Raw genomic sequence first — 144,179 nt, forward strand, 5'->3', positions numbered from 1 at the left:
AATATTTCACCCCAAGATGAGCTCCCAACCACATATCCACAGCATCACCAAGACCGCCTATTTCCACCTCAGTAACATCGCCCGACTCCAGCCCAGTCTCAGCTCATCTGCTGCTGAAAAACTCATCCATTCCTTTGTTATCTCTAGACTTAATTATCCTAACACACTCCCGGCCGACCTCCCACATTCAATCTCCCTGTAATCTTGAGGTCATCCAAAACTCTGCTACCCATGCGCTTACTCACACCAAGTCTTGTTCACCCATCACCCCTGTGCTCACTGACCTACAAAGGCTCCAGGATAAGAAGCAAAATTTAAAATTTCTCATCCGTATTTTCAATCCCTCCAGGGTCTCACCCTCCCTATCTCTGTAATCCAGCCTCACAACCCTCTGAGGTATCTCAGCTCCTCTAATTCCGGCCTCCTGAGAATTCCTGATTTTAATCGCTCCACCATTGGTGACCATTCTTTCATTTGCCTTGGCCACAAGCTCTGAAATTTCCTCCCTAAACCTCTCCACCTCTCTTTCTCCCTTTTAAGATGCTCCTTAAAACCGACCCATTTGACTGAGCTTTTGGTCACCTGCCCTAATATCTCCTCATGTGACTCAGTGTTAAACCTTGCTTTGCAACATTTCTGTGAAATGCCTTGGAATATTGTCTTACATTGAAAGTGCGATGTAAATACAATAATTTGTCATATATCACTGTTCCTTCATCATCACTGGGTGAATAACCTGTAACTCCTTACCTAACAGCATTTGGAGAGCACCTTCACCACACGGACTGCAGCGATTCAAGAAGGTCAAACATCATCTTCCCCACAGGCGACTGGGGATTGGCAATATATGGTGGTTTCTGTGGAGAAAGAAACAGAGCTAATATTTCAGGCCATGCAGAATGAATTACAGAGAATAAAAATTACACAGAATTTGATGGTCAACATAAGCTCAGAAGTGGAAGAGAAATGGACTATAGTGCAGGAAAAACAATTCCTGACTATGAAAGATGGAAATGTAAAAATGGGAAGCCATCAGCACATGGTCAGGGTTGGGGAGCGATGGAAACTTCATTTAGACACTGTCCGCAGAAGTAACAGTAAAATCCTAAATGGAGCTAAAATACACCCATTATTAGAGACAGAGGAAGTTAGACAATGGCAGAGAGGTGTTTAGGGAGGGCAGAGGTGAAACAGAGGAATGGATGAACATGGATTTAGATCCGCAGTAAAGAAGTCACACCAGTCCCTGAGGCATGAAACCTCTTACAGATGACAGAGCACAGCACTAAAGGTCTCGATTGTGGATGAATGGGCAAAAACATGCAGCTCTGAAATAAGTTCAGAGTTTGCAATGTTAAACTCTCCTGCTGGATCCTGCAGCTAGAATGATACCAGAAGCACTGGAGTCAGAGAAAAATCTCCCAGTTGAGGAAATACCCGGGGAGCGGGGTGATGTTACCGTGTAATTGTTAATGTGTGATTATGTCACAGTGTAATTGTCGATGTGTGATGATGTCACAGACACAGAGCATCTGGGTTTGTACAAACCAGTGATCACCACACATTATGAAGGATGTGAAGGTCCTGAAGTTTAGATGAGGTAGTTAAAGAAAAACTATTTCCATTAACTGATCGTAAAATGGTTATGGGAGACAGTTTAAAGAGTTTGAGAAGATCTACTAGAGGGATATAAGGAAGAAACTTTGCACGTGAGCGGTAATGACCTGAAACTCAAAGCTTACACTCAGAGACCAATAATATCCAGGTCCTGATGAATTGAGTGATTCTTGCTGACTCTAGTGTGATGTTTGTTTTGAATTTCCTACCTGCAAAATCTCATCTTCTAGTATCCTGTAAATGGAGATTATAAAATCCATCATTGTCAGTGCAGGATAGAAATTGAGAAGAGTCAAACGTTTCTGTTGGTTTGAGTTTGCTGTGTGTAAATCCTCCCCTTCTAACCCCCTGTGAAAGGAGTTTCCAAAATCCATCCCTGTCAGTCCAGGATAGAAATCCACAACATTCTCTCCTCCTGCTGACAGGACCAGGATAACCGCGCATGCGCCCTGCTGCACATTGCCCCCTATAAAGATGGCGGCCGTTACCCCGGGCCTGGCGAAGGGAGAAATCCCGACATTTGCGGCGCGTTCTCTGCAAATACAAGACCGGTACCTTGTTCTTTGGGATCTGTGGCCTGCACTGTGTCTTTATGAAGCCTCCCTGCCCACTCCGCTGGCTCCATTCCTCCTCACACACCCACTAACTCTGTTAGTTTGCTCCACTCGACATTCTCTCACCAGCTCTGAGCAGCTCCAGTCACAGACCAGCACTGCGCATGCTCGTGAAGGAGAGTAGTGCGCATGCTCCAAGCACACACCGTAATGCGCATGTGCGGCGAACTGCTGTAATGAGGATAGAGCACATTCTGTACCGCAGTGAATGCTGGGTGACCGCTCCGCCATTGAACACTAACATCGTAGAATGATACTGAAGCCCAGTAATTAGAATACAATGGGTGCCATCGAGACAAGGTATAAAGTCTTCGAATCAATTGATATAGCAACTAAAATGCTCTGGACTCCACCATAATTCTCTCCTGGATGTTATGAATAGCTGAACAAATACCCTACAGTTAGATCCACTCGATGCAGTCTCAGCAGATGGTTTATTTTTCACCATACATGGAACATTTAAACCCTGCCAATTGGAATGCTCTGACGGTGGATTTAATCCATTGAATTTTAAAGTTGGCGTGTTTACTGCTTTGCAAACTGAATGCATCCCTTCGCACATGTGAAGTATCTGGATGGTCTCGTACTGGTGTGACTGTGTTGATGAGTCAGTAATTGGGACAATGGAGTGAACGCATTTGCATTTTCAGCTTGTGCACGTGAGTTTACTTACACATTTTCAGCTGAAATATCGATCTCAAGCATTATGACTTCCACATTCTGGTCTGGTAGCGTCTCTGGAGAGAAACACATAGCTTTTATTTCAGGTCTGTAACCTTTCATCAGAACTGTACGACATCAGTGCACAGATCTGACAGATCAGGAATAAAAACCTAAAATGGGCTTTAGGACAATATCAGACAAGACACCAAAAGGCTCGAAGTGAGAATTTGTTGTATGACAGCTGGTTCCTGGTGACATGGATGTGTCTGCAGTGGGCGGGATCGGACTGTTTCCATGTTTCCATAATCAATGTCCCACCTGTTCTTTTCGAAGAGTGAAACTGATAGAGAACAATTATCATTCCGGTGTTGACAATCTGAAGCTTTAACTCACTGAGTCAGTTTAAGATATCTTGCAGGTTTTGATTGTGTGAGTCTCTATTGTATGATTGGTAGGAATTTGGAAGGTAGCCGAAAGGCTGGTGGTTTAAGACCATCAGGGATGAAGCCTTTGCTGTTTTCTCCCCATCATCATTCATAGTCACAGAGTTCCAGGATGGCATTTGGCACTTTGGCTGGAAGAAACTATTAGCCAAACATTTCCACCTCTACTTTTATACAATGGATTCACAAAATGACAGGGTTTTTTTTCATGAATATTCATTTCAAATATAATGAGAAAACAATTTAACCTACCATATACCCACGTGAAACCCATTTGAAATCCATGAAATTATTAGATTTAAACAAACCCATCAATAATTCTCTCGTCCTCAGCTCCACAATGAGTGAGACAGGGAAAGCGGAAAAGCAGCAATATTCCTGCCCCGCACTCTCCTATCACCCACTGCTAGCAGAAGGCAGCAATTGCAGCTTCAATTAGCGGGCGACTTCACATCCCTGGGGCGCAAGATGCTCCAACCCAGGCCAAAACTCCCAAATTACCGAGCATAGGCTCAGGGAAATGCAGGTAGATTATATCCCGGTCACTAAACCTCCGAGCAGCATTTACAGAATACCCGAATGAGTGAGTCAAAAATAAAAGTCATACCAATTTTGTAAATGTTTTCCCTAAAACTTCTTTCATTTTATTGAAAAGCGAACCGTTGTGAATCTGAAAATGAGCACCATGGGATTTGTTTTCCATTGTTTATCCATCAGGTTTGCAATTCAATTTGTGTTGGATATTGAAGCGAATCCCATTTCAAAATGAGGGCACAAAGCAGGTAAATATTAAATCCAGGAACAAATCCGGAGGAAAATGGATCACAATGTTTGAGAGGAGGTGCAGCTGAGAAGCGGAAGCTGTGAATTATGTTATTGATGATTGATTGGAAAGTATTGGACCCTTCGTCAATTATCGTAGCTGTGTGGTTAAATGGATGGGTTCAAAACCCGTTGGGGTTTCCCCGGGTAGATTCAAATCGTACCAACTGAGGTTCTCACTATTGCTGATTTCAACCAGGTGTCGACAGATCTATCCGGTCAATGGAAGGGAAAGCATCCAAAAATCCTCTTTAGCTCTGAAGAAGGGTCATACGGACTCGAAACTTTGAATCCGTTTCTCTCTCCAACAGATGCTGCCAGACCGCTGAGTTTTTCCAGCATTTTCTGTTTTTATTTCATATTTCCAGCATCCACAGCACTTTGCTTTTGTCCAAAAAAATCACGTGATTTTTGGAATCTAAGGGAATGAAGGGCTATCGGGATCGGGTGGGAAATTGGTGTTGGGACTGGGGACCCGCCATGATCTTATTAAGTGATGGCGGAGGCTTGTGGGGCCTTATGACGTTTTGCTGCTGCTTTGCTTCTGTTCTATTTCAGTAGCAACACCAGCCAAGGAAATGGGAAGTAACAGCCTGAGCTTGATAGTGTAGCCGAGCAGACTAAGGTGCTCGATCGTACTTCTAGTTTCTGTGGAGGCGTCGGTTTGAAGCTTACAGTTACCAAAATTACACTTTCAGAACTCCCATTGGTCGAAGAAATGCCAGCCTAAAGTTAGAGCAGGTGTGTGCGGTGTTTCACTTAAAGAGGAAGAGCGAGGAGAGACAATGCAAATATAAATTGCTGTGGAGAAAAGTCGGGTTATCAAATTCGCTGAATTCCTCTTCCATTGGACACCATAGGCCGAATGTCCTCCTCCTCTGCTGTCGCCATCTATGATTTTATACCATAGGGCCTATCGTCATGGCCGAGTGGTTAAAGCCATTGAGTCCAAATCCATTGGTATTTCCAGATTCTTATTATGTCTGGTTTTAACTGTGTGTCTACAGAGTTAACTATTGGTTAAATATAATAAAATCCATCCAAACACTCCGGGCGTTTTCCTCTTTCTGTTCATTCACGAAACTTGCAGCTGGGACAGGAAAAAATGTCATTGTCATGCTTGCTTTCTGGGTGTTTGTCTCTCCTCAGAAACAATCCCTTTCCCTCTGTCACGTTCGGTGTATATGTCTGTGTGTGTTCCTCTGTGTATGTCAATGTGGTTCAGTTCCCGAGGGGATGAGCACATTTTTACCATCACTAACTTTATTCACAATAGTTGTGCAGCTTCATATTAAAATGTTACAGGGAAAAATATCAGGGTGAATGATGCAAGAGGAGTTTGCAATGTTTGGAACGAGGTGCAGCTAAGAAGTGGAAGATGTTATTGATGATTGAGAGGAATGCATTGTTACCTTGGGGCTTGTGTAGTTCGATTACATTCCACACTTTGAAATTCAGGACAAGCTGAGGCTGCAGGTGGAAAGCAACAGTTGTCTCCATGAATGTTTGGATATGGAGTTTTTTTTGTTTTTCGCATCCCTGGCGAGCTCAGTCGGTAAAGCATGAAACTCTTAATCTCAGGGTCGTGGGTTCGAGCCCCACGTTAGTCGCTGTGATTTTTAAAAAAATCTTGCTGCTTCTAAAGGAAAGCACCAACCGAATCCCTGTGGCTGCTGTGAAACTTACAAGGCAGACATTTACCACTGAAACCAGCCGAAACACATAAAATTCAAATCACTGTCATGTCGCATCTCTTTCTGCTTCTATCCCTGCCTCTCCTCCAGCTTCCTCTGCCCGTCCAGCTCTCAGGTCCATTAGCTGCTTTATGCAGAAACAGTCAGTTCATGGGAATGTGAGACACAAGGCAATAGGTTTGCAGACCACAGGATAAAGAGATATCAGGACCTCATCTTCCTGATTCTCCCAGATACTGATTACAAGAATGTGCACAGTGCCGATTATCTACAGTCACACTCTCCTCCCAGTCTTGTGCACGTTGTTCAGCTTTGAAATTGTTCATATTTTCACGCTGAATTTCAATGGGAAGAAAGCAGAACTGTGATAAGCTTATATTCTTCAGCAGGTGTATTGCAAGAAAGTACATAACAGGCTGATGGTAACAGTGCTCTTTGGATGCGGTGAGCTCCAGTGAAGGATTGGCACCATTAATGTGTCGCTCAATTAGTCTCGTGACAAATCTCGCGCTGGAAATGACAAGAAAACTCGCTGAATTTGCTCCGTGTTTTGGTTTCAAAAGAGCCGAATACAAGTTAAGAAAGTACATTTCGCTAGAATGGGTTATAACATGTCAGACTGATTGTGAGAGAACAAGCCATGGTGTTGGAAAACATAAAATTATAGAAAGTTACAACATAGAAAGAGGTCATTCAGTCCTGTGTGCTGCTTTCAAAAAGCAATTCTGATTGATTGATCGATCAGGAGTAACATTTGTGTCAGTGCAAACAGGAGGCAGCAAAATTTATCCTTCTCCCACCCATATTATGTCTCGCACCAACGCCCCTGTGGTCAGCGCTCTGCAACCAGCCCTTCACTTCTCCTTCTTTCATTTCTTCACTCCGCATCTGTGTTTGTTCACTATGTGACATTTTGAGCGCTGGGGCAAAAATTCAACTCTCAATCCACTGACTCCAGTGAAGCTGTTAAATATTTTCAATCAATACTTTCGCAAGACTCGTTTTTTAACCTTTTCACAAAGACAATAAATCTTCATTCCCCAACCGAGAATCAAACCCCACCTGAGGCGCTAAATCCTAACCACTAGACCACCAGGAAAACTGTCAAGTCTTCTTTCGGTGTGGCTTATCTACGCTGCTTCGGCCTTTTTTTTAAAATTTCAGACTCTTTTACCACAAAACTGTATGTTTAGACTCAACACAAACCTATGCTTCAGCCAACGAGAACAACATTCGCTGTGAGCTGGAACATGACATCGACAGTGAGGTGAAATCGCCGCACAAGCTGCTCATGTGCAACTTTCAATTTCCAAAACCCTCAAACCAGATCACTGTGTGTCCTATGAAAGCGGTGAATACTAGTCACTGGACATCAGGGAAACTACCAATAAGGCTTGAAATTTGACTTATCGAGGCTAATTTTGACATATTTTTCATTCCTGATCTCTTTCTCCAGAGACAACCTTCTCCTGCCAAATGGGCTGTTCAGGTTGAACACAAGTGACTTCTTCACCAATGAGAAGAACCATTGCTGTTACTGGAACATGAAACCGATACTTTCCTCCTTTAGGACAGTTCTTAAAGCTATCCCATTGACCAAGCTTTTAGTCACCTGACCGAATATGTGACTTGGTGTCACACTTTGTTCTTTAATGCTCCTGGGGAACGCCTTGTGACGTTTCATTAGGTTAAAGCTGCTATATAAATGTAAGTTGTTATTGTAGTCCAAGCATAGAGTCAGACAAAATCCTCTTGCATCTTTCATCCTGATATTTTTCTCTGCAACGTTTGAATATGAAGTTGCACAACTAATGTGAACGAAGTTTGTGATGGTAAAAATGTGTTCAACCCCTCGGGGAACTGAACCACATTGGGGTTGTGTGGTAAAAGGCATTGAAGTGTTCGGTCAGCCATGATCGTGTTGAATGGCAGAGCAGGCTCGATGGGGCTGAATGGCCTTCTCCTGTTCCTATGTTCCCATTCCGCCCATAGTGATTACTCAATAATCCTGCGTGTGTATGATTAAGCACTGACTATCATTTGTGAGTGTGCTGCCTGGCCACGCATCATGCAAGCCATTACTTGCAGCTCACCAAGTTCTGACCTCTGAAAATGTGTTCAGAGAGATCATTGCATTTCCTGCTGCTGTTGCCCTGATGTGAGATGTGGCTGGATGGCACAGGAACTCAAGAGGAGTTAAATCTGGCCATGTGAGAGGTAAGGAACACTGTAGGTGCAGTTTCAGAACTGAGAGAGTGAAGCACTACACTGTCTTCTTAACATTAGAAAACCAGAGGCTGCCCAACTTCTTGAGGAAGCTGTGGTGGGGCACGGCCAATCACTAATGGCTGCCATTGGTGATTTGTCATTTTGAACATACAAGTGAAGGCTGCAAGTAAGGAGGCAATGGGTAAGTTTGCCTTGACTGCAAGAAGGATGGAGTGTAGGATTTTAGAGGTGTATGTTCAGTTAACTGAAGTCTTTTTCACAACTCACATGGAGATTTGTTTGGCCTGTTTGTCTCCAGTAGACCTCGCATAAAGGGATTGCAACCAAAGTGCATTGGACATCATTGAAAAACCAGGGCTTTTGTGTATGAGATGAGAGAGAGTAGAATAGGCTTGTGTGCTGGACTGTGCTGAGGACTGTGAGGCTATCCATGTGAAGCATCAGCTGCTCAAACAGGCCTCTGCTGGGCTGCAGGGTCTACGCAGGAAAGATGTTTACCCTGGCTGGAGTGTCCACAATGTCAGATCACGGTCTCACACTAATGCTAAGGCCATCTAGCACTGAGATTTGTAGGGGTCTTTCCAATTGGAGGGTCTGGAATGGTTGCTACTCAACAACCCGTAGTACAGGTGAGGCATTCTCAGTGAACCACATTGGCACACACAAAGGAACACACACAGACATATACACCGAGAGTGACAGAGGCCTGAGGAGAAACAAGCACCCAGAAAACAAGGATGTCACCAACATGTCTAATTATTGTTCTATTTCAGACGGAGATTATGGTGAATGCTTGCAGATAAACGGAAGTGAAGAAACGAGGAAGGGAAGCATGAGAACCACCCGAGAGTGATTGGAAGGTCTTCATCCCATTTAATCAATAATTAATTTTAATATGGTGGCACCTAAAGGAAGGAACAGTGAGATCGGTAGGAATCAAGCCTAGATGGGGAGAGCACAATGGATTTCAAGTCCATAACCTTAACCATTCAGCCACGATTAGAGACCTTACATCAATTTTAATCTTGTTCATATAAAATCATAGACAGGTTATAACAGGGAAAGAGGCCATTCGGCCCCATATATTACCAGGCACTCTGCAATTCCTACTATCTCTCCTGGTTCATCCTGCCAGGAGGGACATCTAAATATGTCAACAACCACAAGCCTGGGCTCAGATGAAGTGACTGAAAAAACAGAACAGCTGAAATGGGGATTCGAACCCATGAAAACAACAAAACCCAAACCAATCTCGTTGGCACGTCGAGCTACACCACCACCATCAATGATACACTGACCGTTGCCTTGGATGGTGTTGGCTCTGAATTAGAACATAACAAATAGGAGCAGAAATAGACCATTTTTCCCCTCAAGCACCTCATAGTGTCAGAGAATCAGAGCCAAAGCTACACCACAGATGGAGGCCATTCGGCCCGACTCATAGGAACAAAGGATTCAGGGGCAGGAGTTGGCCATTCAGCCCTTTGAGCCTGCTTCACCATTCAATTAGGTAATGGCTGATCAGGCTGTGGTCTCAACTCCTCTTTCCTGTCTGTCCCCACCTCCGCACCATAACTCTTGACCCACTTGTGTATCAAAAGTCTGTCTAATTCTGCCTTGAATAAATTCAATGACCCAGCCTCCACTGCTTTCTGGGGAAAATAATTCCACAGACTAACGACCTCTGAGAGAATATGAAAATCTCCTCATCTCCATCTGAAAAGGGAGACCTCTTACTCTTCTGGAAACTAACTCACCTGGTCCCACTCCCCCGCCTTTTCCCCGGAGACCTGCATTTTCTGTCCAATTCTCTTTTGAATCCGCGATTGAATCTGCCTCCCCCACACTCTCAGGTGGTGCGTTCCAGACCCTAACCACTCGCTGTGTAACAGAGAAACCCCTTTACAATTACCAGCTTTGGGACAATCAGAATACTCAGCAACAGACAAAACACCAAAAGGCTGGAAGGGAGACGGCACCGGTTGTAGGAGAGCTGGTTCCCGTTGACATGGATGTGTCTGCAGTGGATGGGATCAGACTGTTTCCATGTATCCACAATGAATGTCCCACCCTTTATTTGGGAAGATTAAAACTGAGAGGATAATTATCATTCAGGTAGCGGAAATCTGAAGCTTTTACTCGCTGAGCCATTGGTTTAGGATATCTTACAGAGTGCAGGCGTTTTTCTGAAGTCTCTGTGGCGCAATTGGGTCAGCGCGTTCGGCTGTTAACCGAAAGGTTGGTGGTTCGAAACAACCCAGGGACGAAGCTGTACCCGTTTTCTCCCCATCGTTACCCATTAATGCTCTGGTTTGTTTTGGGGCCCTGAAACCACAAGAAAATCCCTCACCCCCACGTTTCAAACTCGGCTCCCACACCAAGCTTTGTTTATGGATATTCATTTCAGATATAACAAAGAATATGGACGATCATGTACCCCAATCGAAATCAATACAGATCAACGAGGCTATTGTATTTATACAAACCCATCAATTAATCACTCTTCCTCAGCTCCACAGTGAGTTAAACAGGAAAAGGTAACAATATTCCAGCCCGCACTCTCCAATCACCCACTGCCAGTGGAAACATCTTATTTTGCTGAATGTTATCTTCAGAAATGGTGAAGAGTGAATCTAATGTGGCTGCAAGATCCTGCATTCAGTTCACATTGAACAACAAATAGGAATGGGAGCGATGTAACTTTTCCACACAGCTGGGTGATAATGTTGCCTCAGCATTGAATGAAGTAACTTGCACATGTGAAATAAGCAGGGTAACCCCAACGCTACAGGAACATTTCCCTGCCTGAATCCCAATGGAGCTGTCTGGGATGTTAAACTGTGACGTCATGCAGCAGCACTTTGGGTCTTTGTTTTGAAGAAATGGAATTCGGCTGTTCTCATTAGGAATGCTGGAGACAGACTGATCAACAATGTCATCATCAAATGGCACAGCGCTGTAAGAGGACCTTCCACCCATTATATTTATATTAGTTTTGTTTTTACAAAGATCTTGCCAATTAATCCCAATTTCCTTCTCTCTTTCCATGTATCAGAATGTTCCCCATTTCAACCATTGCCAAATTCCCTTTTGAGGAAGGAGTTTCTGGAGAATCCATGCAGTTTGCCTCAATGAATATTTCCCTTACCCAATGAAATTAAGAGTTGGACTACGGTTCTTTCTGAAGTTTTTGACATAAACATAAGTTATTTATGCAATTCATTTCACGGTGAACTTACAAAAGATGTTTATTCTGATCTGACATGTCTTCAGTATTTTCTCAGTCATGATGACCATGAAACTATCATTGATTGCCGTACAAACCCATATGATTCCCCAGTCCTTTAGGGAATTCAATCGGTCGTCCTTGCCTGGTCTGAGCTGCATGTGACTCCAGACCCACAGTGATGTGGTTGATTCTCAACTACCCTCTGAAATGATTTAACAAGTTACACAGCTGAGGGGCAATTCGGGATGGACAACAAATGCTAGCCAGCGATGCTTATGAAAGAATTCAGATCTGTGATGTAGAGCGATACAAAGTGACTTTGCAACATCTCTCCCATTCCCTCGTGTTCAATCAAAGTATCACTTGTTTCTGTCTTTACGATGACGCTAGTCTTTGGATAATACTGGTAGTCATCTTTCAGTCAGTAAGTAACTGTGAATTTGCATTTATAAACTCATTAATTTCTGTTGTTGACTAAAGGAACTGCTAGTTTTTGTGCCTAGTCAGTTTCATCCTTCCTGATTTTGAGAATGCTTTTTGAGGCTTGGTGAAGGGTAAATTTAATGTGGCGGCGAGATACTATATTCAATTAATATTGAACAACAAATGTGAATTATAGACATTTCTCTCGCACTTAGATGTGCAAATATCGATAATGTTTCGACCCATTTCCAGACAGAGGACCTTTTGCGTGTACGAGATAACCACTATACTGCAGAAGAAATGTGCAGAACCACATGGACTGATTAGAATATCAAACCGTGCAGTCTCACTGCACTTCCGGACCCTGTATTGTGGAAGTACAATTCGACTGAAAAACATAGCCATGCGGCAGAGAAATTGGCCTGACACTGGAATCATAAAATGACAGAGCACATCAGCAGGTCATTCAACACTTCACACATGTGTGAACTACCTTACTGCAATTCGTCTCATTTATTGTCTCTTTCTCATAACCGTGCCTTTTGGTGAAAATCATTCAAAGTCTGGGGAAGTGACAATGTCACATGGCTGTGAGATAATATATTCAGCTGTCATTTAGCAACAAACAGGAATTGTGCAACTTCTCACAATTTGATGATTCAGTTTTGATAATGTTTCTGTCAGCTTTGAAACCAGTGACCTTGCACATGTGAAGTGAATGTGATCATCACTATTTGTTTCTTTATTTAATGATGGGATGTGGGCATCGCTGGCTACGCCGCTACACCACAAAAACAATTTGCAAGATAAAGCCAAAGGTGATTGTATAGAATTTTAAACTGTGTAGACATGCTGCACTGCAAGATCCTGTTTTACAGGAATAGAATTGGGATGGAACATTTTGGAATGCTGCAGAGAAATTGATCTAATTGTAAATTGACACAGCTCATTAGGAGGCCATTCGACCCAACGGCCGTGTGCTTTCTTCAAAGAGCTAACCACTTTTAGTTCCGATATCATTCTCTTTTTTCAAAACCCTGCAGTTTGTTTTTCCATTTCGATAGTTGTCAATTCCTTTTTGAAAACTCTGAGTTAAAAAAACAATATTGAAAAAGGTGCAGGAGCTTCTGCAGTGTCCATGCTCAGTGTATGAAAATTAACAAGTGTCCCTGACCCAATGACACGGAGAGTTGAACTGGGGATTCATATGTTGTCTTCGGAATAAAAAGAAATATTTATTTATACAGTTGATTTCCTCTTGAATATTTGAAAGAAGTTCATTCTGATCTAGCATCTCCTCATTTTTCTCAATCTACAATCTAACTCCCCTTGCTGTACAACCTGTTCCAGAGGCAGTTATAGAAAAGAAAGAAAGTTTTGCTACAGCTACACAAAGCCCTGGTTAGATCACACCTTAGATCATACACTCTGTGTATGGTTCTGGTGACCGCACCTTATGAAGGATCAATATTGGTCTTGGAAACAGGGCAGTGCTGATCCAGCAGAATGTCAGTTCTGGAATGTAAGTAGATATTCTCCCCTCCGCAAATTGAGGTCATCCAAAACTGTTGCACTCACAGCAAGTCCCATTCCCCTATCACCCCTCTGTTCGCTGACCCACATTGGCTCCCGGTCAAAAAATGTATCTATGTCAAAATGTCTTATCCTTGTGTTCAATTCCCTCCTTGTTCTGGCCCCTCCCTATCTTTGTGATCTGCTCTAACCCCACATGCCTCTGGGGTATCTGTGCTCCTTTAATTCTGGCCTCTTGTACATTCCCAGTCAGAATGGCTCCACCATTGGTGACCGTGGTTTCAGTTACTGAGTCCCCAAGCTCTGGAATTCCCTCCCTAAACCTCTCCACCTCTATCTCACTTTCCTCCTTCCAGACTCTTCTTAAAACCTACCTCTCCGACCAAGCTTTTGGTCATCTGGCCTAACATCTCCTTATGCGTGTCAGTGTCAGACTCTTTTATATAATGACTCTGAGAAACACCTTTGGAGGTTTCATTAAAGGCACTATCTAAATGAAACCTGTTGTTGTAATGGGGCACACAGAGAAGGAGACAAAATCCTCTTGTACCTTTCACCCTGCTATTTTTTGATCTGAATTTGCACAACTAATGTGAATAAAGTTTGTTGTGTTAAAAATGTGTCCAATCCCTTGGGGAACTGAACCACATTGACACTCACACAGACGAACGTAAAGAAGAAACCACGGGACTGTTTGAGTGGTTTTGATTCAGTTTATCCATTAATTAATTCCATGGGCACCTTATTAAAATCAGGAATGATGACAACTGTAGCCAGTCGGATTTGTACCTCTGTGAGGAGACCCCACAGGATTCCAACCCCATCCCCTTATCCACTCCGCCTTGAACACAGGACTGACACTGACGTCACTGCTGTTTGTATAAAATCATCGACTGTTACTCACACACCGACTCTCTGGAACTCAACAACTAAAATTCAACATCCTGCTTTCACTCAAATTTTTATCGGCTCCTCGTTCTTCCTGTCAGAATACAACACTGCGCACTCAATTTGCGGTGGTATCTCTCCAAATGGGGCTGCTAAATCTTTGGCAGCGGTGGGATTCGAACCCACGCCTCAATAGAGACTGGAGCCTTAATCCAGCGCCTTAGACCGCTCGGCCACGCTACCATAGCGATAGGTGCTATTAATCATCTCCTTCACAGGTATGGCCACTGAAATAGAACAAAAGCAATGGAGTAGGAATTGAACATTCGGAACCTGGATCCAGCTCCGTCAGTTAATCAGATGATCCTGCACTTTGTGACAAACAGAAATCATTTCCACTCAAATACACAATGAGCTGCAGTGAAGGGTCGGCACCATTTAAACTGTCATTCAACTGGTCTAGTTCCAAATCTCCTGCTAGAAATGACAAGAAAACTTCTCACTGAATTCACTCCGGGTCTTGACTTCAGAAGGACAGGACACAAGGTTACAAAGTACATTTCGATAAAATGGGTTCTAAAATGGCGGCATGACTGGGAAAGAGAATCCGTGGTATTGGGAAACATAAAGCTATAGAAAGTTACAGGAAAGAAAGAGGCCATTCGGCCCTGGTGTGCTGCTATCAAACAGCAGTTGTGATTGGTTGATCAGGAGTGGTCAATTACTCTTTCATTTCCCACTGCGAATTTAGTGAATGTTTGCAGATGAACAGAAATAAGAAACACGGGGTATTTGGATGGTTTTTATTCCAATTAACCGATAATTAATTCTGCGGACTGTCAGCTAAAATCACTTGGCCACAACTACTTAGTGAAGTCGAACTGTTGTTTGTACAAAATAATAGAATGGGTACAGGGAGTAAGAGAGAAAAAATACTTTCAGTCCCTGCCATTAACCCAACTTCGACTGCCTCTCCCCATTCTCCCAACCAAAATGCAACACTGCTCAGGTCAGCCGTCCCCTGGCCACACGGAGGGTTTTTTGGAAGCGTCTCAAAAACAAACCACCGGAAAGTTTAACAACCGTGAGAGTGGAGCCCAAATCACAGGAGCCTCGACCAGCACCTCAGTCCATTCGGACACTCACTATCACTGTCAAAGCAGAAACAACCATCACCTTGACCGGCATTGGCACTGAATTAGAATATACAAATCCATGATCAGGAATAGGCCATTCGGCCCCTCGAGCATTCTCAGCTACTTCATAAAATCATGTGAAAACTTCAATCATCCTCCGCTTTGTAACATCCGGGCATTTAGTAGTTGAACAACCTCCACTCAAAAAGAAACAGAAATAAATGTCCTCTTGCATCTTTTAAAACAGCGCTTTTGTTTTCTCTGGAACATCTTAATATGAAGCCGCAGGACTAAGGTGAACAATGTTTGGGTGGTAAAAATGAGGAACTGAACCACATTGACACACACACAGAGGAACACACACAGACATAGACACCGAGAGTGACAGAGGGAAAGGGTTTGTCTCTAAGGAGAGACAAACACCCAGAAAGCAAACATGACACCAACCTGGCTCGGTTTTTGTTCCATTTCCGACTGCAAATTTCGTGAACGTTTTTATGAATGAACGGAAGTAGGAAAACTCCCGAGTGTTTGGATGGATTTGATTCAATTTAACCGATAATGAATTCTGTAGACACAGAGTTAAAACCAGGAATAATGAGAAGCGGGAAACCCCAATGTCTTTGGACTCCATCACTTAAACCACTCGACCACGACGACTGACCCTCTGCACAAGTTAATATGGTCGGTATAAAATCATAGATGGTTATAGCAGAGGAGTACATTCAGCCCATCGTGTCCATACCATCTCTCTGGAAGAGTCATTTAACTAATTCCAAAATATCGCCTGTTACCCCCAGCAATTTATATTGATGCTGTCTCTACTCACCCTTCCTGTTAAAATGAAACACCGCACACAAAAATTCAATCTGAGCTGGCAATTGTTCGACCTGCTGTTCAAGCTGCTCATGTACAACTTTCAATTTCCAAAACCCACCAACCTCATCCCTGTGAAACTGGCAAGGGAACACATGACGGAAATTCATCACTGAAAGTAACTGACACACATCAAATTCTAAACACTTTCATGTCGCATCTCTTTTTGCTTCTGTCCCTGCCTCACCTCCAGCTCCCTCTGCCCGTACAGCTCCCAGGTCAATTAGCTGCTTGAGCCCGACACAGAAAGTTCATGAACCCAATATTTCCCTGGGAGTCAGTGGCAGGGAATGTAAGGCACGAGGCTTTGAGAAGGGATGGGTTTACAGGATCTCATTTTCCTGATTGTGCGAGATACTGATGACAGGAATGTGCACAGTGTCAATTATCCACAGCCGCACTCTCCTTCAAGTTTTGTGCACGTTGTTAAGCTTTGAAATTGTTCATATTTTCACACTGGATTTCACTCTGAATAAAGCGGAGCTGGGGTGAGCTTATGTTGTTCAGTGGATGTACTGCAAGAAGCTACACAACAGGCCCTTGATAACATTTTTGAAGGGGTGAGCTAAAGTGAATGGTTGAGACGATTTAATTGCTGTTGAACTAGTCTGGATTCAGATTCAGTGCTAGAAATGTCAAGAAAACCCGCTGAATTTGCTCAGTGCCTTCAATTCAAAGCGTTAGATAGAAGGGCAGGAAGTACATCTCGCTAGATTGAGATATAAAACGGCAGATTAATTTAGAGAGATACAACAAGGGTATTAGGAAACACAAAAAATGCATATAGGAAAATGCAGGTAGATTGTATCCCGGTCACTAAAACTCCGAGCAGCATTTACAGGATATCCGAGTGAGTGAGTTACAAATAAAAGTCACACCAACTTTCTAATTCTATTCACTGTAAAACTCCTTCATTTAATTGAAAAGCTGACTGTTGTGAATCTGAAAATGTGCACCATGGGATTTGTGTTACCGAGTGACTTGTTTTCCATTGTTTGTCCGTCAGGTTTGTAAATCAATTTGTGTTGGCTTTTGAAACGAATCTGATTTCAAAATGATGACACAAAGCAGGTAAATATTTTAATCCAGGAACAAATCCTGAGGAAAATGGATCACAGTATTTGGAAGGAGGTGCAGCTAAGAAGTGGAAGATGTGAATGATGTGATTGATGATTGAGGGGAATGCATTGCAACCTTGGGGCATTTGTCGGCCGATTACATTCCACACTTTAAAATTCCGACCAAGCTGAGGTATCAGGTGGAAAGCAACAGGTTTCTCCATGTATGTTAGGATATGAGACAGTTTTTTCACATGCCCGGCTAGCTCAGTCAGTTGAGCATGAGACACCTAATGTCAGGGTCGCTGTAATAGTTTAAAAAATCTGAATGAGAGCCGCCGTACGGACTGGAAGTATTGACCCTGTTTTTCCCTCCAGCTGCTGAGTTCTTCCAGCATTTTCTGTGTTTGTTTCAGATTTCCATCATTCGCAGTAATTTGCTTTTATCTTTTTACTTTTAAATCTTGCTTCTGAAAAAAACACTAACTAATCACTGAGGCTCCTGTGAAACTTACAAGGCAGAAATTCATCACTGAAAGCAACTGACACACCATAGATCCATAGAACCATAGAAAAGTTACAGCACAGAAGAAGGCCATTAGGCCCATCTTGTCATGCCTGCCCGAGGACACCCAGGTGCCCTTTCTAATCCCACCTTCCTGCACCCGACCCATCGCCCTGCAGCTTACAGCACTTTAGGTGCAGATCCACGTGCTTGTTAAAAGAGTTTAAAGTTTCTGCCTCTACCACCAACTTGGGCAGCGAATTCCAGACACCCACTACCCTCTGCGTAAAAAGTTCTTCCTCATGTCCCCCCTACACCTTCTGCCACTTATCTTGAATCTATGTCCCCTGGTTCTAGAATTCTCCATCAAGGGAAACAATTTTATCCTGTCCACTCTACCTATTCCCCTCATAAAATTGTACACCTCAATCAAGTCACCTCTCAGCCTTCTTTGTTCCAATGTAAATAACCCCAACCTATCCAATCTCTCCTCGTAGCTACACTTTTCTAACCCTGGCAACATTCTTGCAAACCTCCTCTGCACTCTCTCCAGAGCTATTACGTCCTTCCTGTAATGTGATGAACAGAACTGCACACAATACTCCAGTCGTGGCCTCACCAGTTATTTATACAATTCCAACATTATTTCCTTACTTTTATATTCTATACCTCTGCAAATGAAGGAGAGCATTCCATATGCATTCTTTACAACCTTGTCTACTTGAACTTCTGCCTTCAGGGACCTGTGCACTTGTACACGAAGCTCTCTCACTTCATCCACCCCTCCTAGTATATTCCCATTTATTTTGTAATCCCTGTAACTGTTTTACCTCCCTAAATGTATGACGTCACACTTCTCTATATTAAAATCCATCTGCTACTTTACCACCCACTCCACCAACCCATCTATATCGTTTTGGAGATTATGGCTATCCTCTACACTATCCACTACTTGGCCAATCTTTGTGTCAGCTGCAAATTTCCCAATCATCCCCCCAAATTCACGTCCAAATCGTCAATATATAACACAAACAGCAAAGGTCCCAACACCGAGCCCTGTGGAACACCACTTGAGACAACTTTCCATTCGCAAGGGCATCCATCGACCATTACCTTTTGTTTCCTGTTACAAAGCCAACCATTTATCCAGTTTGCCACATTACCCTGAAACCCATGGGCTTTTACTTTCCTGACCAATATGCCATGTGGGACCTTGTCAAATGGCTTGCTAAAATCCATGTACACAACATCCACTGCACTACCTTCATCAACCCTTCTTGTCACTTCCTCAAAGAATTCAATCAAATGTGAGGCAAGACCTTCCTTTAACAAATCCATGCTGACCATCGCTGACTAGTGCATGCCTTTCCACATGACAGTTAATCCTATCTCTCAGGATTGATTCTACTAATTTGCTCACCACCGATGTAAGACTAACTGGCCTATAATTTTTTGGCATTTCCTTTAATCCCTTTTTAAATAATGGAACTACGTTTACATTTCTCCAGTCCTCTGATACCTCCCTTGTATCTAGTGAAAATTGGAAAATCATCCTCAGAGCGTCTGCTATCTCCTCCCTGCCTTCCTTCAATAGCTTCGGAAACAATCCATCTGGCCCTGGCAACTTATCAACTTTCAAGGATTTCAACCCTTCGAGTAATTCCTCTCTCTTTATGACTCTCCCGTTCAATATCTCACAGTGTTCCTCTTGGACTACTATATCTACATACTCCCTTTCCTTTGTAAACACGGAGACAAAATATTCATTCGAAACCCTTTCCACAGCCTCTGCATCTTCACACAAGTTTCCATCTTCATCTCTGATAGGACCCACTTTTTCCTTAACTAACCTTTTAGCATTAATATATTGGTAAAACATCTTTGGGTTATCTTTAACTTTACTTGCTAATCTTTTTTCATGCCCTCTCTTTAATGTCCTTATTTCCTTTTTTAATTCGTCCCTCCACTTCCTATCTTCGTCTAGGCTATCAGCAGTGCTTAGTTCTTTGTGCCAATCGTACGCTTTCTTATTCTGTTTGATCTTCCCCTGTATTCCTCTCCACAACCAGGGAGGTCTAGATTTGGCAGTACCACTCTTATTTTTGTAGGGGACATGTCTACTTTGTAAAATTAGGATCTCGCTTTTTAGTGCTTCCCACTGGTTTTCCACTGTTTTATCCTCCAGCAGTGCTGTCCAGTCCACCTTAGCCAAGTCCCTTCTCATTTCTGCAAAATTTGCCTTCCCCCAGTTCAAGACTTTTACTCTGGCCTTATCCCTGTCCTTTTCCATGGTAATGCTAAATCTGACTGAATTGTGATCACCGTCCCCGATTTGGCCGCCAACTGTCACTTCACCCACTTGCCCTTTTTCGTTCCCCAAGACTAGGTCTAGAATTGCATCTCCTCTCGTTGGGTTTTTCACTAATTGGTTGAAAAAATTTTCCTGGACGCACTACGTGAATTTTTCTCCCTCAGTCCAACTTATATTGTTTGAATCCCAGTTGATATTAGGATAGTTGAAGTCTCCTACTATTATTGCCCTCTTGTTCTTACAAGCAGAAAGTTGCCTATGTATTTGTTCTTCTATCTCCCTTTCACTTTTTGGGGGTCTGTAGTATGCTCCCAGTAGTGTGACTGCCCCTTTTTTATATCTAAGCTCAATCAATAAAGCCTCGTTTGTTGACCCATTTTGTATATCATCCCTTCTCACAACTGGAATTGATTCTTTAACCATTAGTGCTACTCCCCTCCTTTTTTATCTCCTACCCTATCGTGTCTGAAGATTTTATAACCAGGGATATTTAGCTGCCAGTTTTGTCCCTCCTTTAGCCAGGTCTCCGTTATAGCAATGACATCCTGCTGCCATGTTCCTATCTGTGCCTTTAACTCATCTACCTTGTTTGTAATACTCCTTGCATTGAGGTATAAACCATTTAACCCCGTCAATTTCCCTTGCTGGACACTTTGTAAACTTTGCTTCTCCTGTAACTCCATGTCTATCACAACGTCGCTAGCTAATGTCCATTTTTCTGATCTGAATCTGACCTATCTGATCCTACTCCTGGGATCCCATCCCCCTGCCACACTAGTTTAAATACTCCCCAACAGAACTAGTAAAAGCCCCCACAAGGACACACATCAAATTCAAAGTACTTTCATGTCGCATCTCTTTCTGCTTCTGTCCGTGCCTCGCCTCCAGCTCCCTCTGACCGTCTAGCTCCCAGATCAATTACCTGCTCGATGCAGACGCAGTCAGTTCATGGGAATGGGTAAAACTCGTGGGTAAAGAGACACCTGGATGTCACCTTCCTTTTTCTCCCAGATACTGATTACAGGAATGTGCCCAGTGCTGATTATCCACAGACACACTCTCCTCCCAGTTGTTTAGCTTTGAAATTGATTTTCACACTGGATTTCAATGTGAAGAAAGCAGAGCTGTGATAGGCTTATATTGTTCAGCAGATGCACTGCAAGAAAATACATGACAGGCTGATGGTAACATTGCTCTTTGGACGCGGTGAGCTCCAGTGAAGGATTGGCACCATTAATGTGTCGCTCAATTAGTCTCGTGACAAATCTCGTGCTGGAAATGACAAGAAAACTCGCTGTATTTGGTCCGTGTTTTGGTTTCAAAAGAGCCGAAAACAAGGTAAGAAAGTACATCTCGCTCAAGTGGGTTATAAAATGGCAGAATGACCCGTGCTGTTGGGAAACATAAAATTATAGAAAGTCACAGCACAGAAAGAGGCCATCCGGCCGGGCGTGCTGCTTTCAAAGAGCAGTAGTGATTGGTTGATCCATCAGGAGTGATATTTGTGCCAGTGCAAACAGTAGGCAGCAAAATTCGTTCTTCTCCCACCCTTATTTTGCCACACACCAACATTTCTACAGTCAGTGCTTTGCAACCAGCCCTTCTCTTCTCCTCTTCCTTCATTCCCTCACTCCACTTGAACCAAGTGTGATGTTTGCCAGCTCTTGAGGTGCCCTTAAACCCTCACTCCTCTGATTCTGGTGGAGTTTTTAAACGTTTCCAACCAATGAATAATCAACACTCGTTCCAAAAAACTCAATAACTCGACATTCCCTGACCGGGAATCGAACCCGGGCCGCGGCGGTGAAAGCGCCGAATCCTGACCACTAGACCACCAGGGAAGTTGGGCTAATATTTTTCGATTCGCCTTATCTACGCTGCTTTAGCCTATTGTTTTTCAGTTCAGATCTCTTTCACCACAAAACTGCCTGTTTCGGTTCAAGATAAACGATTTCTTCAGCCAATAAAAACAACGGTTGCTGTGAGCTGGAACATGAAATTGACAAGGGGTGAAATAGCCCCACAAGTTGCACATGCGCAACTTTCAATTTCCAAAACTTGCTGTTGGTCCAATGGAAGCGCCGATTCCCAGTCACTGGACATCAGGGAAACGACCAATAAGGCTTGACCTTTGGATTACGGAGGCAGCTTTTGACATTTTTTTTTTCATTCCCGATCTCCTTCACCAGAGACAACTTTCTCCGACCAAATGGTCTGTTTCGGTTGAACACAAGCGACTTCTTCACCAATGAGAAGAACCATTGCTGTTAGCTGGAACATGAAATCGATACTTTCCTCCTTTAAGACAATTCTTAAAGCCTCCCCCTTTGACCGAGCTTTTAGTCACCTGACCGAATATGAGGCTCGGTGTCACACTTTGTTATTTAATGATCCTGGGGAACTCCTGGTGACGTTTCATTAGGTTAAAAGCGCTTTATAAATTTAAGTTGTTGTTGTTGTTGTAGGATAAATATAGAAAGGGCCAATCTCCTGTTTTATCTTTCACACTGATACTTTTCTCTGTGACATTTTAACATGAATTCACACAACTAATGAACCACATTGAGAATCACAGAGGAACAGACACAGAGAGAAAAACATCGAGATTAACAGAGGCGTAAAGAGAGACACACACCCAGAAAGCAAGGATGTCACGAATTTGGCTAAGTGTTTGTTCCATTTCCGAAAGCAAATTTCCTGAATGCTGACAAATGAATGGAAATCAGAAAATACGGACGTATTTGGATGGGTTTCCTTGTAATTAACTGATAATTAATTTGGTTAAAATCAAAAATGGTGAAAACTTTAGTCAGCAGGATTGCAACCGTCGTGTTCTTATTTACAACAAACGGAAATTATCGAACTTTCACTCACTTAAATAAACAAGCTTGGATAATGCTCTTGCCAGGTTTCAAACCGCAGCTCCATCATATGGGAAGCGAATATGACCCCACTCGCCTCTATAAACCCTGCGCTGTAAAGATCCTAATGGAGCTGTCTGGAATGTTAAACGGTGACGTCATGCAGCAGCACTTTGGGTCTTTGTTTTGAAGAAATGGAATTCGGCTGTTCTCATTAGGAATGCTGGAGACAGACTGATCAACAATGTTATCATCAAATGGCACAGCTCAGTAAGAGGACCTTCCATCCATGGTGTCTATGTCACACTTGTACAAAGAGCTTTATAATTATTGCCAATTTCCTTCTCTTTCTCCTTAACGCTGTTTTTTTTTCGCTTTCAAGCCATTGCACAATTCCCATTTGGAAACTCGATATTAAGAAAACCAATGTTGAAAGCTTCAGCTGGTTCCTCACCTGAGCAAATACATCAGACTTGCTCCAGGCAGTGACGTTTGCAGGGCTTTACTTTGGTCAGAAGAACAAGGCACTATAATTTGCAGGCTAACCTGGATCTTTTTAAAAATACATTCAGGAGATGTGGGCTTCGCTGTCTGGGCCAGCATTTATTGCCCATTCCTAGTTGCCCTTGGTGGTGGTGAGCAGCCTTCTTGAACCGCTGCAGTCCATGTGGTGTAGGTACACCCACAGTGCTGTTAGGAAGGGAATTCCAGGATTTTGACCCAGCGACAATGGAGGAACGGCGATATATTTCCAAATCAGGATAGTGAGTGACTTGAAGATGAACTTCCAGGTGGTGGTGTTCCCATCTATCTGCTGCCCTTGTCCTTCTAGCTGGGAATGGTCGTGGATTTGGACGCTGCTGTCTAAAGAGACTTGGTGAATTCCTGCAGTGCATCTTGTAGATGGTACACATGTGGATGTGGTGCCAGTCAAGTGGACTGCTTTACCCCGGACGGTGTACAGCTTCTTCAGTGTTGCGGGGGCTGCACTCACCCAGGCAAGTGGGGAGTATTCTATTACACTCCTAACTTGTGCCTTGTAGATGGTGGACAGGCTTTGGGTAGTCAGTAGGTGAGTTACTCGTTGCACGATTCCTAGCCTCTGACCTGCTCTTGTAGCCACAGTGTTTACATGGCTACTCCAGTTCAGTTCCTGCTCAATGGTACCCCCAGGATGTTGATAGTGGGAGATTCAGTGATGGTAATGCCATTGAACATCAAGAGGCGATGGTTGGATTGTCTTGTGTTGGAGATGGTCATTGCCCGACACTTGTATGGTACGAATGTTACTTGCCACTTGTCAGCCCAAGCCTGGATATTGTCTAGTTCTTGCTGCATTTGGACATGGACTGCTTCAGTATCTGAAGTGTCATGAAAGGTGCTGAACATCGTGCAATCATCAGTGAACATCCCCACTTCTGACCTTATAATGGAAGGAAGGTCATTGGTGAAGCAGCTGAAGATGGCTGGGCCGATGATACTACCCTGAGGAACTCCTGCAGTGATGTCCTGGAGCTAAGATGACTGACCTCCAACAACCACAACCATCTCCCTTTGTGCTAGGTACGACTCCAACAAGCGGGGAGTTTCCCTCTGATTCCCATTGACTCCAGTTTTGCTAGGGCTTCTTGATGCCACAGTCGATCAAATGCTGCTTTGATGTCCAGGGCAGTCACTCTCACCTCAGGAGTTCAGCTCTTTTGCCTATGTTTGAAACAAGGCTGTAATGAGGTCAGGAGCTGAGTGGTCCTTACGGAACCCAAACTGGGCATCAGTGAGCAGGTTGTTGCTCAGTCAGTGCCGCTGGAAATCACTGTTGATGACCCCTTCCATTACTTTACTGATGATGGAGAGTAGACTGATGGGACGGTAATTGGCTGGGTTGGATCATTCTCACTCTTTCATTCCCAGTTTGGTGGGATGAACGAGGAGAGACAGTATAAATTGCAGGGTTCTGGGGAAAAGGCCAGATCATGGCAATGACAAGATGGTCAGGAAGACCGCTTTCTCTGCTCTAACTGTTTTATCATTTCATACAAATAATAGTAACTTATGAGTAGCATATGTAGTCGTGGTCGAGTGGTTAAGGCGATGGATTAGAAATCCATTGGGGTTAGCCCGTGCAGTTTTGAATCCTGCTGGCTACGTTTTCCATTATATCTGGCTTTAACCGCGCACAGACAGAGCTAATTATCATTTGAATAGAGGGAAAAGCGCTCCAAACACATCCATGTTCTCTTATTTCCGTTCATTTGTCAGCCTTCTGCAAACCTCCAATCGGAAATGGAAAATAAACTGAGCCAATTTCATGTCATGCTTTCATTTCTGGCATTTGCCTCTCCTTAGGCCTCTGTCACTCTCGGAGTGTGTTCCTCTGTGTGGGTTAATGTGGTTCAGTTCCTTGAGGAGGTGAACACATTTTTACGAGCACAAACTGTATTCACATTAGTTGTGCAACTTCACATTACAATGTTACAGTGAAAAATATCAGGATGAAAGAGGCAACAAGAGTTTGTCTCTTTCTATGTATGGACAACAACAACTTATAATTATAAAGCTCCTTTTACCCCATGAACCTCACAGCGTGTTCCCCAGGAGCATTATATAACAAAGTATGACGCTGAGCCTCATATTCGGTCAAATGACTAAAAGCTCGGTCAAAGGGGGCGGCTTTAAGAACTGTCCTAAAGGAGGAAAGTATTTCATGTTCCAGCGAACAGCAATGGTTCTTCTCATTGGCTGAAGACGACACTTGTGTTCAAACAACACAGACCATTTGGCCAAAGAAACTTGTCCTTGGTGAAAGAGAGTTGTAATGAAAAAATGCCAAAAGCAGCTTCCATGTGCCAAACTGCTGGGTAATTTTATCAGTACAGCCTGCGTTCCATTCCTGGTTAGGGAGTTGAAACGTATTACTCCTAGGCGAGCTTTTCAAATCAATGTGATTGATTTGCTGGTTGAAAATAACACGGTTTAGCTCTGCTCGAATTGGTGGAGTGAGAGTGGAAGTTTTATATCAGAGCTGGAAATGTCACAAGGGCAAAACTCGGGAATAAATCCTGAGTCGGAGTGAGGGGGTGAAAATAAAAGAGAAGGGCTGTGATAGGTTACAAAGCACTGACTATAGAGCTGGTGGTGCAAGGCAGAATATTATTCCTGTATTACCCATGTCACAAGCAGATCTAATTTCCTGATTTATCCCATGCCCAACATTCCCTCTACAGTTTGGTGGTCTATAAACAACTCCCACCAATGTTTGCTGCCTATCGCTGTTTCTTAGCTCCACCCAATCTGATTTGACATCTCGATCTTTCAATCTAAGATCCTCTGTCACCGATGTACTGAGCTCATTCCTTATTAACAGCACAACGCCATCTCCTTTCCCTTTTTGTCCGTTCTTCTAAAATGACAAACATCTTTGAGCATTTAGATCAACCAATCACACTGCTCTTTGAAAGCAGCACACAGGGCTGAATGTCCTCTTTCTTTGCTGTAACTTTCTGTCATTTGATTTTTCCAAACACCCCGGTTAAGATGAACTTTCTTATCTCCCATGGGATGCTTTGAATTCAAGACACTGATCAAATTCAGCGAGTTTACTTTCATTTCTAGTACATTTCTAGAACCGGACTCGTTGAACGGCATTTAAATGGTTTCATCGTCAGATGCAGCTCACCGAGTCCAAACAGGCACTGTTACCATCAGCCTGTTATAGACATTCTTGCAGTACATATTCTGAGCAACAAGCTGATCACAGCTCCACTTTCTGCACATTGAAAGGCAGCGTGAAAATATGAACAATTTCAAATCTTAGCAACGTGCATAATTGTGATTTTCTGTGTGTGTCAATGTGGTTCAGTTTCCCATTTTTACCACCCAAACATGATCTATGTTAGTTCTCTGGCTTCATATCAGCAAAAAAAACAGTTTTAAAAGATGCAGGAGGACATTTCTCCCTTTCCTTTGAGTGGAGACTGTTCGGCAACTAAATATCCAGATGTTATAAACTGAATGATGATTGAAGTTTTCAAATGATCTAACTAAGTAGCTGAGAATGCTCGAGGGGCCGAATGGCCAATTCCTGATGATATTTTTTTATATTCTAATTCAGTGTCAATGTTGGTGAAGACAATGTTTGTGTCTAATCTGAATGTGGTAGTAAGGCCGAGTGGGCTCAGCCGCTGGTTCAGGTTCCAATCTCTCTGGTGATTTTGGGTTTTACTCCCACCACTGCCAAACTTTCTGGTGGTTTGTTATTTGAGGCGCTTTCCAAAGATTCTCCGTGCGGTGAAGGAGCAGCTGATCTGTGCAGTGTTGTGTTTCAGTTGGAAGAATGAGGAGAGACAGTGTAAATCCCAGGGTGACTGGGAAAAGGTGGGGCAATGGCACGGATTGGAAGACCTTCTTTCACTGGAACTCCCTGTATTCATTCCATTATTTTAAACAAACAACAGGCAGCCTTTACCCAGTTGTCATGGCCGAGTGGCTCAGGCGTTTTTCCACGTCGTTCGAATCCTGCCAACTCCCCTTCTTCTCATTCCTGACTGACACAAACTGTCTGCAGAATAAATTATCAGTCAAATGAAAAAGAAAACCACCCAAACACCCCCGTGTTTCTTACTTCTGTTCATCTGCAAATATTCACTACATTTTAAGCCTGAAATGGAACAATAATTGGCCAAGTTTTTGACATCTTTGCTTTCTGGGTGTTTGTCTCTTCTTTGGCCTCTAGGACTCTCGGTGTATGTGTCTGCATGTGTTCCTCTGTGTGTGTCAATGTGGTTCAGCTCTCCGAGGGGATGGGTACATAATTACTATCACAAACTTAACTCACATTAATTGTGCAGCTTCATATTAAAATGTCAAAGAGAAAAATATCAGGATGAAAGATGCAAGTGGAGTTTGCAATGTTTGGAAGGAGGTGCAGCAAAGAAGTGGAAGATGTGAATGATGTTATTGATGATTGAGAGGAATGTATGGCAACCTTGTGGATTTTATCGGTCGATTATCTCTCACACCTTGAAATTCACAACAAGCTGAGGCTCCAGGGCGGAAGAGACATTGATCTCCCTGAATTTTTGCATAGGAAGTAATGACTGTGTCTGCCTGGCTAGCTTACCTGTTAAGCGTGAGACTCTTAATCTCTGTCGTGGGTTCGAGCCCCATGCTAGGCGCTGCCGTTTTTTAAAGATTTGCTGCTTTCACATGTGCAGTGTCACTGCTCAAACTGAATCTTTCTCAATTCCGCTTTGTTAATATCACAGCCACTGGCTTCTGAGTGAAAACAGCCTCGACTTCAAAGGAAGTCGGAGAGCTTCGTGCTTCGGATGTAATACTTTCACCGCCGCAGCCCAGGTTCAACTCCTGATCAGGAGCTAACTTTTTCTTACCGCTGTGTGAACTGTGACAATGCACAGGAATTCCTCGTGTAAACTGTTAAAGCGAACCTGAAATTTAATGTAGGGAAGTGTGAAGTGATTCATGTTGGTCGGAAGAATGAAGAGAGGCAACATCACATAAAGTGTACCATTCTGAAGGGGCTTCTGTGTTACAGAGCGAGTGGTTAGGATCTGGAATGCATGACCTGAGAGTATGAGGGAGACAGATTCAATCGCGGATTTCAAAAGAGAATTGGACAGAAAATTCAGGTCTCCGGGGAAAAGACGGGGGACCATAACATTCTAACATGAAGTTGCACGAATAATGTGAATGAAGTTTGTGATGGTAAAAAAGTGTTCATCCCCACAGGGAACTGAGCCACATTGACACACACAGGGGAACACACACAGACACATGCACCGAGAGTGACAGAGGCCTCAGGATCCACAAACACCCAGAAAGTTAGGATGTCACCAGCTTCTCCAATTATTGTTCCATTTCAGACTGCAGATTTGGTGAATGCTTGCAGATGAACGGAAATGAAGAAATGCGGAAGAGAAGCAGGAGAAACACACGGGACTGTTTGGAAAGTCTTTATTCCATTTCACCAACAATTAATTTAATTCTGGATTCACCTAAAGTAAGGAGCAGCAGACAACGAGGATTCAAACCTACACGGTGAGAGCCCAGTAGATTTCAAACCCATTGTCTTAACCACTCATCCGCAATTACAGATCTCACATCAATTTCAATCTTGTTCATATGAAATCGCAGAAAGGTTATAACAGAGAAAGAGGGAATTCGGCCCCACATATCCCCAGTCACCCTGCAATTCATACTGCGTCTCCTTGTTCTTCCTGCCAAGATGGAGATCTTAATACATGAAAGAACAAATCAACTGAAACTTTGATTCGAACCCACAAAGAGAACAGAGGCCAAACAAAACACCTTAACCCAGCCGACCACGCTGCCACTATCAAAGGTAAACTAACCATTGCCTTGGGTGGTAACGGCTTCAAAATAGAACATAACAAATAGAAGCAGGAATTGACCATTTGCCTCTCCAGCGACTCATAGTGTCAGAGAATCAGAGCTAAGGCTACACAAAGATGGCGGCCGTTCAGCCCGGGTTGTAGGAACAAAAGACTCAGGGGCAGGAGAAGGCCATTCAGCCCTTTGACCCTGCTTCTCCATTCATTAAGGTCACGGCAAATCTGGTTGTGGTCTCAACTCCGCCTTCCTGCCCGCCCCCCATAACCTTTGACCCCCTTGTCTATCAAAAATTTGTCTAATTCTGCCTTGTGTAAATTCAATGACCAAACCTCTGATGAAAATAAGTCCCCAGGCGAATGACCCTATGAGAGGAAATAAATCTCCTTAACTCCGTCTGAAAAGGGAGATCTCTTACTCTTCTGGAAACTAACTGACCTGGTCCCACTCCTCCGCGTTTGTCCCTGGAGACCTGCATTTTCTGTCCAATTCTCTTTTGAAATCCGCGATTGAATCCGCCTCCCCCACACTCTCAAGTGGTGCATTCCAGATCCTAACCACTCGCTGTGTAACAGAGAAACCCCTTTAGAATTATTGGCTTCGGGACAAGCAGAATACTTGGTAACAGACAAAACACAGAAAGGCTCGAAGGGAGATGGCACCGGTTGTAGGAGAGCTGGTTCCCGGTGACATGGATGTGTCTGCAGTGGGTGGGATCAGACTTTTTCCATGTGTCCACAATGAATGTCCCATCCTTTATTTGGGAAGAGTAAAACTGATAGGGAATAATTGTCATTGCAGTCACGGCAATCTGAAGCTTTCTTTCGCTGAGCCATTGGTTTAGGATATCTTACAGAGTGCTAGCTCCTCTATCAAGTCTCTGTGGCGCAATTGGTCAGCGCGTTCGGCTGTTAACCGAAAGGTTGGTGGTTCGAGACCACCCAGGGACGAAGCTGGCACTTTTTTCTCCCCATCATTACTCATTAACGCTCTGATTTGTTTCGGGGCCCTGAATCTACAAGAAAATCCATCCCACCCCCCACGTTGAAAACTCGGCTCTCACCCACTGAGTTCCCACACCAAGCTCTGTTTATGGATATTCATTTCAGATATAACAAAGAATATGAACGATCGTGAACCCCCATCTAAATCAATAGAGATCTATGAGGCTATTGGATTGAAACAAGCCCATCAATTAATCGTTCTTGCTCAGCTCCACAGTGAGTGAGACAGGAACAAATCACAATATTCCAGTCCCGCACTCTCCAATCACCCGCTGCCAGCGGAAACATCTTCTTAGTTTGCTGAATGTTATCTTCAGAAATGGTGAAGAGCGAATCTAATGTGGCTGCAAGATCCAGCATTCAGTTCATATTCAACAACAAACAGGAATGGGAGCGATACAACTTTTCCACACAGCTGGGTGATAATGTTTCCCCGAGCATCGAATGGAGTAACTTGCACATGTGAAATGAGCTGGGTAACCACAACACTACAGGAACATTTCCCTGCCTGGATCCCAATGGAGCTGTCTGGAATGTTAAACGGTGATGTCATGCAGCAGCACTTTGGGTCTTTGTTTTGAAGAAATGGATTTCGGCTGTTCTCATTAGGAATGCTGGAGACAGACTGATCAACAATGTCAGCATCAAATGGCACAGCGCAGTAAGAGGACCTTCCACCCATTCTATTTGTAGCCAGCCTTCTACAAAGATCTTGCCTATAAGTCCCAGTTTCCTTCTCCTTTTCCATGAATCATAAATTTCTCCCTTTCAACCATTTCCAAATTCCCTTTTGAAGAAGGAGTTTCTGCAGAATCCATGCAGTTTGCCTTAATGAATATTTCCCTTACCCAATGAAATGAAGAGTTGGACTATGGTTCCTTCTGAAGTTTTTGATATAAACATTAGTTATTTGTGCAATTAATTTCATACTGAATTTACAAAAGACGTTTATTCTGATCGGACATGTCCTCAGTATTTTCTCAGTCATGATGACCATGAAACTATCATTGATTGCCATACAAACCCATGTGATTCACCAGTCCTTTAGGGAATACAATCGGTCGTCTTTACCTGGTCTGACCTGCCTGTGACTCCAGACCAACAGTGATGAGGTTGATTCTTAACGGCCCTCCGAAATTGTTTAACAAGTTACACAGCTCAAGGACAATGCTGGCCAGTGATGCCCATGAAAGAATGAAGATCCATGATGACGAGCGACGAAAAGTGATTTTGTACCATCTCTCCCACTCCCTCATGTTCAATCACAGTATCAGTTGCGCCTGCCTTTAGGGTAATGCTAGTCTTTGTATCACACTAGTAGTCATCTTTCAGTCAGTAAGTAACTGTGAATTTGCATTTGTAAACTCATTAATTTCTGTTGTTGACTAAAGAAACTGGCATTTTTTTGTGCCTAGTCAGCTTCATCCCTCCTGATTTTGAGAATGCTTTTTGAAGTTGGCGAAGGGCAAATTTAATGTGGCAGCAAGGTACTATATTCAGTTAATATTCAGCAACAAATGTGAATTATGGAACTTTCCCTCACACTTAGATGTGTAAATCTCGATAATGTTTCTACCCATTTCCAGACAGGGGACTTTTTGCATGTACTTGATAACCACTACACTACAGAAACAATAGACAGAACCACAGAGACTGACTTAGTATATCAAACCCTGCAGTCTTACTGCACTCCTGAACTCTGGTTTGTGGAAGTGCAGTTCGACTGAAAAACACAGCCATGGGGCAGAGAAATTGATCTGAAATTAGAATCATAAAATGCCACAGCACATCACCAGGTCATTCAACACTTCACACATGTGCGAACTATCTTACTGTAATTCGTCTCATTTTTGTCTCTTTCTCATAACTGTGCCTTTTGGAGAAAATCATTCAAAGCCTGGAGAAGTGCCAATGACACATGGCTGTGAGATAATTTATTCAGTTATTGTTTAGCAACAAACGGGAATTGTGCAACTTCTCGCAATTAGATGATTCAGTTTTGATAATGTCTTTGCCAGCTTTTGAACCAGTGACCTTGCGCATCTGAAGCAAATGTGATAACTACTATTTGTATTTTTATTCATTTATGGGACGTGGACATCGCTGGCGATGCACCACAGAAACAATTTGCGAGAAAATGCCAAAGGGAATTGTATAGAATTTCAAACTGTGTAGACCTGCTGCACTGCAAGATCCTGTTTCACAGGCATAAAATTGGGGCAGGGCATTTTGGAATGCTGCAGAGAAATTGATCTAATTGTAAACTGACACGGCGCATTCGGAGGCCATTCGACCCATCGGGTTTGTGCTTTCTTCAAAGGGCTAACCACTTAGTTCCAATATCATTTTCTTCCTTCATAACCCTGCAGGTTTTTTTCCCATTTCAAATAATTATGAATTCCTTTTTGCAAACTCTGAATTAAGGAAAACAATTCTGAAAGAGGTGCAGGAGTGTGTGAAAATTAACAAAGTTTCTCTGACCCGATGACATGGAGAGTTGAACTGGGGATTCATATGTTGTCTTCGAAATGAAGAGGAATATTTATTTATGCAATTGATTTCCTATTGAATATTTAAATGAAGTTTATTCTGACCAAGCATCTCAGTCGATATATACAATGTAATTCCCCTTATTGTACAGCCTGTTATAGAAAAGAGGGAAAGGTTTGCTACAGCTAAACAAAGCCCTGGTTAGATCACACCTGGAGGACTGTGTATAGTTCTGGGAATGGCACCTTATAAAGGATCAATATTGGTCTTGGAAACAGCGCAGTGCTGATCCAGCAGAATGTCAGTTCTGGAATGTAAGTGGACATTCTCCCCTCCGTAAATTGAGGTCATCCAAAACTACTGTCCGCGTCTTCACTCACAGCAAGTCCCATTCCCCTATCACCCTCTGCTCGTTGACGTACATTGGTTCCCGGTCAAAGAATGCATTTACTTCAAACTTTCTTATCCTTGTGTTCAAATCTCCCGTTGTTCTCGCCCCTCCCTATCTCTGAGATCTCCTCGAACCCCACACGTCTCTGAGATATCTGTTACCCTCTAATCCTGGCCTATTGTATGTTCCAATCAGAAATGCTCCACCACTGGTGACCGAGGTTTCAGTTACCGAGGCCCCAAGCTCTGGAATTCCCTCCCTCCACCTCGACCTCTCTTTCCTTCTTTAAGACTCTCCATAAAACCTATCTCTTTGACCAAGCTTTTGTTCACCTGGCCCAACATCTCAATATGTGTGTCAGTGTCAGACTCTGTTACATAATGATCCTGTCAACCATCAATTGGAGGTTTAACTACGTTAAAGACGCTATCTAAATGTAAGCTCTTGTTGTAATGGGGCATATAGAGAAGGAGACAAGCTCCTCTTCCAACTTTCACCCTGATATTTTTTTGATCTGAAGTTGCACAACTAATGTGAATAAAGTTTGTTCTGTTAAAAATGTGTCCATTCCCTTGGGGAACTGAACCACATTGACACACACAGACCAACGGAAAGAAGAAACCACGGGAGTGTTTGCGTGGTTTTGATTCCCTTTATCGAATAATTAATTCCATGGGCACCTTATTAAAATCAGGAATGATGAGAACTGGAGACGGTAGGATCTGTGCCTCTGTGAGGAGACCCCACAGGATTCCAACTCCAACCCCTTATCTACTACGACTTGAACACAGGGCCGATAATGACGTCACTGCTCTTTGTATAAACTCACAGACGGCTACATCAGACGGTCATTCAGCATGTCGTCTCTATGGAAGAGCAACTCAACTACTGTAATACCACACCCCACCTTTCCCCCACAGCAACTCTCCTCGTTCTCCCTGTCAATATGAGGTGGCATCTGCTTGTCCTAATGGGGCTGCTAAATGTTGAGCAGCGGTGGGAGGCGAACTCACGATTTCGTACACACTTTAAGCCAGCGCCTTCGCTCGCTCAGCCTTGCTGGGCGAAATTTATGAACCATTTCCTTCACAAGTTTTGGCACTGAAATAGAACAAAAACTATAGATTAGGAATACGCAAACTACTGCGGATGCTGGAAATCTTAAACAAAAGCAAAAAATGCTGAAAAAACTCTGCAGGTCTGACAGCATCTGTGGTGAGAAAGGCAGAATTAACGTTTCGAGTCCGTATGACTCTTCTTCAGAGCTAAAGGGAAGTAGAAATATGAAGTCGTACTTCCCTTTAGTTCTGAAAAAGAGTCATGAGGACTCGAAACGTTATCTCTGTCTTTCTCTCCACAGATGCTGTCAGACCTGCTGAGTTTTTCCAGCATGTTTTGGTTTTGTTTCAGAGTAGGAATAGATCATTCGGAATCTCAAACCTGCTCCGTTAGTTAATCAGATCATCCTGCATTTTGTAACAAACAGAAATCATCTCCACTCAAAAACACAACGAGCTGCAGTAAAGGGTTGGCACCATTTAAACTCAATGAACTGGTCTGGTTCCAAATCTCCTGCTGGAAATGGCAAGAAAACTTCTCACTGAATTCACTCCGGGTCTTGACTTCAAAAGGACAGGACACAAAGTAACAAAGTACATTTCGATAGAATGGGTGAAAAAATGGCAGAATGACTGGGAAAGAGCATCCGTGCTGTTGGGAAACATAAAATTATGAAAAGTTCCAGCTAAGAAAGAGGCCATTCGGCCTGGTCTGCTGCTGTCAAAGAGCAGTTGTGATTGGTTGATCAGGAGTGGTCAATTACTCTTCCATTTCCGACTGTGAATTTAGGGAATATTTGCAGATCAACAGAAATAAGAATCACGGGGTATTTGGATGTTTTATATTCAATTTAACCGATAATTAATTCGACAGGCCGTCAGTTAATATCAGGAATGATAAGAAGCATAAACGACAGGGCTCAAACCTGCGTGAGAAAACTCCAGCCGATTTCCAGTCCATCGGTTTAACCAATTCGCCACAATACCTAGTGAAAGTTCACTATTGTTTGTATAATATAATAGAATCGAGACAGGGAGTAACAGAGAAAAAAGATTTTCAGTCTGTGCCATTGCCCCAACCACCTCTCCCCATTCTCCCAAGCAAAATGCAACACTGCACAGGTCAGCCGCCCCCTGGCCGCACGGAAGATTTTTTGGAAGCGTCTCAAACAACAAACCACTGGAAAGTTTAGCAGCCGCGGGACTGGAGCCCAAAGCAGGAAAGCCTCGGCCAGCATCTTAGCCCACTCGGTGACTCAGTACCACATTTAGAGCAGAAACAACTATTGCCTTGATCGGCATCGGCTCTGAATTAGAGTGTGGGAAACATATGATCAGAAATAGGCCATTCGGCCCCTCAGGCATTCTCAGCCACTTCATTAGATCATGCGAAAACCTCAATCATCATCCGCTTTGTAACATCCGGACATTTAGTAGCTGAACAATCTCCACCCAAAAAGAAACAGAAATACATGTCCTCTTGCATCTTTTAAAACAGCGCTTTTGTTTTCTCTGGACCATCTTAATATGAAGCCACAAAACTATCGTAAATAATGTTTGAGTGGTAAAAATTATGAACTGAACCACATTGACACACACAGAGGAACAGACACAGACACATACATCGAGAGTGACAGAGGACAAGGGTTTGTTTATAAGGAGAGACAAACACCCAGAAAGCAAGCCTGACACCAACCTGGCTCCGTTTTTGTTCCATTTCCGACTGGAAGTTTCGTGAATATTTTCGTGAATGAACAGAAATAGGAAAACGCCCGAGTGTTTGGATGGATTTCATTCAATCTAACCGATAATTAACTCTGTAAACACAGAGTTAAAACCAGGAATAATGAGAAGCGGGGAACCCCAATGGATTTGGACTCCATCACCTTCACCACTCAGGCACCACGACTGACTCAATGCACAGGGTGATGTTGTTAGTATGAAATCATGGGTAGCTACTGCAGAGAAGGAGAACATTCTTGTCCGTGCCGGGGCTCTGGAAGAGCAGTTTAACTCATTCCATAACCCTCGTCTTTTTCCTCAAAGCAATTTATTTTAAATTTGTCTCTCCTTGTCCTTCCTGTTAAAATGAAACACCGGACACAAACCGTACAATTCAATCTGAGCTGGCACTTGTTCGACTCGCTTTTCAAGCTGCTCATGTAGAACTTTCAATTTCCAAAACCCACTAACCTCATCACTGCGGCTCCTGTGAAACTGACAAGGGAACACACGGCAGAAATTCATCACTGAAAGTAATTGACACACATCAAATTCTAAACGTGTTTACCTTGGTAGGAGGCTGTGGCACAGTGGTACTTTCACTGGTTTGGGATTCTGGGGATCAAATATCACCATGGCAAATGGTGAAATTTGTTTTCAATAAAAATCTTGTGATCATCACTAATGGCAGTAGGGACGAAAATCTGCTGTCCCAGCAATAACTCTTATATACTCTCTGGAAGAGGGCTGACCTAGCCAGGGACTACCCACCCATCCAGGTTATGAACCCAATCTTTCCCTGGAAAGCAGGGAATGGGAATGTAAGACGCGAGAAGGGTTCACAGGACCTGATTGTCCCAGACACTGATTATAGGAATGTGCACAGTATCAATTATCCACATTCTTGTGTATGGTGTTAAACTTTGAAATTATTTTGAACTGATTTTCAATGTGAAGAATCGGAATGAGTTTATTTGTTCAGTAGGAATACAAGAAGGTACATGCTCATGTGCGAACACTGCGTGTTTGAAACTCAAGTGAATGGTTCAGATTATTTCTGCAGTTGTACTAGTCTGGTTTCAAATTCAGTTCCTAATCTGTTTAGTGTCTGGGATTCAAAGTGTTGGATAGAAGGGCAAGATGTACATCTCGCTAGATTGATTTATGAAATGCCAGAATAATTTAGAGAGATGCAACCGGGTTGTGAGGAAACACAAAATGACAGAAAGTTACAGCAAATAAAGAGGCCATTCGGCCCTGTGTGCTGCTTTCAAAGAGCAGTGTGATTGATCTGAATATTCAAGGGTATTCGTCATTTAGGAAGGATGGGCAAAAAGGGAAAGGAGGCGGGGTCGCGCAGTTGATAACGACAAGATCAGTACATTAGTGAGAGAGAGCGTCTTAGGTTGAAAGATCAAGATGTCCAATCAATTTTGGTGGAGTTAAGAAACGGGAAAGAGGCAACAAACATTGGTGCGAGTTGTTTATTGGTCACCAAACTGCAGTGGTAATGCTGGGCACTGTAATAAATCAGGAAATTAAAGCTGCAAGTAACATGGATAATACAGGAATAATATTCTGCTGTGCACCACCAGCTCTATAGTCTGTGCTTTGTAACCCATCACAGCCCTTTCTCTTTCATTTTCACGCCCTCTGGATCTGTTGTTGACTTGTTGCACATGCGACATTTCCAGCTCTGATGTGAAACTTTAACTCTCACTCCCCTGACTCTGACAGAGATGTTCTGTGTTGCTTTCAGCCAGGAAGACAATAACATTGGTTTTAACAGTTCGCCCAAGGGCAGTAAATCTCAATTTCCTGACAGGGAATCAAACCTGAGGTGTAGCAGTGAAAGTGCTGAAACTTAACCAGTCGGCCATCAGGGAAGCTGCTAACAGGGCTGGAAATGTGGCTCATGAAGGCTGATTTTGGCATTTTTTCATTCCCGATCCCTTTCACCAGAGATAAATTTCTCAGACCAAATGGTCTGTTCAGGTTGAACACAGTGAGCCAACGAGAAGAACCATTGCTGTTATCTGGAACATGAAATCGATAGTTTCCTCCATTAATACAGTTCTTGGCCTTTGACAGAGCTGTTAGTCATCTGACCGAATATGTGACTCGGTGTCACACTTTGTTATATAATGATCCTGGGGAACACCTTGTGACGTTTCATTAGGTTAAAGTCGCTTTATAAATATAAATTGTTGTTGCAGTTTAACATACAGTGAAATAGACAAACTCCTCTTGCATCTTTTACCCTGACAGTTTTTCCTTGTAACATTTTAAAATGAAGTTGCACAACTAAATTAAATAAAGTTTGTGCTGGTAAAATGTGTTCAACCCCTCGGGGAACTGAAGCACATTGGCACACACAGAGGAACACACACAGACGGATACACCGAGTGTGACAGAGGCCTAAGGAGAAACAAACGGCCAGAAAACAAGATGTCACCAATTTGGCTCAGTTTTTATTTCATATCCGACTGACTGCAAAAGACTGACACATAAATGGATTTGTTTGGATGGTTTTTCTTCTATTTGAATAAGAATTAATTCTACAGGCAAGCAGAAATAACGAGAAGAACAGTCAGCAAGATTCAAACCTACGTCGGCAGGCCCCAATGGATTTTAAGCCCATTCACCTTAAACACTGGGCCACAACTACAGAACTTGCTAACATGCTAATATTATTTGTTTAAAATCATAGAATGGTTACAGCAGAGAAAGTGGGCCTTCTGCCCGTCCTATCATTGCCATTACCTGACCTTTTCTCCAGAACCCTGCAATTTACACTGTCTCTCGTCGTTCTTCCTACAAAATAATAGCATGTTTAGTTAAAACACAGAAGACTCGTTCAGCCAATAACAGCATCGCGTGTGTTAGACATGAACATGAAGTGAACAGTGAGGTGAACTAGTGGCACAAGCTGCGGATGTACAACTTCCAATTTCCAAAACCCACCAACCTCATCATTGTGGCTCCTCTGAAACTTTCAAGGTTAATATTGATCCTTAAAAGGGGCCGCCCCCAGATCTATGCACAGTGCTCCAGGTGTGATCTAACCAGGGCTTTGTATAGCTGTAGCAAACCTTTCCCTCTTTTCTATAACAACCTCTGTAACAGGTTGTACAGCAAGAGATGTTAGATTGTATATTTCGACTGAGAAAAATGAGGAGGTGCTTGATCTCACAGCCATGTGTCCTGGTCAATGTTCACGAATATTAATCTGCAATAAAATGGAAAAAACATTTAGGCCGACATCGAGCCCACTCGAAATCTATAGAATTATTGGATTCAAACAAACCCATCAATTATTCTCTCTTCCTTAGCTCCACGGTGAGTGAGACAAGGAAAAGCAGAGAAGCAGCAATATTCTGGCCCTGCACTCTCCATCACCCGCTGCCAGCAGAAAGCGGCGACTGCAGCTTCAATGATCGGGTTACTGCCCATCCCTGGGACACAAGACACTCCAACCCGGGCCAAACCTCCCAATTCACCGAACACAGGCTCAAGGAAACGCAGGTAGATTATATCCCGGTCCCTAACCTCCGAGCAGCATTTACTGAATGCCCAAGGGAATGTGTCACAATCAAAAGTAACAGCAACTTTCTAAATCTTTTTATTGGATGTGTTCATTTCATTTTAAGTTCTGCAGATGGGAAAATGGCCGAAATAGAGGTTTGTGAATAACAGCTTGGAACCATGTTCCTCTCTCCCACTGCATACTGATCCTTCCAATTTACAGGTATTTGGGGGCAATTATCAGTTTGATACTCAGATTAGCTACGTCTCCATATTATAAGATGAATCTAGAAGCACTGGAGAAGGTAGAACCATAGAACCATAGAACACTACAGCGCAGAAAACAGGCCATTCGGCCCTTCTAGTCTGTGCCAAAATATTATTCCGCTAGTCCCATTGACCTGCACCTAGTCCATAACCCTCCAAACCTATCCCATCCATGTATCTATCTAATTTATTCTTAAAACTTAAGAGTGAGCCCGCATTTACCATGTCAGATGGTAGCTCGTTCCACACTCTAACCACTCTCTGAGTGAAGAAGTTCCCCCTAAACCTTTCCCCTTTCACCCTAAAGCCATGTCCTCTCGTATTTATTTCTCCTAATCTAAGTGGAAAGAGCCTACTCGCATCTACTCTGTCTATACCCCTCACAATTTTGTAAACTTCTATCAAATCTCCCCTCATTCTTCTACGCTCCAAGGAATAAAGTCCTAATCTGTTTAATCTTTCCCTGTAACTCAACTCCTTAAGACCCGGCAACAATAAAGATTTACTGGGTTGATGTTAGAACTGAAAAGTTTTAACATTCAACAACGATTGAATTGATTAAACAGGTTTTCTCTAGAAAACAGGGTGAGGGATGACCTGATCGAAGCCTTTAATATTCCGAAAGGGTTTGGAAGATGCTTCCACTTACGGATAGACAAGAATAAATAAAAGTTGGTCACCAGGAAATCCAATGTCCAATTCAGAAGCAACGTCTTTAATCAAAGATAAAAGCAGAAAATGATGGAAATACTCAGAAAATCTGGGAATTTCTGTGGATTGAGAACCAGAATTATACTTTCAGATCTGTGCACTGATTCTGTACAGTTCCACTGACAAGTCACAGACCTGAAATGAAAACTATGTCTCTCCACAGACGCTACCAGACCTGTTTAGAATTCGAAGTTCTGTTTTTATTTCAGATTTACAGCATCGCCTTTCCTTTTTTTCTTCAAAAGAGAATGTAGAGCCCATTGCCAGAGGATTAGAAATCCAAGTCTGTGCTGGACACGCCTGGGTAAAGTCACATTGTGAAAACATCATTTAGCAGCTAATTATGGAAAAAGGTTTTACTCGATCATCTGATTAGTTGACACAGCAGCTGTCACATCTGATGGTGAAAATTCAGAGATTTCATGCGTGTGAAGGCATTTACTCAGTTTGGCCACCAGTGAACAATCCAGCTATAAAAGTTCAAAGGATTTGCTCCGCAATAGGCGCATTCTTACTGACAAGACGGAGTTTAAATGTTTGGTGTATGGAAGGAGAAATCACTTCTTCACCTCACCTGCGAAGAATCCATATCTAACTGCAGGTGTTTGTTCTGTTGTTAATTACACCGAGGAAAGAAGCATGGTAGAGGCCGATGCAATTTATTGTATCAATTGATTGTATAATTTAAACCTTGACCATAAAGCTGCAATTACCATCGGATCTTAAAAATTTATTGGATATGCAATTACGTCCTCCCACCCAGCATTCAATGCGGGACAGAATGTGCCCTATCCAGAGCGCCAGGGTACTACGCATGCGCATTGCGGAGTCTGATTCGCAAGGGCGCATTGCGGGCGCTTAGCTGAGCATGCGCAGTGCTGTCCTGTGACTGGAGCCGCAGAGAGAGGGAGAGAAAATGGCGACTGGAGCAGAATAACAGAGTTAGTGGGTGGGCGGGAGGAATGGAGCCAGCGGAGTGGGCAAGGAGGTTTCGTAAACACTTGGTGCAGGCCGCAGAGCCTTAATAAGAAACTACAGGCCCCGCGTTTGCAGCGAACAGACCGGAAATGACTGGGTCTCTCCCTCTGCTCGGCCCGGGGGAGCGGCTATGTAGCAGGGCGCATGCGCGGTCATCCTAGTCCAGTAGCAGGAGGAGAGAATGTTGTGCATTTCTATCCTGGACTGACAGGGTTGGATTTTGGAAACTCCTTTTACAGGGGGTTAGAAGGGGAGGATTTACACACAGAAAACTCAAACCAAGAGAAATGTTTCTCTCTTCTCAATTTCTGTCCTGGACTGATAGTGATTGATTGTTTTGTAATTTTTTCATAGGATATTAAATGGGAAGGATTTGCAGACGGGAAACTCAAACCAAACATCAGATCAAGATCTGATAGACTCACTTGATTCATCAGGACCTGGATATTATCGGCCTTTGAGAGTAAGTAATGAGTTTCAGGTCATTATCCCTCATTGTGTAAAATTTCTTCCTCACACCCCTCTGTAAATCTTGCCTCATATCTTAAATCTGTGTCCCATAACCCTTTTATGATCAGATAATGTGAACAGCTTTTCTTTAACTACCTCATGTAAACCAATCATAAACTTGTACACTTCTATCAAATTTCCCCTCAATCTACTTTGCTCCAAGGAGAACAACACCAGTTTTTCCAAACTAATCTAAAATCCTTCACCCATTGAACCACTCTGGTAAGTCTCCTCCTCAAGGACCCTCACATCCTTCATAATGTGTGGTGATCACTGGTTTGCACAGACCCAGAAGTTCTGTGTCCGTGTGTGTGACATCGTCACACATCGACAATTACACTGTGACATCATCACACATTGACAATTACACGGTGACATCACCCTGCTCACTGGGTATTTTATCAACTGGGAGATTTTTCTCTGACTCCAGCACTTCTGATACCTTTCCAGCTGCAGTCTCCAGCAGGAGTTTCCAAAACTGAAAAGAGTTAAATTGTTTCAGAGGTGAGTAGTTTTGACCATTCATCTACAATTTGGAGCTTTTAGTCCTCTGCTCTGTTATCTGTGTGACGTCCTACAACTCTGCAGCTGGTGTGACTCCTTTACTGTGGATCTGATTCTGTGTCCATCCATTGCGCTGTTCTACCTCTGCCCTCCCTGATCACCTCTCTGCTGTTGTCTAACTTCCTCTGTCTCTCATCGTGGGTGTATTTTAGCTCTGTTTAGCATTTTACTGCTACTTCTGCCAACTGCTGCCCTGACCATGTGCTGCTGGCTTACCAGCTATAGCTTCCCACCATGTCTTTCATAGTCAGGAGTTGTTTTTCCTGTGCAATAGTCCATCTCTCTTCCATCTCTGAGCTTATATTGATCATCAGATTCTGCATCATTTTTATTCCCCGTAGTTCATTGTGCACCCCCTGAAATGTTAACTGTTTCTCTCTCTGCAGATATTGCCTGACCTGCTGAGTGTTTCCAGCATTTTCTCTTTTTATTTCAGATTTTCAGCAGCTGCAGTATTTCGCTATTATTTTATTGCAGGCGTTGCTCACAGAACCAAGTCTAGAAACAATAAAGAGCCGGTTTGTATCAGGGTGGCTGTTGGTTACAGAAGCTGGTCCCTGGCCTCCAATATAGGTCCTTTCTCATCAAGTTATAGAATCATTGAATGATTACACTGCAGATGGAGACCATTAATCCTGTCATGTCCGTGCCGGATCTCTACAAGACCAAAGCAGTTAGTCCCTCCCTTGCCCTTTCACTAACAAAACCAGCAAATGTTGCCAATCCCCAGTTTCCTGTCAAGGTGATGTTTGACCTTCATGAACCACGCAGTCCGTGTGGTATGATGAAGGTGCTCCCACAATGCTGTTTGGTAAGGAGTTACAGGTTATTCCCCTAGAGATGATGAAGGATCAGTGAAATATGTCCAAATCAACAACAACAATTTGCATTTGTATGGAATGTTTTCGTGTACTAGACCTTTCTAATGAGTTTCACAAGTGTGTTGTAAACCAGGAGCCTTTGTAGGTCAGTGAGCACAGGGGTGATGGGTGAACAAGACTTGGTGTGAGTAATCACACGGGCAGCAGAGTTTTGGATGAGCTCAAGATTACAGGGAGGTTGAATATGGGAGGCCGGCCGGGAGTGTGTTAGGATAGTTAAGTCTAGAGGTAACAAAGGAATGGATGAGAGTTTCAGCAGCAGATGAGCTGAGACTGAGCTGGAGTGGGGCGATGTTACTGAGGTGGAAATAGGTGGTCCTGGTGATGATGTGGATGTGTGTTTGGAAGCTCATCTTGGGGTGAAATATTTCACCATGTTTGTGAACAGTCTGGTTCAGTCTCAGACAATTGCCATTGAGAGGGGTAGTGTCAATTATTATAAATCTGTTGATTACTAAAATCTGAAATAAAAACAGTAAAAACTGGAAACTCTCAGCAGATCTGGAAGAATCCATGGAGAGAGAAACAGAATTAACGTTTCAGGTCTGTGAACAATTGAAAGAGGGGAGCTTGGAAGAAGAACAGAAGGAAAGGCCTGTGAAAGGCTGCAGGTCAGGAGAGGTTAACTGACAAAAGGGTTTTTTTTTATTCGTTCATGGGATGTGAGTGTCGCTGGCTAGGCCAGCTTTTATTGCCCATCCCTAATTCCCCTTGTCCTCTGGGCATTTAAGAGTCAACCACATTAATGTGGATCTGATCATGTAGGCCAGTCCAGGTAAGGACAGCAGATTTGCTTCCCTAAAGGATGTTAGTGAACCAGATGGGTTTTTACAACAATCATCAATGGTTTTGTGGTCATCATAAGACTTTTAATTCCAGATTTTCATTGAACTCAAATTTCACTATCCGAACGCGGTTCCACAGATCATTACAGTGGGTCTCTGGAATTGTCTAGTGAGAATAGCACTGTGCCACCAGCTCCCCAAGGTGAAAGGGAGTGGGAAACAGACAAGCAAAAACACAGAAAATATGTCTAGATGAGGTGTGAATGGTATAAAAGCAACATTCTGAATGCAAAGTGAAGGAAATGAGAGAGAAATGACGGAGGAAAGGAAAGACAAAAAGAAACACAAAGCAAAACAGGGGCAGAGATTATGATACTAAATACATGAGCTCAATTGCTGAAGGCTGTAAGAGTGCCCCATTTTTCACTTCGTAATAAATTATTACATATCTATCTATTCTCAGTTCAGGTGAAAGGTCACAGAGCTGTCACAACTCTGTTCCTCTCTCCACAGATGCAGGCTTGACCTGCTGAGGGCATTAATTTCACTGTTTTCTCTTTGGGTCTGGGGGATAATGTTCACTGTTTTATATTCAGATCTGAGGGATAATGTTCACTGTTTTATATTCGGGTCTGGGGGATAATGTTCACTGTTTTATATTCGGGTCTGGGAGAATAATGTTCACTGTTTTATATTCGGGTCTGGGGGATAATGTTCACTGTTTTATATTCGGGTCTGGGGGATAATGTTCACTGTTTTATATTCGGGTCTGGGGGATAGTATTCACTGTTTTATATTCGGGTCTGGGGATAATGTTCACTGTTTTATATTCGATCATAGGGGATAATGTTCACTGTTTTATATTCGGGTCTGGGGGATAATGTTCACTGTTTTATATTTGGGTCTGGGGATAATGTTCACTGTTTTATATTCGGGTCTGGGGGATAATGTTCACTGTTTTATATTCGGGTCTGGGGGATAATGTTCTCTGTTTTATATTTGGGTCTGGGGGATAATGTTCACTGTTTTATATTCGGGTCTGGGGGATAATGTTCACTGTTTTATATTCGGGTCTGGGGGATAATGTTCACTGTTTTATGTTCGGGTCTGGGGGATAATTTTCACTTTTATATTCAGGTCTGGGGGATAATGTTCACTGTTTTATATTTGGGTCTGGGGGATAATGTTCACTGTTTTATATTCGGGTCTTGTGTGCATCAGAAGGAGAAGCTGGAGGACAGTAACTGCACATTGGGTTCTGGTTTTTAACAAAATAATCTATCCTTGTGTGTGGGACAAACAGTTTCAGATTTGCTGCAGTCAGTGAAGGCGAGTTTGAAGCTAAATCCTGCAATTCTGTAAATTTAAACTAAAACCAGACAAGCAGGAAGCTGCTGATGGTTAAAGGGGCCGGGGTGGTTGTTGGGGGAGGTGTCTGGAGGAAATCTGGCACATACTGCACAGGGTGAGCAGGGGAAAAGGGGAGGAATTACTGGGTTAAACAGGGAGCCAGGGACAATAGCAGAAGACGGGAATCACTGGGAATGGAGCAGCGGAATAGACACATCAGAGAATCATAGAATGGTTACAGCACAGAGGAGACCGCTCGGTGGGTCATGTCTGTGTTGGCCCACTGAAGGAACAATTTACCTGTTGCCACCTCCCGCCCTCCCAGAGCCTGTAATTAACCAAGATTGAACAAGATTTGTATGTAACAAGATGTTTACGCAAAGGGGTAGCAGAAAAAAAATAAAGCAACTTGTTCACAGAGTGATTCATGAGTGGAGTACAGGATAATGTACCTGTACAGGTCAGTGAGGATCTCCAAGGTCCATCAACCGTTTGCATACAGTGTGTAGTGGGCCTTGGGGGAGAGGAGAATGGAACCATTTGGGACACAGCACAGGGCGGGAGGTCACCCCTCCCCCACTCCCCTGGTTACACAAACGGCTCACCTTGGACTGTCCCACACCTGGGCTGGGCGGGGTCAAGGTGCAGGAAGCTGCAAGCTGGTAGGTTGAGCTGTGAACTGGGCGGAGTTGGGGCTTTGAGTGCCAGGTCTGGGGCTATATCGGAGCAGGCGCAGTCACTGCTCCCCCTTTTCCTCGTGGAAGTTTCACTGGAGTCGTGTTGGTGAGTGTTTCTAAACTCTGTCTCACTATCCCGGGAATGGAGGTGGATTGGAGGTTGCTGTGAGTGTTGGATTATATTGTTTCTCCTCATTTCTCCTGCTTCTCCCACTCCCAGTTCCAGGCTGCAGGTTGCGGTGATTCTGGATGCGGGACGGTTGTTAGTCTCGGCCCTGGTGTGGGTGCACAAGCGCTGAAGGAAGGCTTATTGTTCTGCAGTAATGGTGGGTGATGCTACCCAGAATTCTCTGAGAGGTAGAATATGGTCTTTCTCAAATACAGGAGCCCAGTCCGCCCTCATTCTACTATTTTGAATTTAATTTTCCATTTATCCGTGCAATCAACCAGTCTGTTTATGTCTTCCTGTATTTTGCTGCAGTTCTTCACCCTCTTAGCTGGAATTACAGGATTGTTATCATCTGCAGATTCCGACAACCGACATTCAATTCGCAAATGATGAACAACTTTTAGATAGAGCGGTCCCTTGGATGCATAGAATAGTGGGAACTATGGCCACCATTAGTCAGCGACTGTCGCTGAGATTTTTCTGACAGTCTCACGGCCAAGCTCTGTTTCTCACTCGATTGATGCGGCCTGACCTGTTCAATATTTTCAGTGTTTTATCTTTTAAATTTCAGATCCAGCCGTGCAGAGCAAGGACATGGGAAGCAGAGTTTTTAATGACCTCATCTTTATGTGGGCGGCTAGGAATAGTCCAGTTTAGAGGGAACAAAGGAATGGGTGAGATTCAGCAGCATATGAAGTTACGCAAAATGACTGAGGTGGAAATGGACGGTCTTAGTGATATATAGTCAGAAGCTCAGATTGGGGTGAAATATGACACCAAGATTGTGAACAGTGGTTCAGCCTCAGAGTTGTCAACGAGATGGACGGCATTGATGCTCAGGGAGTGGAGTTTATAGAGGGGACTGAAGTCAATGGCTTCAATCTTCCCAATATTTAAATGGAGGAAATTTCTGTTCATAAAGTGCTGGATGTTAGACAAGTCAGGACCGTGTGTGACTTGGAGGGGAACTTGGAGGTGATGGTGTTCACATACAACTGCTACCCTGGTCCTTTTAGGGGATGGAGGATGAGGGCTTGGGAGATGTTGGTAGAATTGTAGATGCATAAAATCCCTTTCCTTCACCCCCTGCCTCTCCCATCTCCCTCTCTATTCCCCCCAGTAGATGTTGGTGTTTTGTATAGTCCCTGACCAGTTGGCAGGTTCCCTTCCCTGAAGGACATTAGTGAACCAGTTGGGTTTATATGACAATCCAGCTGTTTTCATGTCACTTTTTCCTGGTACTGGCCCCACAAATTCCCAGGTTCATTCACTTCAATTTCACAACCTGTTTTTGTGTTATTGTGGGTTCTCTCTCATTCACTTTTGTCTGTTTAAACTATTTCCCCAGGATTTTCAATCGGGAAACCCAGCATTTCATCAGAATCTGACGGTGTCGCACAATTAGTCAAAACCTGAATTTCATCACATTTTAAGCATGAAAGATAAAAGTGCTTTTCACCGTGGGGAGAAACCGTACACGTGTTCTGTGTGTGAACGAGGTTTCAGCCGATTATCTGACCTGTCGAAACACAAGCACAGTCACACTGGAGAGAAACGATGGAAATGTGGGGACTGTGGGAAAGGATTCAATTATCCATCCAGGCTGGATACTCACCAGCGCACTCACACTGGGGAGAGGCCTTTCACTTGTTCTGTATGTGAGAAAGGATTTGTTGATTCATCCGCCCTCCTGAGACACCAGCTCATTCACACTGAAGAGAGGCCGTTCAGCTGCTCCGAGTGTGGAAAGGGATTCACTCGGGCATCTAACCTGCTGAGGCACCAGCGAATTCACTCTGGGGGGAGACCATTCACCTGCTCCGACTGTGGGAAGGGATTCATTCAGTTATCCTACCTGCTGACACACCAGAGAGTTCACACTGGGGAGAGGCCATTTACCTGCTCCGAGTGTGGGAAGGCATTCACTCAGTTATCCAACCTGCTGACACACCAGCGAGTTCACTCTGGGGAGAGGCCATTTACCTGCTCCGAGTGTGAGAAGCAATTCACTCAGTTATCCAACCTGCTGACACACCAGCGAGCTCACACTGGGGAGAGACCATTTACCTGCTCTGAGTGTGGGAAGGGATTCAGTCAGTCATCCCACCTGCTGACACACCAGAGAGTTCACTCTGGGGAGAGACCATTCACCTGCTCCGAGTGTGGGAAGCAATTCACTCAGTTATCCAACCTGCTGACACACCTGCGAATTCACACTGGGGAGAGACCATTTACCTGCTCCGAGTGTGGGAAGGGATTCGTTCATTTATCAGATCTGTTCAGACACCAGTGAATTCACACTGGGGAGAGACAGTTCACCTGCTCCCACTGTGGGAAGGGCTTCACACAGTCATCCCACTTGCTGAGACATCAGCGAATTCATACTGGAGAGAGGCCGTTCATCTGCCCTGTATGTGGGAAGGGATTCACTGTGTCCTCTGACCTCCTGAAGCACCAGCGAATTCACACTGAAGAGAGGCCGTTCAGCTGCTCCGAGTATGGGAAGGGATTAACCTGGTCATCCCAATTGATGAGACACCAGCAAGTTCACAAATAACAAACAGGACGTTGCTGTTAATCACATCCAGGACAGAACCTTGTTCATTGTAGTCTGTTTCTGCTGATGTTAATAAACTCTAGTTCAGTTATTTGGGGTAATATTCTGGTTAAGGACAAAGAAAATATATTTGTGTTAAATATAGCATATTGAGTCTTGTTAGTATCTCTAACACAAGTTAGTTTCTCTGGAAGGGTTCTCCCTCTCCCTTCTCTCCTCCATCCTCACCTCTAACAACAAGTGTAAGGAGCTCATGGAGCTTCTTTGTCACTAAGATTGAAACAATCCGATCAGCTGCCTCTGCTGCTTCCCTCCCTTCCACTAGCCCACCGGGACAAACTGTCTCTTTAATGTTCCACCTTGTCCAAGCCGTGAACCCACATCTTTCATTAGCTTCTCTCCCATCCCCCTTCCTGCCCTCTCAGTGTTCACCTTGTCCATGAGACCCACCTCTTGCTCCATCGACCCTATTCCCACTAAACTGCTGATTACCCAACTTCCCCATGTTCACTGATATTGTTCATGGTTCTCTCTCTTCTGGTACTATCCCTCTCTCCTTCAAATCACCACACTTTCCTCAAAAAACAATTACTTAACTCTCCTGTCCTTGCAAAGTATTGACCCATCTTCAACCCCCAGTTCCTCTCTCAACTCCTGAAAAGTGTTCACACCTCCCAAATCCGTCTCCATCTTTCCCAGAATTCCCTGCTTGAATCCATCCAATCAGGTTTCTTCCCCTGCCACTGTACTGAAACAGCTCAGATCAAAGCCACCAATGACATCCTATGTGACAGTGACAAAGGGAAACTATCACTTCTCGATCTGTCTGCAGCCCTTGACAAGGTTGACCACACCATTCTGCTCCAACACCTCTCCACTGTCATCCAGCTGGGTGGGGCTGCTCTCTCCTGGTTCCATTCTTCTCTATCTAATCATAGTCAGAGAATCACTTGGAATGTCTTCCCTTCCCACTCCCACAGTTACCTCTGGTGTCCCCAGAGGATCCAACTTTGGCCTCCTTTTATTTCTCAGGAAGACTTTTAGGATGAAGGATAAGCATGGCAAGTTTCAGGAACCTTGGATAACGAAGGATATTGTGAGATTATTCAAAAAGAAAAGGGAAGCATTCATAAGGGCTAGAAGGCTGGGAACAGATGAAGTCCGTGGAGAATACAAAGAATGTAGGAAGAAACTTAAGCAAGGAGTCAGGAGGGCTAAAAGGGGTCATGAAAAGTCACTGGCAACCAGGATTAAGGAAAATCCCAAGGCCTTTTATACATATGTAAAGGGCAAGAGGGTAGCCAGGGAAAGGATGGGCCCACTCAGGGACTGAGGTGGGAGTCTGTGTGTGGAGCCAGAAGAAATGGGAGAGATACTGAATGAATACTTCTCATCAGTATTCACCAAAGAGAATGACTTAGCGGTCGATTTGTCTAGGGAAGAGTTTGTAGATAGCCTGGATCATGTTGAGATCAAAAAAGAGGAGGTGTTAGGCGTCTTGAAGAATATTAAGGTGGATAAGTGCCCAGGGCCAGATGGGATCTTCCCTAGAGTACTGAGAGAGGCAAGCGAGGAGATTGCTGGGGCCTTGACAGAAATCTTTGTATCCTCACTGACTACGGGTGAGGTCCCAGAGGACTGGAGAATGGTCAGTGTTGTTCCATTGTTTAAGAAGGGTAGCAAGGATAATCCAGGAAATTACAGGCTGGTGAGCCTTATGTCAGTGGTAGGGAAATTATTGGAGAAGGTTCTTCGTGACAGGATTTACTACCATTTGGAAGCAAATGGGCGTGTTAGTGAGGGGCAGCATGGTCGACGATGGAAGGGCAGTGGATGTTATATACATGGTTTTCAGTAAGGCCTTTGACAAGGTCCTTCATGGCAGACTGGTACAGAAGGCAAAGTTGCACGGGATTTGAGGTGAGCTGGCAGGATGGATACAGAATTGCCTTGGTCATAGAAGACAGAGGGTAGCAGTGGAAAGGTGCTTTTCTGAATGGAGAGCTGTGACTAGTGGAGTTCCGCAGGGATCAGTGCTGGGATCTTTGCTGTTTGTGGTATAAATGATTTGGAGGAAAATGTAACTGGGCTAATTAGAAAGTTTGCAGACGACACCAAGTTTGGAGGAGTTCCAGATAGTGAAGAAGATTGTCAAAAGATACAACGGGATATAGATCGGTTGGAGACTTGGGCGGAGAAATGGCAGATGGTGTTTAATCCGGACAAGTGTGAGGTAATGCATTTTGGAAGGTCTAATACAGGCAGGAATTACACAGTAAATGGCAGAACCCTTAAGTGTATTGACGGGCAGAGGGATCTGGGTGTACAGGTCCACAGGTCGCTGAAAGTGGCAATGCAGGTGGATAAGGTAGTCAGGAAGGCATATGGCATGCTTGCCATCATTGGCAGTGGTATTGAGTACAAAAGCTGGGAAGTCATGCTGCAGCTGTATAGAACCTTGGTTAGGCCACACTTGGAATATTGCATGCAATTCAGGTCACCACATTACCAGTAGGATACGGAGGCATTGGAGATGGCGCAGAGGAGGTTTACCAGGATGCTGCCTGGTCTGGAGGTTATTAGCTATGAGGAGAGGTTGGAGAAACTCGGATTGGTCTCACTAGAGAGACGGAGATTGAGAGGCCACTTGATAGAAGTTTACAAAATTCTGAGTGGCATGGACAGAGTAGATAGTCAGAAGCTTTTTCTCAGGGTGGAAGAGTCAATTACTAGAAGGAAATAGATTTAAGGTGAGAGGAGAAAACTATAGAGGAGATGTGCAGGGCAAGTTTTTTACGCAGAGGGTAGTGAGTGTCTGGAATTCGCTGCCAGAGGAGGTGGTGGAAGCAGGTACGATAGTGGTGTTTAAGAGGCAGCTTGACAAATACATGAATAGGATGGGAATAGAGGGATACGGACCCTGGAAGTGCAACATGTTTTAGTTGATGGGCAATATGATTGGCGCAGGCTTGGAGGGCCGAAGGGCCTGTTCCTGTGCCGTACTTTCCTTTATTCTTTGTTCTTTGTTAACATTCTCCCCACAGCAACATCATCTGAAAACACAGAGTCAGTTATCACATGGACACTGACAGTGCCCAGCTCTACCTCACCAACACCTTTCTCGACTTCTCCACTTTTGTTAAATTATCAGACTGTTTGTGGATGTGCAGAAATTGTCTCCAATTAAATTTTGGGAAGATTGAAGCCATTGTTTTCATTCCTGAGCTACCAACTCCATTCTTTATCCTATTTCTATCAGGTCATCTCTCAGCCTTCTCTTTTCTAGAGAAAATAGCTTCAGGCTGTTTAGCCTTTCCTGGTGATTATAATGTATCTGTTTTTGGAACATTTGTGAATGAACTTTTATGTCCCTGGCCTTTGCGACGCCTGACAGCAGTTTCAAGTCTGTCTGACCCTTCAGAGGGTGTCTCTGTTGGACAGAGCGGTTTCTGGGCCACAGATTATTGTGGGATTTTGAAAATGGGAGAAGAAAGCACCATTCACAGTGTTCTGCGTGTGGATGAGGTTTCAGCCGATCATCTGACCTGGTCAAAACATAAATGCAGTCACAACTGAAAGCAGTTGTGCAAATGTTGACAATGGGAAGGGATTCTTTTACCCATCGAAATTGGAAACTCATTGGACCGTTCACACTGTGGAGAGGCCATTGACTTGCTTAAAGTGTCAAAAGGGATTCACTCCGTTATCCCACCTGCAGACACACCAGCGAGTTCACACTGGGGAGAGGCCATTCATCTGCGCTGTGTGGAAAGAGATTCATTAATGTATACAATCTGATTGCACATCAAAGAGAGCTTTTAAATTTCAAGACTGTGGGAAGTGCTTTACAAGTTCTCAGGAACTGATCCGCCAGCAATGTATTCATTCTGATGAGAGACCGTTCAGATTCCTTCTTTATGGGACTGGATTCAGGCAATCATCCCACCTCTCTCTACACAAGCGCTCTCATACTGGGGAGATGCTGTACACCTGCACCGAGTGTGGGAAGAAATGCATTCAGTCATCCCACCTGCCGAGACATCAACGACTTCACAACGAACTACAGTGATTGGATTTTGCTGTTAATAATGTACAAGAATGAACTATACCCATTGGGGTCTGTTTCAGCTGATGTTAATAAACTCCAGCCCAGTTATAAGGTTAATATTCTGGATAAAGCTCAAATAAATCAACATTCTGTCAAACACAGAGGATGTTGAATTTTTAAAAACATCTCTAACACAAGTTAGTCTTTGTTTCGGACTCTCCCTCTCCCTTGTCTCCTGCATCCACACCTCCAACAAGTGTGAGGAGCTCATGGAGCTTATTTGTCACTAAGACTGTGACAATTGAGATCAGCTGCCTTTTCTGCTTCTCTCCCTCCCATGAGCACATCCTTGTCCCCGACATCCTTGCAATTCGCATCCAATCTCTGACCACTCTTCCGTCTCCAAAATCATGCTTACCTCCCAAATCCACACACAATGGTCCTGGAACTTAGGGGTAAAATGACATTGTGAAAGGATTGTTCACCGGCTGAATTGTCACGTTTTTACTGACAAGACAGAGTTTAAATGTTCTGTGTATGGGAAGAAAAAATAATTGTTCACACCGCCGACTGAGACTCCAGTGAGTTCACATCTAAATGTCGGTAGTTTAACTGCAGTTATTTACACCCGGGACAGTATTATGGCAGAGGACCCATGCACTTTGTTTGTCATACCAATTGACTGAATAATTTTATATATTGGTATTGGGCTTCGTTCGTCATCGGATCACAAAACATAATTTTCTATTCAAAAAAACACCTCTCAATGGCAGCCTGGTTACCCAACCTTCAACAGGGGCCAGAATGTGCCCTATCCTCACAACAGGAGCTCCCTACACATGCGTATTAGGGTGTGTGCTTGGAGCATGCGCAGTGCGGCCCGTTTCATGAGCATGCGTAGTACTGGTCTGTGACTGAAGCTGCTCAGAGCGGGTGAAAGAATGAAAACAGAATTACCTGGAAAAACTCAGCAGGTCTGGCAGCGTCAATGGAGAAGAAAAGAGTCGATGTTTCGAGTCCACATGACCCTTCAACAGAACTGAAGTATAGTTAGGAGAGAGGTGAAATATAAGCTGGTTTAAGGTGGGAGGTGGGGGGTGGGGGTGGGGTGGAAAGACTGACACTTCTCTTCCCTTCCTTGACCTCTCTGGCTCAATTTCTGATGATAGACTGTCCACCAATATTCATTACAAGCCTACCAACTCCCACAGCTACCTTGACTACAGCTCCTCACACCCCACTTCCTGTAAGGACTCCATCCCATTTTCTCAGTTCCTTCGCCTCCGTCGCATCTGTTCTGATGACGCTACCTTCAAAAACAGTTCCTCTGACATGTCCTCCTTCTTCCTTAACCGAGGTTTTCCACCCACGGTCGTTGACAGGGCCCTCAACTGTGTCCGGCTCATCTCCCGCGCATCCGCTCTCATGCCTTCTCCTCCCTCCCAGAAACATGATAGGGTCCCCCTTGTCCTCACTTATCACCCCACCAGCCTCCGCATTCAAAGGATCATCCTCCGCCATTTCCGCCAACTCCAGCATGATGCCACCACCAAACACATCTTCCCTTCACCCCCCCTGGTGGCATTCCGTAGGGATCGTTCCCTCCGGGACACCCTGGTCCACTCCTCCATCAGCCCCTACTCCTCAACCCCCACCTATGGCACCTCCCCATGCCCACGCAGAAGATGCAACACCTGCCCCTTCACTTCCTCTCTCCTCACCGTCCAAGGGCCCAAACACTACTTTCAAGTGAAGCAGCATTTCACTTGCATTTCCCCTAACTTAGTCTACTGCATTCGTTGCTCCCAATGCGGTCTCTTCTACATTGGAGAGACCAAACGCAAACTGGGCGACCACTTTGCAGAACACCTGCGGTCTGTCCGCAAGAAAGACCCAAACCTCCCTGTCGCTTGCCATTTTAACACTCCACCCTGCTCTCTTGCCCACATGTCTGTCCTTGGCTTGCTGCAATGTTCCAGTGAAGCCCAACGCAAACTGGAGGAACAGCACCTCATCTTCCGACTAGGCACTTTATAGCCTTCCGGGCTGAATATTGAATTCAACAACTTTAGATCTTAAACTCCCTCCCCCCATCCCCACCCCGTTCCTTCCCCCTCCCTTTTGTTTTTTTTTCAATAATTTATATAGATTTTTCTTTTCCCACCTATTTCCATTATTTTTAAATCTACAACTAATACCTTGTTAGTCTTTCCACCCCACCCCCACTAGAGCTGTACCTTGAGTGTCCTGCCTTCCATTCTTAATTAGCACTTTTCTTAGATAATATCACCACCTTCAACACCTCTTTGATCCTTTTGTCTGTGACACCTTTTGATTATCTGCTCCTATCACTGCTTGCTTGTCCCTACAACCACCCCACCCTCAACTTCTCTCTCCCCCCGCCCCCCCCCCCACCTTAAACCAGCTTATATTTCACCCCTCTTATAACTATACTCAGTTCTGTTGAAGGGTCATGAGGACTCGAAACGTCAACTGATTTCATCTCCACCGATGCTGCCAGACCTGCTGAGTTTTTCCAGGTAATTCTGTTTTTGTTTTGGATTTCCAGCATCCGCAGTAGCTTTTAGCTTTTTGTTTTTAAACAAAACCAGAATTACCTGGAAAAACTCAGCAGCATCGGCGGAGGAGATGGCGGCCGCTAACCTGTTTATGAAGCTTCCTCACCCACTCTGCCCACTCCATTACCCTCCTACAATCTGCCGTTTATACCTGTTTGCGGAGCTGCGATCACCACTTCCCTGTCGCTGCAGTACCCACACTGCGCATGCTCCAGTCGGAAACCTCCACTGCGCATGCTCAGTTCACCACCGATCACTGCGCCTGCGCAGCGCACTCCTGCAGTGAGGATAGGGCACATTCTGTCTCGCTGCGAATGCTGGGTCAGAGCCCCGCCATTGAAACCTGATACTGTTGAATTTACAATTATATTTTGCGATCTAATTACGATTGGAAGCATAGTGCCAAGATATAAAATTATTGTTAAAGTAACGAACACAACAACCCAAGTGCAGAAGCACCATATTTCTTTCCAGCAGAACAAGCCCTGATAGTTAGATATGAACTCACTGGAATCTCAGCGGCTGTGATGAACAGGCGATTGTTTTTATGGAACTTTAAAACTGTGACCTGCCAGTAAGAAAGTGCCGATTGTGGATCAAATGCTTTCAACTTTTAAAGCTGGGGTGTTAACAAGTGGTGAAACTGAATAAACCCGATCGCACAAATGAACTATTTGAATGGTCTCTCTCTGATGTTACTGTGCTGCTGTGTCAATAGGTAATCAATGCTGGCCTAGCCAACGACGCCCACATCCCTTCAATGAATAAAGAAAAAGGCTTGAAATATTATTTACGTTTATCAATCTACAGATGCTGCCAGATATGCTGAGTACTTGGTGCATTTTCAGTTATTATCTCTGATTGCTCCTGATTTCACATTAGATTTATCAATGACTGACTTATATTTAATCCCACCCATCCACACATGAACACTTCTCTATCTTGTCTACCCTGTTAAACCGTTTCATAGTCTTTAAGGCCTCGATCAAGTCATCCCTCACTCTCTTTTTCAGAGAAACCATGTTCAGCCTGTTCAGTCTTTCTGGATGGGAATTAACATTCCAGTTCTGGCGTAATTCCAGTCAACTTCTGTGCAAACACAGCATTTGCAGCACCCGCCCTTTCACCTCCTCCCTTTCCAAGTTCCAGGGCTCACTTCCTGAATGACACAGGACATACTTATACTTCTTGAAATTTGTTATTGTGTACTAGTTGCTCCCGATGTGATCTCTACACTGAGAAAACCAAATCCAGATTGTTTGCCTGCTTTGTGGGAGGTGGTCCTATCACAAGACTATTTGTTCTTGCCTCCTCTCCCGCTCTCCTTTCCCTGACTCTGTACTTGTTTGTAAATTATTAAATCTCTAAATTATTCCAGCTTGGATAAAAGATCACCGACCTGAAACATTCACTCTGTTCCCCTCTCTATCGGAGCTGTTTGACCTACTGAGTGTTTCCAACATTTTCTGTTTTGAGTTTGGATTCCAATGCCTGCAGAATCTTGTTTTTGTGTCACAGTCAGAGATGTAACAGGTGAAAAACAATTCCAGAGGCGTAAGGAGGGGAGTAAAAGGACAAAAGGGAAGGAATGATAAGTTACAAGGCATGAGAGAGAAACTGACTAAATCAATGATGGCTCAAAGCAAAATGTGGGTGGGAATGGGACAAATTTTTCTTCCTACTGTTGAAACTGACACAAATATGACTCCTGATCAACCAATCGCAACTGTTCTTTCAAAGCAGCATGCTGGGCCGAATAGCCTCTTTCTGTGCTGTTGCTTTGTATCGTTTCATTTCCATCCCCACTGCTGCTATCCTTACAATCATTCCATCATCTTACAACCCATCACCAGATACAAGTTTCTCCTACAAAAACTGCACGTTTAGATAGAACACAACCGATTTCGTCAGCCAATGAAAACAACGGTTGCTGTGAGCTGAAATAGTCTTACAAGCTGCTCATGTGTAACTTTCAATTTGCAAAACCCGGCAACCCAATCAAACCCGGCAAAGCGGTCACCAAGGAAACTGCATTGGGAGCAGCGAATGCAGTAGACTAAATTGAGGGAACTGCAAGTGAAATGCTGCTTCACTTGAAAGGAGTGTTCAGGCCCTTGGATGGTGAGGAGAGGGGAAGTAAAGGGGCAGGTGTTGCACCTTCTGCGGTTGCATGGGAAGGTGCTGTGGGAGGGGGTTGAGGTGTAGGGGGTGATGGAAGAGTGGACCAGGGTGTCCCGGAGGGAACAATCCCTGTGGAATGCCACCGTGGGGGGGGGGGGGGGGGGGGGGGGGGCGGTGAAGGTAAGATGTGTTTGGTGGTGGCATCGTGCTGGAGTTGGAGGAAATGGCGGAGGATGATCCTTTGAGTACGAAGGCTGGTGGGGTGATAAGTGAGGACAAGGGGGACCCTATCGTGGTTCTGGGAGGGAGAGTGGATGCACGGGAGATGGGCCAGACACAGTTGAGGGCCCTGTCAACCACCGTGGGTGGAAAACCTCGGTTAAGGAAGAAGGAAGACATGTCAGAGGAACCCGTGTGCTGTTTTCATTTTCACATTCGTAAAATAATAGACTTGCATTGGAAACGGTGCAGGGAAGGTTCATTAAATTGGTTTCTGGAAGAGCTGGTTATCCTATGATGAGAGGCTGAATAAATTGGGCTTTTATTCTCTGGAGTTTAGAAGAATGAAAGGCAATCTCATTGAAACCTACATAATCTGAGGGAGATTGTTAGGTTGGACACAGAGATTGTTTCCACTGGTCAAGGAGTCTAAAACACTGGGGCACAGTCTCAGGGTAAAGGGCCGATAATTTAGGGCTGAGATGAGGAGAAATTACTTCACCCAAAGGGTTGTGAATCTTTGAATTCTCTCCCCAGAAAGTTGTGGATGCTCCATCATTGAATACATTTAAGGCCGGGATGGACAGATGTTTGGTCTTTTGGGGAACTAAGGGATATGGGGAACGGGCAGGATAATGGAGTTGAAGCCAAAGATCAGCCATGGTTGAACTGAATGAAGGACCAGGTTCGATGGGCCATGTGGTCTATTCCTGCTCCTAGTTTTTGTGTTCATGTGCATGATAAAGACAGTAATTCATGCTATAACTAAAACAGAAACTGTTGGAAGTTCTCAGCAGGTCTGACAGCAAATGTGAAGGGAGAAACAGAGTGAAGGTTTCAAGTTTAATATGACTTATTTTCAAACCATGAGTTGAGTGCTAGTTACGACATCTTGCACAACATCGAGACAGGGAATGGAACCCAAGCGGTGAAAGCACAGAATCTGAACCATTAGGGTGTTTCTATAACATACATTTTGAACGAAATTAGCTTCCAAATGAAGGTTTAATGGTTTAAGGCCGCCAAGGGTAAAGTAGACTCCCTGTCTTCCTGATTCTACTTATGTTACCGACATCGTTCTGCTTTGTGTGCTTTGGCTACCAAGGAAATCTTGCCCAAACTTTGCCAGTTCTGCTGTTATTCAGTAAGTTTCCACACAAATAGATTTATGAATATTCATTTCAAAAAAGCGAGAAAATTGAGGAAACGTGTGCATAACATCCAACCTATTAGACAGATTGGGTTCAAAGCAACGAATAGAAATTGATTCTCTAATTGCATATACCGAACTGGAGCACACCATAACACCGAGTGAATCCACTGTCTGTTTAAATGTTGCTCAGTGGTGGGATTGACATATGAGGGGAGATTGAGTCGGTTAGGATTATATTCGCTGGAGTTCAGAAGAATGAGGGGGGGATCTCATAGAAACCTATAAAATTCTAACAGGACTGGACAGGATCGATGCAGGAAGGATGTTCCCAATGGTGGGGGAGTCCAGAACCAGGGGTTACAGTGTGGATACAGAGTAGAACATTTAGGACTGAGATGAGGAAAATTTTCTTTACCCAGAGATTGGTGAGCCTGTGGAATTCGCTACCACAGAAAATAGTTGAGGCAAAAACATTATATGCTTTCAAGAAGGAATTAGATATAGCTTTTGGGGCGAAAGGGATCAAAGGATAAGGGGAGAAAGTGGGAGCAGGCTATTGAGTTGGATGATCAGCCATGATCATAACGAATGGCTGAATGGCCTACTCCTGCTCCTTTTTTCTATGTTTCTATGTAAACTTCGATCTTCCTCCACTGTGTAACGTGTGAGAAATGAATCAATAAGCAGTCTCCAATTAAATAAACACAGAAAGGTTCAATCCCCTCTTGCAACTTATCGACCTGTTGTTATTCTCTGTACCATTTACCATGAACGTTATAATGAAAGTAAATACATTTTGCAATGGTAACAATGTGCTCACCCCTCAGTGAACTGAACCACATTGACACACACAGATGAACGCACACAGACATATACACCGAGAGTGATAGCGGGCAAGTTTTTCTCTAAGGAGAGGCAAACTCTCAGAAAACAAGGATGCCACTAATTGGCACAGCTTTGTTCCATTTCTGACTGCAAATTCTGTGATTGCTTATGGATGAACAGAAACGAAGGAACATAGAAGTGAAAGAGGAAAAACAGACAGGAGTGTCTGGAAGGTTTTAACTCCATTTAGCCAATAATTAATTCTGGAGGCACCAAAAGGAAGGAACACTGAGCAGAACAGTTGGCAGGATGCAAACCTGTGTGGGCAGATCCCAGCGGAGTTAGAATTCATCGCTTTAATCATCCAACCATGACTGGAGACCGTACACTGGTGTAAATGTTGTTCATGTAAAATCATGGAATCGTTACAGCAGAGAATGAGAGCATTCAGCCCCACCTATTCCCAGTCATCCTGCAATCCCTACAGTCTCCCTTGTTCTTATTACCAAGACAACCATGTCAAATGTCAAATGCCCCAAGGCTATCCTAAGGGATTTGATGAAACGTCTGAAATGACAAAGCAACTGAAATTTTGGCAGTGATGAGATTCAAATCCACGATTCAATAGAGACTGCAGCCTAAATCCAACGCCTTCGACCACTGAAACATGCTGCTGCTGGCAATATGATAGTAACCATTGCCTTGTGTAGATCAAAACAAATAGGAATAGGTATAGAACATTTTGTCGCTCAATCCCCCTCACAGTACCATAAAATCAGAACCAAGGCAACACCACATATAGACGTCATTCAGCCCAGGTCAGGGGAATATCGGCCATTCAGCTCCTTGATCCTGCTCTGCCATTCAATAAGATCATGGCTGATCTGGTTGTGGTCTCAACTCCTCTTTCCTGTCTGTCCGTTCCCATGTCCACCGCCCCCCACCCCCCCCCCCTCCACACTGCCCCCCATAACCCTTGACTCACTTGTCTATCAAAAATCTGTTTAATTCTGCCTTGAATAAATTCAGTAATCCAGCCTCCACTGCCTTCCAGAGAACATTCTTCAGACTAACGACCCTCTCAGAAAAAAGAAATCTCTTCATCTCCGTCTGAAAAGGGAGACCTATTACTCTTCTGGAAACTAACTCACCTGGTCCCACTCCCCGCCTTTTCCCTGGACATGCTGCAGGTTTTGGTTCAATTCCCTTTTGAAAACCATGACTGAATCTGCCTCTGCCACACTCTATCTAACCCAGCCACCGGCTCCATCCCTCCCCGCTCACCGGGCAGTTTCTCACCCAATAAACAGCCATCGCACCACTTGGTGCGACCCCGGGAGTTTCTTATTGAGAGTTTGCGGATTCCACTGGTTATTTGTGAAGCCTCACCATCCACTCAGCCGCCGCAATTCCTCCCCACCTACTCTGCCCCTCCATTCCTCCCCTAGCACTCGGCCCCTCCAGTCATCCTCACTCACTCGGCCCCTTCAATCCTCCCCACCCACTGGCTCCATTCACTCGTCTCGACAACCTGTTGCTCAGCTCAAGTTAGAGCCCACAAAGCCTATGCTCCTGGCAGAGTCCGGTACTGCGCCTGCACGGGGAATTCCTGCAGTGAGGATAGGGCACATGCTAACCCGCAGTGAAGGCTGGGTAGGATCACCGCCATTGAAAGGCCAGGCGGTTGAATAGAAAATTATTTATTGTGATCAGAACACAATTAAGCCATTAGACCAAGATACACAATGATTTTTGAAAGACACTTGTTCATTTCAGCTGCTGAGACTCCAATGGGTTCACATCCAAATGTTGGGGTTTATTCTGCTGTTGATTACTCCTGGAACAGAAGTGGAGGTTTCATGCACTTTGGTTGCTGGAACAAATTATTCAGTAATTCTACATATTATCTCCATGGCTCCAATTGTAGTCGGAGTGGAAAACATAATTCTCTATTTAACACATTGCACTTTTCATGGCTGGGGTATTACCCAGCATTCGCTGCGGGATAGAATGTGCCCCATCTTCACCACAGGGGCTCCTCGCGCAGGCGCAGTGGTGGGGTTGGGAATGGAGCATGCGCAGAAGGTCCAGGCTAGCGCACGCGCAGTCTGGATGCTGCAGTTGTGGGGAGGCGATTATCTCCACTCGGCAACTCGAGAGAAATGGCCGATTGTAGGAGGAATGGAGGCGGCCGAGTGGGTGGGGAAGATTCACAAACACCCAGTGGAGCCGCCAAACCTCAAAGGAAACTCCCGGTCCCGCGGTTACACCGAGCGGGGCGGCGGTTATTTATCGGGTGAGAAGCTGCCGGGTGAGCGGGGAGGGATGGAGCCGGCGGCTGTTTATCGGGTGAGCGGGGAGGGATGGAGCCGGCGGCTGGGTTAGACAGGAGGGATCACAAACACCCGGTGTAGACCCCAAACCCCTAGTAAGAAGATCCCGGGTCCGGGTTTGAACCGGCGGCAGCTGCTCAGGTTTTTCCCACTGACAGGCCCGGGGTTCAACGGCCGCCATCTTTATAGGGGTCAGTGTGCGGCGGAGCGCATGCGCGGCCACCGAGGGCTCAGCCCCGCCCCTCATTCACTCCGATTGGTTGGAGGACCAGCCGCTGCCGCTCGGTCCTCCGGCCCCGCCCCCTTCCTATTGGTCAGAGTCACAGAGAGAAACAGCAGAGAAACAGGCCCTTCGGCCCATCGTGTCTGTGCCGGCCCGCAAGCCCCCATCTATTCTAATCCCATTTTCCAGCACTTGGCCCCTAACCCTGTAAACTGTGGCGTTTCAGGTGTTCATCTAAATCTTCTTAAATGTTGTTGCCTCTACCACCCCCTCAGGCAGTGAGTTCCAGTCTCCAACCACCTCCTCCAGGTGAAAAGATTTCCTCAAATGCCCTCTAAACTTCCTGCCCCTTACCTTAAATCGATGACCCCTGGTTATTGACACCTCTGCTACGGGGAAATGCTTCTTCATTTCTACCCTATCTCTGCCCCTCATAATTTTGTAAGTAAAACAACCCTAGCGTATCCAGTCTCTCTTCATTGCTGAAACTCTCCACCCCAGGCAACATCCTGGTGAATCTCCTTTGCACCTCTCCAGTGCAGCCAGAGAGGCCGGAGCTGGAGCCAGAGATGCCGCCAATCACTCCCCAGTCATTTTGAGCTGGAGCAAGAGCATTGCGGAAGCCCTAGGATGTGGGTGGGGAGGATTCAGAAACACCCGCTGGAGGCAGGAAACTGCCAATAAGAAGTGGCAGCTCTGGGGCTTTTCACCGTGAACAGGCCCAGGTTAATGGCTGCCATTTTGTTTGAGCAGCGAGCTTTGCGCATGCCCAGCTATCCTGGTGAAATAAGAGTAGGCGGGGCTTCAGGGTCCCAGTGACCAGGAGAAAAGTGATTCATTCATTGATTTTATTCTCACTCTGCACACAGGGGTTTGAGAACTGAACTGAACCAGAGCAGATGGAGGGAGAAAACTGGGAGTGGAGGAAATGTATGGGGGAGATGGTATGATCGGTTTGGAATTTAGCACAGGAAATGGGAGAGTGTTTGGGCCGAGGATTAGCAGCTTCGGGAAACGAGAAAATAAAAACTAGAATTGTCTGCTCTGAATTCCTATGCTGTACTTAGTGATTACTTTTGTAAACTCTCTTTACAGGTCTTAGAAGGGAAGGATTTGGAGATGCACACTGAAACTAAGCATCTTGGTTGAGTCAATTGGTTATCCAGAACCTGAATACCATCGACCTTTGAAGGTGGAAGGGAAAATGTTCGTCTGTTTTGTCTCCAAGAAAATAATTGAATCATAAATGTGACTGGACAAGCATAGAGACACATATACAAGAGTGAGAGTGTTTCAGCACACTAATAGTGGAAGGAGCTTTAACAAGTTACACAGCCTGGACAAACAACACACCATTCACAGCAGAGAGAAACTGTCAGCTGTTCTGTGTGTGGACAAAGTTCCAATTGATCGGCTTAACTGTAGAAACACAAGACATTGGCACCATGGAAAAACCTTGGAAATGTGAGGACTGTGGTAAAGGATTCATTTATCCATCCCGGCTGGAATACCATCGACGCAGTCACACTGGGGAGAGGCCGTTCACCTGCTCCAAGTGTGGGAAGAGATTCACTCAGAAAACCTCCCTGATGTTACACCAGAGAATTCACACTAAGGACAGGCCCTTCAGCTGCACTTACTGTGGGAAGAGTTTCAGGTATTCATCCACCCTCACTACACACCAGCGAGTTCACACTGGGGAGCGACCGTTCACCTGCTCCATGTGTGGGAAGGGATTCACTCAGTCAGCCAGCCTGCTGAATCACCAGCGAGTTCACACTGGGGAAAAGCCGTTCACCTGCTCTGTGTGTGGGCAGGGTTTCACTCGGTCATCCAGTCTTTGGTCACACCAGCAAATTCATACTGAGGAGAAGCCTTTCAGCTGCACCTCCTGTGGAAAGAGTTTCGGGCATTCATCCACACTCGCTGTACACCAACGTACTCACACTGGGGAGAGACCGTTCACCTGCTCTGTGTGTGGGAAGGGATTCACTCAGTCATTTGACCTGGTTAGACACCAGCGGCTTCACACTGGGGAGAGACCATTCACCTGCTCCGTTTGTGGGAAGGGATTTGCTCGATTATTCAGCCTCCAGTTACACCAACGAATTCACACTGAGGAGAGTCCATTCAGCTGCACTACTTGTGGAAAGAGTTTCAGACAGTCATCTGTGCTCATTGAACACCAGCGAATTCACACTGAGGAGAAGCCGTTCAGCTGCACTTCCTGTGGAAAGAGGTTCAGACATTCTTCTGCCCTCACTGTACACCAGCGCACTCACACTGGGGAGAGGCCGTTCACCTGCTCTGTGTGTGGGAAAAAATTTGCTCAGTCATTTGATCTGGTGAGACACCAGCGAATTCACACTGGGGAGAGACCATTCACCTGCTCCGCGTGTGGGAAGGGATTTGCTTGGTTATCCAGCCTTCAGTCACACCAGCGAATTCACACTGAGAAGAGCCCATTCAGCTGAAATATCTGTGGAAAGAGTTTCAGACAGTCATCTAAGCTGACTGTACACCAGCGAGTTCACACTGGGGAGAGACCATTCACCTGCTCCGTGTGTGGAAAGGGATTCACAAGGTCCTCCAACCTGCGGACTCACCAGCAAATTCATAAATGACTGCGGAGTTGGATTCTGCAGTTACTGCTTCTGTTAATCACGTCCAGGATTGATAGTCTGACAATAATTTGGTTTGTTTCTGCTGATGTTAACAATCATTATAACTGGCTGGAGTTTAATATTCTGGATCTGTCACTGATTTTCTGGTCTGCAGTGTATCTTTTAAAAGCACCATCTGTGATCTTTCCCTTAATTCAAGAACCCATGACAGGAACACATTTATAATAAAATTATTAACTTTTACTTTATCCTAAATTTATCTTTGGTACGAACTCTACGATTCAGTGTCTGAGAGGTTCCACTGATTAACATCTCCAATTAGAAAGTGCTGATTAATCCTTGCTGACAATTCTTAGTGATTTGCATATTCTTCACAGTGACACCTCCATTATGTAACTAAATTATCAAGGAAGATAAAACAAAATAGTGAAATATGTTACAGGCAGATCAATGAAAGCTTCATCAGTCAACACTGATATTGATGAATCTTGGAAGGCGCTGAGTTCAATCATTTCTGATACAGCAGCAGAAAGGTGGAACCCACAACAAAGGCTGGTTTGAGACCTACTCAGCAGAGATGAATCTGTCATTGAAGCAAAAAGCAAAGCCAACCCGATTACAACATAAATCCAACAGCTAGAACACTGTGTAACTTGCAAGTAGCTGAGACAGTTCTATAAAAGACAGGGAGATACTTTGTAAATAAACACTGGATCAGCCCAGATCATGAAATCCAAACTGCCTGTGACAATGGAAATCTACGTGCTGTGAATGATGGGATCATGAGGGCGCTTGGTCCGACCATCACCAAAGTTACCCCCTGAAATCAGCAGATGGTGAAGCGCCCACTGACAGATGTAAACAGATGTCCCGCTGGGTTGAACTTTACTGTGAGCTGTATTCCCGTGAGACAGACATCTCCCAGTCTCCGTTTGACTCTCTCCTGCAGCTTCCTGTCATGGTTGAGTTGGATGAGGAGCCCTCACCACTTGAGCTCGAAAAGGCCATTGATTGTTTAGCAAGCAGAAAGACACCCGGCAAGGATGGAATTCCAGCTGAACTGCTCAAGCCCAGAAAGTCCCATCTACTGTCACAGCTTCATGAGCTCCTCCTCTGTTGGAAGGTAGGATCCTTTCCACAGGACATGAATGATTGAAGAATGATAACGATATAGTAAAAGAAAGGTGACAGAGGAGATTGCAACAACTACAGGGACATCTCACTCCTCAGCATCTCAGGGACGTCCTTCACTAGGGTCAGGCTTAAAAGACTCCATCTACTTGCAGAGCGAGTGTATCCAGAAGCACAGTGCGGTTTCTGTGCTGGCAGATCTACTGGGGACATGATCTTCTCCATACACCAGCTACAAGAAAAGTGTACAATTAGGATTGAATATAAAATGCTGCCTGCTTCTAGGGAAAGTCAGGAAAGTGGGGACGAGGCGAGTTTTTCCAACATTTTCTGTTTTTGTTTCAGATTTCCAGCGTCCACAGTATTTTGCTATTAACTGAATCTGATAAGTCTGGCCACTACCTGAAGGCATTGGAACTATGTAGGGAAGGTGAGCAAAGATCTTGAGATAGACACCACCTTGATCTTTTGATAAGATCACTTGAAAGTTGAAGAGCAGACTGTATTAGATGGTATGTGGGGATGCTATTGGGACGCTGGTGTGAGCGTGCAGATGTGATATGTTACGTGTGCTGTATTGAACATGTGGAAACCCATGGTGACCCTGCACTGAAGAACAGGCCCCAGACATGCTCAGCTACTCGAAAACATCAATGACCTTCCTTCCATCATAAAGTCAGAAGTGGGGATGTTCTCTGATGATTACACAATGTTCAGCACCATTCGCGACTCCTCAGATACTGAAGCAGTCCATGTCCAAATGCAGCAAAACCTGGACAATATCCAGGCTTGGGCTTACAACTGGCAAGTAACATTCGCCTCACACAAGTGCCAGACAATGACCATCTCCAGCAAGAAAATCCAACTATCACCTCTTGATGTTCAATGGCATTACCATCACTGAATCCCCCACGATCAACATCCCTGGGGGGGTCCAGAAACTGAACTGGCCTAGCCATATAAATACTGTGGCTACAAGATCAGGTCGGAGGCTAGGAATCCTGCAATGTGTAACTCAGCTCCTGACTCCACAAAGTCTGTCCACCATCTACAAGGCACAAGTCAGGAGTGTGATGGAATACTCCCCAATTGCCTGGATGACTGCAGCTCCCACAACACTCAAAAGGCTTGACACCATCCAGGACAAAGCAGCCCACTTGATTGGCACCCCATCCACAAACATTCACTCCCTCCATCGCCAACACACAGCAGCAGCAGTGTGTACCATCTACAAGATGCATTGCAGGAATTCACCAAGGTTCCTTCGGCAGCACCTTCCAAACCCACCACTACCATCTAGAAGGGCAGCAGATAGATGGGAACATCTCCATCTGGAAGTTCCCCTCCAAGTCACTCACCATTCTGACTTGGAAATATATCACTGTTCCTTCACTGTTGCTGGGTCAAAATCCTGGAACTCCCTTCCTAACAGCACTGTGGGTGTACCTACACCACATGGACTGCAGTGGTTCAAAAAGGCAGTTCACCATCACCTTCTCAAGGGCAACTAGGGATGGGCAATAAATGCTGGCCCAGCCAGCGAAGGCCACATCCCATGAATAAATTTTAAAGAAAGTAGAACATGAGTGATTATTGTGGCCGGTAGAATGAGACAACGTTTTAAATGATCAAGACATTGACACATACTCCATGGAGAAACTGTCTTTCAAACATTTAGGATAGAATTAAACACACTGAACATTTCAAAGTGAACAAAATTAATTTGAAGAGGGGAAATAGAATCTGGATTTAGAAAATATCCACGAGGTGGATGCAGGTGAACAGAGAGCTGGAGAATCTTTAAAGTCCGTGCATGAACTTTTGTTTGAACCTGATGTATTTACACCATGTCAATAATTTAGAATTGTGTGGGATGATCGGCAGGTGGTGAGAATGAATCTAAGTCGATAGTTATCACATTTTAGTGGAAAGGTTTTGACATTTACTCTTAGTGGCAGCTCAAGGGCTTGTGTTGCTGATTCTGATCATTCTAGTAACTTTAATACGTTATCTACGGTTTGTCATCAAGAAATTAGGAAAACAAGCTCGGAGCTTAGAAATAGTGAGGTTAGTCAGAAATCTGTTGTGAGAAGTCAATAAGGGGGGGAGATCTGTAGGAAATCACTGTCTGATAACCTAACAAAGTCTTCAGAAATGTATTGAGTATTATAGGAATGGCTCTCTCCCTCTCTCTCTTGCATTGGAAAAAAGATTCCTGGCTTGACAAACACAGGACAATGTATCTGTTACCTCATAGGGATGGACTGGGTAGTTACGGGGCAGAATTTCTAGTGGGGACTGAAAATGATGGCTTTGATCTTCCTGATTTTTAACTGGGGGAAATTTCAGCTCATCCAGTACTGGGTGTGGGATAAGCAGTTTGATAATTTAGGGACAGTGGAGGAATGGAGAGGGATGGTGGTGAGGTAGAGCTGGGCGTTGTCAGTGTACGTGTGAAAACTAACACCGTGCTTTTGGATGATGTCACCGAGTGGCAGCATGGAGATGAGAAATAGGATGGGCCAAGGATAGATCTTTTTTAGGATGGGTGAGGACTGGATAAACAGTGAAAGGGACAGTACTGGAAGGGAGAGAGAACCATTAACATTATAAGCTAACATGGAGAAGTTGGATGGACAGCAGTTCAGTGGGAATTGGGTCACTGGAGCAGAAGGCGAGTCTCATGGACAAGATGAGCACTGAGAGGACATGAGGGGAGATGGGAGAGAATCTGGAGAAAGATGTGGGTTCAGGGCTCAGACAAGGGGGGATTTTAGAGACAGTTTGTTCCGCTGGGTTAGTGGAAGGGAGGGAAGCAGCAGAGGCAGCTGATCGGATTGTCTCAATCTTAGTGACAAAGAAGCTCCATGAGCTCCTCACGCTTGTTGCTGGTGGTGAGGATGGAGGAGACAGGGGTGAGGGAGAGCCCTTCGAAAGGAACTAACCTGTGTTAGAGATATTAAAAAGACTTGACACACAGTGTTTAACATAAAGCTGATTTATTTGACTTTTATCCAAAATATAAACACCTGCAGCTGGGCTGGAGTTTATTAACATCAGCAGAAACAGACCCCAGTGAACATGGTTCAGTCCTGGATGTGATTAACAGAAAAATCCAATCACTGTAGTTTCTTGTGAATTCGCTGATGTGCAAGTAGGTTGGATGAGGAAGTGAATCCCTTCCCACATACGGAGCAAGTGAACAGCCTCTCCCCAGTGTGAGTGCGCTGGTGTTCAGTGAGTTGAGATGATCGCCTGAACCCAGTCCCACAGTGAGAGCACCTGAATGGTCTCTCATCAGTGTGAACATGTTGATGGAGCATCAGTCCCCTGGTAAGTTTATAGCACTTCCCGCAGTCTGGGCACTTAAATGGCCTCTCTCCAGTGTGAACTTGCTGGTGTGTCAGCAGATTGGATGAATCAGCAAATCCTTTCCCACATTCAGAACAGATAAAGGGCCTTTCTCCAGTGTGAAGCAGCTGGTGTGTCCGCAATGCCGATGACTGAGTGAATCCTTTGCCACACTCTGAGCAGGAGAATGGTCTCTCCCCAGTGTGAACTCGCTGGTGTACAGTGAGTTCAGATGGTCGCTTGAACCCAGTCCCACAGTGAGAACACCTGAACGGTTTCTCGTCAGTGTGAACACGTTGATGGGAAATCAGTTCCTGGGAACTTATATAGCCTTTCCCGCAGTCTGGGCATTTAAAATGTCTCTCATCAGTGTGAACACGTTGATGGTGTGTCAGCAGGTGGGATAACTGAATGAATCTCTTCCCACACTCTGAGCAGGTGAATGGCCTTTCTCCAGTGTGAACTCGCTGGTGTGTCAGCAGGTCAGATGATTGAGTGAATCCCTTCCCACACTCGGAGCAAGTGAACGGTCTCTCCCCAGTGTGAATTCGCTGGTGTACAGTGAGTTGAGATGATCGTCTGAATCCAGTCCCACAGTGAGAGCACCTGAACGGTTTCTCATCAGTGTGAACATGTTGATGGTACATCAGATTTCTGGAACTTTTAAAATGCTTCCCGCAGTCTGGACATTTAAAAGGTTTCTCGTCAGTGTGAACTCGCTGGTGTTTCTGCAGGGTGGATGAATCAGTGAATCCCTTCCCACACTTGGAGCAGGTGAATGGTCTCTCCCCAGTGTGAGTGCGTTGATGAATTTCCAGTGCAGATGGGTAACTGAATCCCTTCCCACAATCCGGACATTTCCATGGTTTCTCCATAACGTCAACGGTGCTTTTTCCTTCCATGTTCAAAATGCGATGATATTCAGCTTGCTTAATTTGGGGGACTTGGTCAGATCCTGATGTGATGTTTGGTTTGAGTTTCCCAACTGCAAATCCTCCCCTTCTAACACCCTGTGGAATTGATTTAAAACAGAAAAAAGGGAGTGAGAGAGAACCCACAAAAACACAAAGGCAGGTTGTGAAATTGAGCTGAATGAATCTGGGAATTTGTGGGGCCGGCACGAGGAAAAAGTGACCATGAAAACTGCTGGATTGTCGTAAAAACCCAACTGGTTCACTAATGTCCTTCAGGGAAGGGAACCTGCCACTCAGTCTGATTGTACACAAGACTCTGGCATCTATAGGAGGAGGGAGGGAGAGGGAGAGAGAGTTGGGAGCGGCAAGGGGTGCAGGAGAGAGATTTCACATTTTTACAATTCACAATCTCCAAAATTACAAATCTCCACGGCCTAGAAGGACCAGGGTAGCAGGTGCATCTGAACATCATCACCTCCAAGTTCCCCTCCAAGTCACACACCGTCCTGGCTTGTCTGACATCCACTGTCTTCAGTCCCCACTACAAACTCCACTCCCTAGCCACCGACTCCATCACTCTCCCTGACAACTGCTTGCCGCTGAAGCAGGCTGTTCACAAACATGGTGAAATATTTCACCCCAAGATGAGTTTCCAACCACATATCCACATAATCACCAAGACCGCCTATTTCCACCTCAGTAACATCGCCCGACTCCACCCCAGTCTCAGCTCATCTGCTGCTGAAACTCTCATCCATTCCTTTGGTACCCCGAGACTTAACTATCCTAACGCAAGCCTGGCCGGCCTCTAACATTCAACCCCATGCAATCTCCAGGTCATCATAAACTCTGCTGCCCGTGTGCTTGCCCGCACCAAGCCTTGTCCACCCATCACCTCTGTGGTCACTGACCTACAAAGGTCAAAGATTCAAAGTTCAAGATGCAACAAATTTTTAAATTTCTCGTTCTTTCAAATCCCTCCATGGTCTCGCTCCTCCCTTTCTCTGTCATCTCCTTCAGTTTCACAATCCTCCCAGAGATTTTCACTTTCTCTAATTCCGGATTGCTGACAATTCTCAATTTTAATTGCTCCACCTTTGATCACAACTGCTGTAATTGCCCCCTATAAAGATGGCGACCGCACATGCACACTGCTGCAATTGCCCCAATGAAGATGGCGACCGCACATGCGCACTGCTTTATATTGGTCCAATAAAGATGGCAATCGCACATGCGCACTCCTGCACCTTGCGTCCTAAAAAGATGGCGGCCGTTAATCTGGGCCCTGATATAGGGAGAAACGACGCTGCCGCCAAGTTAGTGCAAACGCCTGGCCGGAAACTTGTAATTTGCGATTTGAGGCATGCAGTAGATATTTATGAAGCCGGCCCACCGATTGGCTGGCTCCTATTCCCCATCACTGACCCGCTGGCTCCGCTCTTTGGCTCTCCTCCCTGAGCCGACGCAATCGCCACGCTCCTCCCAGCACCGCAACTGCGCATGCGCTTGGTAGTGCTCGGAGGGCGCATGCTCGAGTCACAGCCTGACACTGCGCCTGCGCGATAATCTCCTACAGTGAGGATAGAGCATATTCTGCCTCTCGCTGAATGCTGGGTAATCACAACGCCATTGAATTATGTTATTATTGAATGCAAAATTATATTGTGTGATCCGATTATGATTGGAGCTAAAGATATTAAATTATGACAAAAACAGAATTACCTGGAAAAACTCAGCAGGTCTGGCAGCATCGGTGGAGAAGAAATCAGTTAACGTTTCGAGTCTTCATGACCCTACGGCAGAACTGAAATTATTAAATTATGAAGTCAATTGATGCTGCAACTAAGTGCACAGGAGGAGAACCTACCACCTGGTCTGTGTGCCTACGTGACAAGAGAGGGAGGGAGATGGGACAGGGTGAAGATGAAGGATTTTTTCATCTGCATCACAACCAGAATTTTGACAGGAACTCCCAAACCTAAAGTTTCCACCACATAGAAGTAGGAAGGTAGCAGATTCATAGAAACTCATTCCTCATCTCCAAGTTTCCATCTTAGCCACACACCATCCTGTTTTGGGCATATTCTTACTGTTCCTTCGTCGCTGAGTGAAAATGGTGAAAATCAGGATTTTACCTCATGGCCTTGTGGAAGCACCTTCACTGGACAGTGGTTCAAGACGAAGGTGGCCCACCATTACTTTCGCAAAGGTAACTGGGGATGTGCAATACACTCAGTAGACTTGCTGCAAACACCCACACACCAATAATTAAAAGCCTGTACAGAAATATTTGCTTCTAAAACAATACTCTTTTCATAAGAACATAATATAAGCGAGCAGGAGTAGGCCATTCAGCCCTTCAAGCCCAGTCCACAATTCAATGAGCTCATGGCTGATCATCTACTTTAATACCATTTTCCTGCACTCTGTATTCCTCGAAGTTTTTAATATGTAGAAATCCATCAATCTCAGTCTTGAACATAATAAGAGACTGAGCCTCCACAGCCCTCCGGGGCAAAGAGTTGCAAAGATTCACATCATTCTCAGTGAAAAAATTCCTCCTCATCTCAGTCCTAAAAGGCATCTCTCTTAGTCTAAGACGGTGTCCCCCAGTTCTAGATTCCCCCACCACCCCAGCCAGAAAAATCATGCACGGAAAGATGAGTGGCAGATCAGATGATTGGACAGAATATAAAAACAGCAAAAATGACCTAAGATGAATAAGGAGGGACAATTAGAGTACTAGAGAAAGCTAACTAGAAATATAAAGACATATGGTAAGAGTTTCTATTGATATTTATAAAAGAAAACGTGAGCATGTAAATGAGCATGAGAAAATGTAATAAAGTGAGCATTTGTCGTACAGAAAGTGAGCCTGGGGAACTGATAATGGAAAATAAGGAGATAGCAGATGAATTGAACAGAGATTTTGCATTGGTCTTCACTACTGTGGATACTATAACATCCCAGAAATATCTGTAAATCAGGAATTGGAAGGTAGGAAGGAGCTCAGGAAAATCACCAGGGTAGTGGGACTAAGCAAATTGTTGGAGCTGCGGCTGACATGTCCCAGGGTCTTGATGAAATTCAGGTTCGGGTCTTTAAAGACGTGTCTAGTGAGAGAGTTGATGGTATTTGTTTTAATTTTCTAAAATTCCGTAGGTTTGGGTTAGGTTCCATTAGATTGAAAAGTGGTAAATGTAACTCCTTTACCCAAAAAGGGAGAGAGGCAGAAAACAAGAAACTTCAGGCCAGTTAGCTTAACATCTGCCATTGGGACAATGTTGGAAGCGATTATTAAAGATGTTATAGCAGTGCACTTAGAAAAATTCAAGGTAATCAGGCAAAGTCAACATGGTTTTGTAAAAGGGAAATCATGTTTATCTAGTTTATTGGAGTCGTTTGAAGAAATAAAATGTGCTGTGGATAAATGGGAACTGATGGATGTACTGTATTTAGACTACCAGAAGGTATTTGATAAGGTCCCACCTCAAAGGGTATTGCAGAAAATAAAAGCTCATGGTGTCGGAGGTAACATATTGGCATGGGTAGGAGATTGGCTTGCTAATATGTGACTAAAATATAATAATTTTCATAATATTCTGGTTTATTTTAAAGTAGGTTTATGGGTGTATGTACAGGTGGTTCTGTCTGTATGATTTAATTACATTTGAAGTCAAGTAGACTGCAAGTTTGAAATCATCAGAAGAAGCTAAGTGTTGAAATGTGCTTGGCATGCTAATTAGTAAACATGGATGTAAGGTGTGGAGGGAATTGTTATTTTTAGATACATTAAGGGATTGTTTGGATTTCAAAGGGATCTTATTCTGTTTACAACCAGTCAGATAAGCAACGCTAAGGGGTGTGTTTATTTTCCCAAAGGTTGCTGACAATATTGGCAACATGAACGTTTTTTTATATTATGAGGAAGATACAGTTTCAAAGGCACATGGGACAATAGAATTTACATATTAAAGAGAGAGAAATATAAAAGAAAATGAAAGGAAAGGGCCATGTAAGACCTAACAAGAGAAACATACGTTAGGTTCTGATGAATCGAGTGACTCTGTCAGGTTTTGATCTGATGTTTGGTTTCAGTTTCCCGCCTTCAAATCCTGTTCTTCTAATATCCTGTAAAAAAAATCATCGGAGTCAGTCCAAGAATAGAAATTGAGAAGAGACAAACACTTCTCTTGGTTTGAGTTTGCTGTGTGTAAATCCTCCCCTTCTAACCTCCGGAAAAGGAGTTTCCAAAATCCATCCCTGTCAGTCCAGGATAGAAATCCACAACATTCTCTCCTCTTGCTACCTGGACCACGATGACCGCGCATGCGCCCTGCTGGATCGTTTCGGGCCTCCAAACTGTGGTCGCGGCTCCATAGCTGTTACGGGCCCGTTCGGTGCTAACGTGAGCTCTATAGGCACTTAATCCGCTTTTGAGGCTTCCACTGGGTGTTCCTGAACCCTCCCCACCCACTTGGCCACCTCCATTACCCTCCAAAACACGGCAAGTTCTCTCCGATTGCACAGTCGATATAACCACATCCCTATAGCTGCAGCACCCACACTGCGCATGCACCGTCGGACACTAAACTGCGCATGCGCCATGCTTTATCTCCGGTGCGCCTGCGCAAGCGGCGCATTGAGTGAGAACAGGGCACATTCTATCTCGCCGCGAATTCTGGGTAACATCACCGCCATTGAACGGAAATATTATTCAATCGAAAATTGGAGTAATAGGGCCAAGAAAGAAAATTATTAAATCAATTGATGCAGCAAACAAAGCGTGCTAACGCGGGCCTCATAACTTCTTATTCAGGTTTTGAGGCCTCCGCTGGGTGTTTATGAATCCTCCGCACCCACTCCGCCGCCTCCATTACCCTCCTACAACCGGCCGTTTTTCCCCGGCCACAGAATCGAGATGTCTGCCTCCCCGCAACCGCAGCACTCGCACTGCGCATGTGCTAGTCTAAAAGCGAAATGCGCACGCTCGAGTCACAAATGCCACTGCGCCTGCGCAAGAGGCTCCTGCATTGAGAATAAGACACATTCTGCCTCGCTACGAATGCCGAGCAAGAGCACCGTTCAATCGAAAACTATGTTATATGATCCGATTATGATTGGCGGCATAGGACCAATATATAAAATTATTAAATAAATTGATGCAGCAACCAAAGTGCACGAACCCTCGAGCAGTTTTGTACTGAGTGTAATTAACAGCAGAACAAACCCTTACAGTTCGATGTGAACTCACTGGAATCTCAGAAACTGGGGTGAACAAGTGATTTTTTTCCCCCATATGAAAAATCTAATCTGTGTCTTGCCAGAATGCACCATTTGTGGATAAAATGCTTTGAACTTTTAAGGCTGGAGTGTTAACAGATGGAGAAACCGAGTAAATCCCTCCTCACATGTGAAATAGCCGAATGATTCTCTCTTAATTTTGACTGTCTCAGTAAATGGGACGACCGAGTGAATTTCTGCCCACCTTCAGCTGGTGAACTGTCTTTTCGCAATGGGATTTTACCCATGGGTTTCCAGCTCAGACATGGATCTCTAGCCATTCTGGTAAGGGATACCAGATTCTCAACACTTTACACTGATAGAAAATCAAAATACTGCAGATGCTATAAATCTGAAATTAAAACAGAACATTCAGAAATTCTCATCACTTCTGCTAATGAACGTGGAAACAGAATCATAGTTCATATTTCAGGTCTGTGACCTTTCGTCAGAACTGTATAACTGGATTCAAGTTCAATGACCTGAAACATTCACTCTGTTTTCACTTCCATAGATATTGCTAAGTGTTCCCAATATTTTCTGTTTTAAGTTCGGATTTCCAGCAGCTGCAGTATGCTGGTCACTGTGAATCAGTTTTCTCTCACTTAACGTTACCTGGTTAAATAGGTAAAAGATCGAGGTTTTAAATAATGAGACAGCAGTTACTGTCACTCTGTTCGACATGAAATGAAACAAAATGGCAATTGCTCATCTTTAAAAAAATCTTTCATGGGATGTTGGTGTCGCTGTCAAGGGCAGCATTTGTTCTCCATCCCTAATTAACCTTGAACGGGATGACTTGCGCAGCTATTTCAGAGGGCAGCTAAGAGTCAATCGCATTGCTGTGGGTCTGGAGTCACATGATTGGGTAAGGACGCCACATTTCTGTCCTGAAAGGATATTAGTGAACCAGGTGGGTTCTCAGGACAATCGAAGAAAGCTTCAATTCACCATTATTGAGAGTAGCTTTCAATTCCAGATTTATTAATTCAATTCCCAATTCACCAAGGTGCATTCAACAGCATCTTCCAAACCCGTGACCTCTACCACCTCGAAGGACAAGGGAAGAGGATGATAGGAACACAATCACCGGCAAATTCCCCTCCAAGACTGACTTGGAATTGTATCGCCGTTCCTCCACTGTCACTGGGTCAAAATCCTGGCAGCCCCTCCTCAACAGCACTGTGGGTATACCTGCACCACATAGACTTCAGTCACTCAAGAAGAGGCTCACCAACACCTTCTCAAGGGAAAATTAATGACGGGCAAGATATATATTGGCCGAGCCAGCGATGCCCGCATCCCATGGAAGAATGAAAAATCAAAATCTCAATTTGTGGTGGAATCTGAAGCCCTATGCCTGGGCCTCTGGATTAATTCTCACTGATATTACTACTGTACCACCTCCATCCCGAAACAATTCAGGGGTAAACCTTCCACGTGAGACCTAAGTGAGGTGGGGGGGGGGGGGGGGGGGGGGGGGGGGAGAGAGAGGGAAGGGTAAAACTCCAAGAAGTATGACTAATGGGAAACAAAGCAGCTGGTTAGCATGTGGGGGGGTGGATTCAACTTCATGGAAAATTATGAAAAAACTGAAAAGAAAGGAGAGCCCAGGAGAGGCTATTAAAGTCTCCAGAACACAAAATAGGACTGAGTGTTTCGAAAGGGCTAGGAATCTAACTTCAAGCACATCAGATAAAGGGACGACAATGAGAAAGGGGACGGGAAATACAGGACTGAAGGTGTTGTATCTGAATGCACGCAGTATGCAAAATAAGGTATATGAGCTTTTGGCGCAGATTGAAATTGGCAGGTATGATGTGGTGGGCATTACGGAGACATGGCTGCAAGGGGATCAGGACTGGGAGCTAAATATCCAAGGATGTACATCCTATCGAAAAGACAGGCAGGTTGGCAGAGGGGGTGGGGTTGCTTTGTTAGAAAGAAATGAAATTAAATCGATAGCAAGAAATGACGTAGGGTCAGATGATGTCGAATCTGTGTGGGTAGAGTTGAGGAACCCAAAGGTAAAAAAACCATAATGGGAGTTATGTACAGGCCTCCGAACAGTAGTCAGGATGTGGGGCACAAGATACACCAGGAGATAGAAAAGGTGTGTAAGAAAGGCAAGGTTCCAGTGATCATTGGGGATTTCAATATGCAGGTAGACTGGGAAAATCAGGTTGGTAGTGGATCCCAAGAAAAGGAATTTGTGGAATGTCTACGAGATGGCTTTTTCAAACAGCTTGTGGTGGAGCCCACTAGGGAACAGGCAATTCTAGATTTAGTGATGTGTAATGAGGCAGATTTGATAAGGGAGCTTAAGGTGAAAGAACCCTTAGGAGGAAGTGACCATAATATGATAGAATTTACCCTGCAATTTGAGAGGAAAAAGCTGGAATCAGATGTAACGGTATTACAGTTGAATAAAGGCAACTACAGAGGCATGAGGGAGGAGCTGGCCAGAATTTACTGGGAGATGAGCCTAGCAGGAAAGACAGTGGAACAGCAATGGCAGGAGTTTCTGAGAGTAATTTGGGAGACACAGCAAAAATTCATCCACAGGAAGAAGAAGCATACTAAAGGGAGGACGAGGCAACCATGGCTGACAAGGGAAGTCAGGGACAGCATAAAAGCTAAAGAGAAAGCATACAACGCGGCGAAGAGCAGTGGGAAACCAGGGGATTGGGAAGCCTACAAAGACCAACAGTAGACAACTAAAAAAGAAATAAGGAGGGAGAAGATTAAATATGAGGGGAAACTAGCCAGTAATATAAAAGAAGATTGCAAGAGTTTTTTTTAGTTATATAAAGGGTAAGAGAGAGGAAAAAGTGGACATTGGGCCGCTAGAAAATGACACTGGACAAGTAGTAGTGGGGAACAAAGAAATGGCGGAGGAACTGAATAGGTACTTTGCATCAGTCTTCACAATGGAAGACACGAGTGACATGCCCAAAGTTCAAGAAAGTCGGGGGGCAGAGTTGAGTATGGTGGCCATTACCAAGGAGAAGGTGCTAGGAAAACTGAAAGGTCTGAACGTGGATAAATCACCTGGACCAGATGGATTACACCCCAGAGTTCTGAAGGAGATAGCTGAAGAGATAGTGAAGGCGTTAGTGGTGATCATTCAGGAATCACTCGAGTCAGGGAGGGTCCCAGAGGACTGGAAAATCGCTAATGTAAACCCCCTGTTTAAGAAGGGAGTGAGGCAAAAGACGTGAAATTACAGGCCGATTAGCCTGACCTCGGTCGTTGGTAAGATTTTAGAGTCCATTATTAAGGATGAGATTTCAGAATACTTGGAAGTGCATGGCAAAATAGGGCAAAGTCAGCATGGTTTCATCAAGGGGAGGTCATGCCTAACAAATCTGTTAGAATTCTTTGAGGAGGTAACGAGTAGGTTAGACAAAAGAGAGCCAATGGATGTTACCTACTTGGACTTCCAGAAGGTCTTTGACAAGGTGCTGCACAGGAGGCTGCTCAGTAAGATAAGAGCCCATGGTGTTAGAGGCAAGGTACTAGCATGGATGGAAGATTGGCTGTCTGGCAGGAGGCAGAGAGTGGGGATAAGAGGGTCCTTCTCAGGATGGCGGCCGGTGACTAGTGGAGTTCCGCAGGGGTCAGTGTTAGGACCACAACTTTTCACTTTATACATTAATGATCTAGATGAAGGAACTGAGGGCATCCTGACTAAGTTTGCAGATGATACAAAAATAAGTGGAGGGACAGGTAGTATTGAAGAGGCGGGGAGGCTGCAGAAGGCTTTGGACAGGTTCAGAGATTGGGCAAAGAAGTGGCAGATGGAATACAATGTGGGGAAGTGTGAGGTCATGCACTTTGGTAGGAAGAATAGAGGCATAGACTATTTTCTAAATGGGGAGAGAATTCAGAAATCTGGAGTGCAAAGGGACTTGGGAGTCCTAGTCCAGGATTCTCTGAAGGTTAACTTGCAGGTTGAGTCAGTAGTTAGGAAGGCAAATGCAATGTTGGCATTTATTTCGAGAGGACTAGAATAGAAGAGCAGCAATGTGCTGCTGAGGCTTTATAAGGCTCTGGTCAGACCACGTTTAGAATATTGTGAGCAATTTTGGGCCCCGTATCTCAGGAAGGGTGTGCTGGCCCTGGAGAGGGTCCAGAGGAGGTTCACGAGAATGATCCCAGGAATGAAAGGCTTAACATTTGAGGACTCTGGGTCTATACTCGATGGAGTTTAGAAGGATGAGGGGGTATCTGATTGAAACTTACAGAATACTGAAAGGCCTGGATAGTGTGGACGTGGGAAGATGTTTCCATTAGTAGGAGAGACTAAGACCCGAGGGCACAGCCTCAGAGTAAAGGGAAGACCTTTTAGAACAAAGATGAGGAGAAACTTGTTTAGCCAGAGAGTGCTGAATCTATGGAATTATTTGCCACAGAAGGCTGTCGAGGCCAGGTCATTGAGTGTATTTAAGACCGAGAGAGATAGGTTCTTGGTTGGTAAGGGGATCAAAGGTTACGGGGAGAAGGCGGGAGAATGGGATTGAGAAACTTATCAGCCATGATTGAATGGCGGAGCAGACACGATGGGCCGAATGGCCTAATTTCTGCTCCGATGTCTTATGGTCTTATAACTGGGTAATATCACGTTTCAAGCAAACACAACGACCACAGCACAACAAAAACAAAAAAAATACTGGAAAAACACAGCAGGTCTGACAACACCTGTGGAGAGAAAGACAGAGTTATCATTTCGAGTCCGTGTGACTCTTCCTCAGAGCTGAGTTTCGAGTCATACGGACTCGAAACGTTAACTGTCTTTCTCTCCACAGATGCTGCCAGACCTGCTGAGTTTTTCCAGCATTTTTTGTTTTTGTTTCAGATTTCCAGCATCCACAGTATTTTGTCTTTAACATAATGACCACTGCACTCGGGAAATCAGTGTCACACATTCTGTATAGAGGGGAAATGGCCACACATGTGTCACTCTCATTCTCAACCAGAAAATGCTGGAAATACTCAGCAGGTCAGGCTGAGTCTGTGCAGGGAGAAACAGTTAACGTTCTAGGCTGCTGAACTTTCATCAGAACTGGAAAGAACTTAGATGTTACAGATTTTCAGAAAGTTCACAGACAGGGAAGCGGAAAAGTGGGGAGAACAGAAGAGAAGGTTTCTGATCAAATGGAAGACAGGAGAGAATAAATAACAAAAGGGATGAGGATGTAAGGGAAAAGCGATGGTGATGGAATTAGTAAAGAAACTAAAGATGGGAGAGTCATTCTGTGTCTGTCATTTATTTCTGCTCTGATTGGAAATGTGTTGTTCCTCTGTTGACCCATTTCACTTCTGTCCCACACTGAAAACTCTCAATCCTTGAGGTTGATGGGATTGAACCATGGAGTTTCAAGAAAGATTGGCATGGATTTTGGAGGTGACCAGGACTTCGGAGAGAAAAGGGTGGAGAGAAATGGGGAGATAGTTTGCAAGGGCATTTGGGTCAAGGATTGGTTTTATTGAGGAGGGAGTGATGATGGCAGATTTGAAGGAGAGGGAAAGTGCTTCAAAGGAACTAAGTTGTGTTCGAGATATTAAAAATACTCAACGCACTGTGTTTAATACAGAACTGATGTATTTGATTTTTATACAGAATATTAACCAGAGTGACAGGGCTGGGGTTTATTAACATCAGCAGAAACAGACCACAATGAACATGTCCTGGATGTAACTAACAGCAAAATCCAATCACTGCAGTTACTTATGAAAACACTGGTGTTTCACCCGGTTAGCTGACCGAATGTTGGAAGGGATTCACTCAGAGCAGGTGAACAGTCTCTCCCCAGTGTGAACTCGCTGGTGCGTCAGCAGGTGGGATGACTCAGTGAATCCTTTCCCACACTTGGAGCATCTGAACGGCCACTCCCCAGTGTGAACTCGCTGGTGTACAGTGAGTTGAGATGATCGCCTGAACCCAGTCCCACAGTGAAAGCACCTGAACGATCCCTCATCAGTGTGGGACACCAGTTACCCAGAACTTATAAAGCACTTCTCGCAGTCTGGGCATTTAAAAGGCCACTCGTCAATATGAATTTGTTGATGTGTCTGTTGGTGGGATGACTGAGTAAATCTCTTCCCACACTCAGAGCAGCTGAACAACTTCTCCCCATGAGAATTCGCTGGTGTCTCAGCAGGGTGGATAACTGAATGAATCCCTTCCCACACTCTGTACAGGTGAATGGCCTCTCCCCAGTTTGAGTGTGCTGGTGTATGGTGAGTTCAGATAAACGCCTGAACCCAGTCCCACAGTGAGAGCACCTGAACGGTCTCTCGTCAGTGTGAACACGCTGGTGCGCCAGCAGGTTGGATCAATCAGTAAATCCAGTCTCACACTCGGAGCAGGAGAACAGCTTTTCCCCAGTGTGAACCCGCTGGTGTATCACCAGGCTGGATGACTGAGTGAATCCTTTCCCACAAAAGGAGCAAGTGAATGGTCTCTCCCCAGTGTGAACTCATTGGTCTGTGAGCAGATTGGATGAATTAATGAATCCCTACCCACACTCTGGGCAGGTGAACAGCCTCTCCCCAGTGTGACTGTCCTGATGAGTTTCCAGCTGAACTGTATAAGTGAATCCCTTCCTGCAATCTGCACATTTCCACAGCTTCTCCCCATTGTGGCTGTATTTATGGTTTGACAGGCCAGATGATTCGCTAAAGCCTCCTCTACACACAGAACACGTGTACGGTTTCTCCCCACTGTGAACGGTGCTTTGTCCTTCCATGTTCAAAATCCGATGATATTCAGGTTACGACAAATTGGGTGAGTCCATCAGATCCTGATGTGATGTTTTGTTTCACTTCCCCAAATTAAAATCCTCCCCTTCTAATACCCTGTGAAACTGATTTAAAACAGAAAAAAGGGAGTGAGAGAGAACCCACAAAAACACAAAGGCAGGTTGTGAAATTGAGCTGAATGAATCTGGGAATTTGTGGGGCCGGCACGAGGAAGGAGTGACCATGAAAACTGCTGGATTGTCATAAAAACCCAACTGGTTCACTAATGTCCTTCAGGGAAGGGAACGTGCCACCCGGTCTGGGCCTACACAACACTCTGGACTCCATCGGAGCAAATAAGAGAGCGAGGTGGGCGAGGCACTGGATAAAGCAGAGGGATAAACTCTAAATCTCCATCCCTGGAAGGACCAGGGTAACAGGTGTATGTGAACACCATCACCTCCAAGTTCCCCTCCAAGTTACACACCGTCCTGACTTGTCTGACATTCAGTACTGGATGAACAGAAATTTCCTCTATTTAAATATTGGGAAGACTGAAGCCATTGTCTTCAGTCCCCGCTACAAACTCCACTCCATAGCCACTTGCTCCATTCCTCTACCTTGCTGGGAGTTGGAGTGGACGGACCCGTGGGAGATACTTGGGAGCTGAGAAGTGCCGATAAATATATTACGGGGATTCGAGTGAGGCCTACCTTGCTGGGAGTCAGAGCTTAGCGGACCTGCAGGAGACAGTGGGGAGCAGAGCAACACCTACAAGCACAGACCAGGAATTTGAGTGAGGAACGCCTATACATACAAACGGGGTATTTGAGTGAGGAACGTCTATAAATACAGGGTGAGGATTTGAGTGAGGAATGTGTATAAATACAGAGTGAGGATTTCAGTGAGGAACGCCTATAAATACAGACAGGGTATTTGAGTGAGGAACGCCTATAAATACAGACGGGGTATTTGAGTGAGGAACGTCTGTAAATACAGACGGGGGATTTGAGTGAGGAACGCCTATAAATACAGATTGGGGATTTGAGTGAGGAACGTCTATAAATACAGACCGGGGATTTGAGTGAGGAACGTCTATAAACACAGACGGGGGATTTGAGTGAGGAATGGGCTATTTCACTGTTGCAGCTGCTGTGAGGCAGCAGGAGAGGGGGGAAAGAGGCAACTGTGATGTCACAGGAAGCTGGTACGTTGATTGGTCGGTAAGTGTTGAGTCTAAGGGACAGTGTGTGAAAAACCAGCTCAGGACAGGCGAGTTCAGGTAGATCTATAAATAAAAATAACTTTACAATAATAAACCATATAGATAACAATATGTTTCATCATTCACTTCAGTCATTACTCGTGACAAAACATTAATCTGAAACCCCCTGACCGACCTTACAGAATAGCAGACATTAACCTTGTGTCCAAAACTTACTGTGTGGAGTTTTAATGAGTGATTGTGAAGATGGTTTCTCCAAACCTCCCTGGGTTTCCTTCCTTCCATCTCTCCCTCTCTAACTAAGTTAAACCTGGGATCAGTCTCATGGTCCATTCTGGTTACTGCTTCTCTTCCTGATGACTAATTAACTCCAATTAAACACTGAGAAGACTGAAGACACTGTTTTCAGTCCCTGCTCCAATCTCCATTCCCTAGATACCAACTCAATCCTTCTCCCTGGGAACAGTCTGAGATTAAACCAGTTTGTTGATAACCTCGGTGTTACATTTGATCTCAAGATCAGGTTCTGACCTCATATCGGTGCCGTCACTAAGATCGCCTCTGTAACATCACCCGCCCTCACCCTGTTTCAGTGCATCTGCTGCTGAAACCCTCATCACTGCCGTTGTTACCTCCAGACTTGAACGACTATCCCAACACACTCTTGGCTGATCTCCCACATCCTACTCTCCGTAAACGTGAAGCCATCCAAAAGTCTGCTGTCCACGTCTTCACTCATAGCAAGTACTGTTCCTCTGTCACCCATTTGCTTCCTGACCTGTCTTGGATCCCGGTCAAGCAACAGCTTGATTTTAAAATTCTCATCCTTGTTTTCAAATCCCTCCATGGCCTCGCACTTCCTTATCTCTGTAATCTCCTCCAGCCCTACAACCCTCCGAGATATCTGCACTGCTCGAATTCTGATAGCTTGTACATTCTCCATTTTAATCGCTCCAGCATTAATGACCTTGCCTTAAGTTCCCTCGTTCCCAAATTCTGAAATTCTCTCCCTACACCTCTCCCTCTGTCTACCACATTTTCCTCCTTTAAGACACTTGAGTATTGCTAAAAAAAGAGACATTCTGTTGAAACCTTTTCTCTTGTACTCATCAGGACAGACGCAAGAACATCAAATTTCAAAGATTATAAGTCGGGCTCAAAATGTGGCTTACTTTTGCTTGCTAGAAGCTGCATATATTCATACACAGGGAACTGTCCACTGCAGACAGAAGGTGCATGTCCAGGGATGGGGCCGTTTGTTGAATTAAACAAAAGCATGGAGGATGATAGCTCTTTGGTGAATTCTCCATGGTAATGCCTTGACCAATCAGAGCTGACTGGCCAACCAGTCAACACCCTTTCCTTGTGCGGCACAAATTGTTATTCGCTCAGAAATTTGTTTTTTTTGCATTTGTCCAGAGGAGTGCAACATGAAATATCAGCAAATATGTCTCCCTTTTTCAGCAATACTTAAATTCTGTACTACTGAGTGACTATGGGTTTATAATTCTATTGTTGCTGATCTAAAACTCCTGGCGAACACACATTTTATGAACGTCTCCCTCGGGCTGTTGCTCATTCTCCCCGTGAGGATGACGGCTGCGCATGCGCCCTGTAGCACATTGACCCATCAAGATGGTGGCCGCGCATGCGCCAATCTCCACATTGCCCCTATAAAGATGGCGGCCGTTAACTCGGGCATTTCTCCCGCAGCGCCGAGCAAACCCGGGGATGGTGGATTCTTATTGAGGGATTGGGGCCGGTACCGTGAGTTTATGAAGCTTCCAAATTCATCCGCCGGCCCTATCTCTGTTCACGCGTTTATTTTCGGTTCTGGGTTTGCACTTGGTCTTTGTAAAACCCGCATTTTAAATCCGCTCACTGGAGCTCCCGTCTGTCTCCACGGACTGCGCATGTTTCGACACCGAATGATTGGCGGCAGCTCCGGACCAATAGGAAGAAGGGGCGGAATTGGAGGACCGAGCGGGATCAACTGGTCCTCCAGCCAATCGGAGTGAGAGGGGCGGAGCCTGCTGGGAGTGGAGCATGCGCAGTGTGGGCGGGGGACCGGGATGAAGGCGGTGGAATTTTTTTCCAATAATTTATAAAGGTTTTTCTTATCCCACCTATTTCCATTATTTTTAAATGTATTTCCATCCATTGTTTTATCTCTACCTTTTAGCCTATTTCAATCCCTTCACCCCCCACCCCCACTAGGTCTATCTGTACCTTGCTCGTCCTGCTTTCTACCCTTAATTAGCACATTCCTTAGATAATATCACCACCTTCAACACCTCTTTGACCTTTTGTCTGTGACATCTTTTGGTTATCTCCACCTATCACTGGCCCTCTATCCAGCTCGACTTGTCCCCCCCCCCCCCCCCCACCTCCTTTAAACCAGCTTATATTTCACCTCTCTTCTATTTTTACTTAGTGCTGTTGAAGAGTCATATGGCCTCGAGACGTTAACTGTGTTCCTCTCCGCAGATGCTGTCAGACCTGCTGAGTTTTTCCAGGTATTTTTGTTTTTGTTGCGGTGGAATTTAAAGTCCAGCGGGTGAGAAAGGGCCGAGTGCAGGAGAGGAATGGAGCCGGAGGGTGGACTGGGAGGGTTCACACACACCCGCTGTAGGACTCCAAACCCGGATTAGAAACTCCCGGAGCCCAGTTTATACCGAGTGTTTGGAAACTCCTTTTACAGGGGGTTAGAAGGGGAGGATTTACACACAGCAAACTCCAACCCAGAGAAATGTTTGTCTCTTTGGACTGACCTGCTGAAACACATTGAATTCTCACTGGTGAGAGGCTGTTCAGTTGCTCACAGTGTGGTAAGAGGTTCAGGACATCATCCGAACTGCTGGGACACCAGCGCATTCTCACTGACAAGAGACCTTGTGAGAAGTCCTTTAAAAGGTGTGGGGAAATTTGCTCGTGCTGTCGGTGGGCTCTTAAACTAATTTGGCATGGGGGTGGGATACTGAGTGGAAGTATAGTAGGGGGTGATGTACATAAAAGAATATTAGAAAAAAACAAGTCAGTCTGGAAAGCAAGGTGTACATAGTCAAGTTAAGGCACAAGGCAACATGGCAAGGCTGGATGACATTTCTTTTAATGTAAGGAGTGTTGTGAGTAAGGCAGATGAGTTGCAGATGCTGATTAACACATGGGGATATGATATCATTGCTATCACAGCGACATGGCTGAGGGAGAGGCAGGACTGGCAGCTCAATATTCCGAGATTTAGAATCTTCAGGCGAGACAGGAGGTTGTAAAAGAGATGGTGGTGTCACAATATTGATCAAGGAGTCAATTACTGTAGTATGGAGGGATGGTATCTTAGAAGGTTCCTTAAATCAGGCTGTATAGGTAGAAATTAAAAATAAAAAGGGGGCAATCACATTGTTGGGAGCATACTATAGACCCCCAAACAGTCAGGGAGAGATAGAAGGGCAGATATGTAGGGAAATCTCAGAAGTGTCAAAATAATAGGGTAATAATAGACGGGGATTTCAACTTCCCCAATATTAATTGGGATAAACAAAGTGTGAAAGACTTTGAGGGGGCTGAATTCTTCAAATGTATCCAGGAGAGATTTTTAAGCCAGCACATAGAAAGTCCGACAAGAGAGGTGCTGGACCTTCTTTTACAGAACAAAGCTGGGCAAGTTGTAGAAGTGTCAGTGGGGGAGAAGTTCAGTGATAATGACCATAACTCAGTAAGATTTAAGTAGTTATGGAAAAGGACGAAGATGGATCGAAAATAAGGGTTTTGAATTGGTGGAAAGCCAATTTCAACATGATAAGACAGGACCTGGCCAAAGTGGACTGGGAGCAGCTACTTGTAGGGAAATCAACATCAGAGCAGTGGGAGTCATTCAAAAAGGAAATAATGTGCAGGGCCAACATTTTCCCACAAAGGACCAACTAGTCCAGAGAAACTGGGATGTTGAGGAATTGACAGGATTAGATAAGGGGGGGGGGGAAAGGGAAGTTTATGGTCCATACCGAGGGCTCAAAACAGCAGGAGCCCATGATGGGTAGAGAAAGTGCAGGGGGTTACTTAAAAAAGAAATTAGGAAGGCGAAGAGGGGGCATGAAAAACACAGCTGGGTGAAATAAGTTAAAATCCAAAGGCATTTTATAAGTATATTCAGGGCAAGAGGATCAGCAGGGAAAGATTAGGGGCCATCAGGGACCAAAATGGCAATCTTTGTGAGGAGCTGGAAGATGTAGATGAGGTTTTAAATGCGTGCTTTGCATCTGTATTAACTATACAGAAGGATGATGTAGATATCAGGGAGGGGGACTGTGATACACTTGAACAAATGAGTATTGAGAAGGAGGAGGTATTAGCGGTTTTATTGGGCCTTAAAAGTGTATTAATCCCCAGGCCCAGATGAGATGTATCCCAGGTGCTGTGGGAGGCAAGGGAGGAGATTGCATGGGCCCTGATATTAATTTTCAAATCCTCTCTGGCCACAGGAGGGGTGCCAGAGGACTGGAGGACAGCTAATGTGGTACCATTATTAAAGAAGAATGGCAGGGATAAACCAGGGAGCTAATAGGCCAGTGATTCTAACATCAGTGGTAGGGAAACATTCTGAGGGACAGAATTAATCCCCACGTGGATAGGCAAGAATTAATCAAGGATAGTCAGCATGGCATTGTCAGTGAGAGATCATGTCTAACAAATTTGATTGAATTTTTCGAGGAGGTGACGAGGTGTGTAGATGAGGGTAGTTCAACTGATGTAGTCCACATGGAATTCTCTAAGGCTTTTGACAAGGTTTGGCATGGGAGACAGGTACAGAAGGTAAAAGCCCATGTGATCCAGGGCAATTTGGCAAATTGGATCCAGAATTAGCTCAGTGTCAGGAGGCAGAGGGTGATGGTCAAAGGTTGTTTTTGTGACTGGAAGCCTGTGTCCAGTGGCGTACATCAGGGTTTGGTGCTGGGTCCCTTGTTGTTTTTAGTGGACATTAATGATGTAGGCATGAATGCAGGAGGTATGATCAGTAAGTTCACAGGTAACACAGAAAAATCACTAGTGTGGTAAATAGTGAGGAGGAAACCCTTAGACAACCGGACGATATAGACGGGCTGGTCAGATGGGCAGAAGTGGAAAATGGAATTTAATCCCAAAAAGTGTGAGTTGATGCATTTTTGGAGGACTAACTAGACAAGGGAGTACATGATGAATGGTAGGACCTGAGGAAGTACAGACCCTTGGTGTGCATGTCCATAGATCCTTGAACATAAGAACTAGGAGCAGGAGTGGGCAATTCAGCCCCTCGAACCTGCCCCACCATTCATTAAGATCATGGCTGATCTCATTTTGGCCTCAACTCAAATTTCCCTCCCTCTCCCCCTAACCTTTCAACCCATTACTAATTAAGTCCGTATGGTGAAGGTGCTCGCACAATGCTGTTAGGTAAGGGGCTACAGGTTATTCACCCAGCGATGAGGAAGGGACATTGATATATCTCCAAATCAACAACAACAATTTGTGTTTATATCACACATTTATTGTTATATAGTTTACCAAGACATTTCACAGAAATGTTAGAAACCATGGAGATACTCGGGCAGGTGGCCAATAATTTGGTCAAAGAGGTCGGTCTGAAGGAATATCTTAAAGGATGCAAATGAGGTAGAGAGGCGGAGAGGTTTAGGGCGGGAATTCTAGAGTCTTGGAAACTGACAGAATGGCAACCAGTGATGGAATTATTAAAATCAGTAATTCTCGAATTCAAGAAGAGCAGATATCTCGGGAGGATTGTGAGGCTGGAGCAGGTTACAGAGATGGGAATGATCACAACCATGGAGGAAAACAAGGATGAGTATGTGAAAATTTAGGTGCTGCTTAAATGAGTGCCTTCAAATCATTTGTATAGTTTGTGAATGGCTGTGGGCCAAGCACTGATCCTTGGGGTACCCTACAAATAACAGCCTGTCATCCTGAGAATGAGACATTTATTCCGACTCTCTGTTTTCTGTCTGTTCACCAATTCTCAATCTATAACAGGATATTACCCCAATCCCATGTACTTGATTTCTGTTTATTGACATACTGTGCTTTGTTTAGTAACCTTCTCTCTCTGTCTCTCTCACTCCTCTGTCTCTTTCTCTCTCTGTCACATTGAATTTCTCCAGCCCAGCGAGTTGTGGATGCTCCATCATTGAATATATTTCCGGCTGAGATGGAGAGATTTTTGGTCTCTCAGGGAGTCGAGGGATATGGGGAGTGGGTGGGAAAGTGGAGTTGAAGCCCAAGATCAGCCACGATCGTATTGAATGGTGGAGCAGGCTTGACAGGGTGTTAGAACTTCTCTTGATCCTATTTCGTATGTTCTTATGGAGGCCAGAGTCTTGTGTTGGCCCAGACCGGGTGGCAGGTTCCCTCCCCTGAAGGACATTAGTGAACCAGTTGGGTTTTTATCACAATCCAGCAGTTTTGATGGTCACCTTTTCCTCGTGCCAGCCCCACAAATTCCCAGATTCATTCAGCTCAATTTCACAACCTACCTGTGTTTTTGTGGGTTATCTCTGTTTTACTATATTAAATCAATTCCACAGGGTATTAGAGGGGGAGGATTTGCAGTCAGGAAACTGAAACCAAACATCACATCAGGATCTGATGGAGTCGCCTAATTTATCTTGAACTGAGTATCTTCAGATTTTGAACATGGAAGGAAAAAGCACCGTTCACAGTGGGGAGAAACCGTACACGTGTTCTGTGTGTGGACGAGGCTTCAGCCGATCATCTGACCTGAAGGAGCATAAATGCAGTCACAGTGGAGAGAAACCGTGGAAATGTGGGGACTGTGGGAAGAGATTCAAATCCCCATTGGAACTGGGAAATCATTGGTGCACTCACACTGGGGAGAGACCATTCACTTGCTCTGAGCGTGGGAAGAGACTCACTCAATTATCCAACCTCATGGGACACCAGCGAGTTAACACAGATGAGAAACCTTTTAAATGCCCACAGTGTGAGACGTGCTTCAAAAGTTCTGTGGAACTAAAGTCCCATCAACGTATTCACACTGATGAGAGACCGTTCAGGTGCTCTCACTGTGGGACTGGGTTCAGACGATCATCTCATCTCATCGCACACCAGCGAGTCCACACTGAAGAGAGACCGTTCACCTGTTCCAGGTGTGGGAAGGGATTCAGTCAGTCATCCCACTGGCTAAGACACCAGAGAGTTCACACTGGAGAGAGGCCATTTACCTGCTCCGAATGTGGGAAGGGATTCAGTCAGTCATCCGGCCTGCTGCTGCACCAGAGAGTTCACACTGGAGAGAGGCCATTTACCTGCTCTGAATGTGGGAAGGGATTCAGTTGTTCATCCAACCGGCTAAAACACCAGAGAATTCACACTGGAGAGAGGCCATTTACCTGTTCCGAATGTGGGAAGGGATTCATTCAGTCATCCAACCTGCTGCTGCACCAGAGAGTTCATGCTGGAGAGAGGCCATTTACCTGCTCCGAATGTGGGAAGGGATTCAGTCAGTCATCCATCCTGCTTAGACACCAGAGAGTTCACACTGGAGAGAGGCCATTTACCTGCTCCGAATGTGGGAAGGGATTCAGTGAGTCATCCAGCATGCTGAGACACCAGAGAGTTCACACTGGAGAGAGGCCATTTACCTGCTCTGAATGTGGGAAGGGATTCAGTCAGTCATCCCACCGGCTAAGACACCAGCAAGTTCACAAGTAACTGTCGTGATGGGATTTTGCTCTTAATAACATTCAGGACTGAAGTATGTTCATTATAATGTGTTTCTGTAGACACTAATAAACTCCAGCCCACTGAGATAAAAAGTCAAATAAATCAGCATTGTGTTAAACACAATGCGTTGAACCTTTTTACTATTTTTAACAAGTTAGTTCCTTTTTGATGTTAATAAACTCCAGCCCAGTTACAGATTCTGTATAAAATTGGAATAAATCAGCTTTGCGATGAACAGTTGAGTCGTTTTGATATTTCTAGCACAAGTTAGTTCCTTTTTAAGGGCTCTCCCTCTCCCCTGTCTCCTCCATCCTCACCTCCAGCAACAAGTGTGAGGAGCTCATGGAGCTTCTTTGTCACTAAGATTGAGACATTCCGATCAGCTGCCTCTGCTGCTTCCCTCCCTTCCACTATCCCACCGGGACAAACTATCTCTAAAGATCCCCCTTGTCCGTGATTAAATGACAAAGGGGATGATGGTGCAAGGCAGCATTGGGTGATAATGAGACAAGGAAATAAACTAATGGGTCAAGTGGATAAACAACAGACAGGCCCAGAGGAGAGATAAATGGTAAAAGAAGAACCATTACGATACCCTACTGTCAGAAAAAATGGGAGCAGTGGTTATGATTTGAAATTGTCAAAATGAATGTTGAGTCCAGAAGGATGTAAAGTGTCCAATGAAAGATGGGCTGCTGTTTCTTGAGCTTCCATTGAGCTTCATTGGAACAGTGCAGGAGGCCGAGGTCAGAGTGGGAGTGGGTGGAGATTAAACTGGTAAATGACCAGGACCTCAGGGTCACACTTGGAGACTGAAAGGCGATGTTCCACACAGCAGTTACCCAATTGGGATTTAATCTCCTCAATGTAGAGAAAACCGTACTGTGGTCAGTGAATAGACAATACTGAATAGCAAGAAGTACCAGTAAATCACTGTGCCCCTTGGAAAGTGTTTGGGGCCCTGGAATGTGGGGAGGGAGGAGGTGGACGGGTGCTGCTGCATCTGCTGTGCTTGAATGGAAATGATTCACACTGATGTTCATAAGAACACAAGAAATAGGAGCAGGGTTGGACCAAAAGGTCCCTTGAGCCTGCTCCACCATTAAATGTTCTTCCAGCTCAACTCCATTTTCCCATCCTATCATCATATCCCTTAGTGCCCAAATATTTATGGATTTCCATCTTGAATATATCAAGGTGGAGAACAACAGACTCAGTGCAACTATTAATCTGGGAAATGCACAAACAAGGTCCATGTGAGTTACAAATTCACCTCTTCACTGCTTGGTAATCATGTTAAATGAGCTTTACACTGGCCCCATGCTGAAATCTAGTCATTCTCTGACAGGTATTCTTAATGGTATAATTAGCAAATTTAGAATGAAAAATACCCTCCGCTTCACTGTAAGGCTGAGAGACAACTTTGTAATTGATTCATTATGTCACAGAGCGGCTCATTAGATCTGCTCATTTCATCTAATCTTATTTTCAGTTTATGGGAGAATGGCTGAAACAGGGGATGGTGAATAACAGCTCGAAACCATATTCCCTCTCCCACTGCAAGAATGATCCTTACAACATACAGGAATTTGGGACAATGTGACTTTGATGCTCAGATTAGCTCTGCCTCCATATTATAGGAAGGAGCGAAGCACTGGGGGTGGTGCAAAAAAGATTTACCGGAATGATGGCAGAATTGGAAAATATGTCAAATTCACCGAGATTTAACGGATTGAAAAGTTTTTCTCTGGAAATGAAAGTGAATAATGACCTGACTAAGGCCTTTAAGATAATGAAAGGGGTTGACAGGGTAGACAAGTGGAAGAGTTTTCCACTTGTAGATGGTTGAGAATAAATGTACATTAGTCATCAATAAATCTAATTCACAATTCATATGCAACTTCTTCAATCAGAGATAAAAGCAGAAAATCATGGAAATACTCCGCACATCCAGGAGAATCTGTGAATTGAGAAATAGAGTTAAGTTTTCAAGTCTGCTCACTGATGCAGTGCAATTCTGATGGAAAGCCACAGCCCTGAAATTTAAATACATCTTTCACTATCCACAGACACTGCCAGATCTGCTGAAAATTCCAATATTCTGTTTTTTTATTTCAGATTTACAGCACCACCTTTCTCTAACTGTGGTTGAGAATGTAGAGCACATTCTCAGAAGGGTTTGAGATCCCTGTGTGAGCTGAACACTTATGTTGCAAAATCACGCCATGAAATCACACCACCTGAATCTGGAAATGGATTCACCTCGTTATTCCATTTTCTGACACAGCAGCACAGTCATACCTGTGGGAGACCATTCAGATACTTCATGTGTGCAACCCTTTGCTCACTGCCCACCAGCTAACACTCCAGTTTTAGAAGGTCAAAGGATTAGATCCACAATTGCTACATTCCAACTGACAAGACAGAGTTTCAGTCGTCAGAATATGGGGAGAAAAATCACTTGTCTGCGCCGCTGCTGAGACTCCAGTGAGTTCAGATCTAACTGTCAGGGTTTGATCTGTTGTTAATTACACCCAGGACAGAACTATGGTGGAGGGGCCGTGCACTATGGTTGCCATATCAATATTAATAATTTTATACATTAGCCCCCTATGGCGCCAATCATCATCGGAACATTAAACATAATTATCTTTACAGAAAAGGCCTTTCAATGGCGGTACGTTTACCCAGGATTCAGTGGGGGGCAGAATGTGCTCTATCCTCACGACAGGCGGTCCTCGCGCAGGCGCAGTAGTTGGCTGTGACTGGTACATGCGCATTGCGATCTCTGACTGGAGCATGCGCAGTACCATCTGGAGCTGGTGGAAGACGCTGAGAAATGGCGAACACAGGCGAGTAAAAGGAGCCGGTGAGTGGGGGAGGGATGGAGGCGGCGGAGTGGACGGGGAGGCTTCATGAAGACCCTGCGAAGGTCTGAAATCTTGAATAAGAAGCTACCGGTCCTGCGGTTACACCGAATGGAGAGGGGACAACTCTGACCCGCGGCTCCTCTCGGAGACAGGCCCGAGTTAACAACCGCCATCTTCACGGGGGCAATGTGCAGCAGGACGCATGCGCGGCCATCCTGGTCCAGGTAGCAGGAGAAGAGGATATTGTGCATTTCTATCCTGGACTGACAGGGATGGATTTTGGAAACTCCTTTGGCAGGGGGTTAGAAGGGGAGGATTTACACACAGCAAACTCAAACCAGGAGAAATGTTTGTCTCTCAATTTGTATCTTCGACTGACGGTTAGTGTTTCTGTAAATTTCTGATAATGGATCTTTGAAGTTAAGGGTTGACAGATGGGAAACTCAAATCAAATATCCATTCAGATCTGGCAGAGTCACTCGATTCGTGAGGACCTGAATATCATCGGCCTTTAAATCTGGAAGGTAAACAGTTGGCCTGTCTGTCTGTGGGCAAAGGTTACTTGTAGGAGAAAGAATAATTAACTGGGGAAAGCCAACTTCAGTAAGGTGAGAATGGATCTGACCCAGTAAAGTGGAATCAAAGGTTGGCACTAGAAACTGTAATTGAGGAATGGGCTGCCTTAAAGAGGAAATAGATCAGACATAGTAATGACATATTCTTACAAATGAGGAAGGTATGGCTAACATATCCACAGCTCACTAAATAAGAGAAGAGATTAAGATGGAGATGAATAAGTCTGCTAACAGAGATATCAGGTGGCTAATACAACCGAGAGACAGGATAAAGAAAGAATATTCAGAGAGAAATTGGAAAAAGAAAGTAAGAGAAGCAAAGAGAGAGTATGAGAAGAGACTGGCAGCTAACATGGAAGGAAATCAAAACGCTTTCTCTGGCTGATACCTAGTAACAGGCCGGTAAAAGGAGAAAGGGGCTGATTAGGGATTTTAAAAAAGGTGATTTACCCATTGGCACAGGGGGCATGGATGAGGTATAAATGAATATTTGGCATCTGTCGTTACCAAAGAAGATGATGCTGCACAGGTCATGGTTAAAGAGGAGGTAGTTCAAACACTTGTGGTGTTTAATATTGATAAGGAGAAGGTATTATATAGGCTGTCTGATAAAGTTGACAAGGCACCAGGATTGGATGAGATGTATCCAAGGATACTGAGGGAATTCAGAGTGGAAATTGTGGAGGCACTGACCATATTATTCCAATCTTCTTCAGACCCATGAGTGGTGAGAGAGGACAGGAGAATTGAAAATCATACACCTTTGTTCAAAAAGGGTGTAATGATCAGCCCAGCAACTACCAGACCAGTCAGTTTAGCCTTGGGAGTGATAATTCTGGACAAAATTAATAGTCACTTAAGCAAATGTGGGCTAATTCAGGAAAGCCAGCACAAGTTTGTTAAGGGAAAATCATGTTAAACTAACTTGCTTAAGGTTTTTCAAGAGTTAACAGTGTAGTTGATAAGGGTAATGCTGTTAATGTGGTGTACATAGTCTTCCAAATGGCATTAGGTAAAGTGCTACATAACAGACTTGTGAGCAAAGTTATAGCTCATAGAACAAAATGGGCAGCAGCAACATGGGTACAAAATTAACTGAATGACAGGAAACAGAGAGTAATGATTTTTCAGAATGGAGGAAGGTTGAAAGTGGATTTCCCCAGGAGTCAGTGTTAGGACTCCTGCTCCTATGACCTAGACCTTAGTGTTCAGGCACAATTTTGAAATTTATGGGCACAGACTGTGTAGAAGGTCCTTTCCCTGGTGGACCTTAGTGAACCAGTTGAGTTTTTGTGACAATCCAGCATCTTTCGTGGTCACTTTTTCCTCGTGCCTGCCCCACAAATTCCCAGATTCATTCAGCTCAGTTTCACAACCTGCCTTTGTGTTTTTGTGGGTTCTCTCTCACTGCCTCTTTCTGTTTTAAATCAATTCCACAGGATATTAGAAGGAGAGGATTTGCAGTCAGGAAACTGAAACCAAACATCACATCAGGATCTCGTGGAGTTCCACAGTTTATCGTAACCTGAATGTCATCGGATTTTGAACATGGAAGGAAAAAGCACCGTTCACAGTGGGGAGAAACCGTACGTGTTCTGTGTGTGGACGAGGCTTCAGCCAATCATCTAATCTGGCAGGACATAAATGCATTCCCAACAGGGAGAAACCGTGGAAGTGTGGGGACTGTGGGAAGGGATTCAATTGAATGGAAAGACATCAGTGCAGTCAAACAGCAGAGAGACCGTTCATCTGCTCCGACTGTGGGAAGGGATTCACTCGTTCATCCTACCTACTGAAACACCAGCGAGTTCACACTGACGAGAGACCTTTTAAATGCTTGGACTGTGGGAAGTGCTACAAAAGTTCCTGGGAACTGATGTCCCATCAACGTGTTCACACTGACGAGAGACTGTTCAGCTGCTCTCACTGTGGGACTGGGTTCAGGCGATCAACTCATCTGACTGTGCACCAACGAATTCACACTGGGGAGAAGCCATTTATCTGTTCCAAGTGTGGGAAGGGATTCACTCAGTCATCCAACCTGCTGAGACACCAGCATGGTCGCACTGGAGAGAGGCATTTCACCTGTTCAGAATGTGGGAAGGGATTCACTGATTCATCCCATCTGTTGATGCACCAGCGAGTTCACAGTGACGAGAGACCATTCAGGTGCTCTCACTGTGGGACTGGGTTCAGGCGATCAGCTAATCTTATTTCACACCAGTGAGTTCACACTGGGGAGAGGCCTTTCACCTGCTCTGTGTGTGGGAAGGGATTTACTCAATCATCCAACCCTCTGAGACACCAGCAAGTTCACACTGGGGAGAGACCGTTCACCTGCTTTGAGTGTGGGAAAGGTTTCACTCAGTCATCCAACCTTCTGAGACACCAGCGAGTTCACGAGTAACTACAGTGATTGAGTTTTGCAACTGAACCATGTTTCACTGGGGTCTGTTTCTGCTGATGTTCGTAAACTCCAGCCCAGTTATAGGTGTCAATGTTCTGGATAAAAATAAAATCAATAAGCTTTCTATTAAATAGATGATGTTGAATCTTTTTACTATCCCTAAGACATTAGTTCCTTTTGAAGGGCTCTCCCTCTCCCCTATCTCCTCCATCCTCCCCTCCAGCAACAAGTGTGAGGAGCTCATGGAGCTTCTTTGTCACTAAGATTGAGACAATCCGATCAGCTGCCTCTGCTGCTTTCTTCCCTTCCACTAGCCCATCGGGACAAACTTTCTCTAAAGATCCCCCATGTCTGAGCTCTGAACCCATATCTTTCTCCAGTTTCTCTCCCATCTCCCCTTCCTGCCCTCTCAGAGCTCACTTTGCCCATGAGACCCACCTCCTGCTCCATCAACCCTATTCCCACTGAACTGCTGATCACCCATTTTCCCCATGTTCACTGATATTAACGGTTCTCTCTCTCCTGGTACTGCCCATCTCTCCTTCAAATCTGCCATCATCACCTGTCCTCAATAAAACCAACACTTGACCCCACGATCCTATTAACTCCCGCTCCAGCTCCCACCTCCTTTCGCTCTCCAAAATCCTGATCACCTCCCAAACCCATGCTCACATTTCCCAGAACTCCATGTTTAAATCCCTCCAATAAGATCTCTGTCTCTGTCACGGGATCGAAACAGCTCTTCCCAAAGTCACCAATGACACCCGATGTGAATGTGACAAAGGAAAACTCCCTCATTGTCCTTCTCGGCCTGTCTGCAGCCTCGAACAACGTGGACCAAACCGTCCTCCTCCAACGCCTCTGCACTGGTGGCCAGCTGGGTGGGACATGATGAAACGATGTACAAGCAATTCAAGGGCTGACTGACTTCAAGAAATAACCGGTCAGACAGAGAATGTCACCGTTAAACAAGGAGAGTCCGTGGTTTCAGTGAATGAACCGACAGAAGGGTGTTGTGGAGAATCTAAAACACTCGACATGAGTCAGCTGTGTGATGGAAAAGCAACATTAACAACAAATATGGGGATACAGGAGAGCTCCAAAGACATCTCATCGATACAAGTTTCTCCCGTACGTTTGGAGTATTTTGTAGACATTACAGCATTGATCATGATTACAGAATGAACCGTGTGCCCTTGTTTATAATTTCGATCCTGTACGTTCATGCCTATGTAGAAATGGTCTGCACCCATACCTGGTTCCTCTGTTACTCCCCTCCCACCCCACACCACAAGTGCACTTCCTCTGACCTTTTTGACTTTCTAGTTCCTTCTCACTGTCTCCCTTTCCATCAAAAATCAGCAAATTGTTAAAAAAATCAATGTAAAAATAATGTCTAACCTTGTAATCCTGACATTAGCAAGAAGTCACCTTATGTCCCCGTTGGACATCTGTCCATTCGACCATACCCTAATCCTTCTGTTAGTCCTAAATTAATTATGTCAGCCAGGCTAAGCAGAATTAATAACTTGAAGCATGTATGTGTTAATGACGCATTCCCCCCTTTCAAGGGTTAGGACAGGTTAGGAAGAAGGTTCATATTGTCATCATTCAGAACAACCCAGATTACAAAGGAACAGCTGATCTCAAAGACAACCTCTTGTAGTGTGTGTGGAGGAGGTGTGCTGAATCGGGTTTAAATGGGTTAAATGATATATGTTTTCTATATTAGACAATCACATTAAAATCTGGAACTCAGATGGGGATATGGATTTGTGTTAGGTGGGAAGAACTGGATCAGTGTATTACTCCAGGAAGCCTAATGATCAGAGGGACAGTATTTCAGAACTGATTCCTGTGATAGCAGCAATCCCATTGCTCTCTGTGAAAAAGACCAATGGAAATATTTAAAGTGCAAACCATAGGCGTGTTGGTGGATGTTGTACACAAGGAATTTGTGAACTATCTGAGGATAATAGTGAGGGGAAAGGAATGGATCTGGAAAGCAGCAGACACTTCATGTTGCTCCAGGAGAAGTGGGGCCTGGTTGTATAGGTGTCAGGCTTTACACAGCACATGGTCAGCCTGTGGTTTCACCCTGGATGTAAGATCTCCGAATCGTACCATTCACACCACTGGATGGGATTCTCAGGAGCCATGTTGTCTGCTTGGAGAGGAAGGTTTGTGTTATAGCTAATGAGAAGTAGCACAGACAACCACACACAGAGACCTACACACACTCAGACAACCTCTCCACACCCATACACTTTTACACACACTTCCACACTCAGGGATACACCCGCACCCATTCAAACAGACACATGAGGACACATTCTATCTTATCAGGTGGACAACACCGACCAAAGTGACTAATACTGGGGATAAAGTATTGGTGCCTGTGAAGAACACTGTTTTTGGCACATTCAAGTCAACATCACCCTCCATAGCCCGTGAGCGGTTTTGACCATCCAATCTCACCCCTTTCTCTGAACATTAAATCTACATTGAACAACATCTGGGACAGAGGCTACAACACAATTAGAACAATGAGCTGTCTTTTGCCAGTGACAGTGGGAGGTAGTGTAAATTTCAGAACAACATCCTGGATAATTACAGCCTCTAATTTCCTCTTGGAATGACTTAAAATGTCAATTCCTCTCATGTTGATGGTCTGTTTGATGAGAGAATTCTGAGACAGGTCACATGGGGAAAGAATATAATGTTGTTTTGACTCTGTATCCAATATTCCCCTGAGTTTGTTCATTGCTGCCCCAATGTCCTGAGACATGTTCCTATGTTCAAAAAGAACTAATTTGTATCAGCAATATTAAAAAAGACTCAATACACCATGTGTTTAACACAAATCTGATTCATCTGATCGTTATCCAAGATAGAAACCCCTATAACTGGGCTGGAGTTTATTAACATCAGCAGAAACAGACCCCAATGAACATGGTTCAAGCCTGCATGTGATTCACAGCAAAATCCAATCACTTGTTAATTGTGAACTCACTGGTGTTTCAGCAGGTTAGCGACTGAGTGAATCCTTTCCCACACTCGGAGCAGCTGAACGGCCTCTCTCCAGTGTGAACTCGCTGATGTATAGTGAGTTGAGATGACCATCTGAACCCAGTCCCACAGTGAGAGCACCTGAACGGTCTCTCATCAGTGTGAACATGTTCATGGTGCATCAGTTCACTGGAACTTTTAAAGCACTTCTCACAGTCTGGGCATTTAGATCTTTCATTAGTGTGAATTTGTTGATGTGTCTGTAGGTGGGATGACTGAGTAAATCGCTTCCCACACTCGGAGCAGCTGAACAACTTCTCCCCAGTGTGAACTCGCTGGTGTCTCTCAAGGTTATTCAAATGGGCGAATCTTTTCCCACACTCGGAGCAGCTGAATGGCCTCCCCTCAGTGTGAGTTTGTTCGTGTCTCAGCAGGCTGGATAACTGAGTGAATCCCTTCCCACACTCTGTACAGGTGAATGGCCTCTCCCCGGTGTGAGTGTGCTGGTGTATGGTGAGTTCTGATAAATATATGTTTTCTTTACCACCTGATCCACCTGTCCTGCCACATTCAGGGACCTGTGGACATGGACTCCGAGGTCTCTCACTTCCTCTACCCCTCCCAATGTTCTCCTGTTTATTGTGTATTCTCCAGCTTTGTTTGCCCTCCCCAAATGCATTAGCATGAATTATCTTTCTGTTTTACAGCTGATTTAAAGTTGCAGATTTTGCTAAAAGTTTAAATTGGGATTGATATTCAAAGTTAGCTATTTAACTGCAGAAATAACTTCAGCTGGGGGTCAGTGAATTAAGAGGAAAGATCCCAGACAGCGGTTCTTCAAGGTGCACTGCAGGCCCGACAGCTCAATCAGCTCCACTCTCAGCTCAGGAGAGCTCAACAACTCCACATCCTGTCCACAGGGGAGTTCTCCTGGTGCAGTGGGACCAACATTCGTGCTTTAACTAACACCACCAAAAAAACTAGATTAATCAGTTATTCTGATTGCTGTTTGTGGAATCTTACTGTGCACAAACAGGTTGTTCTGAAACAGGAACAACTTATATAAAACATCCCAAGGTGCTTCAGAAGAGTTTCCTAAAGAAAAAACTGACAAGTCACATAGGGAGATATTAGGGTCAATGGACAAAGCCGTGATTGAAGAGGTAAATTTTAACCAACATCTTTAATCAGGAGAGAGAGCTGGAGGGGTGGAGAAGTTGAGGGAGAGAATTTCAAAGCTTCACACCTAGGCACGGTCATCAGTGGTGGAGTAATTAAAGTCAGGGATGCCAAAGAGGCCAGGAGGATGAGTGCTGAAATCTAGGAGGGTTGTAGGACTGGAGATTAGAGAGATAGAGAGTGATGAGGCCAGGAGGGATTTGAAACAAGTGTGCAATTTTAAAATGGAGACATTGCTTGACCAGGAGCCAATGTGGGTCACTGAGCACAGGGCTGATGGGTGAACGGGATTTGAGGTGAGAACACACAGGCACAGAGTTTTTGATGATCTCATGATTCCATGTGGGACGGGGTGAATGTGAGAGGCCAGCCAGGAATGTATTGGAATCATCAAGTCTAAAGGTAACACGGATATGGATGAGAGTTTTAACAGATGGGGTGGGGTGGAGACAGGCAACGTTATGGAGATTGAAATATCTGGTGTTAGTGATGGTGCGGATATGTGGTCAGAAACTCACCTTGGAGTCAAATAAGACACCGAGATTGTGAACAGTGGTTCAACCTCAAACAGTTCCCGGAGAGAGGGATGGACTCGGTAGTTAGGGAATGGAATTTGTAGTGTTGATCGAAGACAATGGCTTTGATCTTCCCAATTTTTAATTGGAGGAAATTTCTGCTCATCCACTACTGGATTTGGGATAAGCAGTTGGATAATTTAGTAACAGTGGAGGAATGGAGAAGGATGCTGGTGAGGTAGAGCTGGGTGTTGTCAGTGTACATGTGAAAACTAACACGGTGCTTTTGGATGATGTCACCGAGTGGCAGCATGGAGATGAGAAATAGGAGGGGCCAAGGATAGATCCTTCGGGGACACCAAGTACAAGGACTTTAGAGAGGAAAGGGAGGTTGGAGCTAGGGCAGTAGTTTGTGAAGACAATGGGGGATCAGAGATTGTTTTTTTCGATGGGTGATGACGATGCATTGAAAGGTGAAGAGGGACAGTCCCAGGAGAGAGAGAACACCATTAATAATATCAGCTACATGGAGAAATTAGATGATCAGCAGTTTAGTGGAATAGGATCGATAGATCAGGAGGTGGGTCTCATGGACAAGATGTGCACTGAGAGGGCACGAGGGGAGATGGGAAAGAAACTGGAGGAAGATGTGGGTTCAAGGTTCAGACAAGGGGAACTTTAGAGACAGTTTGACCAAGTGGGCTAGTGGGAGGGAGGGAAGCAGCAGAGGCAGCTGATCAGATTGTCTGAATCTTAGTGACAAAGAAGCTCCATGAGCTCCTCACACTTGTTGTTGGAGGTGAGGGTGGAGGAGGCAGGGGAGAGGGAGGGTCCTTCAAAAGGAACAAACTTGTGTTCGAGGCATTAAAAAGATTCAACTCACAGTATTTCATACAAAGCTGATTTATTTGACTTTATCATATATATTTTTTAAATATTAAACTTATAACTGGGCTGAAATTTACTAACATCAGCAGAAACAGACCCCAATGTACATGCTTCACTCCTGGATGAGACTAACAGGAAAATCCACTCAATGTTATGAGTTACTTGTGAACTTGCTGGTGCCTCAGCAGGCTGGATGACTGTGTGAATCCCTTCCCACACTTGGAGCAGGTGAATGATCTCTCCCCAGTGTGAGTTCGCTGGTGTACAGTGAGTTGAGATGATTCCCTGAACCCAGTCCCACAGTGAGAGCAGCTGAACGGCCTCTTGTCAGTGAGAACACGTTGATGGTATGTCAGGTTCCCGGAGCTTTTGTAGCATTTCCCACAGTCTGGGCATTTAAAAGGTCTCTTGTCAGTGTGAACTCGCTGGTGTGTCAGCAGGTGGGATGATTGAATGAATCCCATCCCACACTCGGAGCAGGTGAATGGTCTCTCCCCTGTGTGAATTCGCTGGTGTCTGACCAGGAAGGATGACTCAGTGAATCCCTTCCCACACTCAGAGCAGGTGAACGGTCTCTCCCCAATGTGAAGTTGCTGGTGTTAATGCAGCCCTGATGATCAGGTGAACTCCTGCCCACACTGGGAGCAGGTGAACGGTCTCTCCCCTGTGTGAAGTTGCTGGTGCTAATGCAGCCCTGATGATCGGGTGAACTCCTGCCCACATTCGGTGCAGGTGAACGGTCTCTCCCCTGTGTGAACTCGCTGGTGTTGTACCAGCCCTGATGGTCGCGTAAATCCACTCCTACAATTGGGGCAGACGAACGGCTTCTCCCCAGTGTGAACTCGCTGGTGTGTCAGCAGGCTGGACGATCGAGTAAATCCCTTCCCACATACGAAGCAGATGAACGGCTTCTCCCCAGTGTGAACTCGCTGGTGTCTCAGCAGGCTGGACGATCGAGTAAATCCCTTCCCACATATGAAGCAGATGAATGGCCTCTCCCCAGTGTGACTGCGCCGATGAGTTTCCAGCTCAGACGGGAATCTGAATCCCATTCCACAATCCCCACATTTCCACGGTGTCTCCCCACTGTGAACGGTGCTTTGTCCGTCCATGTTCAATAGGGCGACTCCGTCAGATCCTGATGTGATGTTTGGTTTCAGTTTCCCGACTGCAAATCCTCCCCTTCTGATACCCTGTGAAATTGATTTAAAACAGAAAAAGGGGAGTGAGAGAGAACCCACAAAAACACAAAGGCAGGTTGTGAAATTGAGCTGAATGAATCTGGGAATTTGTGGGGCCGGCACGAGGAAAAAGTGACCATGAAAACTGCTGGATTGTCATAAAAACCCAACTGGTTCACTAATGTCCTTCAGGGAAGGGAATCTGCCACCCGGTCTGGGCCTACACAAGACTCTGGTCTCTTTAGGAGCATAAGTAGTGATCAAGAGAAGTCCTGACATCCCGTCGAGCCTGCTCCACCATTCAATACGATCGTGGCTGATCTTGGGCTTCAACTGCACTTTCCCGTCCACTCCCCATATCCCTCGACTCCCTGAGAGACCAAAAATCTCCCCATCTCAGCCTGAAATATATTTAATGATGGATCATCCACAACCTGCTGGGCTGGAGAATTCTATGTGACACAGAGAGAGAGAGAGAGAGAAGGGGAGTGGGAGAGGCAGGGAGAGAAGGGGCGTAGGAGAGACAGAGAGAAGAGGACTAGGAGATGCAGAGAGAGAAGGGGAGTGGGAGAGACAGAGAGAGAAGGGGAGTGGGAGAGCCAGAGAGAGAAGGGGTGTGGGAGAGGCAGAGAGACAAGGGGAGTGGGAGAGGCAGAAAGAGAAGGGGAGTGGGAGAGACAGAGAGAGAAGGGGAGTGGGAGAGGCAGAGAGAGGAGAGTGGGAGAGGCAGAGAGAGAAGGGGAGTGGGAGAGGCAGAGAGAGAAGGGGAGTGGGAGTGTCAGAGAGAGAAGGGGAGTGGGAGAGGCAGAGAGAGAAGGGGAGTGGGAGGGGCAGAGAGAGAAGGGGAGTGGGAGAGGTAGGGAGAGAAGGGGAGTGGGAGAGGTAGGGAGAGAAGGGGAGTGGGAGAGGCAGGGAGAGAAGGGGAGTTGGAGAGGTAGGGGATGAGGAGAGGGTTGTTATAGACCTACAAGTAAACCAGAACTTTGACAAAACTTCCCAAACCCTCAACCTCCACCACCTAGAAGGACCAGGGTAACAGGTGTATGTGAACACCATCACCTCCAAGTTCTTCTCCAAGTCACACACCATCCTGGCTTGTGTGACATCCAGTACTGGATGTACAGAAATTTCCTCCATTTAAATATTGAGAAGACTGAAGCCACTGTCTTCAGTCCCCACTACAAACTCCACTCCCTATCCACCGACTCCATCCCTCTCCCTGACAACTGACTGAGACTGAACCAGACTGTTCACAACCATGGTGAAATATTTCACCCCAAGATGAGCTTCCAACCACATATCCACATCATCACCAAGACCGCCTATTTCCACCTCAGTAACATCGCCCGACTCCAGCCTAGTCTCAGCTCATCTGCTGCTGAAACTCTCATCCATTCCTTTGTTACCTCTAGACTTAACTATCCTAACGCACTCCCGGCCGGCCTCCCACATTCAACCTCCCTGTAACCTTGAGGTCATCCAAAACTCTGCTACCCGTGTGCTTACTCGCACCAAGTCTTGTTCACCCATCACCCCTGTGCTCACCGACCTACAAAGGCTCCAGGATAAGAAGCAAAATTTTAAATTTCTCAGCCGTATTTTCAAATCCCTCCAGCTCTCACCCTCCCTATCTCTGTAATCCAGCCTCACAACCCTCTGAGGTATCTCAGCTCCTCTAATTCCGGCCTCCTGAGAATTCCTGATTTTAATCGCTCCATCATTGGTGACCATTCTTTCATTTGCCTTGGCCACAAGCTCTGGAATTCCCTCCCTAAACTTCTCCACCTCACTTTCTCCCCTTTAAGATGCTCCATAAAACCGACCCATTTGAGCAAGCTTTTGGTCACCTGCCCTAATATCTCCTTATGTGGCTCAGTGTCAAACCTTGCTTTGCAACATTTCTATGAAATGCCTTGGAATATTGTCTTACATTGAAAGTGCGATATAAATGCAATAATTTGTCATATATCACTGTTCCTTCATCATCGCTGGGTGAATAACCTGAAACTCCTTACCTAACAGCATTGTGGGAGCATCATCACCACATGGACTGCAGCGGTTCAAGAAGGTCAAACATCATCTTCCCCACAGGCAACTGGGGATTGGCAATATTTGCTGGTATCTGTGGAGAGAGAAACAGAGTAAACATTTCAGGCCATGCAGAATGAATTGCAGAGAATAAAAATTATACAGAATTTGATGGTCAATATAAGCTCAGAAGTGGAAGGGAAATGGACTATAGCGCGAGAAAAACAATTCCTGACTGTGAAAGATGGGAATGTAAAGCTGGGAAGCCATCAGCACATGGTCAGGGTTGGGGAGCGATGGAAACTTCATTTAGACACTGTCAGCAGAAGTAACAGTAAAATCCTAAATGGAGCTAAAATACACCCATTATTAGAGACAGAGGAAGTTAGACAATGGCAGAGAGGTGATCAGGGAGGGCAGAGGTGAAACAGAGGAATGGATGAACATGGATTTAGATCCACAGTAAAGAAGTGACACCAGCCCCTGAGGCATGAAACCTCTTACAGATGACAGAGCACAGTACTAAAGGTCTCGACTGTAGATGAATGGTAAAAAACATGCAGCTCTGAAATAAGTTCAGAGTTTGCAATGTTAAACTCTCCTGCTGGATCCTGCAGCTAGAATGATATCAGAAGCACTGAAGTCAGAGAAAAATCTCCCAGTTGAGGAAATACATGGGGAGCAGGGTGATGTCACCGTGTAATTGTCGATGTGTGATGATGTCACAGTGCAATTGTTGATGTGTGATGATGTCACAGACAAACACGGAACATCTGGGTCTGTGCAAACCAGTGATCACCACACATTATGAAGGATGTGGAGGGTCCTCGAGAGGGGGCAGAGGAGATTTACCAGAATGGGTCGAGGGATGAGGGACATTGTAAGGTTAGTTTGGAGAAACTGGGGTTGTTCTCCTTGGAACAAAGTAGATTGAGGGAAGATTTGATAGAGGTGTACCAGTTTACAATTGGCTTACATAACGTAGTTAAAGCAAAACTGTTCACAGTATCTGATTGTAAAAGGATTACAGGACTGCAGATTTAAGGGATTACAGATTTAAGATTTGGGCAAGATCTACAGGGAGCATGTGAGGAAAAAATTTTACACAGTGAGTGGCAATGACCTGGAACTCAATGCTTATCCTGAGAGGCCGATAACATCAAGTTCCAATGAATCAAGTCATTCTGTCAGATTTTAATGTGATGTTTGGTTTCTGTTTCCAATCTGCAAATCCTTCCCATTTTATATACCAGGATGTTGCCTGGGATGAAACATTTAAATTGTGAAGAGAGGTTGGATAGACTTGGGTTGTTTTTGTTGGAGCAGAGAAGACTGAGAGGCGACCTGATCGAGGTGAACAAGATTATGAAGGGCATGGACAGGGTGGATAGGGAGCAGCTGTTCCCCTTAGTTGAAGGGTCAGTCACCAGGGGACATAAGTTCAAAGTGAGGGGCAGGAGGTTTAGGGGGGATGTGAGGAAAAGCTTTTTTACCCAGAGAGCGGTGATGGTCTGGAATGACCTGCCTGGGAGGGTGGTGGAGGCGGGTTGCCTCACATCCTTTAAGAAGTACCTGGATGAGCAGTTGGCACGTCAGAACATTCAAGGCTATGGGCCAAGTGCTGGTAAATGCGATTAGGTAGGTAGGTCAGGTGCTTCTCCCCTATTGGTGCAGTCTCGATGGGCCGAATGGCCTCTTCAGCACTGTGTGATTCAGTAATTCTGTGGAAAAGTAGTTTACAAACAATCCATCACTGTCAATCCAGGACATAAATTGAGAAGAGACAAACATTTCTCTTGGTTTGAGTTTGCTGTGTGTAAATCATCCCCTTCTAACCTCCTGGAAAAGGAGTTTCCAAAATCCATCCCTGTCAGTCCAGGATAGAAATGCACAACATTCTCTCCTCCTGCTACCAGAACCAGGAGGACCGCGCATGCGCCCTGCTGCACGTTGCCCCCAAAAAGATGGCGGCCGTTGCCTCGCGCCTGGCGAAGAGAGAAAATCAGCTTTTCGGTCCGTTCTCTTCAACCGCAAACCCGTACCTTGTTATGTGGGGTCTGCGGCCTGCACTGTGTCTATATGAAGCCTCCCTGCCCACTCCGCTGGCTCCATTCCTCCTCACACACCCACTAACTCTGTTAGTTTGCTCCACTCGACATTCTCTCACCCGCTCTGAGCAGCTTCAGTCACAGACCAGCACTGCGCATGCTCATGAAACTGACCGCATTGCGCACGCTCCAAGCATATACAACAATGCGCATGTGCGATGAACTGTTGTCGGGAGAATAGGGCACATTCTGTCCCGCAACGAATGCTGGGTGGCCGCTCCGCCATTGAAGGGCGAAAATGTAGGATAAAAACTCTGCCCTGTAATCAGATCCGATGGGTGCCATTGGGGCAAGGCATAAAATTGTTGAATCAATTGATACAGCGACCAAATTGCTCTGGGCTCCACCATAATTCTCTCCTGGGTGTAATGAACAGCAGAACAAGCCCCTAAAGTTAGATCTGAACTCAGCGGAATCTTAGCAGATGGGATGAGTTGGTGGCTTTTAAACCCTCTGTTGCCAGTAGCAATCCTCTGATTGTGGATCAAATCCTTTGAACCTTTAAAGATGGAGTGTTAACATGTGGGCAAACTGAATAAAGCCCTTTGCTCACGTGAAGTATCTGAATGGCCTCCCACCGGTGTAATGGAGCTATTAATGTACATAATATTTTGGAAAATACTTTTCTTTTAAAATAGAGGTTTATTCTGTGGGTGTGTCTTATTTGAATTAAGGCCAGCTAGCCTGGGTGCTTTGAAGTGTGCTAGTTTTGAGATGTAAGAGGAATTATGTGCATTTGCATTTTTTAATAGAGCATTCAAGAAGTAGAGTGAAAATGGATACCTACCTAGCAGCTACCAAGTAATATATTTATATTATTAACAAAATTGGTATTATGAAAGGGCTTTCATTGTTAAAAGGTGTTCAAAGAGGCTGGTGGGAAAATGCAAATTTGCATTCAATCAGTGATAGTAGGTATAACAAGATAACCATTTTGAGTGTGCTTAACAGAGGCAACTGAGATCAAAAAGGCAGCTGCAAGCCTCCAATTGACTCCGCAAGGAACAAATGAAAAGAACCTCATTTTGAATTTGTACGGTGAAAATGCTTTGCCTGGTGTCTGGTTAAGTCTAAAGGTTGCTGTTGCCTTAATGGAGATTAGTTTGGGAATTTTTAAAAAGTTCTGAGAGTAATAATTTGGAGCCATGTGTATATATATTTTAATCTGTGTAAATTAATAAAATGTTTCATTTTATTTAATGTAAAACTTCGAGAGCTGGTGGTCTGATTCCTGAATTTAGGGTCGCATCTCAAACATAGCACTTAAAATTATAGGTTGTGACAGTTGTTTAAAGTTTCCCTCTGGGAATAAATACCTCCACTTTACCAACTGCATCAGTTATAACACCGGCGAGACTGTTTTGCTGTGTCAGTAATTGGGATGATAGGGCGAATCCCTTTCCATTTCCACCTGGTGAACAATCTGTTTACAGTGTGAGCTTACCTGCACGTTTTCAGCTCAGACATGGATCTCTAAATCTACTGGTAATGGGTTCCACACCCTTAACACTACATAAGAACAAGGAGCAGGAGTAGGCCATTCGGCCCCTCAAGCCTGCTCCATCGTTTAATAAGATTATGGCTGATCTGACAGTAACCTGAAACCTGTACCCCGTCTACCCCCCGATAACCTATCAACCCCTTGCTTACCAAGAATATATCCATCTCTGCCTTTAAAATATTCCAGACTCTGCTTCCATCGTCTTTTCAGGAAGAGAGTTCCAAAGACTCAAGACTCTCTGAGAGGAAAAAAACTTTGCCTCTCTGTTTTAAATGGGTGACCGCTTATTTTAAAACAGTGACCCCTAGTTCTAGATTCTCCCACAAGAGGTAACATCCTCTTAACATCCGCACTGCCAGGTACCCTCAGAATCTTATATGTTTCACTAATCAGGTAAAGAAAAGCAACATATTGCAGATGTTGGTCATCTGAAATAAAAACAGAAAATACTGGAATTCTCAGCAGACCTGGTAGCCTCTGTGGAGAGATAAACGTAGTTTTCATTTCAGGTCTGTAACCTTTCATCGGAACTGCATTACATCTGAACAATAAATTATGCCTCTCAAATCAAAGATGCTGCCAGATGTGGTCAGGGAACTCAAAGAGAAAATGAAAATCCGCTTTGGGGAATGGAATCAGTGAATGAAGGGTGAACAGTCCGACTGACCAGAGACAGTCAAGGTACCTTTCCCTTCTTTAAGGCGATGGAACATTGATTCTGATGGTATCAGTGGAATTAACTGATTTGAGACATTGAAAGGATTCTCGTTACTGCACATCAGGAATTCAAACCTAATATCGGCTTTGACAATCAGAATACTTGGTAACAGACAAGACACCGAGGGGCTTGAAGGGAGACGGCACCGGTTGTTGGATGGCTGTTTCCCGGTGACATGGATGTGCCTGCAGTGGGCGGGATCAATCCGTTTCCATGTATCCACAATGAATGACCCAACTTTTATTTTGGAAGTGCAAAACTGATAGAGAGCGATAGTCAGCTGGGTCGTGGCAATTTGAAGATTTGACTCACTGACACCCTGGTTAGGATACCTTGTAGACTGTACTTGTATAAGTCTCTGAGGCACAATTGGTCAGTGTGTTTTCTTGTTAACTGAAAGGTTGGTGATTCAAGACCATCCCGGAGTGAAGCTTTTACTGTTTTCCCCCATCAAAATTCATTGTCACGCAGTACCGGGTTGTCATTGGGTACTTGGGCTACAAGATAATATCCCCAAAACGGTTCCAGATCTACTGTTGTGCAGAGAGCTCCCACACAAACAGCTTTTTAAAAAATATTATTTTTTTCTGTCAAATATAGCAAGGAAAGTTTTGTTCGAACTATGTAACTTCATCAAACCCAGTAGAAATCTAAGAAATTATTGGATTCAGACAAACCCATCAATGATTCGCTCATCCTCAGGTTCACCGTGAGTGAGACAGGAAAAAGCAGCAATATTCCGGCCCCGCACTCTCCAATCACCCGCTACCAGCAGAATGTGGCGACTGCAGCTTCAAACAGCGGGTTACTGCCCATCCCTGGAACACAAGATACTCCAACCCGGGCCAAACCTCCAAATACACCGAGCACAGGCTCAGGAAAACGCAGATAGATTATATCCCGGTCACTGAACCTCCGAGCAGCATTTACAGAATACCCGAGTGAGTGAGTCACAAATAAAAATCGCACCACCTTTCCAAGTCTTTTCACTGTAAAATTCCTTCATTTTTTTTGAAAATCTGACTGTTGATAATATGAAAAAGAGCACCATGGGATTTGTGTGACTGAGTTACTTGTTTTCCATTGTTTGTCCGTCAGGTTTGCAATTCAATTTGTGTGGATGTTGAAAAGAATCTGATTTCAAAATGAGTTCATAAAGCAGATAAATATTAAATCCAGGAACAAATCCTGAGGAAAATGGATCACCATGTTTGAAAGGAGGTGCAGCTAAGAAGTGAAAGATATGAATGATGTTATTGATGATTGAGAGGAATGCATTGTATCCTTGGGGCTTTTGGAGGGTGATTACCTTTTACACTTTGATTTCGGAACAAGCTGAGGTATCAGGTTGAAAGCAACAAGTGCCTCCATGTATGTTGGGATATGGAATGGACCTCAGTCAATTTCCCAATCAGCTCAGTTGGCAGAACTCTCTTAATATCAAGGTTGTGGGTTCGAGCCCCATGCTGGGCGCTGTTGTTCTTTTAAAATCTTGCTGCTTTCAAAAAAGAAAAAAAAACATCAAATAATCGCTGCAAGGCAGACATTCACATCATTGAAAGCAACTGGCAGACATCAAATTCAAAGCATTTTCTTGTCGCATCTCTTTCTGCTTCTGTCCCTGTCTTGTGTCCAGCTCCCAGGTCAATTAGCTGCTTGATGCAGACAGAGTCAGTTCGTAAGACACAAGGCGATAATTTGCAGACAACAGGGTAAAGAGACACCAGGATCTTCCTGATTCTCCCAGATTCTGATTACAGGAATGTGCACAGTGCCAATTATCCAGAGTCACACTCTCCTTCTACTCCGTTTGTACGTTGTACGAGCACGTTCTAGTACTTTGTTCAGCTTTGAAATTGTTCATATTTTCACATTGGGTTTCAATGTGAAGAAAGCAGAGCTGCAATAAGCTTATATTGTTCAGCAGATGCACTTCAAGAAGGTACATAACAGGCTGATGATAACAGTGCTCTTTGGACACGGTGAGCTCAAGTGAAGGATTGGCACCATTAATGTGTCGCTCAATTAGTCTCGTGACAAACCTGGTGTTTTGGTTTGTTAAGAGCCGAATACAAGGTAAGAAAGTACATCTCGCTCGAGTGGGTTATAAAATGGCAGAATGACCCGTACTGTTGGGAAACATAAAATTATAAAAAGTTAGAGCAAAGAAAGAGGCTTTCAAAGAGCAGTTGTGATTGGTTAGGAGTGATAGTTGTGCCAGTACAATCAGTAGGGAGCAACATTTCTCTGTCTCCCACCCATATTTTGCCTCGCACCAACATCTCTGGTCAGTGCTTTGCAGCCAGACCCACTCTTCAGCCATTCCCTCACTCCGCCTCTGTGTTCTCCACTTGTTCCAAGTGTGATTTTTTCCAGCTCTGAGGCGATACTCTCACACTTCTGCTTCTGGCAGAGCTGCTAAATGTTTTCAATCAATAAGTAATCAACACTTGTTTAAACAATTTCTCGAAATCCACAAACCTTCATTCCCTGACTGGTACTCGAACCCGAGCCAAAAGCGCCTAATCCTGACCACAAGACCACCAGGGAATCTGCCAAATTGTTTCTGGAGTTGGCTTATCTCCTCTACGCTGCTTTTGCCTCTTTTTGCTCCAAGGGGTCGGAAATAAAAATAAAAGGCACAGGTAACATAGCTAAGTCAGATTGTAAGGCTGGTGCGCAGCTACCCTGGTGTTCTAGTTGTCCAGGTTTGGTGCTTTCACCGGACCATGGAACAGGTTCGATTCCTGATCAGGGAATGGTAATTTATTTACCTTGTGCAAACTATTAGAGTGAGTCTGGATAATTTCCTGATTAAAGCGAGAAATGCAGACCACCTTTGCCACAATCAGTGGTGTGAAAGTGCGAGTTTTGCATCAGAGTTGGAAATGTCACCTGAGGCCGTTCGGCCAGACTACCTCTCTCAACCTGCTGTTTCCCGTCGCCTTGATGATGTTTCCATTGAAACAGAACATTAAAAATTGGCCATAAGCCCCCTCGAGCCTCCGCTACCAATTAATAAGATCATATCAGATCCCCAAAATCTACACCAATTTCCCACCTAATCCCAATAGCCCTTCATTCCCTTAAAGCCCAAGAATGTATCCACCCCAGCCTTCAATATTCTCATTGGCTGGGGATCCACAGACATCCGGGCTACAAAATTCCATCGATATTCACAAGCCTTTGAGTGATGAAATGTCTCCTCACCTCAGTCCTAAGTGGCTGACACATTATCCGGAGAATGTGAGCTCAGTTCTAGACGCTCCAGCCAGGGGGAAACAGCCTCTCAGCATGTTCACTGTCTACCTGGCTCAGAATGTCAGACTGTTCAATGAGATCACCTCCCATTATTCTAAACTCCAGAGAGAACAGACTCATCCCACTTAATCTCTCCTCCTAGGACAACCGTCTCATCTCAGGAATCAATCCAGTGAATCTTGGTTGCACACAGACAGCGAGTAACTAGAGGAACAAAGAGCACAAGAGTCAACAGAGATAGAGACACAGACAGAGATACTGAGAGAGTGAAAGAGAGCGAGGCAGATATACAGGAACAAAGGCAGACAGATAAAGTCAGAGAGTGGAGTAGACACTGGGAACAGATACACTTCACCATTCCGTACGATTGTTAACTAAGATTGACAGACAGAAAGAAAGAAGAGAAAGAAAGACTTACATTTAAACAGAGCCTTTCACCAACTCAGGACAACGGGAGGCGCTTTAGAGCCAATGAAGTCTTTCTGAAATGTAGTCACTGTTGTAATCTAATGACAGAGCGAGTTTGATAAAAACGCTGATTCAGCAGATGACAAAATCCGATCTTAAGAACTCCATCTGAACGTAGAATATTTCTTTCTATACATCTAAACATTTCATTGTTTGTTTGATGCAGATTTAAATGATGTAAATCTGTAGCTGAAGAAATAAATTGCACCTCGAATCCCTGAAGAAACAACAACAAAGGATCCCATTTCTATCAGGTCATCTCTCAGCCTTCTCTTTTCTGGAGAAAAGAGCTTCAGGCTGTTCAGCCTTTCCTGGTGATTATATCCTATCCGTTCCTGGAACACTTGCGATTGAACTTTTACGTTCCTTTTCCTAGCGACACCTGACAGCAGTAGAAACAGTTCCTAATGTCCGAGGGATTTCAGTTTGGACTATTTGTATTTACAAATTCATTCTCCTGATGTGTTCATTACCTTAATCACTCAACTACAAGGACTCGGTGTCTGTCTGTTTAAATGTTGCTCAGTGACAATTTCCATCATCCTCCACTTTGTACCAAACCGGCCCTTAGAAGCTGAAAAGTCTCCATTCAAAAAAGAGAAAGAAAACCTCTCTTGTATATTTTAAAACTGCTCTTTTTCTTCTCCGTACAATCTTAACATGAAGCCACACAACTAACGTGAATAATGCTTGAATGGTAAAAATGAGGAACTGGAACACAGTGACGCACACAGAGGGACACACACAGACATATACACCAAGACTGACAGGGGGCAAGGGGTTCTCTCTAAGGAGAGACAAATACCCAGAAATCAAGCCTGACACCAACCTGGCTCCGTTTTTGTTTCATTTCTAGCTGCAACTTTTGTGAATGCTTGGAGACGAATGGAAATTAGAGAACGCTGCAGATTTTGGGTGGTTTCTATTCAGCTTAATCGATAATTAGTTGTGCAGGTACATTGAAAATTTCAAGAATGATAAGAGTAGTTGGCAGGATTCCAGCCTATCTGTGGAGATCCCAAAGCATTCAAAACCTTAACAACTCAGTGACGAACACAAGCCCCGGATTTGCATTAATGACGTTTGTATAAAACCATAAGTGGCTACATCAGATGGTCATTCACCATGTCGTTCACATGCTGACTCTCTGGAAGAGCAAATCAACTACTGTAATTCCACACTCCGCCTTTTCCCCCACAGCAATTCATATTTATATTGTCTCTTCTCGATCTTCCCATCAAAGTAAAACACCACACTGGATTTAATGCGGACTGGTATCTGTTGGTTCTAATGGGGTAGCTGCAGACACCAAAGCGAAGACTGAACACTTGGCTGTGGATGGGATTCGAACCCACGCCTCCATAGTGACTAGAGCCTAAATCCAGGGCCTTAGACTGCTCGGCCACGATAGAATAGCCAAAGACGTCAACCATCGTTTCCTTCACTGGTGTTGCCACCAAAATAGAACAGAAGCAAAGGAGCAGGAATCGGTCATTGGGAAACTCGAACCAGCTCCGTCAGTTAATCAGATCATCCTGCACTTTGTAACGTACAGACATCATCTCCAGTGGTAACTTAATTATTTCAATGTTTCATTATTTCGATGTTTCACATGATGTTCATTTTTTCCTGTGTGGCTGTGCGTGTTTACTCAATGAAATGTTGGTATAAGGTAATTAGATTGTCTGTTTTGACTGAGAAAAATGAGGAGGTGATTGGCCAGAATAAACTTTTTTTCGAATTTTCGATTTGAAATCAACTATTTTTAAAATTTCCATAACTGTAAAAAAATTCGGAAACCAACTCTTCATGTCATTGAGTTAGGGAAACTTTGTTAATTTTCGCATTAATTTTCACACACTGCAGAAGCTCCTACACCTCTTTCAATATTGCTTTTCTCAACTCAGAGTTTTGAACGGGAATTGGACAACGACTTGAAAGGGGAAGAAAAAAAATCAGGGTTATGGATAGAGGCAAAGAAATTCGGGTTAATTATAAAGCTCTGTGTGCAGAACTGACATAGGCACGATGGGTGGAAGGTCCTCTTACTGCGCTGTGCCATTTGATGCTGACATTGTTGATCAGTCTGTCTCCAGCATTCCTAATGAGAACAGCCGAATTCCATTTCTTCAAAACAAAGACCCAAAGTGCTGCTGCATGACGTCACCGCTTAACATTTCAGTGAAGCCCATTGAACTTTTCGGTTATCTCCTGTTTCTGCAGTGCAGTGATTGTCACATTTTCCTGACACATGATAAGATCCCTGGTTCAAGACTGCACAGAACCATTATCTAAATCTGCAGATTCACGTATGTTGAAGACAGTATCTTACAGCCATTTGGCCTGGTCACTGTTCATCCTTCAACCAAAAACACATAATCTGCTCATTGTGATTGGTTAATCAGGAGTGACTTTTGTCCCAGTCTGAACAACAGGAAGAAAAAATCTCTCTCATTCCCACCCGCATTTTGTACCCTCATCCCTTTAGTCAGTTTCTTTCTCATGCCCTATAGCCTATCACACTCCTTCCCTTTTGTCCTTTCATCCCCCTCCCTCCGTCTCTGGACTTGTTTTCCACCTGTTACACCTCTGACTTTTCCAGCTCTGATAAAAGATCAACAAACTGGAAGATTAACACTGTTTCTCACTCCCTAGACACTGCCAGGCCTACTTTCACTTAATAAGGAATCCCTGTTCATTGTGACAGTTCACACAACGGGAGGGGAAAGGATTTCCCTGCCCGGAAATTGAACCTGGGCTGCGGCAGTGAAGGCACCAAATTCAAAGCACTAAATTCTCTGCTTCCGTTGAAGTGGAGGCAGTCTCCACTGATAAACCAAGCAACTTTGATTCTAACAAAGCGGGATGGAGAAAGACTCAGTTTGACCGTTGACACTGTTGGAGGAATGGAGAGCTGGGGATCACCCATGAAAGCAGCAAAGTTTAAAATCAATGGCGCCCATCATGCAGCTCCAACTCACAACCGACAGGTCCAGTGCCATTCACTCTGCCAGGTGATGATGTGTGCATCCACTTGCTCTGGTCTCCAACGTGCAGAAAGACAAATATGTTCCATTTGGAACCTCAGTTTGTTCTGAAATTCAAAGTGTAGAAGGTAATCGACCTAAAAAAGCCCCAAGGTTGCAATGCATTCCTTTCAATCATCAATAACATCATTCAACATAGAACCAAAGAATTATAGGAATGTCACAGTGAAGAAGGAGACCATTCAGCCCATCATGTCTTCGCCAGCCAAAAAAGAGGAAAAAGAAACCAGCCGGTCATTATATTCTCACCTTCTGGCACGTGGTCTATAGCCTTGCAGGTTACAACACTTCAGGTGTTGATCCAGGTACTTTTTAATACTTTCAGCGTTTCAGCCTCAACCACAAACTTAGGCAGTGAATTCCAGACGCCCTCCACTCTCTGGATGAAATTTTTTTCCATTTTAATTTTGCATTCACGGGATGTGGGCTTCACTAGCTGGGCCAGTATTTATTGCCCGTCCCTAGTTGCACTTGAGAAGGTGGTGGTGAGCGACCTTCTTGAACCACTGCAGTCCATGTGGTATGGATACACTAACAGTGCTGTTAGGGAGGTAATTCCAGGATTCTGACCCAGCGATAGTGAAAGAACAGCGATATATTTCCAAGTCAGGATGGTGAGTAACTTGGAGGAGAACTTCCAGGTGGTGGTGTTTCCAGCTATCTGCTGCCCTTGTCCTTCTAGGTGGTAATGGTCGTGGGTTTGGAAATTGCTGTCGAAGGATCTTTGGTGAATTGCCGCAGTGCATCTTGTAGATGGTACACACTGCTGCTACAGTGCATCGGTGCTGGAAGGAAAGAATGTTTGTGGATGTTGTGCCAATCAAGGGGGCTGTTTTGTCCTGGACAGTGTCAAGCTTCGTGAGTGTTGTTGGAGATGCACTCATTCAGGTAAATGGGAAGCAGTCTATCATACCACTGACCTGTGACTTGCAAAGAAAACTGGACTCGGTCTCACCTATTTCCGGTCACCCCACAATTTATATCGCTCCTCCTCATTCTTCCCATCAAACTGAAGCACTGCAGACATCGGCTTTCCCCAGCGCATCCTGAGGGATTTACTGAAGAGACCGAAAGAAAGCGAATTAGCTGGAATTCTGACAGCGGTGCGATTTGAATATAATTTAAATCCAGTTTCTCAAACCACTCAACCACACTTACCACAGCGAATGTCCCTTTAACCATTGCTTTGAGTGCGACCAGCCCTGAATTAGAACAGAACAACTGGAGCAGGAATGGAACCATTTTGCCCCTCGAGCCCCCCATAGTATTGGAGAATCAGAGACAAGGTTACATTTGGCCCTGGCCTGAGGAACATAGGAGTAATGAACAGGAGGAGGCCATTCAACACTTCCAGCCTGCTCCAGCATTCAATCAGATCATGGCTGATCCGGTTCTGATCTCAACTCCACTTTCATACTCCCCCACCAGAGACCCCTCCGCCCCCACCACCGTGCTTCCCCCCACTCCTGCCCCCGGCATAAGCCTTGATTCCCATGTCCATCAAAAATCTGTCTAATTCTGCCTTGAATAAATTCAGTGACCCAGCCTCCACTGCTTTCTGGGGAAAATAATTCCACAGGCCAACGACCCTTTGAGAGAGAAAAAAATCTCCTCATCTCCGTCTGAAAAGGGAGAACTTTTACCCTTATGGAAACTAACTGACCTGGTCCCACTCCCCCGCCTTTTCCCCAGAGACCTGCATTTTCTGTCCAATTCTCTTTTGAAATCCGGGATTGAATCTGCCTCCCCCACACTCTCAGATAGTGCATTCCAGATCCTAACCACTCGCTGTGTAACAGAGAAACCCCTTTAGAATTGTACAATTTATTTGATGTTGCCTCTCCTCGTTCTCCTGACCAACATGAAACGCTTCACAGTTCCCTCGATCAAATTTCAGGATTGTTTTTACAGTTTGCACGAGGAATCCCTGCCATTGTATCAGTTAGCAGAGCGGTAAAAACAGGAATTGAATCTAGGCTGGGGTGGATGAAAGCACTAAAGCTTTCCGACTTCCAGTGAAGCCGAAGGCAGTTTACATTCGTACAGTAGCAACTGTGACACTAACAAAGAGGATGGAGAAGGACTCAGTTTGAGCGGTGACACTGCTGGAGGAATGGGGAGCTGGGAATCACCCATCAAAGCAGCAAAGATTAAAAAACGGCGCTGCCCAGCCTGGGGCTTGAGCCCACGACCCTCAAATTAAGAACCGTCTGCTTTACTGACTAAGCCATGCATGATGCGGTTGTTTCACATGCTTCTAACCCAACTGGAAATCAAAGAATGAGAATGAAAAAGGAAGAGAAGTGACGGGTTTTGTAGATCCCACAGGAAAGAGACTCCAGGATCAGTTCATTGTGACAGTTCACACAGCAACAAGAAAACAACATTCCCTGAGGAGGGCTCAACCCGGGTGGCAGGAGTGGGAGCGCCGAATAATAGCACGTTTAGTTCAAACACACAAGACTTGTTCAGCCAATAACAGTATCGAGTGTGTTAGACATGAACACGAAGTGAACAGTGAAGTGAAATAGTGCCACAAACTGCGGATGTACAACTTTCAATTTCCAAAACCCACCAACGAATCAATGCAGCTCCTCTGAAACTTTCAAGGCAAATATTGATCCTTTATAAGGTTCCGTTCCCAGAACTATACACAGTCCTCCAGGTGTGATCTAACCAGGGCCTTGTATAGCTGTAGCAAACCTTTCCCCCTTTTCTATAACAGTGTCTGTAACAGGTTGAACAGCAAGAGGAATTACTTTGTCCATATCGACAAGGGAAAATGAGGAGATGCTTGGTCAGAGTAAAATTACTTTGCAAATTCCATTTGAAATGAGCTTCATTATTTTTGGAAAGCTGTTTAAGAAGCCCCAGCCTAAGTCTTCATGTCATTGGGTCAGGGTAGCTTTGTTAATGTTCACACACTGAGCATGGACACGGCAGAAGCTCCTGCGCCTCTTTCAATATTCTTTTTCTTCACTCAGGGTTTTCAAAAGGGAATTCGAAAATGAATTGAAAGTGTCAAAGATCATGGTTATGTAGAAAAAAAAACGAAATTGAGACTAATTGGAAAGAACATTGTAAAAAGCTGTTATTGATATGATGGGTTGAATGGTCTGCTCACGTGCTATGCCATGTTATGATAACATTATCAGATTAATTTGACGACAGCATTTCTAAATCTGCCACCCGAATTCTATTTCCGAAAATCAAAGGCCCAAAGTGTTGCTGCAGGACCTCACAGTTTAACCTGATGTGTAGGTGCCTCTGTCTCTGTCAGGTATTGTTCTATATTGGGGTGGTTATCACATGTGAAAGATCCCCGCTTTGAAACTGAGCAGAAACATGATCAAAATCTGTTAACTTAATGGTGAGCAAATACCCAAAAATACACGTTTGATGCTAAATATTAAGGGAATACAGTGTCTCACAGCCACGTGTCCCGTTCATCCGTCAGTCAACGTCACAAAAACACATCATCCGCTCATTATGACGTTGCTGGTTGTGAGAGTTTGCTGAGCGCTAATTGGCTACCGTGTTTCCTACATCACAACAATGGCGACACTTCAAAATGTCCTTCATTGTCTGGAAAGCGCTTTGAGACGCCCGCTGGTCGGGAAAAGCGCTATAAGCATTGACCAGGAGGCAGGGCTGTAAGGTACTATATTCAACAAACGTGAATGAACAGATTGTGATAATTTTTCTGCCCGATTTCGAAGCACTTGTTAGGCAAACGTAATAACCACTACACTAAATGCAAGTCTGTCTTTCTTTAATTATCTTAAATCCCAGTCCTCTGGCTAGTGACCTCCGTCAGTGGAAACAGTCTCTCCCTATCTGCTCCATCAAACCGCCCCGTCCCCGTTGCCTCCCACCCCCATCATTTTGAGCAGCTCCATGAATTCTCCATTTAACCGACATTGCTCTAAAGAGAACAATCCCGGTCTCTATAATCTCTCCACAAAACTGAATTTCCTCATCCCTGGACATGATGCAAGGCGGAGGATTGAGACGAGATTTTGGAAAATATTGTCAGTTGGCAGGTAGGAAAATGGAGAAGGAACCAAACCAGAAAACCGAGTCTCCAGCTTTGTGAATCTTTAGAAACTCTTTGGGAACCGGAATCAGGGGGGAATGAAGGGCGAACTGCCCGACTGACAAGTGACAGTCAAGGTACCTTTCCCTTCTTTAAGATACTGGAACATTGACTCTGATGTTCTCAGTGAAATTAACTGATCTGAGACATTGAAAGGATTCTCGTTACTGCACATCAGGAATTCAAACCAAATATCGGCTTTGGGACAATCAGAATACTTGGTAACAGACAAAACACCGAAAGACTCGAAGGGAGACGGCTCCGGTTGTAGGAGAGCTGGTTCCCGGTGACATGGATGTGTCTGCAGTGGGTGGGATCAGACCGTTTCCATGTATCCACAATGAATGTCCCACTCTTTTATTTGGGAAGAGTAAAATTGAGAAAGAATAATTGTCACTCCAGTAGCGGCAATCTGAAGCTTTCACTCGCTGAGCCATTGGTTTAGGATATCTTACAGAGGATATATCCTCTTGTCACGGCTCTGTGGCGCAATTGGTCAGCGCGTTCGGCTGTTAACTGAAAGGTTGGCGGTTCGAGACCACCCAGTGACAAAGCTGTCAATGTTTTCTCCCGGTCATTACTCATTAACGCTCTGGTTTGTTTCGGGCCTCTGAAACCACAAGAAAATCCTCCCACCCCCACCCCCAAGTTGCAAACTCGGCTCCCACATCAAGCTTTGTTTATTGACATTCATTTCTGATATAACAAAGAAAATCAACGATCATGTACCCCCATCTGAATTAATACAGATCAATGAGGCTATTGGATTGAAACAAACCTATCAATTAGTCGCTCCACGATAACTGAGACAGGAAAAAATGACAATATTCCAGCCCCGCACTCTCCAATCACCCGCTGCCAGCGGAAACATCTTATTTTGCTGAATGTTATCTTCAGAAATGCTGAACAGCGAATCTAATGTGGCTGCAAGATCCTGCATTCAGTTCACATTAAACAGCAAAAAGGAATGGGAGCGATGTAATTTTTCCACACAGTTGGGTGACAATGTTTTTCACGAGCATCGAATGGAGTAACTTGCACACGCGAAATGAGCGCGGAAACCACAACTGTACAGAACCATTTCCCTGCCTGGATCCCAATGGAGCTGTCTGGAATGTTAAACGGTGACGTCATGCAGCAGCACTTTGGGTCTTTCTTTTGAAGAAATGGAATTCGGCTGTTCTCATTAGGAATGCTGGAGACAGACTGATCAACAATGTCATCATCAAATGGCACAGCGCGGCAAGAGGACCTTCCGCACATTTTATTTATACCAGCTTTTTACAAAAATCTTGCCAATTAATCCCAAATTCCTTCTCTCTTTCCATGGATCAGAATTTTCTCCCTTTCAACCATTGCCAAATTCCCCTTTGTAGAAGGAGTTTCTGCAGAATCCATGCACTTTGCCTTAATGAATAGTTCCCTTACCCAATGAAATTAAGAGTTGGACTAGGGTTCCTTCTCCAGTTTTCGATACAAGCATAAGCTATTTATACAATTCCTTTCATGGTGAACTTTCAAAAGATGTTTATTCTGATCAGACATGTCCTCAGTATTTCCTCAGTCATGATGACTATGAAACTATCATTGATTGCCATACAAACCCATGTGGTTCACCAGTCCTTTAGGGAATTCAATCGGCCGTCCTTACCTGGTCTGACCTGCATGTGACTCCAGACGCACAATGGATGTGGTTGATTCTCAACTGCCCTCTGAAATGCTTTAACAAGTTACACAGTTGAAGGGCAATTCAGGATGGGCAACAAATGCTGGCAAGCGATGCTCATGAAAGAATAAAGATCCATGATGAAGCGCGATACAAAGTGATTTTCTACCATCTCTCCCACTCCCTCATGTTCAATCATTGTATCAGTTGCATCTATCTTTAGGATGACGCTAGTCTTTGGATCACACTGGTCGTCATCTTTCAGTCAGTAATTAACTGTGAATTTGCATTTGTAAACTCATTAATTTCTGTTGTCAACTAAAGAAACTGCTAGTTTTTGTGCCTAGTCAGTTTCATCCCTCTTGATTTTGGAGCGGGGAGGGGGGGGTGGGGGCGGGGGGTGGCTTTTTGCGGCTTGGCGAAGGGCAGATTTAATGTGGCGGTGAGATACTATATTCAATTAATATTCAACAACAAATGTGAATTATGAAACTTTCCCTCGCACTTAGATGTGTAAATCTCGATAATGTTTCTACCCATTTCCAGACAGGGGACCTTTTGCGTGTACGTAGTAACCACTGCACTACGGAAACAATGGGCAGAACCACATGGACTGACTTAGAATATCAAACCATGCAGTCTTACTGCACTTCCGAACCCTGTTTTGTGGAAGTACAATTCGGCTGAAAAACATAACCATGCGGCAGAGAAATTGACTTGACATTAGAATCATAAAATGACACAGCACATCAACAGGTTATTCAACACTTCACACACGTGTGAACTATCTTATTGCAATTCGTCTGACTTATTGTCTCTTTCTTACAACCATGCCTTTTGGAGAAAATCAGTCAAAGCCTGGGGAAGTGCCAATGTCACATGGCTGTGAGATAATGTATTCAGCTATTATTTGGCAACAAACGGGAATTGTGCAACTTCTCACAATTAAATGGCTCAATTTTAATAATGTTTCCGTCAGTTTTCGAACCAGCGACCTAGCACATGTGAAGTGAACGTGAAACCACTACTTGTTTCTCTAATCATTTATAGGATATGGACATCGCTGGCCAGGTCACTATACCACAGAAACAAGTTGTGAGAAAAAGCCAAAGGGACTTGTATGGAATGTCAAACTGTGTAGACATGCTGCACTGCAAGATCCTGTTTTACAGGTATTGAATTGGAGTGGGACATTTTGGAATGCTGCAGAGAAATTGATCTAATTGTAAATTTACACAGCTCATTAGGAGGCCTTTCGACCCATCGGGTGTGTGCTTTCTTCCACTTAGTTCCAATATCATTCTCTTCCTTCATAACCCTGCAGTTTTATTTTCCATTTCAAATAATTGCCCAATTCCCTTTTGAAAACTCTGATTGAAGAAAACCAATATTGAAAGAGGTGCAGGAGCTTCTGCAGTGTCCATGCTCAGTGTGTGAAAATTAACAAAGTTTCCCTCACCCAATTATATGGAGAGTTGTGCTGGGGATTCATATATGGTCTTCGAAATAAAAAGAAATAATTACAATAAAGAGTACTCCTTATTCGATATCTACAATCTAATTCCTCTTGCTGTACAACCTGTTACAGAGGCTGTTATGCAAAAGAGGCTTACTGCAGATACACGAAGCCCTGCTTAGATCGAACCTGGAGGACTGTGTGTAGTTCTGGGAACGGCACCTTTTCAAGGATCAATATTGTTTTGCAGCATTGTCCAACCAATCGCCCATTTTCCCATGGAACTTGGTTTCATCAGCTAAACCACAGGCTCCAGCCAGAGTTGAACTCGCGACCCCTGGTCTACTAGACCAGTGCTCTAACCACTGAGCTATGGAGCCAACTGCTCAATCAAATGCCCGGAAAGTCAACCATATTCAGTGGACGAGGACCAGGATGACATTTCAGGTAGATGACATTTGATAGACCTGGAAATGTCTGAGAGAGAGAACAGGAAGTTAAAAGATGCGACATGAAAGTGGCAGAATTTGATGTGTGTCAGTTACTTTCAGTGATGAATTTCTGCCATGTGTCGCCTTGTCAGTTTCACAGGAGCCGCAGGGATGAAGTTGGTGACATGTGGTTGAAATGAGGAATAATAGGAACTGTAGTCAGCAGGATTCAAACCGACAGGGGGAGACACCAGTGGATTTCAAATCCATCACCTTAAACATTGAGTTATGACCAACAGCTCCTCCGAGTTCAAAGGTGTTCTTATCAAATCAGAGATGGCGAAAAAGTAAGTCACTCGGCCCATCGCGCCTGTGCTGGCTCTTTGGAAGAACAACTCACCCGATTCCACACACTCGAATTTCCCCCGCAGCCATTTATAGTTGTACTGCCTCTCCCCGTTCTTCCTGTCAAAATAAAGGAGCATTAAACCAGAATCTCCTCTTGCTCACCTAAAGGAACTTCCTAAAGTGCCTGAAAGGGGGAATGTGACTGAAACTGTGGCAGCGCTGGGATTCGGACTCACTCCCATATTCACAAAAAAACAAGTATCAGTTGGAACTCGCTGGGTGACAGCAGAGGTGGCAATTTTTGTTATTTATTTTATTTTGTTTGCTACTGAAGGACCCAGTGACAGCCCGGAACTGCGTGACAATGAATGATGTTCCAGTTAACAGCAATCGCTGTTGTCATTGGCTGAGGAAGTCGTTTGTGTTCGATATAAACATGTAATTTTGTGGGGGAAACGTGTCTCTGGTGAGCGAGGACTGGAATGAGAATAAAAGGCACAGGTAGCACAGATCAGCCGGTTGTGAGGTTTGCAAACAGTTTCTCTGGTGCAGAGGTGATTAGGAATTGGCGCTTTCGCTGCTGCGGTTCTATATATACTTTTTGACATAAACATAATTGATTTATGCAATTGATTTCATAGCGAATTTAAAACAACACATTTTTTCTTATCAAGATACCCTTGCTGTTTCTGTGCTGATATCTACAATCTGATTCAATGCGCTCTACAAACGGCAGAGCTGGATTCAGGTTCCAGTCTCTGGCGGAGTGGGTCCGAATCCCGCGGCTGCCAAACTTTCAGATGCTTCCCCCTTTCTGGCACTTTAGGAATTCTGTTTGGGTGGAGAATAGGCAACTCCAGTTGAATACCGGGCGGGAGAGCGTGAGGGTGGGTGGGTGCCGGGGGAGGGGGAGGGGAGTGGGGGGGGTGGGGGGTTGGTGTGTGCGGGGAGAGAGTGCGGATTGCGGTCCTTTGTTTTGACTGGAAGAACGGGGAGAGGAAATACAAATACAAATTGCTGTGGGGGAAAGGCGCGTGGAATTGGTTGATTTGCTCTTCCAGAGAGCCAGCACAGACACAATGGGCCGAGTGACTTATTTTGTCACCATCTCTGATTTGATATGAGTGTGCATGGACTATGGATGTGCTGTTAGTCGTGTACGAGTGTTTGAAGCGATGGTTTCAAGATCTATCGGGCCTTCCCAATGTAGGTTGCAATCCTGCTGACTGCGGCTCTTATTATTCCCGATTTTAACCAGGTACCAACAGGATTAATTATCGGGTAAATAGAATAAAACAAAAACACCCGCGCTTTCTTATTTAAATTAATCTGTATGGATTCACAAAATCTGCAGTCACAAATGGAACAAACTGAGCCAGTTGGTGACATCCTTTCTTTCTGGGTGTTTGTCTCTCCTCAGGCCTCTGTCACTCTCGGTGTATATGTCTGTGTGTGTTCCTCTGTCTGTGTCAATGTAGTTCCGTTCCCCATTTTTCACAATCCATACTTCATTCACCTTAGTTGTGTGACTTCATATTAAAATCTTAGAGAGAAAATAAAAATAAATTTAAAAGATTGAAGAGGAATTTTTTTCTGTATTTTTTTTGAGTGGAAACTGTTCAGTTACTAAGTGTCTATGTTACAAAGTGGAAGGTGATTGAAATTTTCACCGAGCAACATTTAAAAAGACATTCACCGGGTCCTTATGATCGAGTGTTTAAGGAAATGGACGCTGGAGAGAGATAATTTGTAAATACAAATAGCCCAAACTCATATCCCTCGGACATTAGGAACTGGATTTCTTCTCGAAGTTTTTCCACGTGTGACATTTGCAGCTCTGATGTGAAACTTCAACTCTTACTCCTCTGATTCGGGCGGAGCTGTTGTGCGTTTTGGTTTTCAATCAATAAGTAAATCAGGCCTGTTTTAACAGTTTTTACCAGATCAATAAATCTTCATTCTCTGACCAGGAAACGATCCTGGACCGCGGCAGCACAAGGGCCGAATCCTCACCTCTAAATCACGAGGACAGCTGTCTATAAGTCTTGCAACGTGCTTTATCTGAGCCACATTTGCCATTTCTTCAGACAATTTCACCAGAGACAATTTTTTCCTACAGAATTTTGTGTTTAACTAGAACTCAAATGACATCTTCAGCGAATGGCACCCATTCTTTTTAAGGGGTGAGCTCAGTGGAGGATTGGCACCAATAAACTGTCGTTCAACTGATCTGATTCCAAATCCCGTGCCAGAAATAACAAGAAAACCCCCTGAAATTGCTCAGTGTCTTGAGTTCAAAAGCGTTGGATAGAATGTAAGAAAGTACATTCCCCAATAGTGTGCAATAAAATGTCGGAATGATAGTGAAAGAAGCAACCGTGATGCTGGAAAAGATAAAATTATAGACAGTTCCAGCAAAGAAAGAGGCCATTCGGCCTGGCGCGCTGCTTTCAAAGGGCAGTTGTGATTGATTAGCCAGGAGTGATATTTGTGTCAGTGTAAACAGTCGGCAGTGAAATCTCCCACATTACCGCGGCAGACATTCATCACAGAAAGCAACTGACACACATCAAGTTCTGGCGCTTTCATGTCACATCTTTTAACTCCCTGTCCTCCCTCTCAGACATCTCCAGCCGATCAAATATAATCCACGTGGAACGTTATCCTGTTCCCCTTTCCATTTATTATGGGGACTTAATGTACCAGGTGGTAGTGTTCCCATCCATCTGCTGCCATTGACCTTCTAAATGGTAGTGGTCGTGGGTTTGGAAAGTGCAGTCGAAGGAGCCTTGATGAGTTCCTACAGTGCATCTTCTAGATGGTACACACTACTGCTACTGTGCGTCGGTGGTGGAGGGAGTGAATGGCGAAGGTGATAGGTGAGGTGTCAACAAGTGGGCTACTTTGTGCTGGATGGTGTCGAGCTGGAGCCAACAGTGTGTTGCTGGAGCCGCGCTCACCCAAGCAAGTGGAGACGTCTGAATTGAGCCTTGTAGGTGCTGGGCGAGTTTGGGGATTCAATAGGTGAATTACTCTCCGCAGCATTCTCCGTGCCCGTCTTACCAAAGAAATAGTTGGTAGGACATGAATTTCTTAACAAGAGCACACAACAGAATATACCACCGACGAATATTTACGGTATTAGGCGATCTGTAGTTACAGTTTGAATAAGAGAGAATAAAAACAAACGGAAACATTCTGGTGAAGATAAATCGTTTATCCTTGTGGAATGATGCAGCATGATTTGTTTTCACACACACATACAGAACAGGCGATGTCTCAAATGTAATTCTGTGGCTGTAATGAAAATGATTATCAGGAGCTGCGCAGAACAAAGAGTCAATGGGAAACCTCTAGTTTTAGGCCAAAGTCAGAGCTCGACGTCCACCTTATAGAGACATAGGCTAGTGCAGTAACAACAGAGACAGAGCCTGGTGTGGTAATTACTGAGACAGGACCTAGAGCAATTTAAGCAGAGACATTACTAGCGCAGTAATAATAGAAACAGCATCTAATGTTACTTAAGCAAAGACGGGGACGAGTGCTATATTAACATAGACAAGGACTACTGCTGTAATATCGGAGACGGGTCTAGTGCAGTAGTTACTGATACTGGGCCTGGATCAATATCAAGAGAAATAGGGTAGTCATTACAGGCACAGGACATAGAATAATTGCTTCCTAGAGAGAGTCTAAGGCCGTAATAACCAAGACTGCCTCCAGTGTAAGAGAGACAGACATTATTTCGTGGAGTAAAAACAGAGACAGGGAGAGTGGAATAGAAGCAGAGACAGAGGTACAAAGACAAAGTCTCTGCAAAGGCAGGATCCATTTTAATTAAAAAGACAGAACAGCTCGAGTGTGATACAGGCTGATACAGAGTCTAATGTAACTTGTTCTGAAATATGGTCTAGCGGAATATAAGTGCAGATATGATTCAGTGTATTATAAGCAGGGCCGCGATCTAGTGGAATATAAGTGAGACAGTGCAGAGTGCAGTAATAATTGAGTCAGGATCTTGTGTAATACGAACCAGCCTAGTGTAGTGATAAGACAGACCGGATCCAGTGTAAGAAAACTGATACAGGGTCTAGTGGAGCTTCACATAATTCAGGGCTCTTTATAATATAAATTGACGCAGTGTCTGGTGAATTAAATACCGGCAAAGGTACGAGATTAATAAAAACAGAGACATGGTCAAGTACAGCAATAAGAGAGTAATGGTTTAGGGCAATAACAACAGGAACAGGGAAGTATGATATGAATGGAAGCATGTATTGGTGCAGCATTAACAGACAGGGTCAAGTTTGATAGACACGTGGCAGGTTCTACTGGAGTAATAGCTGAGGCAGGGTCTTGTGAAATGCAACGAAAAACATGTTCTAGTTTTCTATAACCAGAGACAAGCTCTAGTGCAGTGCCATCTGGGGCATGGCTTATTGTAACTTTAGCCAAGACCTGCTTCAGTGCAGTCATGACTGAGATAGTGCCAACGGTATGGTGCCCTAGTCCAGTATAGAAACAACTGAGAGATGACCTTCGCTAATATGATAAGAGACATGTCCTAGTGTAATAGAAATATAAACGGCGTCTAATTTAATCTGAACAGAGACAGTGCCAAGTGCACTAATAATTGAGACAGCGCCTGCTTGATGTGATGTGAACAATCACGGTTTCACTGCCACCTACTGGTCAAACTTTGCTACTGCCGGTGTTGTGAAAATGTCGAATCAATTTACTGTTTCTGAGATCAATGGTTAAAATCAGAAATAATGGAAAACGTAGTCGGCAGGATTTGAACCTGCGCGGGGTAACCCCAATGGATTTCAAATCCATCGCCTTAACCACTCGGCCACGACTACAGACCTGGACAGTGAAATATATATATTTCATATATGAAATCATAGAATAGTTACAGCAGAGAAAGAGGGCCTTCTTCCTGCCCTGTCACTGCCACCACCCAACCTTTTCCCCATAACCCTGCAATTTATACTGTCCCTTCTCGTTCTCCCTCCCAAACTGGGAATGAAAGAGTGAGAATGAGAGAGGAAGAGAAGTGATGGGTTTTGTCGATCCCAGGGAAAAGAGACTCCGGGAACAGTTCATTGTGACAGTTCACAAAGCAACAAGAAAACAACATTCCCTGAGGAGGGCCAGCAGTGGGAGCGTGTTTATTTCAAACACAGAAGACTTGTTCAGCCAATGACAGCATCGAGTGTCTTAGACATGAACATGAAGTGAGGTGAAACAGTGTAATAGCTTCTTTACCCAGAGAGTGGTGGGAATGTGGAACTCGTTGCCACAGGGAGTGGTTGAAATGAATAGTACAGATACATTTAAGAGGAAACTAGGCAAGTATTTAAGGGAGAAGGGAATAAATAGTTACAATTGTAGATATAAATTAAGAAAGATTGGAGGAGGCTGAAGTGGATCATAAACCCCGGAGCGGACTGGTTGGACCAAATTCCCATTTCTGTTTCCTCCATCCTGTGAGAATAATACCAGATTCTGCCGCCTCTCCACATGATTGAAATAGCTTATCCCTGACACAGTTCATGTGAATACTGCCCGTAACCTCTCCAAAGACTTGACATCTTTCCCAAAGTGTGAACATAATATTTCAGCTGAGGTTCAATAAATGATTTACAAAGATTCAGCATCATCAGTTTGCTTTTGAACTCCAAGCCTCCATTAATGAAGCCAAGGACCACATGAGCTATTTTTAAAGAAAGCAGAGAGATCAGCTTGCCCTGCTACCTTCGACGATTTGTGTACACGTCACTCTATCCCTCTACTCAGTTCTCCACCAAACAACCTTTCACAGCCCGTGTGTGTTTTTTTCCTTCACCTCCTCGTTCCGAACACTGTCCATAAGCCTTGCAGAATGTTTCGTCCACTCCAATTTTGCCATTTCCTCGCTTCAGACCCACTTCACCAGGGATAAGTTTGTCCTACAAAATGGCGCGTTTACTTGGAACAGGCTTGTTCAATGGCAATTGTTCTGCCAATGAGGACAACGGTTTCTGGGAGCTGGAACACGAAATCGACAGTGAGGTGAAATAGTCTCACAAGCTGCTCCTGCGTAAATTTCAATTTCCAAAACCCACCAACCTCTTCACTGCGGGTCCTGTAAAACTTACAAGGGAACACGCGGCAGACATTCATCACTGAAAGTAACTGGCACACATCAAATAATAAACAATTTCATGTCGCATCTGTTTCTGCTTCTGTCCCTGCTTCGCCTTCAGCTCCCTCTGCCCATCCAGCTCCCAGGTCAATTAGCTGCTTGATGCAGACACAGTCAGTTCATGAACACAAGCTTTCCCTGGAAAGCAGGGACAGAGAATGGAAGTCCCAAAGCTTCCGGAAGGGATGGGTTTGCAGATGACAGGGTAAAGATAAAACATGATCTATCTTCCTGGCTCTCTCACATACTGACTACATGAAAAGGACACAAGGGCAATCCACTATTTAAATATTGCTCAGTGAAAATTTCAATCATCCTCCGCTGTGTAACATTCGGGCACTGAGTCAACAAGCAGTCTGCACTCAAAAATAAACACAGGAAGTGGCAATCATATCTGGCAACATTTAAACCTATTGTTATTCTCTGTACCATTTACCACGAAGATACATAACAAAAGTGAACAAATTTCGCGATGGTAAAAATGTGTTCACCCATTGGTGAACTGAACCACACTGACACACACAGAAGAGCACAGACAGACATACATACCGAGAGGGACAGAGGCCTGAAGAGAGACAAACACCCATGTCACCAACTTGGCTCAATTTTCTTCCATTTCTGGCGATTTGGTGAATGCTTTCAGATGAACGGAAATGAAAGAGCGCGCAAGTAAAGCGGGGAAAAAACACGGGAGTATTTGGATGCTTCTGATTTCATTTCACCAGCAATTAGCTGTCGAGACAGAGAAAAGGACAAACAGGGAAGCAGCGCAGTTGGCAGGAGTCGAACCTACGTGGGGAAACCCCAATGGATTTCAAATCCATCGCCTTAACCACTCGGCCACGACTACTAAAGGAGCATGAATGTTTTTGAGCTAAAATTGCAGAATGGTTCCAGTGGGAAAAGCTGGCACTTGGCCCCACCTACTTCCGGTCACCCTGCAATTTTTATCGCCTCTCCTCGTTCTTCCTACCAAAATAAAGCACCGCAGGCGTCAGCTGCCCCGAGCGCATCCCAATGGATTTTCGAAGAGGACAAACTACTTGAAATTTCGATCGCAGTGGGATTTGAACCCGCGGTTCATAAGACTCTAAAACCCGCGTTTCATGAAACACTACAACCGAATTTCGAGGCCTTGGGCCGCTCGGACACACACCTAAAGAGAAAATAGAAGCACCGTAACCATTGCCTAGAGTGGTATCAGCTCTGAATTTTTCCATTACAAATAGGAGTAGGAATGGAACCATTTTGCCCCTGGAGCCCCGCATAATATCACAGAATGACAGCTAATGTTACACCACAGATAGAGGCCATTCGGCCCGGGTCATTGGAACATAGGATTTAGCAGCAGGAGGAGGTCATTCGGCCCTTTGCGACTGCTCCACCATTCAATAAGCTCATGGCTGATCAGGTTGTGGTCTCAACTCCACCTTTTTGTTTGCCCCCAACCCCCATAACCCCTTCTCGATCAAAAAGCTGTCTAATTCTGCCTTGAATAAATTCAGTGACCCAGCCTCCACTGCTTTCTGGGGAAAATAATTCCACAGACTAACCTCCCTCGGAGGGAGAAATAAATCTCCTCATCTCCGTCTGAAAAGGGAGAACTCTTACCCTTCTGGAAACTAACTCACCTGGTCCCACTCTCCCGCCTTTTCCCAGGGGACCTGCATTTTCTGTCCAAATCTCTTTTGAAATCCGCGATTGAATCTGCCTACCTCACACTCTCAGGTAGTGCATTCCAGATCCTAACCACTCGCTGTGGAACAGAGAAACCCCTTTAGAATTGTACACTTTATGTGATGTTGCCTCTCCTCATTTTTCCTTCCAACATGAATCACTTCACCCTTCCCTACATTAAATTTCAGGTACGTTTTAGCAGTTTACTCGAGGAGTTCCTGTGCATTAAGACAGATCATACAGCAATAAGAAATAAGGTTTTCCCTGACTAGCAATTGAACATAGGCTGCGACGGTGAAAGCACCAAATCCTCAGCACGAAACTCTCCAACTTCCAGTGAAGCCGAGGGCAGTGTTCGCTCAGAAACCAGCGGCTGTGACATTAACATAGTGGGATGCAAAGAGAGTCAGTTTGAGCGGTGACACTGCCGGAGGAATGGAGACCTGGGGTTCACGCATAAAAGCAGCAAAGCTTCAAAAACATGCGGCGCTCAGATCGAGCCCACGACCCTGAGATCAAGAGTCTCATGCTCTACCGACTGAGCTAGCCGGATGTACACAATGCTTGCTTCCTATGCCAAAATTCAGGTAGATCAATGTTGTTTTCCACCTGGAGCCTCAGCTTGTTCTGAATTTCAAAGTGTAGAAGGTAATCGACCTACAAAAGCTCCAAGGTTGCAATGCATTCCGCTCAATCATCAATAACACCAATTAAATATTCCTCTTCTTAGCTGCACAACATTACAAACTCCACTTTCACCCTGATATTTATCTCTTTCACATTTTAACATGAAGCTGCACAACTCATGTGAGTTAAGTTTGTGATCTTGAATATGTGTTCGCCCCTCGGGGAACTGAGCCATATTGACACACACAGAGAAACGCACACAGACATGTCACCAACTTGGCAAATTATTGTTCCATTTCAGGGGCCAAATGTCGTGAATGTTTGCAGATGAACAGGAGTAGAAATGCCAGTGTGTTTGTGTGGTTTTGTTTCTCATTTCACTGATAATTTATTCTGCAGACAGTTTGTGTCAATCAGGAATGAGAAGAAGGGGAGTTGGCAGGATTCGAACCACATGGCAAAACGCATGAACCACTCGGCCAGGACAACTGGGTAAAGGTTGCATGTTGTTTATTTAAAATAATAGAATGAATACAGTGAGTCCAGTGAAAGAAGGCCTTCCAGTCCTTGCCATTGTCCCACCTTTTCTCAGTCTCCCTGGGATTTATACTGCCTCTCTTCATTCTCCCAACAGAAATACAACACCACACAGCTTAGCTGCCCCTTCACCGCACTGAGAATCTTTTGGAAGCGACTCAAATAACAAAGCACCAGAAAGTTTGGCAGTGGTGGGAGTGAAGCCCAAATCACCAGAGAGATCGAAACCTGAACCAGCGGCTGAGCCCACTCGGCCTCACTACCACATTCAGATTAGACACAAACATTGTCTTCACCAACATTGACACTGAATTAGAATATAATCAAATTATGATCAGGAATTAGCCATTCGAACCGTCGAGCATTCTTAGCTACTTAATAAGATCATGTGAAAACTTCAATTATCATCCACTTTGTAACATCCAGGAGTTTAGTTGCTGAACAGTCTCCACTGAAAATAAAGAGAGAAAAGTGCCCTGCTAACTGCTTATGTTTTTGCTGATATGAAGTCAGAGAACTAACATGGATAATGTTTGGCTGGTTAAAATGGGTAACTGAACCACATTGACACACACAGAAAATCATAAATATGCGCGTTGTTAAGATTTGAAATAGTGAATAATTTCAGATTGTCTTTCAATGTGCAGAAAGTGGAGCTGTGATCAGCTTTAAGCTCAGAAGATGCACAGCAAGAATGTATATTACAGCTTGATGCTCACAGTGCCTGTTGGGACTCGGTGAGCTGTATCTAACGATTGAGACCATTTAATTGTCGTTCAATGTGTCCGGTTCCAAATTCTGTGCTCGAAATGATAAGAAAACTCGCTGAATTTGCTCAGTGTCTTGAATTCAAAGCATCACATGGAAGATAAGAAAGTTCATCTGAACCGTGGTGTTAGGAAACATAAAATGACAGAACGTTACAGCAAGGAAAGAAGCTATTTGGTCCTGTGTGCTGCTTTCAAAGAACAGTGTGATTGCTTGTTCTGAATACTCAAAAATATTCGTCATTTAGGAAGAATGGGCGACAAGGAAAACGATGCGGGGTCGCACTGTTAATAAGGAACTAGATCAGTACATTAGTGAGAGAGGGCCTCAGATTGAAGGATCAACATGTAGAATCAGTTTGGGTGGAGCTAAGAAACAGCAAGAGGCAGCAAACATTGGCGGGAGTTGTTTATAGGCCACCAAACTGTAGTGGTAATGTTGGGCATGGGATAAATAAGGAAATTAGAGCTGCATATGACATGAGTAATACAGGAATAATATTCTGCCTCGCACCACCAGCTCTATAGTCAGTGTTTTGTAACCTATCACAGCCCTTTTCTTTTATTTTCACCCCCTCATTCCGACTCTGGGTTTATTCCCGAGTTTTGCCCTTGTGATATTTCCAGCTCTGATATGAAACTTCCACTCTCACTCCACCAATTCTAGCAGAGCTAAACCGTGTTATTTTCAACCAGCAAATCAATCAAATTGATTTGAACAGCTCGCCTAAGAGTAATAAGTTTCAACTCCTTAATCAGGAATCGAACGCAGGCTGTACTGATAAAATTTCCCATTTTAACCATTAATCCAGCAGCTTGGCCCATGGAAGCTGCTTATGGCATTTTTTTCATTCCAGATCTCTTTCAAAAGAGGCAAGTTTCTTTGGCCATATGGCCTATATGGTTTGAACACAAGTGACCTCTTCAGCCAATGAGAAAATTCATTGCTGTTAGCTGAAAGATGAAATCGATACTTTCCTGCTTTAAGAAAGTTCTTAAAGCCTTCTCCTTTCTCGGAGCTTTTAGTCATTTGACCGATTATGTGGCTCTGTGTTACACTTTGTTATATAATGATCCTTGGGAACGCCTTGTGCCGTTTCATTCGGTAAAAGGAGCTTTATAAATATAAGCTGTTGTTGTAGTCCACACATAGAAAGAGACAGACTCCTGTTGCTTCTTTCATCCTGATATTTTTCACTGTAACATTGTAATGAGAAGAATTCACAACTAATGTGAATACAGCTTGTGCTCGTAAAAATGTGTTCACCTCCTTGGGGAACTGAACCACATTGACTCACATAGAGGAACATACTCAGAGGTATACACCGAGACTGACAGAGTCCGAAGGAGAGACAACTGCCAGAATGAAATTATGTCAGCAAATCGGCTCAGGATTTTTTTCCATTTGCGACTGGAGGTTTGCAGAAGGCTGACAAATGAATGTAAATATGAGAACACGGATACGTTTGGAGCGCTTTTCCCCGATTCAAACAATAATTAATTCTGTCTGCGTGCAGTTAAAACCAGAAATAATGAGAAACATAGTCGTCAGGATTCGAACCTTGGCAGGAGTTCTAATGCATCGCCTTTTCCACTCGTCCACGACTACAGAAGATTTTTCTATGCTACTTGTGTTTGTATGAAATCATAAATTAGTTACACCAGAGAGAGCGGTCTTTCTGTCATTGCCATGACCTGATCTTTTCCCCAGAACCCTGCAATTTATACTGTCTCTCCTCGTTCTTCCCAGTAAACTGGGAATGAAAGAGTGAGGATGATCCAACCCAACCAATTACCGCCAAATCAGTCTACTCTCCATCATCAGGAAGGAAATGGAAGGAGTCATCAACAGTATCATCAAGCGGCACTGACTTAGCAATAACTTGCTCACTGATTCCAGTTTGTGTTCCACAAGGGCCACTCAGTTCCTGACCTTGGTTCAAACATAGACAAAAGAGCTGAACTCCCGAGGTGAGGTGAGAGTGACTGCCATTGACATCAAGGCAGCATTTGACAGAGTGTGGCATCAATAAGCCCTCGCAAACCTGGAGTCAATGGGAATCAGCGGGAAACGCTCCATTTGTTGGAGTCATATCGAGCACAATGGGAGATGGTTGTGGTTGTTGGAGGTCAGTCATCTTAGCTCCAGGACATCACTACAGGGCTTCCTCAGGGTAGTGTCCTCGGCCAAACCAGCTTTACTAATGACTTTCCTTCCATCATAAGGTCATAAGTGAGGATGTTCGCTGATGATTACACAATGTTCAGCATCTTTCACGACTCCTCAGATAGTGAAGCTGTCCATGTCGAAATGCAGCAAGACTTGGACAATGTCCAGACTTGGGTTGACAAGTGGCAAGTAACATTCGTGCCACACAAGTGTCAGGCAATGACCATCTCCAACAAGAGGGAATCCAACCATCGCCCCTTGATTTTCAATGGTATTTTCAGCACTGAATCACCCACTATCAACATCCTGGGGGTTACCATTGACCTGGAACTGAACTGGACTAGCCATATAAATACTGTGGCTACAAGAGCATGCTAGACGCTAGGAATTGTGCAACGAGTAGCTCACCTCCTGACTCCCCAAAGCCTGTCCACCATCTACAAGGCACAAGTTAGGAGTCTGATGGAATACTGCACACTTGCCTGGATAAGTGCGGTCCCTAGTACAAATAAGAATCTGGACACCGTCCAGGGCAAAGCAGTCCGCTTGATTGGCACCACATCCACATTCACTCCCTTCACCAACGATGCACAGTAGCAGCAGTGTATACCAACTACATGATGCACTGCAAGAATTCACCAAGGCGCCTTAGACAGCAGCACCCAAATCCACGACCATTACCATGCAGAAGGGCGAGGCAGCAGATAGTAGGAGCACCACCACCTGGAATCTCCCCTTCAAGTCACTCACCATCCTGAATTGGAAATATATCGCCGTTCCTTCACTGTCACTGGGTCACAATCCTGGAACTCCCTTCCTCACAGCACTGTTGGTGTACTGACACCACAAGGACTGCAGCGGTTCAAGAAGGCAGACCACCTTCCCTGGGGCAATTAGGGATGGGCAATAAATGCTGGCCCAGACAGCGAAGCCCACATCCCGTGAACGAATTTAAAAAAAATCCATGTTAGCCCGCAAATTATATTGCCTTGTTCTTCTGACCAAAGTAAAGCGCTGCAAACGTCAGTGCCTGGAGCAAGTCTGACGTATTTGCTCAAGTGAGGAACTAGCTGAAGCTTTCAATATTGGTTTTCTTAACCCGAGTTTCCAAATGGGAATTGTGCAATGGCTTGAAAGCGACAAAAATACAAGGCTAAGGAGAAAGAGAAGGAGAATGCCATTTATTATGAAGCTCTTTGTGCAAAACTGACATAGGCACGATGGGTGGAAGGTCCTCTTACTGCGATGTGCCATTTGATGACGACATTGTTGATCAGTCTTTCTCCAGCATTCCTAATGAGAACAGCCGAATTCCATTTCTTCAAAACAAAGACCCAAAGTGCTGCTGCATGACGTCACAGTTTAACATTCCATACAGCTTCATTGGGCTCTTTGCAGCACAGGGATTATGGAGGCGAGTGGGGTCATATCCGCTTCACTTATGATGGAGCTGCGGTTTGAAAGTAGCAAGAGCATTATCTAAGCTGGTTTATTTGAATGCGTGAAAGTTCGATAATTTACGTTTGTTGTAAATATGAACACGAGGGTTAGAATTCTGCTGACTAAAGTTTTCACCATTTGTGATTTTATCCAAATTAATAGTCCCTTAATTAGAAGGAAACCTTTCCAAATACGTCCGTATTTTCTGATTTCCATTCATTTGAAAGCATTCAGGAAATTTGCTTTCAGAAATCGAACAAGCACTGAGCCAAGTCGGTGCCATCTTTGCTTTCTGGGCCTGTGTCTCTCCTTTGGCCTCTGTCACACTCGGTGTATATCTCTCTGTGACTGTGATTGTCAATGTGGTTCAGTTCCCTGAGGGGGTGAAAACGTTTTTAAAGTTGCAAACTTGATTCACGTTAGTTGTGCAACTTCATGATAAAATGTCGTAGAGGAAAGTATCAGTGTGAAAGGTAAAACAGGAGACGCGCCCTTTCTATATATATCCTACAACAACAACAACTTATATTTATAAAGTGCCTTTAACCAGTTGAAACGTCACAAGGTGTTCCCCAGGATCATTATATAACAAAGTGTAACACCGAGCCTCATATTCCGTCAGATGACTAAAAGTTCGGTTAAAGGGGGAGGCTTTAAGAACTGTCTTAAAGGAGGAAAGTATCGATTTCATGTTTCACTAACAGCAATGGTTCTTCTCATTGGTGAAGAAGCCGCTTGTGTTCCATCAACACAGACCGTTTGGTCGGGGAAAGTTGTCTCCTGTGAAAGAGGTCGGGAATAAAAAATAAATGTCAAATATGCCTCCATAATTCAAATGTCAAGCCTTTATTGCTGGTTTCCCTGATGTCCAGTGAATCGGGATTGGCGCTTCCATTGGACCAACAGTGAATAGGGTGGAGGGTTTTGGAAATCGAAAGTTGCACATGAGCAGCTTATTTCAGCTTTTTCAGCTCACTGTCGATTTCATGTTCCAGCTCACAGCAATTGTTTTCATTGGATGACGAAGTATTTTGCCTTGAACCTAAACATGCATTTTTATGGTGAAAAAGATCTGAACTGAAAAAAGAGAAATCAAGTGCAAGAAAAAAACATGGCCTCAGTGAAAAATAGTGGGAACGGGACAAGTAATGCTAGAAAGACAAACTTTCTGGCTTTGTGCCTTAACACAAGGAGCAGTCACAATAAAGTGAATGAATTAACCACACAAATAGATGAAAATAGTTATGATATAGTCGGGATTAGGGAGACATGGCTGCAGGGTGACCAGGGATGGGAACTGAACATCCAGGGGTATTCAGTATTTCGGAAGGACAGACAAAAAAGAAAAGGTGGTGGCGTTGCACTGCTGGTTAAAGAGGAAATTAACGCAATAGTGAGAAATGATATTAGCTCCGACGATAACTAATCTGTATGGGTAGAGCTGAGAAACTCTAAGGGCCAAAAAGCGTTCGTGGGGGTTGTATACAGACCCCCAAACTGTAGTGGCGATGTTGGACAGGGCATTAAACAGAAAATTAGGGACGCATGTAATAAAGGAACATCTGTAATTCTGGGTGACTTTAATATGTATAAAAAATTGGGCAAATCAAATTATTAACAATACCATAGAGGCGGAATTTCTGGAGTGTATAGGGGATATTTTTATGGACCAATACATTGAGGAACCAACGAAAGAACAGGCCATCCTCGACTGGGTATTGTGTAACGAGAAAAGAATAATTGGCAATAATTTTGTGCCACGACCCTTGGGGATGAGCGACCATAATATGATAGAATTCTTCATCAAGATGCAGAGTGACATAGATTCTGAGACTTGGGTCCTGAATCTTAATAAAGGAAACTACAATGGTATGAGGCGCGAGTTGGCTATGATGGATTGGGAAACGTTACTTAAAGGGATGGCGGTGGATAGGCAATGGCAAACATTCAAAGAGCGCATGCGTGAACTGCAACAATTGTTTATCGCTGTCTGGTGCAAAAATAAAACAGGAAAGTTGGCAAAACCATGGCTTACAAAGGAAATTAGGGATAGTATTTGATGCAAGGAAGAGGCATACAAATTGTCCAGAAAAAAAAAACAGACCTGAGGATTTGGAACACATTAGAATTCAGCAAAGGAGTACCAAGGGATTGATTCAGAAAGGGAAAATATTGTACGAGAGTAAGCTTGCTGGGAACATAAAAACTGATTGTAAAAGTTTCTATAGGTATGTGAAGAGAAAAATATTAGTGAAGACAAATGTAGGTCCCGTACAGTCAGAAACAGGAAAATTTATAATGGGGAACAAATAAATGGCTGACCAACTAAGTACATACTTTGCTTCTGTCTTCACAAAGGAGGACACTAATAACTTACCAGAAATGTTGGGGAGCACAGGGTTTAGTGAGCTGGAGGAACTGAAAGAAATCAACATTAGTAGGGAAATGGTGTTGGCAAAATTGATGGAATTGAAGGCAGGTAAATGCAAAGGGCCTGATAATCTGCATCCCTGAGTAGTTAAGGAAGTGGCCCTAGAAATAATGGATGCATTGGTGGTCATCTTCCGAGATTCTATAGACTCTGAAACAGTTCCTACAGGTGGAGGGTAGCTAATGTAACCCCACTATTTAAAAAGGGAGGCAGAGAGAAAATAGGGAATTATAGGCCAATCAGCCTGACGTCGGTAGTGGGGAAAATTCTAGAGTCCATTGTAGAAGATTTAATAGCTGAACACGTGGAAAACAGTGGCAGAATGGGACAGCGTCAGCATGGAGTTATGAAAGGGAAATCATGCTTGACAAATCTACTGGAATTTTTCGAGGATGTAACTAGTAGATTTGATGAGGGGGAGCCAGTGGATGTGGTTTATTTGGACTTACAGAAGGCTTTCAACAAAGTCCCACATAAGAAGTTGGCGTGTAAAAGTGAATCATATGGAATTGGGGGTAGTGTATTGGGATGGATAGAAAACTGGCTGGCAGACAGGAAAAAAAGAGAAGGAATAAACAGGTCTTTTTCCGATTGGCAGGAAGTAACTAGTGAGGTACCGCAGGGATCGGTACTGGGACCCCAGCTATTCACAAAATATATTAATGATTTAGATGAGGGAACTAAATGTAATATTTCCATATTCGTAGCTGACACAAAGCTGGGTGGGAGGGTGAGCTGTGAGGAGGATGCAGAGATGCTTCTATGTGATTTGGACAAGCTGAGTCAGTAGGCAAATGCATGGCAGATGCAGTATAATATGAATAAATGTGAGGCTATCCACATTGGTAGCAAAAACAGTGAGGCAGATTATTATCTGACTGGCTATAAATTGATAGAGGGGAATGTACAACGAGACGTGGGTGGCCTCGTACACCAATTGGTGAAAGTAAGCATGCAGGTGCAGCAGGGAGTAAAGAAGGCAAATGGTATTTTGGCCTTCATAGCGAGAAGATTCAAATACAGGAGCAGGGATGCCTTGCTGCAATTGTCCATGGCCTTGGTGAGACTACACCTGGAATATTGTGTGCAGTTCTGGTCTTCTTATCTGAGGAAGGATGTTCTTGCTATCGAGGGTGTGCAGCAAAGGTTTAACCAACTGATTCCTGGGATGACGGGACTGACATATAAGGAGAGATTGAGTCGGTAAGGGTTATATTCAGAAGATTTTGGGGGGCGGGGTAATCTCATAGAAACCTAAAAACTTCTAACAGAACTAGACAGGGCAGATGGTGGAAAGGTATTCCCGATGTTGGGGGTGTCCAGAACCAGGGGTCACAGTCTGAGGTTACGGGGTAGACCATTTAGGACTGAGCTGAGGAGTAATTTCGTCACCCAGAGAGTGGTGAGCCTGTAGAATTTGCTACAAAAGAAAGTAGTTGAGGCCAAAACATGATTTCAAGAAGGAGTTAGATACAGCTCTTGGGGCGAAAGTGATCAATGTATATGGGGAGAAAGCGGGAGCAGGCTAGTGAGTTGGATGATCAGCTATGATCATAATGAATGGCGGAGCAGGCTCGTGGGGCCGAATGGCCTACTCCTGCTCCTATTTTCCATGTTTCTATGTTCCTATGGCACATGAGAGCTTCCATCTCAAGAATTATACTTGCCCGAAAAAAGAGCTCCTCTTAATTATTTCACAAAAGGAGCCAACACGGACGAGAAATGACGGGTCAGTTAGATATAAAGATCAGTGTATCTCTTTAATATAAGAAAAACCGTGTTGTCAATGGTCGGACACCTATGGAGAGTCGGTCAGCAAGAGTACAAGACAGAGCTTCTATGAGGTTGACTGTCTTAATTGGCTGTTCCATTTTTGAACTAATTTAACAATTAATTGGAATGGATATTTCAGTGTGTTCCATAACTCCTGCCTGAATTTCTTCTGAGTCACGGTATAAATACACGTGTTCGTGCAGCAACTCAGAAGCTGAAGCATGTTTCCACATTCCTGCAGAATAAACTTTGGATTATTGAAATTGAAACCGGTGAAATAGTCAGTTCTTGTAATTCGAACATGGAAAAAATTGATAACGTACGTGAACCACAGGAGGACGAAGCTACCAGAAATTGTGAAGAGTAAAAGGATGCATTTTTTGCTGCTCTCCATCTCTGGGTCCCGCTGACTCTCCCCATTGCTCTGGACACGGAGTCTTTTGCGAGCTCTACTGGCCGCAACAATATGTCTGACAGTGAGAACATTGAGCAGTATGATGAGGAAGACTGGGACGCATGGGGTTAGAAGACGATCAGACCAGTCAAACGCCTTCCATACGGGTGTAGCATAAAATATAGGTTTTATGTTGCAGTACCAGGCTACGTTATTAATTGTATATAAAGGCTCATATGTTAGGTAGAAAGGGATGTTTTTCAAACAGCTCAGGATACAAACCATTGCTATGACAACAGCCGCAGTTTTGGCCTTGCAGTATTTTGGTTTCAGCTTCTGGCAACAAATGGCCACAAATCGATCAAAGGTGAAAGCGACTGTTAACCAGACGGAGCAGTCTCGAGATGAATACATAAGCACAGTAGTGGCTGTACATGCTGATGTCCTGGACAGGAAGCTATTTCTGAAATAGATGCCACCTATTCTATTCAATATCACCGCGGTGACAATGACCAGGAGATCCATCAACGCCATGAACAGCAGGTACCGAGTGATACATCTGGAAAGGCCACAACCTCCGCGAGACAGGATTACAATTGTCACTATATTAGCTGCAAAAGGAACAATAGTTACAGATTAGAATACAATTAATAATTTTAGTTCGGCCTGATGTGGTACAATATGTATAAGTCTTCTACGTTTTGTATTAATATGTACCTGTTCAGCGCAGATTTACTGAGTAATGAATGTTATAACAGGAAAACTTATTGTGCTTGCTGGATCTGAAGTCATAACTCACTGAACTTGGGACAAGCAAATGCAGCTGAACGAAATTAAATGTGGTGCCAGGAGATAGTGATTCATCAATAATTAACCTTAAATTAAAATGAATAAAATCATGTTGATTAACTTTAAATCAACGTGAGAAAGATTGAGATATTATGCCATTAAGACGTCGGGAAAATCACTAAGTAATTTCAGCAGGGTATGAGGGTATGAGTCTATAA

General features: G+C 44.4%; 2 protein-coding genes, 1 long non-coding RNA gene and 8 other non-coding genes across 12 annotated transcripts; 5 read left to right on the forward strand and 6 right to left on the reverse strand.

The window, feature by feature from the left end:
- Positions 1-10,273: 10,273 nt before the first annotated feature.
- On the forward strand, positions 10,274-10,348 carry trnan-guu (transfer RNA asparagine (anticodon GUU)). Its single transcript has one exon. It is a non-coding gene; the product is annotated as a tRNA-Asn (tRNA).
- Positions 10,349-14,316: 3,968 nt separating this feature from the next.
- Positions 14,317-14,398, reverse strand: trnal-aag (transfer RNA leucine (anticodon AAG)). The gene has a single exon. It is a non-coding gene; the product is annotated as a tRNA-Leu (tRNA).
- A 7,412-nt stretch (positions 14,399-21,810) lies between these two features.
- trnae-uuc (transfer RNA glutamic acid (anticodon UUC)) lies at positions 21,811-21,882 on the reverse strand. Its single transcript has one exon. It is a non-coding gene; the product is annotated as a tRNA-Glu (tRNA).
- A 3,085-nt stretch (positions 21,883-24,967) lies between these two features.
- On the forward strand, positions 24,968-25,049 carry trnas-aga (transfer RNA serine (anticodon AGA)). The gene has a single exon. It is a non-coding gene; the product is annotated as a tRNA-Ser (tRNA).
- Positions 25,050-30,147: 5,098 nt separating this feature from the next.
- Positions 30,148-30,221, forward strand: trnan-guu (transfer RNA asparagine (anticodon GUU)). The gene has a single exon. It is a non-coding gene; the product is annotated as a tRNA-Asn (tRNA).
- A 12,889-nt stretch (positions 30,222-43,110) lies between these two features.
- LOC144698064 (uncharacterized) lies at positions 43,111-99,733 on the forward strand. Its single transcript, XM_078569992.1, is given in 6 exon segments — positions 43,111-43,270; positions 48,021-48,763; positions 63,881-64,995; positions 90,694-91,365; positions 96,807-97,253; positions 99,616-99,733. Coding segments are annotated over 6 exon segments (3,255 nt in total).
- LOC144698304 (uncharacterized) lies at positions 61,968-63,658 on the forward strand. The gene is made up of 2 exons (XR_013580498.1): positions 61,968-62,151; positions 63,507-63,658. It is a non-coding gene; the product is annotated as an uncharacterized LOC144698304 (long non-coding RNA).
- LOC144698303 (uncharacterized) lies at positions 69,164-75,364 on the reverse strand. Of its 2 annotated transcripts, XM_078570261.1 has the most exons (3): positions 75,312-75,364; positions 74,472-74,562; positions 69,164-70,527 (listed from the first exon to the last, which is right to left on the reverse strand). In XM_078570261.1, exon 3 carries the CDS (start codon positions 70,417-70,419, stop codon positions 69,286-69,288), a length of 1,134 nt encoding a protein of 377 aa, XP_078426387.1. In that variant the 5' UTR covers positions 70,420-70,527; positions 74,472-74,562; positions 75,312-75,364; the 3' UTR covers positions 69,164-69,285. The 2 variants fall into 2 exon arrangements, with proteins under 2 accessions (XP_078426387.1, XP_078426388.1); XM_078570262.1 differs by lacking the exon at positions 75,312-75,364 and having other exon boundaries at positions 74,472-74,651.
- A 24,964-nt stretch (positions 99,734-124,697) lies between the features above and the next one.
- Positions 124,698-124,770, reverse strand: trnat-agu (transfer RNA threonine (anticodon AGU)). The gene has a single exon. It is a non-coding gene; the product is annotated as a tRNA-Thr (tRNA).
- Positions 124,771-129,949: 5,179 nt separating this feature from the next.
- trnas-uga (transfer RNA serine (anticodon UGA)) lies at positions 129,950-130,031 on the reverse strand. Its single transcript has one exon. It is a non-coding gene; the product is annotated as a tRNA-Ser (tRNA).
- A 2,093-nt stretch (positions 130,032-132,124) lies between these two features.
- On the reverse strand, positions 132,125-132,206 carry trnas-uga (transfer RNA serine (anticodon UGA)). Its single transcript has one exon. It is a non-coding gene; the product is annotated as a tRNA-Ser (tRNA).
- Between the last annotated feature and the right edge of the window lie 11,973 nt (positions 132,207-144,179).

This window comes from Cetorhinus maximus, chromosome 23, assembly GCF_964194155.1.
Source record: "Cetorhinus maximus chromosome 23, sCetMax3.hap1.1, whole genome shotgun sequence".
In the NCBI taxonomy this organism is placed as follows: domain Eukaryota; kingdom Metazoa; phylum Chordata; class Chondrichthyes; order Lamniformes; family Cetorhinidae; genus Cetorhinus; species Cetorhinus maximus.

Excerpts from the sequence above, each read along its gene's own strand:
- LOC144698303 (XM_078570261.1), bottom strand. The coding sequence starts at position 70,419 with ATGGAAGGAAAAAGCACCGTTGACGTTATGGAGAAACCATGGAAATGT.